This window comes from Emydura macquarii, unplaced genomic scaffold, assembly GCF_026122565.2.
Source record: "Emydura macquarii macquarii isolate MOO-44397 ecotype Brisbane River unplaced genomic scaffold, CSIRO-AGI_Emac_v2 contig_1253, whole genome shotgun sequence".
Taxonomy (NCBI): domain Eukaryota; kingdom Metazoa; phylum Chordata; order Testudines; family Chelidae; genus Emydura; species Emydura macquarii.
The window spans coordinates 69,341,188-69,485,366 of record NW_027131390.1 but is presented as its reverse complement, the minus strand read 5'-3'; the positions used below and the strand labels follow the sequence as shown (position 1 = coordinate 69,485,366).

The window sequence follows — 144,179 nt, the reverse complement described above, 5'->3', positions numbered from 1 at the left end:
TCTGTTATTGTAAATAAGAGACGCAATGTCTGAAAACACAGTTCTCCCAGTGACTGTTGAAAATCCATTATCTGTAATATGTGAGGCAGAAATTTCACATTCATTCTTTTCACAGCATTAGGAGACCGAAAACAGCCTATTCCGTTCAATGACCTAAAATGCACATTGTTTGATTCTATGTAGCCAGCACTTTTTTCATTTGGGTTAAAGTCAACTTAAAAACACATTTAAGCTCACATTTCTCTTTCTCCCTTTCTTTTCTTTATCCATTTAAGAAAGTATTAAAGATGGATTTTAGCACCATTATTTGTCACCCGAGACGTGGCAGAACACTATGAACTGATCAGAAAGAACTAAGAGGAACGCATCTGTTCTCTTATACAACAGACCAGTATTTCAAAATCAGAATGATAAAATGATAAGCCACCATGCAGGCCCTAACATCTGAGATGTGGCAGTAAGAGCCAGATTTTTAAAGGTATTGATGTAAATAAGCATGTAGTGAGATTTTTCAAAAGTGTTGAGGTGCCTAACTCCCATAGATTTCAATTGGAGTTAAATGCCTACACACTTCTGAAAATCTCTGTAAGGTGCATCTCTAGGCACCTAAATAGAGGATATAAATAGGTGAGGGATTGCTCTTTGGCTTTGGTAGCAGTCAGGCTGACAGGAGCACACCCACGCTTCTGGTGTGTCACCATGAATGCCAGCAGACTGGGAACTGGTAGTTTAACAAGGCTCCAGGTCACAGACAGTAAAAGATGAGGGTAAGGAGACGTTTCTTTGTTGGTACTGGTTTCTCTTCGCGTGCTAACTGTTCTGCACGCATACATTTACATTTAACATTGCTGGTTGAAGTTTGGGTATTGTGGTTAGATAATTGGACCTGTCTTCATTGCTGGCTGCTTTTTATTACATACTGAGACACCACATGCAGTCCAAGCCATGGACGAATTTATGGCTGGCACTGGGGAACACGCAAGAAGAGATTAGCAGGGGAAAGAAGACAGAAGCAAATTGAGTAGAGATTTATAGGAGGTGAGCATAGGCAGGGAAACAGCATACCGGACACCCCATAAAATTTTCTTTGTACATGTTAGTTAATAATGAAGGAAATTAATAGCTGTAACTGCCATTAAAACAATAATACAGATGCAAATTACATAAACAACATGTGTAGCTCTATGATATTGGGTTATCATGTGTCACAATTCAACTAAACCTTCAGAAAAAAACACACCACTCCTATCCCTACTCCTCCCTGCCATGTTGCACCTTCTCCAAAATCCATGCAGCACTGGATATGGCTAGCCTGATTTATCAGCTCACATAGCTATACAATACAGCTACATTTCTGACTCATCCCTTCTTACTTCCATGTACATCAGGAGAAATCAGACTAGAAATCCAGCACCAGTGTAACTCCACTAGCAGTAGCAATTGTGAAAGTAGTATTCGAAAATATAGTGGTAAAAACTCCTACATACTATCAACACTACAGCATCTACCTGTGCTACCACCAGTGAAAAATTACAGGTCTAAAAATTTTGCCAGTGATGACACTTTCTCAGAGTACCTCCACCATTGCAGGTGAAATCACTGCTGATAGCAAAAACAACGAGAGTTCTGTAGCACTTTAAAGACTAACACATTTAATTTCAGCGAGAGTTCTGTAGCAGTTAACCTGCTGGCAAGTTCTCGCAGGGAAAGATACAAGAAATTCAAAGAAAATCCAAAAAAAGGATAATAGAAATAAGGATTGATGGATCTGACCTATGGAGAACCTGAAAGAGCAGAGAGATCAGAAAAGAGAAATTCAGGATGGTTATGATCAGTTAAAAATATATATGTTTCAGGTAACATTATGAACAATGAAGGTAAGGAATTATTCTCAATCCTTTCCACCCCCAAGAGGAATGACAAGATTCAATGCTCTAAGAATAAACTAAAGTGAATTCAGGTAAGTTCAGGCTAGACATTAGGGAAAATCTTCATTGTTCTTAATAGTACATAGCATTTTTCATCTGTAAATCTCAAAGTACTTTACCCCGATAGGTAAACATTATCATCCCCAGTTTACAGACCGGGAAACTGAAGCAAAAATTAAAAGCAATGAGGTAGATTACAAACAAGGTGCTCAAGGCACTAGAGATATTCAAGAACAGGTTGTGTAAGAGTTACTAATGGACACAAAGGAGGGAGTAATTGCGCAAAAGGGGGCCAGGCTGGATGTCCCAAGAGGTTATTTTTCCATATCCATAACTCCTACATAGGTATTATGAATGATCTTACAGTAAAAACAAATTATATAAACTTATTTGTTTACATCATCTTTATACAGAATTAGTTTCCTTTATTCTGTAGACACACATTTAAATTATCACTGCATGGCCAGGTCTTATGTTTTCCTGGGTGATTTTGACATCTTCTAGGCTAAGTTAATGCAATATTGCAGTTTTGCATTTTAAGAAAAATGCACCTGATTGGTTCAAATAGAACTATCAAATGTCCATCTTATTACACAAGTACACATGTATGTATGTAACACCATTTCAAATTCCTATCAGATTGCTTGTGTGTAAATTGTGCCTACATTCGACAGCTATATTTTCAGTTAATTAAAAGTTGCTATGTCACTTCTGCCTTCTATTTATTATGCAAAACTGATCATGTTTCAGTATTCTTGTACAACTGTCAATTGCTAATTATTGAAGGAAAAGTTATCAGATTGTCAAGTATGGAATCAAATGACCTGTAAATACTGTGTCAAACATTTGATAGAAGTGATGAAAAATACCATTCTAAAAACAACAGTTAGCATGTTACCTTACTTCTGTCAATGATCACCTTCAGTAAACCATACAAATCGTGCTTAATTATCTCATATTTCATTAGCAACAGCTGCCAATTGTCTTTTGAAATATGAGTTGTCTTTCATAAGTAAAGTGAAACATTTCAGTCTTCAGATTTGATCCAGTAAAATACGTTGTTGGAATGCAAATTCTCATCTCCAAATTAATGCATGACAGAGGGTTTGGCTAACCTGAGCTAATCACACCTCTTGGGTCCTGTAATCCTCTAAAACTGATTATCTCTGATTGTCACACCCATTGGGAGTTCCCTTTGTCATTATCAAATCCAAATTGCAACCAAAAATGTATACTTAATTTGACATTGACATTGGTTACTGAATACTTTTTCAGCTCAGATATTATAAACGGCTGATTGACTAGAATACATTTCTTCCTATCTCAGTGTTCCTTTCATTCTAAAAATATTAAAATTTACATGGAACAAATTCCTAGATACGGGTACAAAGGTAAAGGTTGTAACTAGTAGGAAAACCTATTCCTGTCCAAAATATAGTAGGCCAAATTCTGCCCTTGGATATTTGGGTACAGCTCCTATTAAATTCAATGGGAGTTATGTGCATTCTGGACAAGAGAAGGAGGGCACGGACACGTAAGCAAAAAGTGGCAGAAGTACAACTCTACTACTGTAACCTTTGTTTCCCAAATGCAACCAGGGAGCAATTACCCTCAAGGGATGATGCAGGTATGTCCTTCCTCCTGGGTGCTAGAAAATGTATTCACACACAAATCTTTTGAAGGCAAACTGTAAGAAAAGGATTCTAAGTGGAACCGCATGAAATGGAAGAGCTGTCTAGTCATAGCTTCAAGGTAAATTTCAAATGTCTAGTCTTTTGTGAGACTATGTGGTAAATAGATGATCATAATGGTCTTTTTGGCCTAAAAATCAATGAACTTATTAATATTTATTTTATTTTGGTCACAATTTCACTTTTTTCAGCAAAATAATTTTTAAACAAAATTTGTCATTTCAATAAAATTAATTTTTAAATTCAATTCTTTTTAAAATATTTGATTTATCAGGTAGGGTTCCTCCCATTTCTCTCCCTTTCCCTCCCCTCCCTCCCCCCCCCCCCCACAACTCTTCCCCAGCCCCCCTGGAGAAGGGAGGATGGAAGGATTTTTAAAAAGTTAAAATGAGGAGACGTCTCCCCAAAATCAATACTGATTTAAAAAAAAAAAAATGAAAATAGTACCTGGAAAATATTCAGACACAAACCATTTTTGTTTTTTGTGAGAATGGAATTATCTATTTCAGCCAGCCCTAGCCCACAACGTTTTTTGTGATGGCATCAACATAAGTAGTAAAAAATTGTGCACAACATACATTGCACAGTATATTTGCAATACATATTTCGTTGTGTTCTTTGAAATTTACATTACACTAGTGCTGTAGCATTAGCACTGTAAGCAGAGAAATGTGTATGTATAACAAATTAGCCAACATGTGTGTGGTATGTAACCACTACCAGTTAACAAATTACTTTTAGCCCAAGTGGTAGAGATCAGCGCTTTGGTGCTAAAGATCCAAGGTTCAAATTCTGCTGATGACTAGAGCTGTGCAAACAAACTGATTTTTTGGTTCAGTAGCTGAACAAAATATTTAATGGAGGAGAGGGGGTTGTTTGACCCCAAATAAAATGTTTTGTTTTTGAGTTTACAGGGGTTTTTTTTGGTAAAAATAAAATTGACATAAAAACACAAATCAAAATGTTTCATTTTGAAAACACTGAGACAAAATCCATGGGGATTTTTGCATTTTTTTCCTTCAACAAAAACAATTGATGAATTTGACACAAGTCTGCAAAACGTTTCAGTAAACCCAAATGTGCCTTCTACAGTGGAAAGGATTTTGCTTGAAAAATTTCACCCAGCTCTATCCATGACCCATGGTTGGGCAGTCATTACATGCATATTGTAATGTACTTTGTACATACATATATACGAAAAACTTCAAAACAGTATGTGATATTTGCATTCTAAATTTGAGTTAAATGTGCTACAAAATGTGTTGTATACACTGTAAAATTTATATTCCAGTCATGCTGGAAAATTGTGTGGGAAAACTTGCATTGAGTATATGTTTTGAATTATTCATCATTTGTGCTGTTTAATTTGCATTGTTTGTTCCCAGTATTACCAACCTGCTGGAATTTGTTTGATACATTAGCTATCTTTAAAGATACATTGATGGTTTTTTACTCTATATTCCAAACAAATTTGAGTATAATCTATGAACTAATGAATTGTTTATTGGCCTAATGGTTACTCTGTGGTATTTTTGTTGACTTATTATTTAAACAAAATATCTTGTAAAGAATTTTATTCAAAAGGTACACTGTGTGTTTCAGAACCTGTATTGTGCAATTTACATCCCGCATACAAACGTCTGGTCCATTTTGTCTTGCTCACTCCGAAATTCACATTGAAGCTATGAAATTTATGTTACATGCTCTGATACTCATTTTCTGTGCTACATCATCTGTACATTGTGAAATATGTAACATGTGATATGTAATTTATGTTTCACTCATGTTCATTGTAGTCACAAATAACACTAGAAAAATTGAAATGTGCTGTAACAGTTGAATCGTCTGTAAAGTTTGTAATTTGTATTGCATGCATCAAGAATTTACACTGCAAAATTAGTGTTCCATACGGAATAGGCTGGGTGTCACAGGCTAAAAAGTATTGCTACTGTGATTTTTTTTAAAACCTTGTATGCTATGAAGTTTGCATTCAATGCTCTGTTAATTTCAGAGCATGCATATATATATATATATATATATATATATCTTAAAATTTGCATTTTACTCAGATGTGCTAGGGGAGCTGCATTAAATGCAGTGGACATTGTATATGCATATTGTGAAATTTGAGATACACATTGAGAAATTTGCAAAATATTTCATGATGGGAGTATGTCATGGAGTTTGCATTATACATAGGAGATCAGATTTTACTAAAGCTCAGAAGCATAAGACTGCATGAAAAAAAAAAATACGCACACCACAACTAGGATGAAATCCTGGTCCCACAGAACCCCCATCAACTTCAATAAGGCCAGGATTTTACTTCTAATCTTCCTATACATTTACTATGATTCTGCTTGAAGAGTAGGTATATGCATGTACAAGTTGCCAATTACACAGCTTACCGATCAATTACATGTGTAAATACCCAAATTGCATATGGAATTGCAGTAATTTCCCCAAAAGATTGTGTGTACATTTTTGTGAGCAGTTTCTGCTGGTTTGAAAATCTGGTCCATGGTGACAAATTTACAAATTAAGCTCAATTTGGAACTTAAACTACCTGTAAGAACTGTGAAAGTTATACTGACAAGTTGGAGATTAATCAATGTTGCCAGCTCTTATGACAATTAGTGTTTCTTCTCACAGGATTAAAAAAGAGTGAAAGCTGAAAATTTCCCATAAAGTCTATAGCCCACAAATTTGCAGAGTAAAGCTTGAAAATATGAACATTACAGGCTCAAAAACCAGAAGGCAAATTTTATTATATATAAACAAACTCATAATAGCCAATCTCATGATTTTTAGCCATCTCACAATGGTTCTGTGCTAAATATGCCTACTGGAAGAGTCGACCTGCAAAAGGTAATAATCCAAACAGGCGCTCTCCTCAAATTATTTGACAGGTCACTTTTTTGGAAGTGATTAATGGAAGCTCTCATTTGTGCATATTGTTCAAAACAAGTATGCCTGAAGTAAAGTGTCTACTTTTTCCACCCTGTTTCTAGGATAGATTTAAAAAGGTGCACAAATTAATCCTGTAGGACCATATCAGAAACTCAAATCAATGTTGAGTGAAATAAAGAGAAACAACTAGGAATGGCTTACAGTTGGCCTTAACTACCAGTTTCTCAACTTTTTATTTTTAACAATGTTATATATGTTCAAAGTGACATTTTCCTGCTGCCTTGTGTTTGAAACTCCCACCAATGAATGAAAAGAGAAACAGCTAAGATATAAAGCCATATCACCAACAAAACAACATGAGGAGAAAGAAATTTAATTTACAAACAAATTGGTGAATTAATACATTTTATTGTGGATCTTCCAGTGCATTATATCTCTGGCACCTTTCATAGCAAATCACTAAGGGTCAAATTTTCAAAACCTCCTAAGCACTTTAGGATCCTAAATCCCTTTGAGGTCCAATGAGATTTAAGATCACAAGTGCCTGAATTGCTTTTGAGAATTTTATCCTGCATGCTTAAAGTCTCGTAGAATATGAAGAATCTTCTTTCAGTATTTCATCAGTAAATTGACTGGGTACAGCAGTGATGCCTCTAAATCTAGATGATGGAGTGATTTATGAATGGTGAGACACATTCACCACTACTTGATTTTTTGCCCAAGGTGCAGGAAAAATAAATGTTCCATTAAAAGTGAATAGCTTTGAATTTTTTTGTAAGTGTTGAAAGTCCCAATTTCATATCAAACGTTTGTCACCCTGAATTAATTAATGTATCTGGAACCTCCTGTGTCAAACCCTTTTCCACCATCAGTCAATAGATTCTGTTATTACAAATGGGATCTTTACATCATCACAACATGAGTGTTCAGAAAGAAACACTTTAAATATTTCTGTCTGTTTTCCAACTGGCAAAAGTGGGGAAAACAGGCTTTACCACATTGTTTTCTGATATTTTCGACTGGAAAATAGTCAGAATGTGGGGAAAGTCACACAATTTAAAAACAAAACTTTTTGAAAGGTCTGAAAAGCATCAGATATTTTTCTGAAGTTTGTCATTTGAGACAATTCAGGATTTTTTTCTGAAAATTTTTGTTTTACAAAACCCTATTTTCTGATGAAAAAACAAACACACACCAGCGAGGGAGAAGAGTTATTTTAGGTAAGGGCCAATGTTGGCACAAGAACAAATGGATATATACCACCCATCAATAAGCTTACGCTTGAAATTAGGAGTTTTCTAACCATCACAGGAGTGAAGCTCTGGAATAGCCTTCTAGGAGGAGTAGCAGGGGTAAAAAACTGAACTTGTTTGAAAGACTTGTTTCAAAGACTTCTGACGAAGTGCGTTGCAGCCCACGAAAGCTTATGCCTGCAGAAATTAAATTTGTTAGCCTTTAAAGTGCTACAGGACTCTAGTTGTTTTTGCTGTATACAGACTAACACGGCTACCCCTCTGGAACGTTTCAAAGACTGAGTTTGATAAATTTATGGAAGGGATGGTATGATGAGATTGCCTACAGTGGCATATGGCCCATTTGTGACTCCAATGGCTGGAGACAGGACGCTAGATGGGGAGGACTCTGAGTTACTACAGAGAATTCTTTCCCAGGTCTCTGGCTGGTGGGTCTCTACCAAAAGCTCAGGGTCTAACTAATCATCCTATTTGGGGATGGGAAAAAATTTTCCCTCAGATCAGACTGGCAGAGACCCTGAGGAGGTTTCGCTTTCCTGTGGGGCATGGGTCACTTGCCTGCTTGAACAAGAGTAAATGGTGGATTCTCTGTACATTTTAAGGATTTAAGGACTTCAGTAACTCAGCCAGAAGTTATGGGTCTATTATAAGAGTGGATGAGTGAGATTCGATGGCCTGCAATATGCAGAAGGTCAAACTAGTTGATCATGATGTCCCTTCTGGCCTCAAAGTCTATGAAAGTTTTCAACCAGTTCTAGATTTTGGACTTATTTTCTAAGTGGCTATCCACTATTCTCCTTTAGTTCATATTGGGATACCATCAGCTATGTGTTACGATGGTTAAGTACCTGATTCGCCACATTTTCTACTTTAAAATGAAGGCTTTTGTCTTTCATGGTGACAGAAGTTAGTACCATTTAATAGGAAAAGCTTCTCTCCTGTCTCTCTGACCTGACATTCAAATCTGCTTAATGCTTAGTTTAAAAAATAAAAAAGACCACTCATGCAAAGTACAATATAACCACCAGTCTGTAATTTTCAGACACATGAGTGAGGTATATCACATACTTGGAATTAATCAAAGAAGGGGATGTGGGACTTGTCTTACCTCTTCTTCATCTATTTCTGCCCTTCTTAGATTTTGTTTTTTTATGTCACTTTTTAAGATCATATTAGTTAGAGACAGAAATTACATAGTAAATTACTGAGTTTACTGTCCTACCAGGTCAGGACAAAATCCCCAGTAAAGGATGTATCTGATGTCAAGTTATTCTTGGCCAAAAGGCTAAAGACAGTTGTGGTGTACTGGCAAGAGACTGTTTTTCCTGGAATGCTAGAGCTGAAAGTGAAGCACTGGCATAACGGTGAAGGTGAATTTCTCATAACAACTATGAATAGCAAAAAGCAACCTCTTGTTTTCCTGGCTATATCAGATCTCTTATGCACTGTGACCAAACCTTCTGCAGATTAGCTATATAGCAAAAGAGTGAAATGCATGAGGACCTCACCTCTGAGTGATCGTGACTACACATAACCCAGTATCTTTAGTTAGAAAAACAAAAGTATTATAATAAACACTCTTAATTTGGGCACAACACTTTCTCTCTATGGGCCTTCCTGACAAGTATTGCTTACATTGATTAGCTTGCCAAGGACTACCTTATTTGAATCCCAAATAACTGGTTTACAATTATCTGCAACCTTTCATTTGTGAGGTATGAAAAGCATGACATGATGATCAATTGTGACTTGTCACATCTCCTCTCAGCATGTGTTGTGTAAAAATCTCATGATAAAGAAGAAATTCAGACATGTCAAAACTGTAGCTGCCTGTGTGTGCCAAATGAAACTCAGCATGGGGACTGTAAAAACACTAGCTAAAGCGGAGAATGTATTAGTCATGCTTACTTATTGTTATTTATTCATTTGTATTCATGTCAGCACATAGAAGACCCAGTCAAGGATCAGGCCCACATTTTGCTAGGCACTACAAACAAACTTCAGAGGTCAACTAAAGCTTATACCTTTTGACATGAAAAGTATGGTGAAAGATTCCTAGCTATATGTTACATATTCCATGGAAAATTACTTTGACTCCATTGGCTTCTGTAGTATTTTGAAAATATGTTCACAATAATATTCTATTTCCACCCTGGTAATGTCAGTGGGAGTCCTGGTAGTACAGTATTTAGACACATTGAGAAAATAATAGCATTTTCAATAGCTAGCAATTTGTTTTCCACTGCCATGGTTTGTGTGTGTTTGTTAAAGTCTTTGTTGCTGTTGGGAACGTCTTTCTGGCTATTTCAACTCTTTTTTTTAACAATAAGTTATTTATTTAGTGCCAATCACTGTAACACAGAGGCGTTTTTTCTGCTGTAATATGAACACTACAAACTTTTTTTGTGAATAGGCATTCAAATTTTTAAAGTAAATTTTATAATTCTGCTCATGAGTCGTATGTCTGCTTCTCGCAAATACTCTTATGAAATAAATGTACTGGCAACAGTGGCTGATGAACAGTGAATATTGGAGAATATTTGCAGAGAGAGTTAAGTTATACTTACACCAGAAAATTCTGAAAGGTATACTCATCTACTCAGGGAATAGAATCACACCATGTCGCCTATATGATTCTAATAAAACTAATCAACAGAGTCTCTATTTCAAATTTTGAACATTGAACATACAGCTATTTTAACTACTTATAAAATATTTACCCATAATGCTCTCTAATTTAAGTCAGTTAGAAGTTGGTTATTTTTACATATGTATAGCCTGACAACCACTTGTGGCTACTGAGAACAGTGTTATGATTAATTTTTTTTCTACACAATTTTTGCCTCTTCTACAACTTTGTCCTTCCATCCCCCTTTTGTTTGTCTGTCTGTTTATTCACCTGTTATATTTTGTTTAAATCTTAGATTGTGAGCGAAGGGGGCAAGATGACAACCTTTGTATGGCGCTCCTGTAACTAATGTCATCAAAAGGCTAATAGACATCGATTTATCAATCTCCCAGTATGATTAGCAATGTGAAATTTGTTTAGAGTCCTTGTCGGGGACAGCATCAAAGAACCACAGGACCAGCTCTATGTGTGTACCAACTCAATATGGGAGGTCTGTCACATGCTACTAACATCAAGGTGAACAGCACTAACATTGTTGCTCTCAAGAAACTCATGCTGCAGACTATGAGCAAGCTACAGGATACAAAATTCATAGCTATGAAGTAATTGCCTCCATGAACAACACGAAGTATGCCATGTACATCAGGCACAGTCTTAAAGATGTCTCAGTCCTGGAAGAATCCAAGACCATGAGAATCTTTATTGTTGTGGTAAGAATTGTACAACTGCCCATAAGGAACGTCTTCAAACCTCCAAATCTCAAATGGCGAAAGCCCACATTACCATCTTTTATCCACCCAGCCATGTACCTCGGTGACTGTAATAGCCACCAGTCCCAATGGGATGTAGCAGAAATGATGCAGCTTGTGAACAACTCACAGACTGGGCTTCATTCACAGCTGTCTACCTTCTTTTCAAACCTAAACAATAAGGGACTTTTTGGTTGGACAGATGGAACCCTGAACTTGGACTTTGCTTTCTGTTGAAAGACTGTAGTGGTGTTCCTCTGCAAGCTTCACAAACAGTGCTTGGAAACTTTCCAACTTAGCCAACACCGTCCCACTATTCTGTATGTCAGCTTTGGAGCTCTGTTAATTGAATCAACACTGAAATAGTGCTAGAATTTCTACAAAGTGAACTGGATTGCATATACCTCCGAAGCTGAAGATGGAATACAACGTAATGAGTCGATCCCAGAGAATGATGCCAGCTTTGTTCATCTTCTTATCAAACATATTCCTCATGGCTATCGCAAGGTCTATATCAAACAGGAGTACGTTAATATGAATTAGGTACTTTTTAGTTTGTGCTAGTATAGTGTACAGAGGGAAGTTACAATGCAACACTTCAGTGCGCACTGCAACTCAGACCTCCATAGCCCATGCCGTGGGGATGCGTAGACGAGCCCTTAGACACCCAACATGCTTAGGCACTTCGTAAATCCCACAGGGAGCCTACCTGCACCTTTAAGGTGCTTCAATCTTTGTGAACCTGGCCTTTGATGACTTGATCTGGTCAATCAGGAAGTGTACGGCAGAGCAGGGAATTGAAAATAGGTCTCTCAAGCGCCGGGCTAGTACTATAGCTACTGGGACCATCCTCCCTTTCTCATACCAGGGTGCAGAATGGAAGGTGTTGGAGCTACAGAGCTAGTCCTATGCCACCTGGGGATTCCCCCATTAGGAAAATCCTCAAATAGCTGCGTCTATGGCCTCTTTGCACTGCTGGACTAGTATAAAGCAGCTGCAGCAGGGGGCCAAGATTGGCCCAAAGCATTTAGAAATGTACATATATTTTCCAGTCTGTCACTTACACTAAAAATAAAAAACAGGAATTAAATTTAGCAGAGGATGATTTTTCATGGATTAGAGTTCAACTTACTTTAATTTTTCTGCTAAATTACCAGTTAGTGTAGCTGGAAATAAATATTTTACAGATCTATAAGGAAGCCAAAGAGTTTTTGGAGTCTCAATTGTCCTCCTACTAAAATAGGGTATTAAATTATCCTGATCCACCATCAGCTGATTACATCAAGGCTGTTCTCTTCCAGAATTTAAAAAATGAGTAATAAATTAAAGATAGAGGGATATTGATTATTGTTATTTTTAACCTGCAATATTCCTCTGCATTTTGAGTTGGATTTGATAAGTATGTTTGAGACCTACTGTGCACAGTCTTTATTCAGCAAGTGACGTTAGTCCAAATTCTTAATTTAGACTTACTATATAACCTGGATTCTGCAAAGACAGACGCAAATCATGCCCTAAAACTAGGAATCTGACATCCTGATGATTCCTCATATATGTGTCGTTCTAGAATTCCCATAGTGGCCAGTCCCTTTGAGAGGGAGTAGGGCTGCTAGTAGAACTGTCCTCTGTTCCTCAAATCCAACTAGTGATTAAATTCCAAGTGAGTGGCCAAAGTGAAGGGAAGCTAGTGTAACACTTGTGCACACCACAGCCTATGTGGTGGTCAGCTTTAGGATCACCCCAGCTGTCAGACTATGCTCCCCTTTGGACAGTAGTCCCTACCCAGGCTGATGCAGGAGCTGCATGTTGCTCTGAGCACTTATAATTTCTAAAGAGGGTTCTCGTAAAATGCTTGTAAGAGGAGAAAAGGAGGCTCTTTTCTACACCACTCCCTACAAGACAGTCAAACACAGAGCAGAGAATAAGAGACAGTGCTAAGGAATCTGTCCCTTCTCTCTGAGCTTTCTATATTTCTTTTACTATCAACAGTTAGAATCAAAACATCTGGTACAAAGGTTTAAAGATTTTTTGACTCACGCACACAGAATAAAATTGTTCAGACCAACATGGGTGTTAGGCAGAAACTCTGGCATTCCAGTATGTGACAGTTGCTTTGTTTAAGCACAAAATTTTATGAACACTCCAAGACAACTGTAAATGTTATCTGTTTGCCAATATTTAAAGATCCAAAAGTCAGAAATGCCCTTGCCAACTGTTTTTGTCAAGTGTGATTTCAAAAATCTTGAAAATGCTAACTACTGGCAAATGAAACAGGTTAGTAGTATTATCCCACATGAGAGAATATTGTTCTAGCCAGGAACTCAATAGCGTCTTGTATAAAATAAGATTTAGCCAAATGTTTGCACTTTTAAAGGATTGTTGTTCACCTAGGTAAATTGCTAGAGTAGATTATCTAACTCTTAAAAAACAGACATAGTAACTGCTACATTGTACTTTCTTTACAATGAACAAAAATGAGTATGTAAACTGAATATAGTAACTTATATATACACACATACCATTTCTTAAGACAGTGTGGCATAATAAATTCAGTTATTTTCCAGTGTATAATAATATTTTGGGACTGTTAAAAAAATTCTATTTATTTATTTATTGCTATAGCACTGGCGGCCTGAAGTTCAGCCTACCAATTGCAGACATATCTTTGCATGCATTTTTAAAGGAGTCAGTTGCCAAGCTAACCAAAATGATAAGTTGCAGATCAGGTTAGATACTCGGACAGGTGGCCTGTTCACGTCAGCTTCCTGTTTTTTTCTTTATTATTAAATCTATCCTGGAAAAGCAACCAAGGGCTTAACCCACATGGAAATATACTGCAAGCACAGCCTGGTTAAGGGACAGACCCAACATGTCCCAGTGTACCAGTATACCCTATCACTGTACAGGGAGGAAAACATTACACTACTACACTCTATTGTGATGTTCTGACCAACAAGATTTATGTGGATCCAATGGCCACAATTACATTTCCAAGCAACACGTCTACTACCTCTCTCCTGTGGAGAGTGGCTACGCTTGTCACAGCAATGGCAGGCAGACATCAAGTTCTCTACACAGGTTCTACACTGCTCTATTGTCCTTGATACAGTGCAAATGAATAAGTAAGAGGATGTTCAAGTTACAGGATTCAAGAGTGAATTAGGAGTTAATTATTTTAAAGGATGTAAAGTACATGAACCATGAAGAAAGAACATGTAGGATGCAGTTGGATGGAACAGTCATTCAGTTAAAGTGGAGGCAGTTTATGAAAGTATAGATCTAAACTAGGGTCAATTTTTCTGTCATTACAAGAAAGCTGACTGAAAAAGGCTAGGAAGCAAAGTCAACTGATAATGGGGTTTGTAGAACTGGTCACATTATTCATTGTGTGCAAATACGATTTGTTGCAAAGGTAGCCTTTTTTCTGCTCAGGAATCATTTCAGGAATCAGAAACTGATTTCTATGAATGTCTTCATTGCTCATAAGTATTCACCAAATAGCTTATTTTAGAAAATCACAATTTTCTGTGTTTTTGTGAATAGATCATATAGACTATTCATTGTGTGCAATTGGTCATTTAATTCATATGGTACTGTTTCTATCTTCCTGACTGGATGATAGAAACTTTTCAAAGAAAAAACTAACAAATGGCAAATACTGAAGAGCAAATACACTTCTGGCAGGGTTTTTGGATGGATAATCATATCTTCTAAAATTTGAGAGACTTTAAAATACCCAGCAGCTGTCCAAATATTCATGAACAGTGAACAACATGATTCAAAAAAGTAACAACACACTGAACTCACTGCCTCAATTCATAAAAATACTTGTGAATAACTTTGTATTTGATCAGATCTAGTCTTGAAAATAAAAGAAAAGGAGGATTGTAAAATGAAAAGAGCAGGAAATTCCCCAAAATAGAAAATAAGATTGAGTTTGTTTTATAATCTCCATATTATCCAATACATAGACAATCATCTAGTTCAGTGCAGAAATTAGCTGTGATAGGATGATCTAAAATAATGAAAAATAAAGCTGAAGAGGCAGCAAAATATAACTTGCATAAATTGTGAGACAACTTCACCCCAAGCTAAAACCCTATGTCCCAAAAGAAAGAGTAAAAACCATGATAAAAGCTTTAAAAAATGCACAAACTACCTCAATGAAAGTAGCACATTACTAACATCTTTTAGAATAAAGGCATCTTACCTAAGAAGGTGAAACTGCTGATAAAGGGATGATAGAAGAAAGATGAAGAGAAACAGATGGACAATTATCTGAGAGAATGTGAAAGTAATTCCTTGGCCCATAGGTATCTTATCTGCATTGGAATCAACCGATAACTCAGGAGCATTTAATTTGGGGAAAATGTTAAATACAAATCTGGACAAGTGATGAAAGTTCTCATCAAAGATGTTTAATGTGTGTCAGACCAAAACTTACACTCTCTTATGGTACTAAACCTATGCATTAAACCTTCAGGTAGCAAGATTAGAATTAAAATGGAAAGCCCTGCTAATGCAAGCAATGTTTCTAAGGCTATGGCTACACCGATGGTGGCAAAGTCACCGCCATCAGATCGACTTCTCTGGATCGACTGAGCGGTCAGTGAAGACCTGCTCAGTCGATCCAGAAATCGACGTACTAAGACCACCTTCTCAAGTGGTGTAGTGCTGCATCGACGGGAATGCGGTTCCCGTCAGCGCAGTGCAGTGAAGACGGCGTGCAGAAGAGAAGCAGAGAAGTTGACGTGAGTTACACAAGTTTTTTTGCGTAGCTTGCGTAAGTCCGGTTGACTGCCGCCAAATCTAGGGTAAGTGTATATAAGCCCTTAATAACGGACCTACTTTTTCCTATAACATGTGTGACCAACCTGAGGGACACTAAGGGATATTGAATGAAAAATTCCTGATCAGAAGAGGGAAACAATACTAGCCTAACTTTAACTATAGCTCTAAATAAGGCTAAAGGTGGTTCTTAAAATTAAAGGAACATTTTGTTAAATTTAATCAGTTAAAAGAACATGTTCTTGAAAAAGTGATCTGTGCTAAAGACTTCATCTTAAAATCTTCTGCTTAGTGTGAATAAGTTTGCACAAGAGAATTAAACACACATCTGGCTTATTCAGCAGCTCTTATCTTTTGTTTATATTAAGTGGATGCAATGAGTCTATCATGAACCTGCACTCCTACTTTGCCTGCTTTCAGCAGAGAAAGAGAAACAAGTATTTGCCTGTAACAGTGAGCTTTGTGCATTTGAATAAATGAATGAATCATGATTGAATCAACCATTCTCCCCTTTCTACATTTATTCTTATACTTTTGCTTTAATAAACCTTTATCTCAGACAAATCATTGCCTTGTGTGTATCTGAGTGCTGAAAATAAGAATCCAGGAAAAATATTTTTGGTCATGAACCTCTGGGCTCATTAATTGTTAAGATATACAATTGCGAAATAAGACCAATGGCTCCAAGACACTGAAAACCTTGTGTACCATGGGTGGAAATTCTTGTGAGAGAGCAAAGGGCTAGATGGTGTTCTGGTGCTGGTTTTTTCTTCCCCCTTCATAGCAATCACAATTTTTCAGTGGTGAATAGGAAAATGTACCAGCAGCTCCTACAATAACACATCAATAGACACACCATGTATGATTACATTCTCTGATATGAACAGCAAACATAAGGGAAAAACAAACATATCTGCTCTGTTACGTCAGTGGAATGCCAGCATATATAATTAGTGGTTTGAAGACTTCTATGGGATTGGCTCCAATGCACTATGGCAGTGGTTTACAACTTGTGGTCCGCGGACCCCTAGGGGTCCACAGACTATGTCAAGATTTCCAAAGGGGTTCATATCTCCATTCAACATTTTTTAGGAGCCCAAAAATGAAAAAAGGTTGAAAACCACTGCACTAAGAAAAGAATTTGGCCCTCCATATTTTAAAAGAGACAGAACAAGGAATAGAGAACAGAGATCATCTTGTAATTGACATGCTAATAAGCAGACGTATCCAAGCAACTTAGTCAAAGTAATGAAACTATCTGGGCATGTATCATAAGAAAGTGTGCACAAAAATTAAATATATTTTGCACAAAATACGGGTAACAGTCTTGAGAAACTGTGGACAAATCTGTCCTTTTTTGGTACCTGGAAAAACTGTCACCATTATATTACTTCATTTCACAGTGTACTAAAAACACACCAAGATAAAATGACTAGTTAAAAGATGGCTCTTAAAACTGATTAATTTTTCTCAGGTTTTCAGTTCTTAAGCTTGGCATCAGAGACTACATTATATTAAATTATTGCACAACTTTTGTAATGCATATTTAGGTATCTTTGCATAATAAGGCACTATTATAGTATTACTATGACAACATGATCGTTAGGGTTCAGATGACAATTTTTTTTTCCAAGTGCTTATAACTTTTGAAAATATCACTTTAAAACACACAGTGCCTGATTTAAAGTGTTTTAGGCTTGTTGTCAACCTACTGGCAAGTACTTTTGGGATAAAAAACCCTCACGTCTGAATTATCTGAGTGAAAAGAAAATATTATGATTTTGACTTAAAAAAATACATTCAGAAGCTCAGTTGACTCAAATAACTGTACTCTGTGAAAAGGAAGCTAAATGCAGAAAACTGTACTGATGTATACCAAAGTCAGAAAATTAAACATTATGGTACCCACTGCATTTGTAACACTGCCACTGTGCAAATAGGGGAACAGTGTACATTGTCATTAAAGCAACAGCATACACAGTAATACAAAACATCATGAAAGCTGAAGAGAATCAAGTCAAGGTTACTTTGAGAAGAGACTTTCTTAACTTGTGTCTACAAAACATTATGTTAACAAAAGACCTGAGTCTGCCTCTTGGCAGAAATGCAGAGTCACCAAGAAGCTCCATGAGATTGCCCTTGTGGAGTTTCCTCCAAATTCTTCTGTCAGGGAGCACGGGTTTGCTCTCATTCAAAAGTAACCACAGTTTCAGCCCATAAACCCAAGAGGGACTTGATGAGGATCTGCTCAGCCCATGGAACCATTAACATGCCCTGTGCCTCTGGACGGGCTCTGGCCAACCTGCACATCTGCCCTTGCTCCCTGGTATATCAGAGCTAGGTTGCTGGGTCTCCCTAGGTGGTGCTTGCTCTGGTTTCCCCAGCATAAAAGGGACTCTGCTGTTACGGAGTCCTTTAAAAAGGTTTCTGGCTTTACTCCTCTATTGGAGCTATTCCAAAAGCTACGTAAGCCAATGAAAAGACCCTCTGACTCCAGTGGGCTTTGGAGCAGGCCCCATTTGCTGGGTGCACAGGGGATAAAGTGCATCCCTGTCCCTCTCTGTTCCTCCTAGTTCACTCCCTCAACTTGGAGGGGAAGTGAAAGTTCTCAGAGATTCAGGAGGAGAGAGAAATGCTGATGTGGAGGCAATCTGACACTACCATACGGAAGGAAAGATCCATGTGTGGAAAGGACGTAATCCCTCAGGACTACAGCTGGTAAGGAAAATGGAGTTTCTGTTCTGTAAGAATTTCTGATATTTTGAAATTTTTTATTCCGAATCAGAACGAAAAGCCAAAAGATCTCAAAATTTCTCACAGAACATAAAATTCGGAACCGTTGAATGTTTCTGATAACGTTGAATCATTTTGTTTTGATACAGTTGAACTTAATATAAAATATTAAACATTGTATTATACGTATATGTGTAGTATTATATTCTAAATATAAAAGTCAAAGTGAAATTAATCTAAGTGATAAAATCAAAACAAAACACTGACATTATTGAAATGAAATGAGAAAAAAATTAAAAATTTGTTTAGCCGCCTTCTTTTCCCTGGAAATTTGGTTGAAACCAATACATTCCTGTGAAATGTTGCAATTTTGATTAAACTTCATTTTCAGACAGAAAACTTTTCCATCAAAAATTTTTTTTTCATCAGTTTGACTCTGGGTACAATGTGGCTCACAGGAATTCTCTTCATGGAATATGTCTGCTTGCACAAAACAGTCATCTACAATAAATTGCATCTCTCAAGGGAAGGAAGTATCACAAAAGGTAATTCTGTGTTGTCAGCAATGTCACCTCTCTGACATGAACTGAATGAGCTACAGAAAAAGTGAATAGAACCTTCCAATGGAAATTGCAGTCACAAATATGTACTGAGAGGAGCAAAAGGAAAGAAAGATCCCTGAAAATGTTGTGAAAGATTGTTTGATTGAAACATGCAAAAATTACCCAGAGCCATGCAGAGCACCTCAAGGAGATGTCATCTCTTTAGCCTGGATTGGCAGAAAATGATGTCTTCCTTTTAGGAAAGAAGAAATTTGACCTTCCCTAGGGTAAAAGACCCACAGTTTTTCCAGTGTAATCAGAGAAAAAAATACATATGGAAAATATATTCTTCTTTGACCAAAAGGTTAGTTTTCATCTGTGTTAAATTATTGCTTTATTGTAGCAACAGCCGACTATTTAATGGGGCAAATGCTTTCCTTTTTCATAGCTGCATTTTGTACCGTCAAGTACTGATTAAGCATGATGAACAAGGGAATGCACGGAAGTATACACACATGCCAATATGGTTGTAATGGAAGACCTAACTGCTCAGGCATGGACTAGAGAATGTTAAATGAAGGGGTGGAGAAGAAATAGGGCTGAAGTTAGTTATTGGATCAGTTAGAATGGGCTTTTAACTCAACATGCACATCAGTTATCTAGGCCAGGAGTAATACTAGATTTGGCTGGGAGTGCCAAATGTATGAGAAATACGGGAAGCAGTGATCACAATCTTATTTGATATGGGGATTGAAGTTGCTATCACTGGTTTAACTTCATTTTTTGTCCCAGCAGTCAAAAGAGACAATAACAGCATGAAATATCATTAGTACAATTAAGAAAAATAAAGCAACTAGAACATCCCAAAGGCTGACACACATTTCTGTTTTGAGGCAATTTGGCATTTTAGAACCATTAAAAAGCTGACAAAATACGACGACATATAGTACTTCAGAAAATTCTGAAGGAAATACTAAAGCTTCTGGCAAAGAATTTTATTTAACAGGGCAGTGCCAGAAATCTCAATATCTGACGCAGAGCCAGCGATTCATGGACAAGGGAGTTTAGTGTAAACAATAAAATCTATACATTCACACATACATACATACACAACTTCTGCTTCTACTACTGCTTTCTGCTCCTGCCTGACTTGTACCACTTCTGCTTTTGCCCAGATGGCAGCATTTTCTCCTCTCTTCTGCTATTGCTTGTAGTGCAATTACAGAATGTGATCCAGACAATTACTACTGCTTTTGCCACGATAATTGTAGCATCTGCCTCTGCTGTTAGCTCTACCTCTTTTTAAAATCGAATATTTTGAGGGACTTTATTGATGTCAGTTTAAAAATTGTGCAAAACTTTTTCTTGGGTTGGTTTCCTCTTCCTCCTTTTCCCTCACCCAGCTACTCTGTTGCTTTATATTTCCTTTTTGTTGTTGCTGTTTTTCTTTTCTAGTCTTGTATGCACCATATCAAATTCTCCTAATCCAGTTCTCCTGCCAAATGAATGCTTCCTCTCAAGACCAGAAAGACTTGACTTGAGACTCTAGCTGTCAGATTTCAAATTTAACACCAAGTTTGTTTGGTTGGTTAACAATAATCGAGATCTGGTGCAATGTAACTGCATTTCCATGGAAATCAGTAAAGTTGCAAGTACTTACATCATCCTAGGGTTCTTATCAATTCCTGTGTGATGTGACCTGCATGTGTCTGGTTTTGCTTACAGAAGTGCTGAACTGGTGATTGGTGCATCATTACTTTTTGCCTTTTGGTTTAACTGAAAAAAGGCTAAGTCCAACTCCCACTGAAGTTAATGGAGAAGCTCCCCAAAGAGGAAACATGAGCTGGTTTATTTTCCCACATGGAACATATCACAAAGCTCTATTCTACAGAAATGGAATTCTGAAAATCAAGGATACTGAAATCTGTGGTGACTGTATTCCATGCGGGCTGCATTTGCAGCCAACTATAATAAATCACTTACCTAAAGCTGCTTAACAGAATAGTTTCCCCACCTACTTTTCTCTGCAAAGCATCCATGAAGTGCTGCAGTATTCTAGGTGCCTTGTGATTCTGTGATTTTAGTTACAAAATCAGACCTGGGTAAGTGCTGACAAAGCGTGGTTAGCAGTTACATTTGCTAACAGATGACTTATTTTAAAAGTTATTATTAAGATATAAAAATATGCTTCTTAATTGTACTCACTTTATCACTGGATGATACATCAGCTAGGGGACAGAAGTGCATAGAAATTGTGTGCTGGGTTAAAACATTTGCTGCTACCTTTTATTTGTATCTTGAGGTAAACTATCTGTTACCTCGCACATTTGCACTTGCCATAAACTCAAGTCTCTGAATTATGTATCCAGAATATTCTAGCAGGTAGGAGATATCTTTGATTTAAAAAATTAGAATGTTTTAATTAATTAAAAAATTAGATTTACCATTGCCCAGCACCTTATATAGTTATTTACACCAGTGCAAAAATGCTATCAAATCAGAATCATAGCATTTTGCATTGGTGTAAACAGTACAAAGTGCACAGCAAAGTGAATCAGGTGCAAGAATGTTTCATTCTTACAGAGATTTGTTTTTAACCTTCTCTAATCCAACTGTTTGATATAGTTCATGCATTTTTAAATACGTTCATTTCTTTATGTGAATAACTCCACTTCACTAAAGATTTGTGCCCAGATTGCATCAAGGTTTGCCTATAAAAGTCAGGATAAATGTAACAGAGTAAGGAGTTGTCATTCTTCAGAAGTATACAGTCTTTTCCTTGTGCACTGGTAATATCTGAAGTAGATAAGCATTCAGAAAAGACCCCGTTATTTTCCGCTCACATGCTTCTGGCCATGAATATCATTCTCTGCCATCCCTTTAGCCCCTTGGTCATATGGAATGAGGTGACTGCCATTCCCTTTGAGTATACTGTCAGTCCTTGTCAATACAGGCTACGCTTTAATGTAATTTATCTCCTTGTAGCTGATTTAGCTATTTTCTCCACCAATTACGCAGGGATACTATTACTCCTATGTGCCCCATTATTTTTTATTGTATGTTCTACACTCAGATTTCAGGGGGAGAATGTGTTATGAATTCTGTGGAGCCAAGTTAGCATTAATATACTGGAAAACATGGTGAAATGAGACTTTCACTTACAATTGTATAAAAACACAGTAGCTAAAATATCACAACAGGAAAACAAGAGACTATTACATTTGCATTTATCTGGGGAAAAACAAAATAAAACGTATGCAACTGTCTGCAAAAATCAGTTCAACCTATATTATTATGATTACTTATTGTTTACATGGCAGTATTATCTAGAGGCCAAAATCCGACAAGAGATGGTCCCTACCTCCAAAGAGCTTCCAATCTAAAAAGAAAATGCACATAAAATGAAAGCAAGAAATAATCAGGAAAAAGAGGAAGAGGGAAAGAGTAACAAAGGACCATATGTTTCCATGGGCTGACTAGTGACAAGCAGCAGCCATTATGATGAGTGAGGGAGTTGATCCAACTGGAGATCAGACAAGGTAGTGAGGACCAGGGGGCAGAAGCTAAGGGTCAGATGAGCTTTCATTGTGGAAGGTGCTAAGGAGTGTGTATGATTGTGAGGAGAGAGAGTTGGGAGTCAAAAATCGGCTGGATGAGAAAGTAGGTGAGTGGATGAGGAAGGGGAGAGGAGAATGAATTGGAATGGGCAGGATTGATAGTGGCTTGACTGGAAGACAATCCTGACACCACTAATTTGTTCTTCTGGGGAATATTAAGGGGCAAGATGTGTAAGAGAAGAGGGTGGTGTGAAAGAGGGCAGCTGCGGAGGAATTGTCAGTGAGTGGTGGAGTTACAGGTCTCAGAGAGTGCCAAGAGATGGTAGGAGCAAAGAGGCTGGGGATGTCAGTGATCTTCTTTGAGCCAACATTGCAGGGGGAGCAGGAGGAGAAAAAGGGAACCTGTGAGGCCCCACATGGAACCGTCAAGAGCTGAGAGATGTTCAGCGCTGGATATTACAGTGACACCTGGAAATTAAGTTTAGCAAAAGAAAGCTTAGGCTCAGGGGCTGTTTTGAGAGCTGGTTATAATGTGACAATAGCATGGGTCTGTGGCAATGAAGCAAATCAGCATCCTGAAAAATGAGTACATTGGAGTAGCCACTGAAATTAGAGCTGGCTGAAAAATCTTGACATATTTCATATGAAAAAACTGGGAACTAATTTTTACATGAACATTTCTGTGAAAAAAATTGCCCATTTTGAACCAGCTCTAGGTGAAATACAGATGTTTTTGAGAGATAGATCAGGAAACGGAAGCCCAACTAATGTACAGTTGGGTGTGTCCTTTGAACAAAGCCAAAGAGCGGATATACATAAAATTGTACTGTTACTCACATGTAGCCTGCCTACTGGAGAGCCTACACATACACAATACATGGCAAAGTCATTATCAAATGCTATGTTCAACTTTACAATGGGGCGGTGTACTTGACTGGAAAATAAAAACATATTGCTGAATAAGTGACGAATTAGTACTGGTTGAAGGGGTGGACAATTCATTGGTCACAAGTACTATGACATCTGTAAATTGATCAGTGATTTAACACAGCTGAGGAGCCAGCTATGCATCATAAATTCTGGAGACATGGGCATTTGTCTGTGCCTAAACAAGCATTTTAGTATCAATACTTGTCCTTATTAAGGGAATAAGATGATAGAATAGCTTTTTCCAGCTTAGACCAAAGGTTCATATAGTCCAGTATTCTGTGTCATATACCTCAGAGGAAATGCAAGGAACCCCATAGTGGAAAATTATGGAATAAACTGTTCATAGGGGAAGTTTCTTCCAGATCTTTATCAGTTTATTTATATTATAAAGCACGAGAGTTTATATTCCATCATAAAAAATTAATCCTCTCTAATGCAGTTGTGGATGTTCTCTTTATACATATAAATGTCAAACCTTTTTTTGACTCCTACTAAGCTGTTGCATTATGCAGCAGTGGGTTCCACAGGGTATTTATGCATTGCTAAAAAATAATTTCCTTTAATTAGGTTTAAATTTGTGACCTTTCAATATCTTGTTCTTGTATAGGAACATCAAATGTAGCTCTTCTACACCAGCCATTATTTATTTCTCTATCTTGTCTCCATTCAAAACTAAAAAGTTCCAATCCTGGACTACATCTCCCATGATGCATCACTGTCTCCTCTCTTGCTGAGCAGATGCAGTGCATCATGGGAGATGTAGTCAAGCTGGGGCCATCAAGCACCACATCATCATTTCTGCATTGAAATTTTCAGGTTTTAACTGAAAATTGCAGATTTGGAGTGTTTGGGTTTTTTTAAAATTTCCACAGACAATATTTTTATGAAAAATTAGTTTAGTCAAAACCTTAATCCTTTGGAACTATACCGGACATGACCCACTGGGAGGAGGCCCCAAGGCTGACCCAGGACACGTTGGAGAAATTATATCTCCTGTGTGGCCTGGGAACACCTGGGAATCCCTGAGGAGGAACTGGAACATGTTGTGGAAGAAAGGGAGGTCTGTTCTTCCCTACTCTCCAAGCTGCTGCCACGACCCTCACCGGGAAAAGTGGCGTAAAGGAAAAGAAGAAGGAAGAAGTTTAGTTAAAACCCAGTTATCTGCTGAAAATCAGTTTCAACTGAAAATTTTCAACCACTCCTAGTATCAGTAATTCATATGATTCCTTCCAATGAGCATTAGTTTGTATTTTCCAAAACATTTTAATTTGCTATCCTGCCTCTCATTCCACCTCCCATTGCTAGCTCCCTGTGAAGTTGTAACCTGTGTTTACCTACCTACCTACCAGTAAACAACTTATTGTCACGATCCCCACTCACCTCTGAGCACTCCCTTGCAGCTGGGTGCAATAATACCAGGGTTACCACCTCAGTTTCCACTCTTAAGCTCCTTAAAGACTCCAACATAAGACCTCTTGTGTCCAATATTATCCCTACCAGTGGCCAATTTATTATCCCACATAATGCAAATAGTCCTTACAAGTCCCAAAACACACTCCATTTATCCCACGTACAGTGCACATAGTCCCCAAAAACCCAGTCCAAAAACACACCACATAACCCCAGTTCCAGCATCTTCTGCTGTACCTGGGCTTTCCATTGAGCCCTACCTATTCTTTTATCAGAACAGTCACCCAAGACCCTCCCCCCTTTTTTTTTGTCCCTGGCTTGCAAGCCTCTGCCTGGTAAAGATAAGCAAGCTAGCCACCCTGCTGGTCTTCTAGCCCTCAGGCCTTTTCAGCCTTCCAGCCCTGGCTGACTGAAGAGAGACAGCAGGCTTGCCTCTCTGGTGGTCTCCTGCCCACAGCTTTCCAAAGGGAATTCTAGAAAATCCCACCAGAGACCGACTCCCCCAGTCATAGCTGTCTTCCTCTCATTTATTAGCCCCAGATGCTGCACCACTTTGTTAATCAAGTCAACCTAGGCTGCATCGTGGCAGGCAAAGGGGAGCTGGACCTACTTCACTTACAGGGGCCAGCCACCCTGTGACACCCATGTCACCAGCAAAGTTTCCAAGCTCTCCATTCACTCTCTTTCCCACATCACTAACAACATATTAAAGAACACTGGTCCTGTTATTTCAGATGCCCTGCTATTAACCTTTTGTCATGTTGAAAATTGACTATTTAGTTTTACATTTTGTTTCCTGTATATTAACAGAATCTGTAATGGCACATCCCCTTATGTGTGCTAGATGGCATGCAGTGGAAGGGAGAAGAGCAGCAGTTCCCAAACTGTGGTACGTGTACCACCGGTGGTACACAGGCCACCTCCCAATCGTACACGCCCACCTGCTGCTGGGGGACTGGCCAGGAGCTGCTCCAGCACCGGCCACACCCCCAAGCAGCATGGTGGTGCAGCTGTTCTCTCCCTCCTCCCTTCTGGACACAAAGCAGCTGGCCAAGAGTCACAGCAGCTGGCCAGGAGCCACTCCAGTGCCGGCCCCACACCCAAACTGCATGGCAGCTGTTCCCCCCTTCAGGCCCTGCCCCTTCCCCCTGCCCCTACAGGTAGTGGTACTACAGGTGGTGGTGTTTTATGTTGGTGGTACGCAAAGTGGTAGAGTTTGGGAACCACTGGAGTAGAGTGTTTAGAGTCCATGTAGTCTTGGGTGGGTTTAGAGTCCATGTACTCTGAAATAGCATTTACCCCAAAACTTTCCATTTCTTTGTTGTTTTCTCCACTACAAGCTTAATTTCTTATCTCTTCAGGTTTGTGCTAGTCTATGGTAAAATAATACTGAACACGTGTGTAACTCTTTACATGGTCAAAGTGCTGTTGAACATTAGCTAAGGACCGGATTGTGCCATTAAGGTACAGCCTTAAGTCAGGGGTGATGTGGAGCTGCAGTGTCATAGCAGAGCTTCAAAAGGCACCGGGCCTCTCGGAAGCTCCTGCTGATCCCAGTTGCTGTACCACCCCTTAGGAGGGTGCAGCATGCATTTCCCCTTTTGTAACTGCCTAGCTCCATTAGATCGTGCCAAGGGCTGCGGCCACCAGTACAACCTCCTCTCTACGAGAGGCAAACACTTGCAGGGTGACATAATGGCTACAATTATGGCTGGTCCATCTCAGGGCTGCAAGTGGGGCAAGCTCATTGCACCCGCCCTGGGAACTCCTGCAGTCTCACCTTAATTGTGACAGCAGCAGCAGCCAAGCAGTTCTCTGGTCCTGCAGCATGTAAAGTGTGTGCTGATGGAGACAAGGGAAGGCTGGCAGCTAGTTTTCACTCCAGTGGTAAAGCAACCAATCTTGTCTCTAAAATAAAATTTCAGTTCTGTTTCCAGAGACTGTTCTGACAAAGAGCCTTAGTAGTCTCTGATGCCCCCTTGTGCTTGATGTGATCTGGTGGGTGAGCAGCCGTCACCGCAAACAAACTGCTAGGAAAGTGTTAACTCAGCATTTTCTTATTTTAAATGTATACAAGTTATTTTATAACAAAACTTCCCCCTTTTACGTTTTACTGTTCTTATTTGATGAGATGGCAATAATTTCATTCACACACTGTTGCATTTTACACATGGCCCTTCAATGAGTGGTTAGAATTTGGTCAACCCCACCTTCAGGTATAATAGATAGCTAGGGTGTCAGAGCATACATACTCTGCCCTTCTGTAGCGCCTTTCAGGTGGGGAACACAAAGTGCTTTAACAACAACAAAGAACAATGATTTTAGCCTCACAGTACCTTTGTGATGCAGGTAAGTATTATGCTCCTCATTCAACAGGTGCAGAAACTCAGGCACAGACCAGTCACAACGTGGCAATGCTAAGCTGGCTAGATTCTTATAACTAGGCATGGAAGGATTATATTTTTAATAATGATTTAAAAGACCAATGAAAAAAATGTTTCCATCTATAGTAATTGAAATTTACAGGTAGGCAGAGTAAGAAAACGGCTGCTTGAGAACTTCTTAGAGTTTAATTTAAGGATATTTGTTTTGAATATTTTAACATGTGATCTTGACAATTTGTATTTTAATGGTGATAAAGTTTTACTTTTTGAAGCTCAATGTCTACTGTCATTAAATAATTGTGTGACCCTCCTCCAATGTCAGATCCTCCATAATTTCCCACAACTGAAAGTTTAAATGGAAAAATGCTCATAAATATTATCCATCAAAATGATAAAAAAGTAAAAATCCAAGTCTGCTAAGCCTACTTAGTGTGTTGCCCTTTACCATAATATCTAAGCATCTCTCAAGAATTCATAACCAAAATTACAATAGGCTGGTAGTCTAATTTGCCCCTCTATTTTCCTCAAGACAGAGAGGGTTGGTTTGCTTTTTGGTAACTTTTTCTCTTCTCACCCTTCTTTCTTGCCTTCCCCCTCTTTCCTCTTCTCTTCAATGCTACTTCAAGCCATATGGGAGCATAATAAATCTAAAAAGGTCATAGTTGCTCTTTGCTCTGCAGGCAGTGAGTTTTGTAGTCGTTCTTATATTCTCCAGTAAGGCATCTGAAAGTCTTAACCCTGTTGCTGAGAAATCTGACTTCTACTCTCATGAGATTTACCCACAAAGCTAAGAACTTCTTTGTTCCTGAAGAATGTGGATGGCAGATGAGAACATGGGTCAGCAAATGAGAGGTGCTCTAGTGAATGGCTTCCATGGAGAATTTTGAAAATTAACAAAAATATTCTGAAACGGACCGAGAATGCTGTGGGAAGCTAGCATAGACAGTGGAACATTGGCTAGATGTGCCCTTCAGCCTTGATTCAGCATGGCAATTAAAATATTGTTAGTTGGTAAGTCTTGTTGGAGGTAGCTCTTCTGTGTTATCTTACTTACAAAAAGTGGGAGGTTTGACACTAGGATGTAATTTGCATGGTCTGTTGGATCTAGAAATGGTTTTGGGACAACTAGTTGAACTATAGCATGCTTTAGGGTGGATGGTAGGTTCCCTTCTTCACAGCTGGTGTTGACAGTTGTTCAGCAGCAGTGCCAGGTGCTTCTGAACATCTTTTACCAGCCATGATGGCCATAAGTCCAAATCACAGTTGGCAACTAATTTCTTTCAGCACTGCCTTACCCCAGGAACATGCTGAAATCTGTGTGACTGGGAAAGAGGTGCATTCTGTCCTGTGCTTGGTGTCTAATTACTGCCATCCAGAGAGGACTTGCCATATATAGTTGGTCTTCTTCTTACATTGTACAGAGCTAGCGTCTGGAGTGCAGTGGATTCAGTCTAGGTTGACAGAACAATATAAGGTCCAGAAAAAAGTTTTGCAGAGCAGGAGTTAGCTGCTTCAACAGAGGAGGAAAAAGGCTTTAGCTTTTAATTTGGCTCCAAGGTAGAATTGAGGAAACTTTTGCACTGGAGTTTATCTGTAATGATTGTGTTTTCTGCATACAATGCTCCAATTTCCTTTCTTTCTACTTCAGCTCATGAAGACCATTAGAGATTGATGGTAATCTGCAGACCCGATAGAGGGATAAGGATGCAAGAGTGCCAATGCTGGTGGCCACTGTGTAGCCATGTGTCTCCCAATTCCTCTGCTCCTTAGTTCATGGGTTGATTAAGGTACTTGTGTGCATGAAACTTAAAGAATGGACCATGATGGCTGAACCTTCTTGTTTATAAATATGAGTTGGGTTGTCTGCTCAAAGGAGGTAGAGCAGAAGTATATTTATTATGTTCCACATGCCCACTTATAAGCCAATGAGCTTATTCAAGAGTGTGAAAAACATATGTGCTGAACTGGAGATCACCTTTATGGGATCCATGATGGACGGCAGATTTGGGTTATTTGGACATAGCCTGCATGGATGTTGAAGTCTCTTAGGAAGATGAGCTCTAGAGACCTCCAACATCATGTCAGTCAACATCCCTTCTGGGAACTGTTTCCTGCTGGGAGATTTACAGATTAGCACAATTCCTAGGCAGGTTTTTTACTTGTCAATTTGCAGAGGACATGGATGCACTCAAATTATTCTTTTTTTCTTGCCTCTTTTGCATTTGTGACTAGGATGGCAATAGCACAGCTACTATATCCTTGATTTTGAGTATCCTGGTGGTAGTGTGTGGGGCACAGAGTCTTGGGATGAGTTTAGTGAGCCTGGAACTGTGGTGTCATCTAACCAGGTTTTAAAGTGCAAGTCACAGTTGATTTCTCAACCAGTGAGGGTCAGAGGCTAAATTAGTTTTTGGATCTGGCATCAAACCTAGAAACACATGCAATGACTTCATGTAAGAGCTTTTGAGGGAATGAAATAATTGCTCTACCTCTGTGGGTACTCTTTACCACACTGTAGGAAAAGACACAGCTAGTGGAGGTCTATTCCTGAGTACTGAAGAGCAGTAGAGGGATACATGTGCTATTTTTCCACCCACTTCATTCATTCATTCATTCATTCATTTTATTTTATTTTTCTTCTGGGAATATAACCTTAGCGTATTAACTTCCAACCCTGTGCCATACGTTGGACATACTCTATATTACTCATCTATATTGTGCCTTTTGATTGTTCAGAGTGAGTTTGTCAATAATGTTTTAACAGATAAGGAACAATACAAAGAAAATGAGTAGATCTGGAGCTTTGAAAACCATTATTTCACATGCTCATCTATTTGTTTAGCTAATAGAATGTTGGGAATCATTAAGAAAGGAATAGATAAGACAGAAAATATTGTATTGCCTCTTTATAAATCCATGGTACGCCCATAGCTTCAATACTGCATGAAGATCTGGTCGCCCAATCTCAAAAAAGATATATTGGAATTGGAAAAGGTACAGAAAAGGGCAACTAAAATGATTAGGGGTATAGAAAAGCTTCCATTTGAGGAGAGATTAATAAAACTGGGACTTTTCAGCTTGGAAAAGAGATGACTAAGGGGGTTATGTACAGGTCTATAAAATCATGACTGGTACGGAGAAAGTAAATAAGAAAGTGTAATTTACTCCTTCTCATAACACAAAAATTTGGGATCACCAAATTAAATGAATAGGCATCAGGTTTAAACCCAACAAAAGGAAGTATTTCTTCACACAATGCATATTCAACCTGTGGAACTCCTTGCCAGAGGATGTTGTGAAAGCCAAGATTATAACAGGGTTCAAAAAAGAACTAGATAATTTCATGGAGGAATGGCTATTAGCCAGGGATTGCAGTTTGCCAGAGGCTGGGAATGGCTGACAGGATAGATCACTTGATGATTTACCTGTTCTATTCATTCCCTGTGAAGCACCTGGTCACTGCTGGAAAACAGGATACTGGGCTAGATGGACCATTGGTCTGAGCCAGTTTGGCTGGTCTTATGTTGGATAGCATTCTGAGAAATGCACAATGTAGGAATTTCAAAGACAGAATCAGCAGTTTCCTCAGTGCAGGAAACTAAACAGTTTTTGTTGTTGTTGTTTTTGTTTGTTTTTGCAGGATTTCATACATTCTGAGTCACATGACAGTTTTCATCAATGGGAACTGTACTTTGCCACGTCTCCCTAGGCCGATCACTATGAATTTGGCTACGCATATTTTCTTGGAAGATTTGTTAATTTTTCTTTATAAAAATAAGGTAAATATCACTCAAGCATTTTTGCTAGAGCTATGTCCTATCTAGAAATTATACCACTTCAGAGTAAGTTTGAGGGAAAGACTAGGCAAATAGTAGAAAAATTATACATTGAATAATCTATTACAAATTTTCATCGAAGTGAACATGATGTGACCATTTCAATTGACTTCTGATAGGTTTCAAAGTTATTTGATCCTTGGGCTGATGCTGAGATGAGAGATTCTGTGTGTAAAACACTGACTTCACTGGGAGCTGCTAGGTGCTTGGCACTTTTGAAAATCAGGCCACCTGGTTTGGCAGTGAAACCTGGATTTAGGAACCTAATTTTAGGCACCTATTTTTATAAATCTTGGCCTCCACATATTGTCCCAGTTCAATCCCCAGTTACACGAAAGCAACTCCACTGTCCAAGAAATTGCCCAGTTAATGATTTTCTTTTTGCACTAGGATCAATACAGACTAGTCACAGGGAAATAACTACTCAGTCCTGTTCATGCTGACATAAAAAGGCCAAGAGACCATAGGTGGAAATGGGAACAAAAATAAGCAGAACTCAGGAATGATGATCTCCATTTAACAAATTAATTAAAACAATTTAAAGTAACTTAGGGATAAGAATAACCATGTGAGAATTTTTTTATGGTTTTCAAAATCAGGGACACAGTACAAAGTGAAATAATCTTTTGATATCAGATTGTGGAAGCCGCTTTATCAGCATATATTTTCTACTATGTTCTAATTTATTCTATCCTAAAATAGCCCCCTTTATTTTTATTTAACCAACTAACAATTTATACAAAAACAACCACGGTACAACATTCACTATAGGCATTAGCAAAAATACTGCAAGAAACAAGGCAGTAAAAGGCAACCATCAGAAATTCAAATTTAACTATCAGGATAATACAAAGAAACATACAAATAAGGGTGGCTTCATTTAATCTTGTTTTTGTCTAGTGTTCTGAACCACTGCTGTTTAAAAGATATGAGAACATCTTTTCAGCTAACTCAGTATGCACACATTAAACCATTTTAAAGTTGTACTTGAGCATTTTACAGACACTCACTGTACTAATTTTTCTATTATAGTTGCAACTTTAACCTCAAGAGGACAGTAGTGTAGTCATGAACAGCATATCTGGTGATGTGGAAGCAGAGTCACACAACTCTCCCACCTGAAAAGATACTGTAAGTTGATTTACATATTTATTAAATATTATAAGCAGATGCACACACTGCAGTGCCACATCTCATTTACTGAGGGCCCCAGCAGCAGCCAGGATCACTGCATTGAAAAACTCATCACATTTTAGTTGCAGACATAAAAGCGAATAAAATAATAGAAGAGGCAGACTAGAATTCTTTGGGACTGAGATGGGGCACACTCACCCTTGAAGCACCCCCTTGCATGTATGCATAACGTCACCAGTATCCTTGGCTCCAGTGCCTCCTGCAGGCTGTCTGCCTCTCACTAGCTCTTCCATGGCTCGGCATCTCAGTCAAGTCATGTAAGTCACTCCCCTTCTGGGGTAACAATGTCCCAACTCAAAGGAACAAAAACCCTTCTTTCTTTCCAGAATCAATCCTATGCACACTTTTCTCCCCACTCATGGGCTATGCAGAGTTCCTCCTCACTCTTCCCAAAGGCCTGAATCCTCTTAAGCCAATGATTCTCATAGCTTCTCCCCTGGAGCTTCTCTTCTCCCCAGTTGCCCTCTCCCTTCAGGGTCAGTCTCAGGGTACAAGCTCCTTTCTGCAAGCCCCTCTGTTGCTCCTTTCCCCTCTGGGCCATCATCCAGCTTTCCTAGCTTCGCCCCTCTTTCAGGGCTTACCTCCCTTTTCAAAGCCCTCACCCAGTCCTGCCCTTCTCACAGGACCCACTGCCCAGGGCCGTCCCTTTTCCTGCAATGTAGCTTTCCAAATCAGCCTTCTCCTACTCTGGTTAGGGTACCAGGGCTTATTATCTCACCAATGACTTCTTCCTTACTACCTCTCTATTCCCAGAGAGTGACTGCAGACTCTCTCCCGATGGGCCCATTGTACTACAGACTTCCTCTCATTATACTAACCAGTCTGCTCTGCTCCTGCCCAAGTGGGCTTCCTGGTCAGTTAAGCTTAACTCCCTCTCCAGGTGCAGCCTCTCAGGCCCACATTGGCCCATATGGGGTCTGTGTGGGGTACACATCCTATTACAGGGACAAAGACAAGTTTAGCTGCACATCAGAGTACTTTGCACTGTCATTTGGGAGACACATGCTTGATCTCTATTTGTTTCCTCTCGTTTACTTAGCTGAGAGTGCTATGGTGACAGCGCACTCCACAGGCTGGATGCGTCACATGTCTCTCAATAGCACTATCCAGCCAGCTAAAGAGTACCACGAAAGACTCCAAAGGAAGACCTGTTGATGGAAAGAGTATGGTGGTCAAAATTAGTGTGAAATACGGAACTTCATTATATCATGATATGATCTGAAAGACAAAAGGAGATGGAAATTTCCCTTTGAAAATACAGGATAAGTAAGAAGAGCTACTCTCAGATCATAACCATTTTTTGAATGAAGTCATCCTCAGAAATCTAAAAAATGGTACTAAACCAGTTATTTAAAGACAGCTTCATTCTCTCAGCACATAGGTGATGTGACAAAGAACGTGCTTAATATTAATGATGGCCCACGTTGCCCTCTGCAGCACCATTTCACTGCTCAGAAACTTTTGAGTAATTTTCCAGCACACTACATGGTGAATTTAACCCTCAGATTCATTCCTTATATCTTTCTCAAACTTTAGCAGGGCTCCTGTGCTTCTCTGCTAAGTATCATAATTCTTGGAGGCAGAGACTTCTTCTCCACTGTAGACTGGGTGAGTAGGCCATGCTGATCTTTTCGCCAGTGCAGAAGACCTGACAAATACAAATATTTTATGGGCCTTATCCTATAATTATTGTGTACTCAATCGCTTCTTGGTTGGTGTCTCAGTTGCTATCATAATACAACTAGCAAATAATAATATAAGTGCAATCCATTTTTATCTCATAGTAACCATTGTCCTAAAAATATTTTATTCATTTCTTGAACTTTGCAACTGTTGCATTTGCAGTTCGGGCACTGCACTAAAATTCCAACTAGTATTCAGATTCCATAGTGTGGTATGGAACCATAGATAGAACAGAACTGCTATTGCTATTATTGCTATTTGGAGATTCATTTACCACCAGAAATGAGAGCATTTGGTGAAGATGGAGCAGGTAACTGACCATGTCAGTCAAGCTATTCCTAAAGATGAACTGACACAACCCTGGCATTCTGTTATCATCTGAGGGGCCCTATGTTCTTATTGACTCAGAGGTCAAGCAATGAGTTGTCCTTGCTGCTAGAAGGGGAAACTGCTTTCTTTTCTGGTTCTGCTGCTAGAAGGAGACAAGAGTCAGGCAGTTAGTTACTTTCCACTACAGCATCATCTGCCAGACTGGAGGGATGGGAGACTGAGCCATGAGTTCCTAATCCTCAAGGGACGCCCACATGTGTGTAGCCCAAAGCATGCACCAATAACAATGACATATCTGTGCTCTGTCACAATAGCCACTGAGCCATACTTCTGAAAGTCGAGCTTCTGAAAAGGATACCAACAGCAGTTGATGAGAGCATTCCCGATGCCTCTCCATTTTGCTCAGGAAAAGAGCTTTTGATGATAGGATTCAAAGAAACAACATCCAATGCACATATTCAATGTTTGTGAAAAGGAAATGCAGGCCCCCCTCACAGGCAAGTGTCCTGAATTTTTCAGATCAGTTTGAACTGTCCTTAGTTGAGCTTTACACTCATTGCACCTCACAATGCTAGGCTCTCTTCTCATAGTTGTAATGAGCTAAAGGAAAAGATCATACGTAATAGGAACATCAGTAGGGATCCAGCTGATGTCCAATTATGAAGGATAAGGTTAATCACTAAGTTCCCGGTATGTTGTTTTCGTATTACTTGTTAACAAAATTAGCATTTTCCCCTCTGTCTCTGACTGTATTATACCACTTCAATAACCTACTTTACATACCTTTTTAATGTAATCCCTTTAAAAAGGCAGCTGACAACATAGAAATAATAAACAACATACAAGAGGAGAAAACAGCTTTTTAAGAGGAAAGTGTCATCCCTTGGGACCTGATGTCAAAGGAATGAATATTAATTCAAATACACATCTGTTACATCAGCAAGTTGCTTAATAAATCTGTTGGAATATGAAGATTCAAAAGGCTAAAAATCACATCTAGTCTGTCTTTTAATTAATCTCTGTTAAATGGACTCTCTTTTTATTTTCATTTTACACCCTAAAAGCCACACAGGAACCAACCAGTATGTGGTAGCTTACACGGTGAGCAACTCTTGACCAGTCTACTTCTACTCACCCTGCATTATCATTTCATAATTATCCTTCTTTGGATTCCTGGGCTGTATTGTTAATTTTCACCTATAATAAAAATATTATTTAAAATTCTTAACCCTGACTTTCAAAGTTCTCTGAATCTCGTAAGCATCCTACTGTAGCATCATTCACAGCTTAACGAAAGCCTTGTAGTGCTGACTCTTAGATTTTGATATTGCCATGCCTCTCTTTTACTAATTATGCCCAGATTGCTCATCATACTAGATACTGTTTATGCTAGGATTTTCTACAGTATACCTAAGGGGCAAATTGCCTGTAGTGGTGAGCAGGGAATTCTCCATAGCGTACTTTAACAAACAAACCTCCACTATTTCTCCACATCATATCACTATGCTCTCCTACCAAACCTTTAGCATATTTTTCATTTATACTAACTTCAGTTATGCAGAAGACTGTCAGCTCTGCCACAACCAATTGTTTCTTCCTTTTAGACCACAGTATAAACACTGGCTCCTTGATCCCATTAAACCTAAGAAAATACAGTATTTTTAAGTCATTAGGTGTGAACTGAAAGGTGTAAATTGTTTTGGGGACAAGACACGGGTACCAGATAAGAGTTTTTAGAACTTCCTTGTATTAGGGTGTATAGATTTTTTTTCCAGTGATTTTTTCTTAATCACTGTGATTTGTCTTTACACAAAGATTTAAAATAATAAATTATTTTAAACAGTCCTTTCCCATCCCATTCTCACCCATCCACATCTGCTCTTTACAAATATTGTTTGGCTATGATCAATTTTCCCATGCAAGGTGATATAATTTTCAGTATGATCATCTCTTGGACAAGGTTGAAATATTCAGTTTTTCATCCTTCCTGAGCTAGATTCATAGTAGCCCCACTTTTGCCACATACAATGCTCCAATTGTTGATTGTGCTTAGTTGTTTACATCATACAGTAGAATGGTAACCACCAGAAATTACTATATGCATGGCAAGAAGGGGAAGGAAATGAATCTTCATCCTAAGCCATCTTCTCTGTAAAATGATCCTCCGTCTGGTATATATTGTCATCATTATTATTTGTGACACCCTCGCCCCACTAAAAAAAAGATTTCACAGCTTGTATGGCTGGTCATATATAGAATATCTCAGATCAGAATGCTGTTGCCAGTACTTTAGAAGAAATACGATTTTAGATACATGTTGCTAACGTTGCTGTTTCAGTAGTGTATTTGCAATGTTTTATATAGTTGTGAAATGCATATCTCCACCCCTTTTTGCAGTACTGTTGCACCATGATACCTTGAGGCCTAGATTATTCTAGTGGACTAGGAGAAGCTGTGTATGTTCAAACTTTAGATGTAAAAATGGGGGCATGCAGCCAAAAATTAGCTGGATGCAGCAGTTTAAACACAGGTGCCAAATAAAAGTTTTTTCAACTTTTTTGTACCAGGATGTATATATTTATCTGGTGCAAAGATAGCAGCAGCACTTCTTGCCTATTTTGATAGCATAGTTTCTGGGTTTGTGGCCAATATTTGTCAAAAACCTGATTGATCCAAATGCCAGATCAGAGTTTTTATGGGACTGTGGTGCTAGGAGACATCAAAGTCTGGATTTTTAAGGTGCAGTAAGAGTAGTTAAACATCTTCTCTATGTATTCTCTATGCATTTTTAACTTCAGGGCTGGGTTTGGGAGTTCAAAAATTGGCTGGATCCAGAAGGATCTGGATTTTTGAGGCACTGGTGTGCTTTGGCACATCAGGGTCAGGATTTTGTTGGTGCAGCAGGAGAGATTGAACATATTACCCATTGAGGAAGTGGGATTTGTTGCTAGGGACAAAACCTGGCAGGATTCAGCTTTCACCCAGACTTGTCATGCTGCATGTTAGGGCACTATATTATCCACACCCAACCAATTCCAGATAAATACATTTACTCCTGAGTGACCTGCATCCTTCCACGCCAGGGTCAGTGACCTCCACTGGAAACAGCAGGGTAAGAGAGGGGTAACCAGCAAAAGCAGAGCTACTTTCAAGTCAGTTTCTTTGCTTTGGCAAGGCCCCAGCAATATTTTGCACACTTGTGCATGGCACTGAAGTAAATTCTGTATCTCAGGCTCCCCCTTCCGTAGTGGCTGCTCGGGAGAAAGGTGTTTGTACAGGGGGACGGTGGCGGGAGGGACCGGCTGCTAGGAAGACACAACCAAGGGCCAGGCTGCCAACTTGGGGACTGCCCAGCAGGGACCAAAACTCTTTGTCCTTGGCCAGCACGGGAGAACGCACGCACCCTGCAAAGGTAGAGGAGAGGAGCTAGGGAGCGTGCGCGCGCCGCAGCCCAGAGGGGGGCGCGCTCCACCAGCCAGGGAGCGAGCGTCTTCTCCCCCACCCTCCCCATGTCGTTGGGAACTTTGCTGACTGCAACATTCTGAATCCGAACGTAGCGACACAAGGGGGCGGAGGCGATAGAACGCTCCCCGTTCCATCCGGCCTCCTTCCCCCGCGAGGAAGCTCGCGTTCTCTCCCCCACTTATCCCCTGCCCCGCCGCGGGAGCCCGCTTTGAAAAAAAGGGGACACGCCAGCGCCACCCTCCGGTCATCGGGCCGCATTGCACCCTCCCCCGTCTCTCCCCCCTGCTCCGACTCTCAATGTTCCACACTGCCCGGCCACAGAGCCTCCTCTGCTGCTTTATATCCCCCCGGCTTCCTCCAGCCCCTCCACCGATACTGTATCCCCTTCCCTCCCCCCCTCCATCCCGCCCCTCCGACCCAACACCGGGACAGGACGCCTGCGAAGGTAAAGGAGAAGCGGGTTAGGTGGCTGCAGCAGGAGCCTGGGCGAGCTTGGTGGGGGGAGGAGGAGAAGGAGGAGGCGCGGGGGTGGGGGGGAGGTTGGTAGAGGGAGCTTTGTTCTTGTTTTCAGCGCTTGCTGCCTGTCGGTGGCCGGGAGAGAGAGGAGCCGGGACTGAGTTCACGCCTCACTTGGTGCACACACATCATGCTGATGCTGGAGAGCCTCCTACCATAACAACCCCTCCATACCTCTCCTCGCTGGGAGCTCGAGCTCTCCCTACAAAGCCAAGTCGGGGGGGGGGGGGGGGGAGGAGAGGGTGTGTGTGCAAAGCTGCGTTTCAACCCTGCTGCAATTTCCTACAAGGAGCTTCATTTTCTTTTTCAGCACCCCCCCCCCTCCAATTCGGGTGCCTGCCGCGTGTATCTATAATTTTTCCCCCTAAAAATGTCGGTCTGTTTTGTAGAAACTGATCAAGAAACGGTGGCGTTGAAAGCTTTGCAGAAGGTGCAGTTTTAATTATGCTTCTTCCCCCTCCAGCAGCTTTGTGGTGGCCAAATGCAATTCTTGCTCTGGCCATGTAAATAACCGAGGCTTCTGCTTTCTGAGTTGCTTTAAATGTATAGTGTTTTTTTTTTAATCACTCCTCCTCCTCCTCATGACCCTTTAAATACAAAGAGACAGAGAGAGAGTGTGTGTAAATTTCAATCTGTAGTCAGCTGGAGTGTTATTGGCAATATATTGTCTCCGAGAGAGGGGGTAATTTGGCTGCTTGGACCCAATAAAATGCCCTGCTCCAGTGTAAATATTTACAGGGTATTAGTGACTTTAAAAAAAACAAAAACATTTTCAGCGAGGTCTGTTATTTACAATGTGCTGTAAGTTAGTAATGCTCATTGCCTGAAGGACCCTGCTAAAATCCTTGTCTCATGGCTTTGAACAAAGTAGACAATTGATATGTTGTCTAAAGTATGAAAACTATGTGAGTGGGTTTAAAAAATTGGAGATCTTTATATTAAAAAAATACAAGTGTACTTTGTAGCTGTCAAATTGCAACCTAAACTGAACTCTGCTTCTACCCCTTTTTTTCCTCCCCCAAAAGTTCACCACGATGTCCAGTGATAGGCAAAGGTCAGATGATGAAAGTCCAAGTACCAGCAGTGGTAGTTCAGATGCAGACCAGAGGGACCCACCAGCACCAGAACCTGAAGAGCAAGAAGAAAGAAAACCTTCTGCAACCCAGCAGAAGAAAAATACCAAATTATCCAGCAAAACTACTGCTAAACTATCCACTAGTGCTAAAAGGTAATAATTATAAGAAGTGATTGTAAAACATTCTATCACTGTTTGTTGAGCTATAATATTTGCACTGCACTTTTAAGACAGATGGATTCTAGCAAAGCTGTTTTAGGGAGTCCTTTAACTGAACTACAAACTTTTCTGAGATAGGAGGCTGTCAGTCAATAGCTTCAATAATGAGACTGTTAGTAAGCTAACAGCTAAAAATAAGTTTACCCCACATTTTTTTGTACCAGATGATTAAGAACTTTATAACTTGTACAATTAAAATACTGGCTTCTAAGAGCTTTTATTTGCAAATATGAATTTCATTGTTGGAAGTTGTTTGATAACTATAAACATCTTTTCCACCTGAGTTCAACAACTTAGCTTTTCTTCCATTATTTGTGTAGAGTACCATCCTTCTGGTATATTTCAATAGATTGTGAGTACTGTTGAACAATGAGTGCTATTGAATATAAAAATATTTAAAAAAAACGTCACTGGCACAAAAAAGATGGTTTTGGGGTTGTACTTATAACTTCCTTTGAATGCCAACATACAGTACGTCCTTTATACAGAGTAAACTAATATAGTGTGTTATTCTGCACTTCTTACTTGGGCAAAACTACCTACTTCAGCGGGACATTTGCCTTAGTAGGGCCTGCAGAATCAGACTCTGGAGATTAATATATAGCCTCTACCTTTAAGTACCAAAAGCTTAAAATACCTCTTGTAGTCTGTGTGATAAATATCTGTATTTACATTTAAAATTTCTGTCAGATGGACTTTCAGGAAGTGCACACTGATCATTTTCTTTAACTTCAGCCATGTGAAACAGGCAGACTTTAAATCCTTTGATCTGCTGTGGTCTTTTGAGATAAGACACAATTTACTAATCCTTTCCCTTAAATTCACTTTTCTTTAGGAATACATATTACATTATAGCCAATAACAAGTAGATCTGAAGAGCAACAGTGGAAAAATGATTTCTTTTGGTTTTAGAGTCAGTTCTGTATTGAATAGCTTTGTGCTTTGCTTATTCAGCATGGACACTATAGCTCAAACTTCCCTGAAGACCTCAAGAATTTTGTATTCCAGTTCAGTAAATACTCCTTGAAATATTAGCCATGCAGTAGAATACTACCTGTAATTTCTGCTGATTTTTGTACTTGTAAAGATATAGAGGTATAAAATAGTAATATCTAAGATAGGTACTTTCAATCAGGCCAGGTCTACACCTGAAACTTAGGTCAATGTAGCTATATTGCTCAGAGGCCGGCTGTGAAAAATTTCATACGGTATGACATATTTAGGTCGACCTAACCCCATTGTAGGCACAGCTAGGTCAGTGGGATAATTCCTCTGCTGACCTAGCTACCTCCTCTTGATGGGGTGGATTTACTACAGTAACAGAAAAAAACCCTTTTGTCGCTGTAGTAAGGGTCTACACTACAATAGTGTCACTTGCAATGCTGCACCTGTACCATTTGTTGCATTCCCATACCCTCCGTAAAGGAGAGAAGCTAAAGTATTTGATAGTTTTTATAACTTGTAGTATAATATGTTTAAGGTCATACTTTTGTCAGCCCTTTGAAAAAACTTGAGATGTATTGTACAGAAAAATCTCACCACCGAATTTTTCTGTGTGTTTTTACTTCACTTAATCATTATGAGTCTGATTCCACATATCTTGAGTAGTTCTGAGTCATCTAATTGAACTCAATGGGACTATTCCTGAAAGGTTTTTCAGGATCAGGTTCTGTTTATTTCATTTAAATTGGAAACATTAGCATATTGACAGCTGTTCAATCTTATTTTTATGGGCCCTCTTTTCTGAAAGTAAGTATCTCTTGGTTTACAGATAATTAGCAGCAAGAAATAAAATTTCTTTAGTCTTAGGAGTAATTTAACACCTTTTAAAACCAGGCTTATTTTTCTGGATAACTTGTTAAATTGGCAAAAAGTTTAGAAAATATTCTGGATATTAACTCTTCTAGAACTGCTGTCAAAGGAGACAGTGAAACTATCATGGATTATTTCTGATTACGATTATGATTTATTTTGCAATTACGTAAGGAACAGCAAAAACACTGTTTCCTTGGGGGAAGAGATATAGCAAAGGTGTGTACAGAAGCGAAGTTGATTGTCCAAGAATTATTCCAGTAGTAAAAGCGGCTTGGCAAATTTATAGATTCACTATTTAAATGCTGTATGAAGTAGCAGGTAAAATATTGTCAAAAACATGTGTTTGTTCATGATATAGCTTGTTAATTCAGCCTCAGTTACAGCTCTGTTACACTGGTTTAAAGTCATTGTCAAATGTGCTTGTATGGTCTCCCCCCCCTCCTTTCCTCATTTGCATATAAGCTTGAAAAGAAAATCTCTTTGGTAAAAAGCGTTTAGATATGCATAATAGTTACTTTTCTGAGTTCTTGTGGGATATTCCTACCCATCTCGGGTGTAAATGTTCTGTTTATTTACTGTATCAAGTAAAAAAAAGCTGCAAAGTTTCTCTGTTATGGGATTTGGGTTATGCCTCTGAGAACAAAGAGGAAGCAGCCATGTTAGCATTACTGAAGGCAAAGCCAATCTTGCATTTAACTGCATGGTGGTAGAGGGCAGTGTAATTCCCGATTTATTCTATAGACTATCTCAAATGCTTTGTGTCTGTTCTCATTTCACCCACAGAATTCAGAAGGAGCTAGCTGAAATAACCCTTGATCCTCCTCCTAACTGCAGGTATGTAACAACTTTTTAAACTGGGTACAGTGATAGGAAATTAACATAGGTAGAGATGTTTTCACAGCAAAACAGACAAGCAGTTCTTTTTGTAAGTGAACAGGTATAATACAAAAATTGTGTAAGGTAAATTGAACAAGTGTCAGGGAACATTTGATAACGTATCACAAAGTATGGATTTTCAAGTACATGTAGTAGTTGTCTCATTGAGATTGATATGAATGGTAGAGTTTGTTCAGGAGATTTTTCTGTAGAGGTTCATTGTGTATTTTAAACAGTCAGTGTTGTATAAACTTCCAGATGTACTCAAGCTTTGAAGTTACTGCTTGTGCACAATTTTAGCTGGCCATTTGAGTGCTGAGATATATGAAAGTGATGTTATGATGCTATAAAATTTAGATAAAGAACACTTTTTTTTTTTAAACGTTTTTCATCTTATTACAGTGAAGTGGTTGAGAGTAAAGCTGAAGTGTTACATTTAAAGTTTCTGTCTGGTGGCCAGAGATTGTTTTGTCTTGATACATGCTATTTTAAGGAAATTTCCCAGTTGAGTGAGAGATTGTTGGTAGGTTTAGAAAATGAAATTAGTGTATATGGAAGATTAATGAATTATGCAATCTTAAAGAAAATTAAGGCTACTGTAGCGCACAATCCATGAGAAACAAACATAATATAATTGACTAAACTAAATTTTTTATCTTTAAAACTTGCTGAAAACATCAGCTCTGGTGCATTTTTATTTTAAGAAAAAAATTCATGTTGACATTTGTAATAAATCTGCTTATGTTTAAATAAGATACCTAATTTAATGTTAATTTTCTATTATACAATTTTCAGCAGGCTGTCTGCACGTCAGGTGTTCTCAGTTTAACATATACTGTGTAATGCCAGCATTGTTCGTATGTGAGAATATTGCAAATGTTCTGGCGTTTTATTTTGCTTTTTGGTATATTGAGTAGTTGGAAGACTGTGGTAAAGGGAGTTTTTACAACTCAGGGAAGAGTTTTCCCCCTCATATTTTTATCTGGATGTCTGGGATTAATCAAAACTTTGTTGTTTTATTTGACTTTTATGGTAAGGGTATTTTATCTGCAGAGGTCCATGCCATGTATGTCCTGTTATAGTCTGATGTATGTGTGTACGGTCCACTGTCTTCCCTCATCAAAGCAGTATGACTCTCCCGTTCTGAATCCCCTATATGTTAGTGCTGTCAGACTCCAAAAGGCAGCATGGTATGGGAGAAAGGGTATTTCAAGGAAATACACCAAAGGGACTTCACCTTTTACTTTCAAAGTGTGTGTTGCTCTTTACCCAACGTTACTTTACAACTGACTTTCAGAAAGAGACATTTACCCTCTGCTGAACCATTTGATACAAGCATATTTAGCCACTGGGAAAATGTGCTTCTCTGGTATCGGCTTAAGTATATCTGCAAAGATAAAGTCTTCAGTGTAGATGTTTCCAACTTAAGCACCATTGTTAAGAAGTAGGGCAAAAAAACAAGCAAAAAAGTCTAAAATTATTTGAATTTCTCTTTGAGAGTGCAGAAATTTTTTTTTGCCAGTGGAGAAATCTATAATTCTGTTCCAACATGTTTCATACACACTATAGTTAAAGAAAAATTGCACCATTTTCCTTAGTGCAACTGTTTGAAAAGTGCTGTACACCTTCTACCTTTTGTAAGATCATAAATGTATCTGAAAAAGACCCTGGCATCCTCTGTAGAAGTGTCAGATTTTTGGGATGAGCAATTTGGGCAGAGAATTCCATTGACTCTCAGAGTACCCTGGATTGGAACTCAAAATAAAGGGTTTTTTTTTAAAAAAAGCGTTTCTAATATTAGGAAATGAATGCAGCATTTAGTTGCATGTGGAGGAATGAAATGGAAGACATTCACATACCTTCTTGTAGCACATACCATCTTGGTAGCATAAATTGACACAGCAGGCGTGTGACATACCTTTACTTCATTACTCTGCATGCCATAAGCAACAAAATACTGTATCACCTCTTACATATTTGAGGGAAATGTAATTAATTGGATATGGTAAAAGAACAATGTCAGTTCTAGGCTCATAATGTAGATCGTATGCGTGTTTAAAAAATTACAAAACTTTGCTCTTCATTAAAAATGTCCAGAAGATATTTCTTAATGTAAAGGAAAAGTGTTTTTTCAATTTGACTATAAATGTGCTCCTCTCATATTTGCATCCATAATGTTTCAGGATCCTGGCAGCACATAGGAATACAACTAGAAATTGAATGGTAACAAAAATGACTCATTGTCCAAGCAAAAATGCGTAAATGGTAAAAGTAAATTAGATTTGTAAAATTCTTAGTTCTAATAAGGTGATGATACCCCAAGAAAGAAAAAGTACTAGTGTTTGTTTAACAGGTGCAGTACAAGGGCTGAATGGCGTTTACCCATTGTGTAATGTATTTTATACAATGTATTAACAATTTTGGTAAAAATTGTTGGGGATAATACATCATAGAACAACGTTTAGTTGCTGCTCAAGAACTATGAGCATGGTACTGTACAAACTGCTGTGCATGCCATTTAAAGCGTGTAACTCCTGTTAAGTGCAATTATATTATCTGATGAATATTCAGTGTTCGGCAGACACTTGAGGGTCTCAGTAAGTAAATCTGGTCTGCATTTACCTACCCTACATTTATCTATTTATTATAGCTCTGTCACCTGCACAAGGTTACAGAGGAGGTAAGGATTTTAGGTATTAGCAAATCAGCCATTGAGCTGCATATATCTGTCTAATTTAGCACAAACTGGAATACACTTTTGTTTCATTTATAGAATTGGGTAAAAAAAAAAATTACTTAGCACAAAAAATGAAATGCACTAAAATTACAAATTAATTAGGAAAACTAGCCTTTTATAGCTAGACCCACGTTTGGCTGATTGATAGACCTCTATTCACAAGCAAGAGAAGTGTGCATTTCCCCTGGCTGGTTAAACCTTCCCACAGCCACATCTACAGCATCTGTTTTATAAAAATGTTAAAGTCCCACATGAGATCCACATTACTTGGGTGCACAGGGTTGCCCTTTGGTTTCTATGTAAGGTACTTGGTAAAGGCTGTACCCTGCTAAATTATGTCACGCACTGAACTTGAACTGACTATTAGAATTTCCACAAGTTCAATGATGATTTCCAGATATCTATAGAAAAATAAAACTAAGATTCACATTTAAACAACGAAATCAAGGAAATTAAGTGGCACTTTATCCTTCAGATCTCTCTTGTTACTAACTAAGACAGGAGTCTTTAAATGAGCGATTTATTGTCCAACCATACTGTAATACTAGGACACAGAGGTAAACTGAGGACAGAGCGCCTTAATGCTGAATTTTCTTGGTCTTGGCGGCTTAATTCAGAGCTTTCCTGTTTGATACAGTGTGCTTATTTAATGTCTTTTGTACTTTTAATACTATAAAGTAAGGCTAAAAAAGGCCCTTACCCCAATGCACCTTGGAAGTTCTATTTCAAATCAGGCCAAGTGCTCAAACACACTTCAGGGTATAGAAGTGTGCCAGTCTCACCTGTATACGTTTTCAGAATAGCATTACAAGGTTCTTTCATATACTGTATTGTAAATCCATACTGCCAAGATATTCCTAAATAGGCTTGAAACACGCCTGGAATACATTTTTAGTGCAGAGGCTGAAGCTGTTCTAGAATGGAAGTCGCCACTCCATAGTTAAGGCTGACCTTACATTTCTGAGGTGTGCAGCTCAGAAGCTGCAGCTGAAAGGGAATGGGGGAAAGTTGCCTTTGTGACACTGTTGTAGCTCCTGGTTTCTGGCTGGCTTTTGGCACAACTTAGAGCAGTTCCCAGGATGCTATAAATTTCAGCAACTTCCCACAGTTGCCAAAGAGCTGCTGTGTTGGTTCAGAATAGTAAGAGTGCACGTTTTCCTGTTTCTTCCCTTCTCCTGCTTTCCATTCTGAAATGAATCAGGGCTTGTCTAGGAAGAAAGTTTCACTAGTTTAACCTAACACCTGAATTTAAATAGATTTCATTAGACTGGTGCAAGCCCGTATGTTGCCACACTTACTTCTGTTTAACAGTGGCTTTTTTTGGTTTCGCTTCAGTTGACTGGCAACAGGTTTAATCTAAAGTGAAATACAAAAACAAGAACGTCCACCCCACGGGCTTGCCCTAGTTTAATTAAATGGGTTAAAACCAGATTTAATTTAAACAGATACAACTTTCCCATATAGACCAGGCTGTAGTTTCAGAACTCTGCACTACTGTGCTAACATATTCCTCACACCCAATGCTTACACATTACACTGATAGCTGGAGGCCTAAATGTACTAGGCCAATACTGCAAATGGAAGCGTCCAAGGACAGTGCCCAAGTCAGATGGTCAACTCCTCCTTCCCCAGTTGTTGGGCAGTTCTCACCAAGATGCTGCTGTCCTTGTAATCTGCTGAAAGCTCCATCTTTTGTAATCAGCCTCTAGCTATTAGACAACAAATTAAGTCTGAAACCTCATCTCTCAGGCTGCTGGAAAGAAGAATATTTTTCCTCTGTGTCCCTTCTCACATGCCAGTGCCTCCTCACTGCTGCAAAAGTGAGCGTGGGGTATGGGGTCTGCTCCTGTACCTTTCCCTAAATGTTTTGGCTGAGGAAGGTGGATAGCGGGTCTGCTGTCCTGTGCAACCTCCACTTTTCAATCCTCCACCTCAGTGAATAACTTCCCAAGCAGTAGCAGAATGAAATGTCTCTGTTTCACTGATGTCCACATTTTTCCTAGTGCCTACAGTTTTCACTCTGCAGCTTGGGAAAGCTGTAAGTAGCAGCAGCAGCAGCACTGGAGCTGTCTTTCTGCAGGCTTGGGAAGACAGCACAACAATGGTTAACACGCTTCACATTTGGAAGGTTTTCTTTGCAACAGTAGGTCCAGAAACTTAAATGTAAGGTCTGAGTTTGTAAAAGCTGTTGGACACTCAGAGAAAAATCCTACTCATCATAGATACAAATATATTTTTCAAGCCCTATATATTAAGATTTATTTGTTCCAGTAACAGTTTCTTGACACAGGAACTGTGGTAGAGTGCAACAAAAGCTGTCCTTATCCCTTCTTAAACTTGCAACTAGATTCATAATTTGTGAGCCGTTCATTTTAAATTATCAGTGTACAGAATTGCTTTGAGATTGACCCAAGCTTTGTTTTTAAATAAAGCTTTTCATTAGTTATCTTCATTTTATGATTACTTCATTACTCAGACCTCCCTTGAAATAAGCTCTTCCACACTGATTTTCAGTTATGTTGCTTGTGTAATTAGCTTTAAATTAGCTTATAAACTTCATATTTTAAAACATGAAGGATTTTTAGTAGGAAATTTACATATGGTCTCTGCCTTCTTCCTGTTGATCTGAGTGAGATATAATTTGTACCTGTGAATATAGGTGTGTTTACATTAAAATAACTGCAGCCTACTCAGTTTACAGTTTATCATGTGTCTATAAACAGGGGAGTTGAATGCCAAAAACTGCCTTTGGTCCATACTATACAATTAGTAACAAGAAACTTGGGTTTTGTTATACTACCTTGTATAAGGGTAGTACTTATCGCATGCATTGCAGTTCAGTGCAGCAGGACTCTGGTGTTTTCAAGTATTTCAGCCTCTGGCTAGGCGGTGACTTTCAATATTTCAGTACTACTACGTCTCAGGCACCCTTTGTCCCTCTGTTAGGGCTTAAAAACTTGCCAGTTAACTAATGGTCCATTTGGTGAGCAGATGAGTGCATCCCATCCTGCAATGTGTGATTAGAGGGGAGCTGATCTCAGGATTACTCTGTTCTTCCTTTATTAGAAGTCTCCTGTGATCATATTTTATTTATATTTATACTTTATATTATAGTGCCTTAGGGTGAGCAAGTGATGGAGTGCACAACTCAGGAAGAGTGAGATCTACCAGGAATTCTCCTGCACCTTCATAGGGGTATCCTTGTGCCATTATGCTACTCAGTTCAGGAGGATCTTACTGGTATGACAGATTATACAAATGTTGTCAAAGTACAAAAGGTATCTGTGGAAGGTAAGATGGGCCCACAGTAGGGCAACACACTGTTTGGGTTTGATCCCCTCAGTAATTATATCTTTGTAGTGTAGACGATGCCTAAGAATGTATAATGGGACGATCCACAAAAACGTCTGTGCTGGGTAGGGATCCTCTGTGGTGGGGTAAGAGAAGCAAAGAAATAGCAGCCAAAAACAATATCTTCCTCCAGTTATACAATGCCTTTCATCCAAAAGAATGACTGACTTTCTTACCATTGTAAAAAAAGACATCCTTTATGTAATTTCTATACCAGTTGATACTGAAAAAAACAAAGACATGAAGCAGAGCTTTCAATATGGCTCTGTGAATATGTATTTGTACATCATTTCCAACACTGTCTTTGTGGATACATTCTTACCAGCAACATTTTGCTCCTGCAAATGCAAGAGTTTAAGGAGAGGGATCACAAATCCCACCAAAACAGTTCCATCTGAGATACTTTCTTCATCATTAATCTCTTCAGAAGGTAAATCAATGGGTTGCAACCATTTAAAGATATGTTTATATAATGATAACCTTAACTGAGCTCTGATAACTACTTCTATCAAGGAATTTCTTGTGTTTCGTTCTTTTTTCTTATAATAAGGGCTCAGTTTCGGAGGATTAGGCTAAACCAATGAAGAGTGATATAATTTAGTACAGCAATCACAAATCCAGTATGTTTGCCCATTTGTACTAACTGCCTGATTCTTTCACCTTTACTCCTGTGGAGCCGCTGTTACCTTACTTTGAGAGTAGTCAATGGGAGTACTTAAGTAGTAAGGTGTAAAACAGAATCAGGATCTAAGGAAGTAGTACCAGTAAATATGTAATCTGTTGCTCAAGTGTGTTATTACTTAATGGATTTTTGATAAACCAGAGAGTGGAAGATGACTCTAAAATATAGCAGTAAGAACCATTCATATCATGTTCTCAATAGTACACTTTTTGGTTAAGGAATTATTCGTTTTTCTCTTGCACCTATGTATTATGAATAAAAACTTCATAGTCTTCTTCCACTTAAGATTTCTTCTGTGCAGAGGGTTGATAACTATAACTATTTTCCAAAATCCCTATCTGAGCAGTCATTCTTTTTCTTGTACTTTTATGTTTAGTTTAGCACCTTGCAAGATATAGAACAAGATCCTTGAAAGAGTTCTCTACACGATTAAATTCACTTATATGGGTAATTGCACTGAAATAGTGAAATAAGATAGACTGAAGTAATATAAAGGCCAGCAGGACTAGTTATAGGAGTAAAGTTTCATAGATTATAAATTCCAAGACTGGAAGGGAGGGATCACTGTCATCATCTAGTTTGACCTCCTGTATAACACAGGCCATAGAATATCCCCAATATAAATCTTACAGAATATCTTTTAAAAGAACATCCAATCTTCATTTCAAAGTTATCACTAATGGAGAATCCACCATGAACTTTGGTAAATTGTTCCAGCGGTTAGTCTCAGTTAAAAATGTACACCTTATTTCCAATCTGAATTTGTCTAGTTTAAACGTCCAGCCATTAGATCATGTTATGCCTTTCTCTGCTAGATTGAAGAGCCCCTTATTAAATATCTGTTCTTCATGGAGATACTTGTTAATTGTAATTAAGTCACTAACTTTCTCTTTGTTAAACTAAATAGATACATATTTGTTTGCAGGATTGCAGCCTTATTATGCAAGTGGCATCCTTAGTTTCCCTTTTATATATGCTCCAAAATTTAGCTATAATTTAGTTAAAGGCTTCATAAAGCTGGTGTTAATCTTCATAAGTATTAGCAGCTAAACTGAAGAAATGAAAAAAATCCTCTTTATGGTAAACTTCCATCTACTCTGGAGCTGTGTAGATCATTTCACACACTCCTTGCCCAAGGAGTGGTCTAACAAGACTGACTGGAAACCCTAAGAAAAGTCTCCAATAAAAAAAAAATCTGTTTAAACAATCTAATCTAATTTTGTTTAAGATTTGTAAAATATAAAGAAATGTGTTCTCAGCATTAAAAAAAAATCAGCTTTTCAAGTACTCATGTAATAGTTTACCCTTCACACACTGTAAAATGCTAGTTAATGTACACCTTGTGTATGTTTTACACCCAAGTTGTGTACTAATCAACATCAGGAGTATTTCACACTTACTGCTTAATAAACAGTATATATGTATGTTAAGGTTTGAGCACACTGAATGCATCTCCCTCAGATTGTTTTGCCTGTACATCTCAATTCAGAGTTGGAGTTTCCACTTGGAGCTTTGTGTACTTAGAGCTTTGTGTACATGGGGACATTTAGGAAAATTAATCTGAATTCACTGAAGGTGTGAATTTCAAGTGCTTTAGTTAAACTTCATTGAACCTCTGCGTAGACACTCTCATTCAGAATTAAAGTGGCCTTAATTTGGTTTATTTTAAGGCCACTTCAGTTCTGAATGAAAACATCCACATAGGAGTTTAATGCAGTTTTTAACTAATCCACTTTAAATTCACACCTTTAGTTAATTTGGATTAATTTTCTTGAGTGTTCCCATGTAGACAAGCCCCGAGTTTATTTTCTAATTCAGGCCTGCCATGAAATCATTCTTTGATTATATATTAGATCTTGTAATACATAAGATCTTTAAGGATCTTCTAAATAGAGATAGTGAAGAATATTTTCCTTGTGTTTAGGATTTAAATTAGCATATCAAAGGAACAAAGTTTTACTCTATTAATCTTCCTATAATAACATTGATTATGCTACAGATGTGTTAATAATTCAGTAACAATACAAAGTTCTGTAATTTAAAAACTACCTAAAAATTATTGAAATACGTTTCCAGTCCTTAGATCACATAGTGGAATAGCATGCAGCAAATCTTTTTTCACAGATTTCAAGGCCAGTAGAGATCACTGTGATCATCTAATCTGATCTTCTATATGATACAGGCCAAAGAACTTCCCTGGAATAATTTCTGCTTTCCCCCATTAAGAATTTAAGATACCAAATGTGTTACTTCTGGGGGAATTTTGACATTTACTAATTGACTTTGTTCCTTTTTGCTTTGTCTTTTGTTTTTGGGTCCAGTCCTACATTCCTTGCACACGCAAAATTGATTAGATTAGCATTGCCAAGTAGATAAATCCTCACTGCAGCACTAGCTTGAGCACCAGCAGCACTTGAGCTTCAAACCCATCCTTCCTGATGGCCAGCCACCTCAAGTTTACACTGCCTACAGTTAGCAGAACTTGAGCTAAAGATTTGTGTGTGTGGACAAGAGTTGAGTTAGGGACAACACTCAAGACTTATCATGAGCTAACACTGCGGTGAAGACAAGCCTTCAGGCATCAGTGAGATTTTGAATGGACACAAGATCACACTACAGGACAGGGGTCTTAATCAGGTTTCTGAATTATTCCTTAGTGGGGAAAATGTAGCTCCAATTTCAGTGAGGAGAATCCCATGGAGAATCATCCCACAGGAGGGAAGCAGTAGAATTCAGAGAGTATTCCCCACAGGGTGAGAATGTTAAAGTAGACTAAATTGTGGCTGTGCTTGCTTATATATATATATATATATATATATATATATATATATATATATGCAACTTTGTGTTTACAACAGTTTTCCCACTCATTTTCTCCTTTGCTGTATGGAGACTTATAGTACGGGTTTGATATTTTCCTCTCTGTAATCTACAATATTCAATAGGAAAATGTTTACTTTTGTTTGCATTTTAAACAGAATTTGGATTTTAAATGCTTTGAGCAAAAATGAATCTGAACAAGTGTATTATAATTAGTAACGTGAAAGGAGATAGAGGTACATTTCTGTCTGCTGACATTTTCTCATTGGAAAGCAGCTATTAGCATAGCTTCTGTTTAAGCAAAGGGTGATCCATCTAGTGTTTTTTCTCTTTATCCCTTTGCAGACTTTCATACAGGTTACAGTATATAGCAGGCTAAAATATGTATGCTAAATTACCCAATCCAGCAAACCCTCAGTACACAAAACCCACTTTGATTTCTGTGGTTGGAGCTCTGTGCACACAGGGCTTGCTTGAATGATTTCCAGCTTTATTTTCAGTCTGAAGGAAAAGTGAAGTTGAGGTCTTTGTTACCAGAATAGAATCCAATCTACAATGAAAAATGTAACCAGTACTATATTCCCATGAAACTGAATTTAGGTGATCTGAGAATACTGACGTACAATGCAACCTGCTGCATGCCAAATACAGTTTCTGAGTGGGCACACAATTTCTCACATGAAAGGAAAAATACTGTAGTCTCTAAGACTATGCAGGGAATAGCTCTTGGGCAGTGACTGTTACAGGGAAAGCTTAACATTGAAGTACAAACATAGTACATGGCTACAAACAATTCTCTTTGCCAGAAAAGTAGCTTTCTTCCAAACATGTACACAGAAGAAATATATGCTAATTATTGTAGTGGCCAGTGTTGTCACCCTCTTCTCCTCTCTCCACGTCTTTACTGTGACTTTTATAATACTTTGAGGTATAAAATAGTAACATGACTGATTTTTTAAGTGAATTTCAGCTACAGAAAGCACTAACTAATAGTCTGTCTGATTTGGTTAATATTTAAAATCAGAATCCAAAGTCACTGCTGGCATAAAAGTTTCTCAGTGGAATTGTATCCAAAAACACCAGCTGTTAGTTTGGCCCCAAGTGTGGTAATTGGATTTTGCATGTAAGAGGCAGATTGCTAAAAGGGAGAAAACCTTTCACCAAAGCAAAGCAGAAAAATATCACTGATTCATTTATACATATGAGAAATACAAAAAGCAGAGATGTCATATAAAGTATTACTGCTAACACAAAATACATCAAAATTCAGATAAAGCAAGTAGTCTCTGGAAAAAGTAACTTTTAGAATAAAAGTTCTTGAAGAAAGTTGTTCTCTTACAAATGTTTTAAATGTCTGTTTACTCTTCACTGTTTGTATTTTTTCCAGATTAGTATAGTTTTCAGTCCCAGTCATTTTTGCCATTTAACAAACAGACTACAAACATTTGTAGTAATTACCACCAAAAAAAAAAAAAAAAAAAGTAATAGGAATTAAGTTCTTACCAGCTAGCAGAGAGAAAGGTGCAGTTAGCAGTTGCCACTTGTAAATGGCCATTTTAGGCCTGCAGCTGGTTGGTTCTGCCAAATATAAAGGGCTAGCCTCTCACAAAGCATGCTGGGAAAAAGTTCCTATAAGAGGCAAATATGCTGTGGGAGGAGCCAATAATGTCAAAGAAAGACTCTCTCTTGTGTGATAAGCTTCTTGGTGTATTGTAAAATATTTTTCTTTGATAGTAACAGTGTGGTACTAGGTAGTTTATGTTAATGAAGTATTACAATATATTCTAGTTAAATTGGGCTCTTATTGAATTATTATTGTAAATTTGCAAAAGAATAAAAAGGGTTTTTTTGTTGTTTTGTTTTTAAATAGTCCCTAGTAGAGTCTAGTTGTTGTAAAGTAGATTAAACTGGAAATTTAACTCGGGGGGGTGGCTCTTTTCATGTTGTACCTTCTGTGTCTAGGAAGATGTAAAACTAGGCCTTGATCCTACAAGCTAATATGGGTGGGTGGAGGCCTACACAAAGTGTGAACCTCCTTGAGGGTGCAAGGATTACATCATGTGTATGAGTTTGCAGGGTGGGGCTGAATTTACTTTTTATCTACCCGATATAAGAGTGTTCCCAGTATTAAAAGTTCTTTAACTGTATTAAAGCATGTAAACAGCTAGAATTTATTTTTCTGATTCTTTTTAACATACAAATACCTTTATCTTGCCCTCTCTTTTTGTAGCAGTTTCAATTAAAACATTTAAACACATTTTAGTCTTCTGCTGTATTTATTTTATGTTGCAATAAAGAAGCTCCATGCAGTGGCATCATATAGGGATCAGCATTTCTGTCAGTTCTTTAATCTTTGGGGTTGTTCCTTAGATCATATATAAACTAGCTTTTATTTTAGGAGCCTAATATTTTCAAAATCCCTTACCAGTGGTTTCCTTTATCCTGTTGTGTGTCTTTTCCTGTGGATAAAAGTAGCAGTGGGGGGGAAAGGAATACTGTGTGATACACGCGAAGGTCTGCTGATAAATGTCTGAGTACAGGCTCTCATGAGAAGTACACTTGTATATTTAATTTCACTCTCTAGGGTTGGAGAGGCTCCCAGTGATGTCTGTGGTAGTCCTAGGTACCCTGCAACAAGCTGGACCTAAATTCTGCAGCCGTGTCCCTGCATGCTTTAGCACTGCAGGGAGGCTGATGGGAAGATCTGCTGAAGTTTCATTTAAATGTTTTAAAAATGTATTACTTTAATATGTAAATGGTTAATGCAGTCTGTATACTTTATATATCTTGGTATTAAATTCAATTTACTTTATGCCATACCCACATTGTGCAGGAGATATTGTACAGACAAAGCATAACTACATAGAGAAGTTGTTTGGGGAAGTTGAAGCTCGTGGACAGTTTAGATTTTTGGTGCATGGTGAGGCATGGCAAGTAGTTTGGGACTGGGGCACTGGCATGTTAGCCAGATGTTTCAGTTAAACAGTAAGTAAGTAAGTGAAATTAAGATTTAAACTGTCACTTTGTGGTTTCCAATTTAGCCTATTGAAGTACCAATTCACACCTGAGATTTTTTTCAGACTTCCTGCAGACTCAGGTAAACAACATTATATCAGTTTGTACTTGTCTTACGTTTTCTAGGTTATCTTCCCAAATATTGTGGGCGAGTAACCTACAAACACAAATTAAATCTCTGAACCTGGAACACAGTTCTGAGGCGGAGTGTGGATTTTGTGCCAGATTCTTTGGCTGCTGAATTCTTGGGAATGTGGGGATACCTTGTCATTGAACATCTATGTGCAGAACTCTCCACTGAAATACACTGAGGCTGAAGAATAAAAAATGACAACAGGATACATCCCTATGCTGGCAAATCAATTATTGTATAGGAGATTATCCATACTTCAGAAATGGTTTTAAATTAGGTTTGTTTCTGTCAATGGAGGAGTTTGAATCTCTCCCATACCATCAGACATCACTTGAACAAGACTCCTCTATCCATGTCTATTCAGGGCCATGTTTTTGTCTGTCTTCTATGTTGTTAACAGAGGAATGGACAGTATTTAATATCTACATTTTAAAGGACTACCATTTACGGGACAGAATTGTAATGCAGGGTTAGGGTAGCTCTCTGTTTTGTTTGCTTAGCTGTTACACAATTTTTAGCCAAAATAGATTCCAAACTTGCAACTGCACTAGTAGCCTTAAATAAGTACTTGCTATAGTTAATTTTTTCTTTAACTTGACTGCTACAACAGCCATTTGCAGATTTTGCACGTGGAAGACTAAGCATTTTCTAATTCAGGTGCTGAATAATAGAATCCATTCTGAGTTGTCAGAGTTGGGCTCTGCCTACACTTATTTTGATATAGGTGAAGGAAGGAAGAGTGACAGTAAAAGTGTTCCTATTTCTACACCTGAAATAAGTTGGCTACCTCCCATTTAAAAGCCAACTAATCTGGGAAACCTTCCAGCTGCAATGATCACCCGCCCACCTCTGCGATTACATACATAGCACTAGATTTAGAACTTGAGGTGCCAAAATGTTTTTTAAAAACTGATTCACAAATAGAAGTGCTGAGCCTGGTGTTCTGGACTTTGCAAGGCCCATGAATGTTACTATTTGGAGTCTACCAGACATTTATGGAAGTATTTGCGAATAACACAAGTTTTCCCAAATCTTAGCACAAACATCCAAAAATGTGTGCTCGAAGTTTGTTAATTTAGAACCGTCGGTCGTCCAGCTGTAAAGCAAAAACAGCCACACAGCATATTTAATAAAGAAGGTAATGAACGGTCCACAGACCATTGTTGATGCAAATTGCTTGCATTTGTTTTTTTTCTAAGTGTTCACCATTCACAGAAACAAATAGGAGTCATATAGGGCTAGATTTGCAACAGATGTTATTTGCAATGAGTAATTTGACAAGCTGTTTATAATATGTCTTGTATTGTACCCACTCATACCTTCAATATGTAAAATCTGTGCAACAGGGATTGCTAGCTGTGTAGATTGCTAGAAAAGTGTACACTATCAGTCATTATGGCACTATAGAAATATTGTTTGAGCCAATGAAAAACCAGACCCTGAGGGCTAGTCAAACTGTACACCAAAGCAGGGAAGCTCACCTTTGCATTCGATTCTGGGGCCTCTGTATACAGAAATGTACCACTAGTGTAAAATTACAGCACCTAGAGGACTGGTCTAAATTACCCTGGCTGTTAATGATCGTCAGGGTCTGAATCCTCAGTCAGGGAGTAGTGCTTTCTGGGGGCACCACAGCCATGCTCTGACATTGGCAGCACAGAGTAGGATTTGTTATGAATCTGTATCTGAGAAGTGATCCCTGTGACCCAGGTATACTAGTTGTATGGCCACATTCTGCCAGTGAGGTGATGCAAAGTGTCTGCACTACACTACACCCTTGAATCTGCAATTGAAAGGGCTAAGAAGTGAGAGTGTGATAACAGATGGTTCAGTTTCCCGACTTCTTGTAGAAATTCTAATGATACAGTGGACATGATGTGTTGATAATTGAGATCGATGCTTTAAAACAGGCTTTTGGAAGAATGATGAGAGTATGTTCCTGAGTATGGTTGGTAGAGGGAAGCTTTGGTAGAGGGAAGCTTTGCTAGAGGTTTGATATTTTCATTTTTACTATCGGATAGAAATTGTTACCTCTGTTTGATTATTTAATGCTTCCGGCTTGCAGAGTTAATTTATTTGTACAGTAAAATTAATGCTGCTAGGTGGATTGTAAATTTAATTATTGTCAGGGTGCTTCAAGCTTTTTGTTGCATGAGTGTTCTTTTTTAAATGTTAAATATAAAGAAATAGTAAAAGAAATCTAAAGTTTTTTTATTATTATTATTATGGGTGTCCTGTTAGATACATTTAAAACACCAGGAAACCCTGCCAGAATATGAATACAGAAGAGAGGATTTACACTGCTGAATGAGTTGTAATTTCCTCTGGTACTGTGTATTCCAGTTTGTGGGCTGGGAATTTTACCAGTACATACTTTTTATAAATGCCATTGAACACAATGCTGAGCAGGTAATAGTGCTTTGCTTTATTGCACGCTATAGTTCCTTGTATTTTTAAGACAAAATCTGTGGAGCAATTACAGCTAAGAACAAAAGCCCAAAGGTAATATTGAATTAACATGGCCACAACAAGAAATACCTCTCTGATCCCCTAGATAGATGTTAATAAATTAACCACCAGCATTTTTAAAATTCACATTCTTCAGTTACGTTATTTATCAATTATTCCTTTACTGTTACCAGCACAGTTTTATCCACATTCCTCACTTACGGTCTTGCTCAGTAAGGCGGGTGTGGTTTTTTTCCCCCTTCATGTCCCAAAACTGTTTTTCTTTGTGCTTTCTCTAAAGACTTCTTAGCTACAAAAAGCTATGATTCCACCACATTTAATTCCATGAAGGCACTCTTCATAGCTACATATTCTCTCCTCTTGGTAAGAGTACAATCCAAAATCCAGGAAGAACAAAATATTTGCACTCTAAAAGGTTATTTTTTCCTGTCTGCTATTAAATTTCTTCTTTAATAATCTCAGTTTTTGCATCTTCTTTATTAATATTGAGCCTTTCCCATTAATTCTGTGGTCCCTGACTATACTTGCTTCATTTTCCGTATCTGGTTTTAGATTTTTCCCTAGATATTGCTTAAAATGTTAGCACATCAGATATCTTTTCTTCCTTAGGGAGGCCAAGAATACACAAATTAAGTTTCCAGGCTTTATTTAGTTCAATACAATAGTTTAACTGTTTGCTCTGTCCCTTACAATGGTAGAGCTTACTGTGTTTGTTGGTATGTTTTATGGGCTGGTTTGGGCATGTAAGCCAACACAGTAAATTGCTGCTCCATGGTTTCTGTATGACTATGTTCTATATTAGTGGTTGAAAACTGTTTGAATTTAGTGCATTCAGTGTGACATTCATATCTTGCAGTATCACAAACGTCTATCCATTTTGGTTACTGTCCACCACTTCCCCTATGATGTAATCATGCTTGCGGGTTCCTGATATGAAAAGGTCTACACTGCCAGCAAAATTTGATGGCAGTTGACGGGAGTTACACAAGCTACGCAGAGTAATTTGAGTAACTCCTGTCGACTTTGTAACTTCCCTTTAGCGCGCTGTCTCCACTGTGCTGTGCCGATGGGAAATACATTCCTGTTGATGCAGTGCTACGCTTTTTGAGGAGGTGGTTTTATTACATCGACTTCCGGATCGACTGAGCATGCCTTTACTGCCGCTCAATCGAACTGGAAAAATCAATCTGACGGCAGTGATTTGCTGCCGTCAGTGTGTGTATAGCCTTAATGATTAATTTTTTAAAAATGAATTAATTTTCAAATAGAGCAGCCAATATGTTTTAAAATAAGTAAAAAAAGGCTTTTCTCCTCCCTTCCTGAGATTTAGAAGGATTACTTGGGCAGGCCTACGAGCAACACTAGCTCTGGCTTGCTCCTCTTCCACCCTCTTCTGCCTCTCCATGCATATGCCTACCTGTTACTTGTCCAGTTTGTATCACTGCTTCACGAAAGTCCTGTGGTACATACCCCACTCATCTTTATTCAGGAAAGCATTTAAGCATGTAATTAAATATTAAGCATGTGCTTAAGTGCTTTCCTGAATCAGGTCTTATTTCAGCTGACGGTAGACACCTTTACTTAGCAATGCATGAGACAAGAAGTGCAAGTGGCCATCCTCAAAGTAGTGTAATTGATTGCATACAAAGTAGTGTCAACTATGCAAATTAAACAACAAAAATATTTTTCTCTAATCTCTGTGATCGTAGCATTAGGTGTTATTGGAAACAATAATGGATACCAGGGTGGACTGATATAAATCAAGGCAGTTTAAATCACTAAGTGGAAAGCCTTGATTTTAATCAGCTTTTCTGTTTGTACTGCAGTTATTTTCTACAGAAAGGTGCAATCTCATTGGTTGATATAACCATTAAAACATGTTGATTTACATATATAGAGAGCCTTTTCACTAGATTTAGTGCATCTTTTTGCTACCTAGAAGGGTACAGTGTACTTAAATACATTTATTTAAGCATTTATGCAGCTTCATACTTTCAGATTTGTATTAATTGTACATTTTTAGTATGTTAGAAAATGGTGAATGATATATTGCTTATTTACTAGATAATTTTTATGAATGATTTGTGTCAAACTGCAATAGGATAATAATTGGAATTTAATTAAACACAACAGCATACACATTTATTTTTATTAACAACCTTAAATGTTTTGGATACATACACTGATCTTATCAAAACATTGTTTCAGATTTACAACAAAATGATTTATTAAAGGAACAGATGGATTAGCTGTAGTCCCTGAATTAAACTGATTATTTCAGGTCAGTCTGGAAAAATTTTCAAACATACCTAAGGCCTGGTCTACAATAGATTGTATTGTTGACCAAATTCAGCCTTTTTTTGTCAAAACAGTGCTGGTGTACAAACTACAATCAACCCCACTGACAAAAGTGCTCTGTTTTTTCAACACAGTAAAACCACTTTGACGAGAGGTATAGGGCATATGTTGGCTCAGTTAGGGCGACTGTAGGGCATATGTCGGCTTAGTTAGGGGGACACAGTGTCAGTGTAGACACTGCATCCCTTACATTGGCTGTGGGTCTGTCATTCTTGTCAATTTCACTGACAAGGAAGCCCACCTGAGAACTGAGCAACAGCGAGTGGGAGGAGAAACCCAGGCACTTCTCCACCTGCTCCTGTCTGGGGCACTCAATTTCACAGTTAAACTGACAAGGCCCTTGGTGGGGTGCGGGTGATGGGTAAGTGGGGGCGAGAAGCTGGGGCAGCTGTCCCTCTCCCCTCTCCTCCCCCAGGGTTGAGAAGACCTGGGCGGCTTCCCCTGGCTCCTGGTGAGGAATGTGGAGGGGACACAGCCAAGGCTGGCTCCCGAAAGAGAACTGGGAGGGTAGGGGGCAGCCCACCAGGAGCCTGGGGAACTCCTAGCAGGGAGTTGAAAGACCGGGCTCTTAGCTCCCCACACTGCCCCTCTTAGGTCCGTGGAAGTGCTCCTGGTGAAGACGCGCACCACCAACCCAAGAAGGGTAGTGTGGACATACTGCAGTGGCTGTAAGTCAAGATATGGTAGGTCGACTTATTTTTCTAGTGTAGACAAGGCCTAAGTGAAAGTGATTGGAGCTTAAGTTCCCACTCTACTAAGTTTCTTGCAAATAGCTTGCAAATGAGGCCTTGTCTACACTTACCAGCAAATTTGGCGACAGTCGATGGGAGTTACGCAAGCTATGTAGAGTAACTTGCGTAACTTATATCGCCTTCCTAAATTTTGTTCTGTGTGCCATGTCCGTTATGCTGCACCAACAGGAAATGCGTACCTGTCAGTGCAATGTTACTCTTTTTTCGGAGGTGGTTTTATTAAATCAACTTCTGGATCGATTGAGCAGATCTTCACTTCCACTCAATTGAACTGGATAAATCGATCTGATGGTGGCGAATTTGCCGCTGTCAGTGTAGACAGCCTGAGTCAGTCTCCTAAATTACTTGGGCTGACCTATTGTGCCATATTTATAAAGCTTGACCTCAAAAGTCAGATGTTTTTTCCCTGATTCTTTTTTTTAAAATGTATAGAAAAGAAGCCCTTAACTCAGTTTTTGATAAATGCTCATGGTTTCAGCATATTTATTTTTTATTTAAATGTTTTAAGACATAATAAATTTAGGCTTTAACATATTTTGTATTAAAATCCAATTTCACTTTAATCATGTTTATTTTTAAGAATAAAAACTTATAAATTAGATAACAACATCCATAAAAATCTTATTTAAATTTTAAAAAAATTAAAATAGATTTTTATCCACCTGGTGGATCCAAAAATTTTCTAAAGGAAATATGATATTTCAGATTGGTGTCCTTATAAGGGAGTTCTTTGAAAAAAAAAATAATTTTAGGACTAGCATTATTTTTAGTTTTTATTGATAGGCATTGGAAACTCTCAGAAGTCTGTTATATTTCAAGAATAAAATTTGTTTGATGCATCTCCTAGAGCAACAACCAAAAATATATATTCTGCTTTCATGCCTGATCCTTTCCACTTTTTTTGTTGTTGCCATTTAAGTTACTATCACTGTCATTAAAGATATTTCTTTATCATACTGTAAAAAGTAGATTATAGAATTCTTATAATTTTGTGCTGTGCTTAGACTTTAAGTCGTGTAAAACCAGCTATCAATCTGGAGTCTTTATTTTGGCCTCACTATAAATGTGCATGGTTTTAGCCTTCTGTGGTTGTTAGAGATGAGGTATGTAATTGATGGTTGACTGTTTGGAAGTGAAAGGGAGTTTTTTCTGGATGCAAGTCTGCATAGCTTTGGGCATAATGACGATTGAGAGGTAGGACATGAGAAGTGAGGTTGGTCTGAATATCATTTTTTTAACTGATAATTTTGTTGGCTTTTGTTGTTTGTTTTTTTAGGGCTTGTTCCTGTCTGTGCTAGGGTATTTTTTTTGAACGTTTCCCACCATTACATGCAGCAGTTTAGCCCCATTGGTGATAGCATTATGGGGAGACTTTCGGAGTCCATTTGCACCTGTAGTCCCACCGTTGCTAACACTGGTGGAACTGAAACTGAAAAAAAGGTAATGGTGGATTTTTAAAAATTTCTCTAGTGTAAATAGTCTAGTTTCTCAACTGTTAGAGAATGCACTTTGACTGTTCGTTTAAATACATTTGTAGTGCAGTATTAAGTTTAGAGTAAGATTAGGAAGTAAGCTTTTTGTAGTTTAATTTAGCTGTCGTGCCATATGTTTATAGTTGTAGTTCATCAACTACCTTAAATTCTGAGGGTTTTTTGGGGGTGGGGTTGAGGATGGATCTTTTCGAGTACTCTATTCCAGAAGGAAATGTGTCATTCTCAGCATGTTAACTTGAGCTCAGTTATAGGGAGGCTTTACATGACTGTTTGATGTTAACTTAAAATCATGTCTTTATTTAGCACATTTGTTTGTTGTTATGTCCTTGAATTATTTAATAAAACCATGCATGTAGTGAGACACTGTGATTTCTGAATGTTGCATATAAAATATAAATCTTGTGGACTTTGTTTTCCAAACAGCTATTGCTATCAAAGTGTTATAATGTACTTCATGTTTTAAACACAGCAGTCATCTTCCCTTGCAGTAGAAAAATGATTTAGGAGGTATATGTATTCTGTTAATAAATTATTATTTTTATTTTAATATTTAAAGTATATAGGGAGATTGTGGCTCTTTTTCTTAGTTTGAAATCATGTTGACGTGCATTATGATATTAGAAGTAAAAATTCAGCTATGTAAAAGCTTGGTCTTCGAGTTAACATTAAAATGCACTGAAATATAAAAAGATCCCTGCAGCACACTGTTGTGGGTTTGTCTTATTCTGAAGTTAAGACATTGATAATTGTTCTGTATGGGCTTAAATACCTAAATTTGTATTTGGTTGTGTGAGGTGATTAAAACACCACATGACATTTTGATTATAAAACTATAATGATGTTAAATTAATATAGCACACGTTAAATAGATTAAAAATTGACTAACAGATAGGTCTCAAGATGGAACTGTAAATAGAGAATTGTCTCAAGCAGGTGTGTTTCCGGGGGTGAAGGTGGGCAGTCCTCAGGGATTGGTTCTTGCCCCTGTGCTATTTAACATTTTTGTAAATGACCTGGAAGAAAACATAAAGTCAAAAATTGGGGGAGTGGTAAATAATGATGAGGACAGGTCCCTAATTCAGCGTGATCTGGATTGTTTGGTAAACTGGGCCCAAGCAAACAATATGCGTTTTAATAGAGCTAAATGAAAATGTGTACATCTAGGGACAAAGAATGTAGGCCATACTTACAGGATGGGGGATTCTATCATGTGAAGCAGTGACTCTGAAAAAGATTTGGGAGTCATGGTGGATAATCAGCTGAACGTGAGTGCTCAGTATGGTGCAGTGAACAAAAGAGTTAATGCGATCCTGGGATGTATGAATAGGGGAATCTCAAGTAGGAGTTAGAGATTATTTTAGCTCTGTATTTTGCAGCAGTGCAACCGCTGCTGGAATACTATGTCCAGTTCTGGTGCCCACAGTTCAAGAACGATGCTGATAACTTGGAGCGATTTCAGAGAAGAGCCATGAGAATGATTAAAGGATTAGAAAAAGTGCCTTATAGTGATAGACTCAAAGAGTTCAATCTATTTAGCTAACTAAGGATATGTCTACACTGCAGAGTGAAGTCGATTTCATTTCAGTCGACATTCACCCGCCAAATTTATGAAGTCAGAGGGGCATGATCATACCACACTCATTGTGTCAGGGGATTGCGTCCCCACCAGCCTGCGCTTGCATCAATAAGCAAAGCAGTGCACTGTGGGTAGCTATCCCACAATGCAACTAGCTGCAGAGGTTTTTGGGAAGGTTGTCATCCTCCCATGATGCAACGTCTTCCCTCCCCCCTCCCTTCTTGTTCTAAAGACGAATGCTTTTTCATGCCATTTTTCAAAACCCTTTAGTCTCTGCCATGCGTACGCCATTGCTGGAGAGGCATGGAGCCCACTCAGCTCTGCACTATCATTGTGAGCATCACAAACACCTCACATCTTATCCCGCAGTATTTTCAAGGCTGACACAGGAGCCACAGCATGGAATATTGCGATGTTACTCAAGCTGCCCTGCAACAAGCCATAGAACAAAACAATTCCCATTTACTGCTGGTTGTCACACAGCAGCTGCAGTCAGTGGAGTGCTGCTTCTGGTCTCGGGAAACAAGAGAAGGTTAAGGAGTGATTTGATTATGGACTATAGGTATCTACATGGGGAACAAATATTTAATAATGGACTTGATAGGCAGTGTTTGCTGGTGGCGTTTCCTAATGGCTATGGGTTTAGGCCTCTGCTCATCACAACTCTAATTCTTTCCCCTGGCCCATCGTCATGCCTTGTGGTAGCCTTTCTTTGAGGGGGGTTGACCCGACCCTCCAGTCAGGTCACCAGTCAGTCTTTTCTCTCCCCAGTATGACAAGAATCAAGGGAAGATACCTCGGAGATTTGGTGGCAGTCGACCGGAGTTATGCAAGCTATGCAAAAAACCTGCTGACCGCTCAGTCGATCCAGAGAAGTCGATCTGACGGCAGCGAATTTGCCACCATCAGTGAAGACATAGCCTTAGTCTAGCAGAGAAAGGTATCATGTGAACCAATGGCTTAAAGCTAAAGCTAAACAAATTCAGAATGGAAATAAGGCGTAAGTACTTGACAGTGAGAGTAATTAACCATTGGGACAATTTACCAAGGATTATGGTGGATTCTCAATCACTGAGCATTTTTAAATCAAGCTTCGATGTTTTTCTAAAAGCTGTGCTCTAGGAATTATTTTGGGAAGTCCTATGGCCTGTGTTACACAGAAGATAATCTGGCCTTGGAATCTGTGAATCTATGAACCACTGATATATAATCAGTCGGATCCCATCATTACTTCTGCATCTTGGTTTGTTATAGGCACACTAAAAATGTTTTCTGTTTTTTAGTGCTCAGGAACCTTTCCCTTTTAAAATTCTGTGCTTTTATTAATGTGTCATGGCTCAATTATCACGTTCTGTTTTGGCTGCCAAAATAACCATATATATTGTCTAGCAAGTGACAGCCTGGGCCGTTATCTCTTTCTGGCCGTTCGCCAGCTGTTTAATTGAAACCCTTTGTTTGCTGTATGTCAGATCTTATGGTGGTCTATTATACCCAGCTAAAACAATATTTTGAAAATGTTTCAAATGTAAACTAATGCTGTGAGTAAGAATTTGTTTTCCTTTGAGATGATCTGTTGAGTTTGAAGTGTTGGCAATTATTTTAGTTTTCTCCTGTAGAGATGGACATGCAGACTTCAGTCATCTTGACATATATTTTCAAGATAAACAACATACTAAACTGTGATTCTGACACCTTTTTCCTTCTGGGCTGGATTAACTAAAGCTAGACGATTTTCATGTAATTTCTCATTTGAAGAATGCATTTCAAACTACGCGCCAAATATGTTCTGTCCTTTAGAAGGCAGCAAACGCATATAAACTGAAAAGTCAGAAAGAAGAACAGCAAAGCCTGTGAGGGATATTCATCCCTGGCACACGCTATGGGAGAAAGCTGCACGTTTCGGGTTCAGTGGCATTTTCAATGCAGTGAGCCTTAAGAAAGCAGAACCATGGCACAACCTCTCTAGGTAGTATACTGTACGTACTTGGCAACTCATATATTTTTCTTTGGAAAAGTCCCTGGACTCATGCTACTCACACCAGCATTTGATTTGTGGCTCATAGCCCCACAAAGCCAGCCATGATATTGAGGGCAAACAGTGTGGGACCAGGATATGTCAGAGGACCAGGCATCCCAAATGGATGCTTCCTCGGTAAGCAGGAATCTGAGGCCATTTTCCCTGCTGTCCTTTATGTGACTGCTAATCTCTCCAAAAGGAGCATTTGTCTGGAAGAATCTCAGTCAATGGGCAAGATCCTCAGCTGGTGTAAATCAGCTCAGCTCTGGGAGCTGTGGTAATATACATCACCTAAGGATCTGGCCCATATAGTTTTCAGCAGAGTCTTTCCTCTTCCACTTTTTTAACGTGACAGAGCATGTCCTGGCCTATTGTTAGTTTAGTTGGCGTAATGAGTATATTAAAAGGGGAAAAATGAAATATAGCGCTAAAATTTCAGGTGCCAGGTAAGCAATAGGAGCAAATGAGATCTTAAACAAAGATCCCATTTTGTGCAGATCTCCATATTAATAGTTTTAAGTGCTAAAGGGGTGTCTTTAAAAAAATTGAAAAAATAGAAGATAGTAGCTGAACTTTGTGACTGTCCTGACCCACAACTACTTCAGATTTGGAGGCAATCTATACCTTCAAGTCAGTGGCACAGCTATGGGCACCCGCATGGCCTCACAGTATGCCAACATTTTTATGGCTGACCTAGAACACCACTTCCTCAAAACTCGTCCCCAAGCACCTCTCCTTTACCTACGCTACACTGATGACATTTTCATCATCTGGACCCACGGGAAAGAGTCCCTCAAAGAATTCCATCGGGATTTCAATAATTTCCACCCCACCATCAACCTCAGCCTGGACCAGTCCACACACGAAATCCACTTCCTGGACACTACAATACAAATAAAGGATGGTCACATTAATACCACCCAATACCGAAAACCAACTGACCACAATACATATCTTCATGCCTCCAGCTTCCACCCTGCGCACATTACACGATCCATTGTCTACAGCCAAGCCCTAAGATACAACCGGATTTGCTCCGATCACTCAGACAGAGACAAGCACCTACAAGATCTCCATAAAACATTCTTAAAACTACAATACCCACCTGGAGAGGTGAAGAAACAAATTGACAGAGCCAGACGGGTACCCAGAAGTCACCTACTACAGGACAGACCCAACAAAGAAAACAACAGAACACCACTGGCCATCACCTACAGCCCCTAGCTAAAATCTCTCCAACACATCATTAAGGATCTACAACCTATCCTAGCAGATGATCCCTCACTCGCTCAAGCCGTGGGAGACAGACCTATCCTTGCTTACAGACAGCCCCCCAACCTGAAGCAAATACTCACCAGCAACCATATCCCATATAACAAGAGTACTAACCCAGGAACCTATCCCTGCAACAAACTCCGTTGCTAACTCTGCCCACACATCAACTCTAGTGACACTATCACAGATCCTAACCACATCAGCCACACCATCAGGAGCTCATTCACCTGCACATCTACTAATGTAATATATGCCATCATGTGCCAGCAATGCCCCTCTGCCATGTACATTGGACAAACCGGACTGTCACTATGCAAAAGAATAAATGGACAGAAATCAGACATAAAAAATGGTAACATCCATAAACTAGTCAGAGAGCACTTCAGTCTGCCAGGACACTCTATAGCTGACTTAAAAGTTGCCATACTTCTACAAAAAAAACTTCAAAAACAGACTTCAGCGAGAAACTGCAGAGCCGGAACTCATCTGCAAACTTGACACAATCAAACTGGGTCTGAATAGAGACTTGGAATGGTTCTCTCATTACAAGAAGTAATTGTCACTGTTCACACATTCTTACCTTCTAATCAATGGTTGTGAATAGGCCTCATCTACCCTAACTGTGAATGGACTTTGTTAACACCTCCCCTCCCCATTGTTGTTCCTTACCCTTGGATGTATATATATACCCCCTATCTGATTTCTTTTTCTTGCAGCTGAGGAAGTGGGTTGCAGCCCATGAAAGCTTACGCCTGCAGAAATTAAATTCGTTAGTCTTTAAAGTGCTACAGGACTCTCGTTTTTTTTTACTGGATACACAGGATTTTCTCAACAGATTTTTTTTTCTGTTTCTGTAACGATGGGGAGGGGGAATCCTACCCCTTCTAAAAATCCACCATACTATACTACTTCAGATATTAAGATGGGTCCTTCAAAGAAAAGAATCACTGCAAAATAGCCTTTAAAATAGTTTTTGGGAAAATATCTTAATACTTGTTTCAGGTTGTCTATATTTTTTTCCCCTTGGAGATGGAAGAATTCTGAAACAATTCCCCTTCCCCCAATATCTTTTAAAAAATTAACAACTTTAGCAAGGAAAGGAAATGGATGCTAAAAGAGCATTTGGGAGAGGGGAGTTGTGGGTAAATGGGACATCTGGACTGTGAGCGATTATGGCAGTTCATTGTGCTGCTGTTTGGGGAAGTGCAGCAAAATAGTAGCTAGCAACATTTTATTGTAAAAGGATCTACATAAATTCCACTAGTTTTACAATGTGACCAGTCCATCGAATGTCAGAAAAGGTTACTTTCCCATGCCTATGTTTCCGCTTGACTAAACTCGACCCTCTTCCAGTAAACTTTCATGTAAACATTGTACTTAGTGTTCTCTGTTACATCCCCCAAATCAGTTAGCAGTTGGATAACTCTGAAGTTATCATCAACTGAGTTTCATAATAGACAGATGGTGCTACTGCTGAAGGGTATCTGAACAAAAACTAGTTCTGTTTACATCCATGTGGGCTTGTTTGATAGCCTGGTGTGCACTGTTGAACTGGAGAGAATTTAGGCAGGCCCCTGTTTTGTATTTAAATTTTTTGTAGAGAAATTGCCATTTCAAAAAGATAAGTAGACCACTAAGTTATGTATATGGTCATATGAAAGGAGATTGATAGCAGATTAGACTGCAAATTAAGGACCGTCTTGGGAAGCTAGAGTGTAATGGAAACACATTGACCATGCAAAGGCTGCAGGTTTCCCGAGGACCTAGAGACAAGGAAGTTCAATTAGAGCAGGACTAATGAAACCAGAGTTTCTTTATCAGACACAAACTGGCATTGGCCAAGGAGTGATGTCAGTTACTTTTCACAGCTCAACAACTAGTGGCTACTTAAAACAGCTTGAGAAGACATATCAGCATTTGAATGCAGACTGTCAGAATAGGTCAAGGATGACAAGTATGACAGCAGAAGGCAGGGTAGCCCTGAATATTGGGATAATCAAACGCTGATCAAAAACAAAGTCTAGTTGGATGTATTTGCTAGACTGTAAAGCAAAGCAGGGGACAACTGGATGTTTATACATCAATTGCTGAAATTTTACTGGAGCGAGGCAGGACTGAAGCCAAAATGCAAAGGTTCACAGAATCTGGAGAACTTTGGGTGAAGCCTAAACAAGTGAATAATATGTAATTTGGGGGGTGTTTTGCTCTTATCTGTTCAAACTCCTTTTTCTGCTGCGAGTCCTGTGACCCTTATTCTCATCTTGTCTTGCAGCCTGTCCTATCCATCCTCCCATCTCCATGCCTGTGAAAATAAAATAACTATGGCTGAAAGCTGTCCCCATCTTTTAATTATTAGTTCCAGTTATTTGCCTGGTGGTTCATTGGGTAAGAGAACCCAAACAGTGTATCAAAATATATTCAGCGCCTTTGTTGTTAAAACAGACTAGAGAAAAGGACACCTTTCCTGCTTGTCAAATTGGTTTTGATTTCTTAGATCCAACATTCTGGAATGCAGGCCTGAAACTCCAAGTTTCTCATAAGGACGAAATAGAGCCAATTGATTTAAATTTCTAGTTGTGTCTATTAGCAGTTTCCACTAGTAGCTAATTACAGCTAGCTGGTGGCACTGGTGTTTGCCTCACCTCTCAGAGCAGGCAACGAGTTTAACCTGCAATATTTTTTTTTGGCAGGGGGTAACAATAGGTCAATATAAAGCTTGCATAAATTCTCCAAATTCTCCAGGTGTTTCCACAAAAAATACTTCAAAGAGATGTAAATACTTTTGACACCTAAAATAAACTTCTTGCAGCTGTTTTCTTTGAAAAGGATTTGGTAGGTTTTGTCTTGTGTTCCCTTACGATTTGCATTCAAATGCTGATATGAATAACCATGTCTGTTCCTCTATATTGTAAGTTTCCTAAAATAGTTTGCCTTAAACCTGAAATGGCTCAGGCCCTTTTACCAGATGAAAACGTGGATTTTTACTTTCAAAATGTTTATAGACATAGATTTTATACTACATGTACCAACAGCTCCACTAACACTAGATTTCCTACAAGAATTGATTTTTTAATAATAATAAAGCCTGAGGTATGAATTTTTCTACTCTGTTCACTAGGTGGCATTGTATATTAGTGTAACAATTGTGTAATTAACTATTGTCATAACAGAATTAAAAACAATAAAACATTTTCAAAATTTTGAAACCTTAATGTGTGAGGTTTGATTTTTCTCCTACTAAACTATCGCTTACCTTTCCTGTCTCTCTACACAGAGGGACCATCTTTTTTAATTGAGCATCTCAGCTAGTACAGATTCTTAGGGAACAGTCTGGTTTGATTTTCAAATTGCTTGACTTTTTGTGTATCATGTTTCCTTCTTTGCTTTCTGTAACACCTTTATAAAATCGTCACTTCACTCAAGACTCAGCTTCTTAGTTTGCATTGGGAGGAAGCATTTCTAAACCAAAATATATAAACTCAGAGTGCCTCTTCAGATGTCAGAAGCAGTTTGCACAATGCATTATTATAGTAACTTTGAAGAAACTAAGCCTGTATTATCATTTCTTGCTTTGATCTTTTTATGCAAATAACAGTATTTCTTTTAATCTTACAGCTAAATACTAGAGAAATGGGGTTGTACAAAGAATACTAGACTTTTAAAATTACATTTATGTTCCTTAAAGGGACACTATAAACTTGGAAATCACATTTGTGTAAAATGTTTGTACCTACTGTTACAGACAAGGTATGTTTAGTGACAATATTTTTTTCCATTTGTTTACCTTGTGTGTTAGGCAGCACTCAACGTATGGTCAGTTTCATTGTTTCGTTAATGGATAATTGCATTTCCTGTCTCATGCACAGGCATGCCAACCTCAGGCTCATGCCAGCATCATGCTCACTGGCGTTTTCTTCTGCAGAGGTTGCAGCAGGGTGCTTGCCAGCCACTTCAGCAGTAAAAGATGAAACTGAAGAGACATCAGGCAGGGTGTGTGTGTGTGTGCATGCACTCGCGTGCACGCAGAGAGGAAAGTAAAGGGCCAGGGACCCAAGCATGTTGTATAGTGTTGCTGTCTGGACCACACACTCTCCTCTGCTACAAAGACATTTCTAAACATCATCAGAAATGCAGAAAATCCCTTAATTTTTTAAAAAAGAATTATTTAAAAATCTGATCTTTATTTAAAGGGCACTCAATTCAAAATTAGAACCCTTAAACAATTTGAAGTGGCCAATAAGCCTATTAAGCCTATTACTTATTCTAGAATTATGAAGGGGCTGGTGTGATTTGTTTTGTTTTCTTTCTTAACTTAAACCATGTTACTGGCTAATGTCAATTGATTAACTTTTGGCAAAATAAGCCACACAATTCGGTATAGATAGAATGCACTGCTATAAGTGTAACACTTCTATATGCAAAATAATATTACTTAAATTTGTGGAGCTTTGCAAATTTGTACTAATGATTAGGGCTGGGAACCACAGAGGTATTTAGATGCCCCTAGATCCCAGACTTTAAGTGGCTAGTTTCCAGTTTTAGTCTCTACTGCAATCCACAAAGCTCTGCCCAGCCTGTCACCAGTTTTGCTCTTTCCCTGCCTCTTCTCAACCTTGCCTCACTGCTGAGACTCTGCCAGTCTCTGTTCCCTGGGTGCTGACTGATACTTCTTCTCCAGAGGTTATATGATCAATGAAAGCAGGAACAGTTTTTCATTTTAAAACACTTTTTTAAAAATCACAACTTTGAGACCAGACTTAAGGGTTAATTTAACTTAAATATTTCTGTGTACATAGGGGAGGTATCAGAAGGTGGCAGTTAGATTTTTAGTGGGTATGTGGAGACCAAAGTCCTGTTCCGCCACATGTAATTAAACTACTCTGTAAAATGTTGGCCTGCCACAACAGCATATAAAATGTTACTATTTTCAAACCTTGATGCCAGGCATGTGCTTTGGCCTGTAAGAGGAGGTAAACGTAAGCTTGTCCCTAGTACCAGAAACATATTTTTCTGAAATTGCCATTGAACCAGTACCACTTAATTTTAGTTTATAGTGTGGAAGAGCCTAAGCATCAGGTGTATTTGATCGGTTCCGCTAGTGGAAGGAGAAGAATCACATGTACACCACATAAGAGGCCCCCTTCAGTCCTGTCATGGGCAGGGCTGCTGCATACACCATGGTACCACAAGCAAAGTCTGCTTGCTCTTGTGTGCAGCATTGCAGGCTTCAAAGAATTTGGGCATGCTTCAGAGGTCAGTGGCACCCAACTGCCATAGTGGTGTTCATGGGACTATAACACACGATGGCTGCTTTTGGGATTTGCTTCCTTCCTCCCTCTTTGACTTACTCATGGGTAGAAATTGGAATATGACTTCCAGCAATGAAGGTAAACACTAGTCTAAGGCAGATCTAAGAGTTGTGACTGAGCTGCTTCAGTGTTCACCTTCCTGTGCTGTGAAGAGGATCTAGGAAGGACAGTCAGTTTGCAGGCAAGCTGCTAATGCTGATTAAACATGCTACAGGAACTGTGAAAGGCTAGAAGACGTTACAGCGAAGTGAATAAGATAAAAATTAACCAGCTGACCTAACTTTACCCAGAAGACTGCCTACTCAGTTACAGAAATATCATTGGCGTGTAAAAGAGGAGGCTCATTTATATGCTGGAGAACACATACAACTGAGGCAAGACAGCCAGCAAGCCTGGAAGTGGCATTTTGACAACTATCTCACCCACCCTCTCCCCACTTTCTGGAAGAGAGCAAAACTAACTTGACTGGGCTGGCATAGGAACAAATGCCACCCACCTGCTTCAACGGGAGGGGGAACTTGATGGAGCCATCAGTGAAAAGGGGACAGTCCCAGAATAGCAAGAGAGGGAGACACTCACCAAGGGATAGTAGGTAACTCCTCCCCTTGGAAGTCTCTGGCTCTGATTGCCCAGCATCCCCCAGTGCCCAGGATTTAGCAGGGGCCACATGGAGTCCCTTTTGGTTCTATTCTAGCAGCCAACGCTACCCACCTGAACTAGGGATGGGAACCTGGTCAGACAGATGCCGTGGGTCTAGCCAATCACCTGTTTCAGGGGTCAGGAAGGAATTTTTTCTCCCACAGGCCAATTGGCAGAGGACTAGGGAGTTTGACATCTTCCGGGGGCTGTCCGGGGTTCTCTGCATGGTGTCCCGTTCTGGTTTTCTTCGTTCGACCCTGTGACCCCCAAGTCCCTTCCTGTTTTTTTCATTAGTTGTCCCCCGTAATTAGTTGTATCCCGGGCTCAGTGGCTCCTCCCCTTAGGCTGGGAGAGGGGCCTTTAGCAGTGGGCGGGCCCCTGTCTTACAAATAATAGCACCTTCAAGCCACAGTGGGTTGAGTAGGAACGTGCTTACTGCCTAACTGAGATACTAGAGTGGAGTGGTTTATTCATCGCAACTTGCGACCTGTTTCCAGCGCAGTTAAGAGAACAAAATGAACAGTTCCCAGAGGTGAAAGACCTGGGATTTTGGTGATGGGCTTTGGGCTCATGTGATAGGGTCAGACCTTGTGGCCTTCGGGGGCCCAGGTCCCCACCTTGTTTCGTCCTCTGTCCCTCACAGGGGAGGGTGCTAGGACTCAGAGAAAACTGAGTCTGGGATGGGAGGGTAGGCTGAGGAGAGTCTACCCCGTGTTATGGGTTATATGGTAAGGAGCCCTGTAACCCCAGCACTGGAACCAATTAAATACCTGGTATAGGAGAGTATGGGTGGTGGGCAGGTAGTGCCGCTCCTCTGTGTTAAAGTTTAGTAAAAGTTGCAGCCTGCCACTTAAATCCATGCATGTGTCTGAACTCATTTTGCTGTTGTGTCCACATCAATTGTCAAAAGCATACTTCACAAGCAAGAAATCACTCTTTCCTGGCTTTTTCCTTACAATTGTACTATTATTGATGAGCACAGCCTGAGCTAACCCCACCTCTCTCCCACCCGCCTCAGACCCTCCACAAAAAACCACGACAAAATTGAAATAGTATATTAATATAAAACACCTTTCCCATAAATAATAAAACTAATGTATGTAAAAATATAAACGTAATTGTTGTGGGTAGAGGAAAGGAGAAAGGTGTGAGCTAAGATGCTGTCTTATATACAGTTTGTGTGAGATTGTTCTGTTTATGTCACTCTACGGGGGCAGCCTGACTGTCTCTTTTTACACTCTGCCTAGATCAGCCCTTAGCAGGGTTTTGAAGCATCAAGACAGCTGGTATCTTCCCTTAGAGACTGGAAGGTATCATACCACCAGGCCTGCTTATATTACATGTACTAAACACATACAGTTCCTTTCTTCTTGGCATCAGCTGTTTATTGCAAGGATTGAAATTAGCAAAATTTGTAAAGGGGGGGAGGGTGCTAAATAAACAGTTAGCCAGTAGTAACCTACAAAACACAAATGATCAAGGCCTTTTGCTAAGATTTTCAATGTCAATTATGCAAACCAACAGAGGAAGGCTGAAACTTGATCCTTACCTTATCCAGATCCGGGCATTCACAGCTGCTTAAGCGTCAGCCTTAAAAAACACATTCTCCATTATGGGAATCTGCTGCTCTGTCAAGTTTGGTAATATTGGATATTTTTGTTTTTTTGCTTTTTTTCCAAATCTGAGGCAGGCATGAAAACTCCGCTTTGTAAATGCAAACTGGATGCAAGATGAACTATTATGGAACTATTGGGCCTGATCTACACTTAAAATTTAGATAAATTCAGCTACCTTATTCAGGGATGTAAAAAATTCACACCCCTGAGAGATGTTGCTAAGTCAACCTGAGCCCCAGTGTAGACATGGCTAGATCGGTGGATGAATTCTGAGGGAAGTGGATTAACTACAGCGACAGAAAAGCTATTTCCATCACTGTAGGAAACATCTCTAAACTATGGCGCTGTGGTATAGATATAGCCTTAGAATACCAACACAGTAAAGTGACCGGTTTCCTAAAAAGGCAGGTTAATACTTTGGCTTAAGGTAAAAAGGAAAGTGTGTGAAGAAAGTTTATAAAAAAAAAAAAAAAAAAAAAAAGGTTTCAACTGACATAACTTTAAAGTTAAATAAATATATGAATGTGAAAAGGAAGATCTCATTCAGTGCCTTATTACATTGGCAGCTGAGAGAATTGGTTTAAAATTTTATTAGGTGCTCTCATTAAGGAAATGGGGGAGTAGGATTTATACACTCCCATCTCATAAGGCTTATATGGAATGTTTCAATATTTGAATGCTTAAGCATCTCAGAGTAATGAAAAGATTGTTGCAGGGCTCTTCAACTGTTTTATAGCTTGCAATAGCTGAAAAGATGTGTTTATTTCTGGAAAGATTATTTAACTGGTACAGAAATGAGTGCATGATCTCTGCTAGTGCAATATGCCAACAGTTGTGTGACGTGTATATATAACACAGTAGCTGCATCTGTGGATGTAATCTGTTTACTGAAAAACCCAAATGATAAGATTGCAGTTATTGCTTTTGCTTAAAAGAATAGCAAATTAACCTGATGGTATTTTATATCATATTATTCAAAGAGATTTAAAACTACATTTCACTTTAAGACTAATAGTAAACTTCAAGCGCTATTAGACTCTATAATCAGTTTTTACCTTGATTACTGTTGAGCTGTTTATTTTAATTTTCATTTTTTGTCACCTGGTTTTTACACTGCCAGTTAGTTTACTAGTATAAGATAAAGCATGTATGTTTGTTGTAGAGAATGCTGTATTGGATGATTTTGAATTGTCTAATTTAAATGTTGGCAAGAGAGTTAATGAGTCAAAATCTATTAGTACACTGGTGTAAATCAAAGAAACTTAATTAATTTAGTGGTATTACTCAGGATTCATACCAATAGAGATGAGAACAGAATTTAGCTAAATGGGAATAGTTTGATTAAATCTTAATAATTCTCTGCATATTCAGAGCTATCATGGTGTTTCTAATACCTCTTAGCCCAAGAAGGAAGTGTAATAACCAGGGCAAAAAATTCCTATCCTGCCACACTCTATGCAATTTAATGGAATGAAACAGCTGTCTACTATTTTTCTTTATGCAGACTTGTCATTTTTAAATACCTTGAGCTTTACCTTTTTTCTATTTTAACCCATCAGTTACTCCCTTTTCCTTTGCCCCACGGAAACTCTATCAGAAAACCAATAACCAGAGAACCAAACCCACTAGCCAAAGATTAATTTAAAAGATGAAGGGATACCATTGCCCAGGCCTGGCAAGAATGATCAGGTGAGATGCCAACTCTCCCTGCTGGTATTCCTATCAGATGCTTTCCCTGAGCCCTACTTGGGGGCTCCATCTTTCATATCAGCATTCAGCTACTAGTCATCTAATAAATATGAAGCCCACCTCTCAACCCCTCCTTGTTCTCCAGCCCAAAGCCTCCTGTCTGCTGTAGTATTGAAAGTGGCATTTCCATTACTCTGGCCTTCCTGCAGCTTTCTGGCTGCGCAAAGTTCATGTTTCTGTTTCTCTCCCCCTTCAGCAGCCTCTGTTGAGTCACTCTCCCCAATGAATAATTCCATTGCTTGCCTCCTCCATCATCTTGCTCATAGTTTTCCCAATGAGCTTCTGAGCAAAATGGATCAAATGTGTCCATTTGGCTGCTCTTTAAGATGCTCTGAATAACAGCAGTGAAATCCTGTGAGACTGGTTGGGTGCAGATACAGGGAGACCCCACTGTTTTGTCTTATGTCAACTTTGAAAGGTTATTTTTACAGCTAGAATGGCAATACATTTACTTTGAAAAATCCACTCACCCATGAAAAGCAGGCAGCTTCCCCAGGCAAGTGCCTTCCACTTCTGCAGAATCAAACCCTACATTTTTTAAAAGTCCTGTGCTAATTGATTAATTGTTCATATTAGAATTTGTCTCATTTTAAATGACTGAGTGGTCATCAAATTTAGTTATAGTTTCATAGCATGGTATAAGATGTTTTTAAATAACTTCTGACAGCAACATTCCTGATAATGGCACAGAAAGGGATTTCTCACCATATGCAAGGCTATGGCTGCACTATGGAATATCACAGAAAAGTTCCCACTCGTTTAGCTTGCGTAGGATTGTAATCCATCAGAACTGTAGCACAGACAGGGCTCTAGTGACTTACAGTGTTTTATTACCACTGTGTTAACTAAACTTACAGAAAAGTTAAACCATCCATGGGAGTCTTGCATATATTGTGACTCTCGTGGCATTAGCAGCAATGAAATTTTTTTATGAAATTTCCAAGTGTAGCTAAGATTTTAGAACCTGTTTACATGACACCAGTGTAAAGTACAGACAGTGTAAATATTCAGGAAGAAGAGCGGTAGAAAACGTTTAAAATATCTGTATAGACATTTTGTGAAAGGTATTGTTTTCATTTTTATGCTGGCTAAATGTACATCTGTTAAGTACTTCACCTGAATAGCAGTCAAAAGCTATTGTAGATTATGTTTAGTCCACTGAGCTGGTACTAATAACTTCAAGGCCCCATCTACTCCAGGAAATTAACCCAATGCTGATGACAGTTGTCTCAATAGATATCCAAAACACGAGACCCAGACTTCAATCTCACTTCCAGTAACTGTGCTGAAAGTGGCTGTCTGCAGTCTACAATAGGAGTTAAACCATTTGCTACCCGTTTGGAACTCTTGGTTTCAGCTTAATCAGTAATGGATGAATTTCTTAGTGTAAGTGGGGCTCTAATATGTGGTTTTTGGTTTTTTGGCTGGTGTTTTTTAACGTTTGCTTTTCTAAGTCAAAACCAAGATTGGAGCCCAGCTGTTCCAGATTATTTAAATGTTTCTGAATGTGTGTTTGTTCTGGAACCATTCAAATGAACAGAACATCAGGCAATGCCAAGTGTATACTTGGCTGCATTGAACAAACCCATTTTCTAGATGTGTTTTTGATACATTGTTCAACAGTGAAGCAGTTTTATTGAAATTTAATTGATCATAGTTAGACTTCAAAGTTAATACCCCACTGAGGTAAACAGAAGTTCACTACTATCTTGGAGCTGCTGTTTCAGACTCTGACTGTCTGACTTTATGATCATGTCAAGATGCCATGAGTCTGTCGTCATGGCTCCCTTCGTATCCAAAAGTGGCGGAAAAGTCTGTATTAAAACAGAAGTATAATAAAGTCTGGAAAATGCAACACAACCCATCTGTATCTTAAATTTGATTTTGTGGTGGTGTGTGTGGGGGGGAAGAGATGAAAATGCATAAAAATCAAAGATGTACGGGGGCATCTCCAGTCAGGCCAAAGGGGTGACGTGTAGAGGGGACAAATTCTGCACCTGTCTGAGGCATGCAGTGTGGGGGGGCAATGCCCTTTGCCCCCAACCCCATGATAAAAATACTTGTTTACTGATTTAAAAAAAAAAAAAAGACACTAGATTAACTGTACAAATGTAGTGGTTCTATGGAACTCTATATTGCAGAAACTAAAAAAAATCTAACCACATATGCTTGTAAATGCCATACATCAATATTTAGGGGGCAATTATGCTGTCAGGGCATGGTGGGCAGAGGCTCTTGGAGTGGGACAAGAAGGAAGCTATCAACATTAATGACTCATCTCGCAGGAAACTGGACCCAAGTAAAAGATGGAATGAACTATATTCAGCTAAAACTATTGGATTTGCCTCTATTTCTGTGCTAAAACGTCTGGAACTGGTTTCATTGCAAACAGAAATAGCAATAACTAGATTTTTGGTCCAAATGACAGTCCTTCTATCCCAGAAACAGAATTTCTCTTTGGATGTACGTAATTTTTGTCCAGACCACTGATCAAAGGTATGCATCCAAATTGAAAAGAAAGATCTTTTCTGATGCAAACACCATGTGGAGAACATCTGCAGTCGATACGGCTTTGGTGTAGTTTGAAGACCGCGTTACCAAAAACTTCTCAGGCCACCGCTTAAGCTATAACAGTAAGTGGAAAAATGAAGACTCAGAAAGACAAGGGCAGATTTCACTGCATAGTTCAGGTCTCCTTTTTGCAACTTAATTTTTGAGACTGCTCAGTAAACATCCTGTTTCATTTGATGTCCTTCAGCATCAAAGGCCTACCAACACAGTATGACATACCTTCTGCCTGAACATAAATTACTCTCTTCACATACCATCTACCACAGACCTACCAAAATAGGGTCTATTTTCTCCAGTCCTAAAGAAAGTTTGATACGAAGCTAAAATCCAAGTTCTTCTCTGTTATGTGCATGTAACAATATCAAAGTATGAAATCAGAATTTGGCTCTTAGTTACAGTAGTTTTGTAAGGGTGCGGTCCAAGGCTTGAAGAGTTCACTACCACTTGCAGTCTGCTCTGCTCCCTGTATAGTGGTGATAGCAAATTATAAATGATAAGAGGTAAACTAAGCAAGTGATAAGAGAAAAGTCTAGAGAAGAGCAACAAATATGATTAAAACTCTAGAAAACATGACCTATGAGGGAAGATTGAAAAAATTGGGTTTGCTTAGTTTGGAGAAGAGAAGACTGAGGGGGGACATGATCATAGTTTTCAAGTACATAAAAGGTTGTTATGAGGAGAAGGGAGAAAAATTGTTCTCATTAACCTCTGAGGATAGGTCAAGAAGGAATAGGTTTAAATTGCAGCACAGGCAGGATAGGTTAGGAAAAAATTCCTAGCTGTCAGGATTGTTAAGCACTGGAATACATTGCCTAGGGAGGTTGTGGAATCTCTGTGATTAGAAATTTTTAAGAGCAGGTTAGGCAAACACCTGTCAGTGTAGATAATACTTAGTCCTGCCTTGAGTGCAGGGGACTGGACTAGAAGACCTCTCAAGGTCCCTTCGAGTCGTACTATTCTGTGATTGTCTGCTAATTTTTCTCCTCTCTCCATTTTTGGCTGCTGGAATGATGTAGGAGAGCGATGATCAAGTAATACCCTTGCCTTTTGTTTCTGAAGATAATAAACAGGGAAAATTTTGAAAAGGAAATGGTTACGAAATTTTCCCTTTTGAATTAGAGGGAAGGGGGGGACTAGTTGTTTACAGAATCAGCTGTCAGCCTCACTCTTGCATCTCTGTAAGCTAAATGTACTAGATAAAAGTTTTTCATTGCAGACAATTGATTTTGGTGTTGATAATCATTGATTTCAGATGTTTTAACAAACTGCGCTAAATTCCGCAACTAGTCACACCAGAGTAGCCATACTAAGTAGTCTTCTTCCTTGATTCCCATCCGTCAGCTCAGCAGTGACAATAGGACTGAACCAAGTCTTTCTACCACTTTATCTCTCATACCAGCTCCATGGGTTCATTCAGCTTTAAACCTTTTTTAAACTTTTTTTTAGACCACACCCAGGGGGCAGAGCAGAGTTTGGTTCTGTATCCATGCTGAAAGGAAGTAAGAAAGAATTTCTTACTCTTGTCAGCTATATAATATGTAATGACCAGGGGAATAAGAACAAGCAAATATTTTACATGTTATTTGGCTGTGAATTCAGTGTGAACTGTGATGGAAACCAGACTTTAAATGGCTTGGCACTGTTCAGTTTTACTGCAGAGGAATAGAGAGATCTATATTTAGAAAAAAGTTGGACCTTGTTGGGTCACTTAACAAATGAGTATAAAATTATTAATATTCCATGTGAATGCATAAAGTCAGGTTTAGCACTCTCATGGAATGATAAACACATTTCCAGCAATCTCTTAAAATTGTAGCATTTCCATTTAAAAAACCTATTCTCTGGTGCTAATACTGATGTAAAACTAGGCTTTAGGCAAACCCTTAAATAGGTTAGCCATTTTTAGTTATAGCACAAGTCTACATGATGCTTTTCTGCACAAATGTTACTCAAAAGTGTAATTTCACTTACAAATAAACACACTAGGTTTTCCAAACAGTTCATGTGATGGTCTATTCGTGTGAGCAATTAACACCAAAAATAACATAAGTTATTAATATTTTTAAAAAGACTACTATGCATTAACATCTCTCTTGTCTTATATGTGACAAACTAAAGATTCATAGCCCTAGGGGATAAAGGCATGTGTTCTGTAGTGAACTTAAGAGAATATTAAGGAAATTATTAAAACAAGGTTGCATTCACAACCTTAGTCGGTCAGATGCATATGTATTAGAATACCTTTCGCTACAAATTATTTCTCAAACAGATCCTACTGTTTTTCCCCCAACATGACATACAGATCGTTACATCTTTGTAATATTTTCCTTCTTGTATGCCTATACTATTTTCATGTCATAAGTGTCTCTTTGATTTAGAGGGCTTTTTCCCCACTGTTTTTTTCTCCAAGGTATATTTTTATCAGTGTTGTTAGGATTATATAATTCATTTCAATAACAGCTCAGTCTTCCTAATGCACATTTCTGGGGATCAGTCAGTTAACTAAATAACTAATTTAACTGCAAATGTAAATCATCTGTATAAACCATCAGGTTTTCACTATTACTTGGGTGCATTTAATCTGTAGGAAGTTGAGTAAAAACTATTTACTTGCATGGTCTTCATATAAATGTCATGGATTCTGAAATCAACTGTAGAAGATGGTATGAGAAGATTTTGTATCTAAAACTGGAAAAATGTTGGAGAGATCATATGTGATATATAATTAAAGACAATTATAATACATCTGCAGGAGGGATTAGAAATGAGGTTGCATATGCAGTTTTAACATTTTCTGGTTTCTGAAGACTTAATCATATAATCTTTTGTCAGCTACTCTTGAGGCATTCTCTCTAGAGGTCTTAGCTTTGTTCTAACTGGTCTTCTATTCATCTCCCATTAGCCTTGTCCAGTGTTTCCCAGCTGGTATGACACAGCACACTGGAATTTTTTGAAAAACTACTTGATTTGGCTCATGAATATTCATGAGTTAATTTGGAGACTATATGGTGGTGTGCGTCAAAATAATTAAAGGTATCAAGGTGTGCCATGGCAGAGAAAAGTTTGGGAACCATTGGCCTAGTCCATCAACTGAACCTAAAATGAGTTTATCAGCTCTTAAAGAAAGACTGCAATCCCTGGAGTTTATCTCCCTGTTTGTTTCCTATAGACAGCTTAGAATGAGGCTGTTACTCTTCCACTATCCCAGGCCTTTTTGCCTCCCCATCTCCCTTTCACTGTTCTCCTTCCTTTATAGCTGGGCTTGTTTTCTACATTGGTCCCAGCTGGGGGTGCATGCCTCCGTGATTGACAGTTCTGGCTGCTGTGCTGCAGTGTGATTAGTCTGGTCACCTGTACGCAGGAGAGACTCCCCTCTCCCTTCTTCCTGCGCTCTGTATCTTAATGTTTTCTTAACAGTCCCCCAGCTCTGGAACTGAAGTATTTCTATACCAAAAGGAAGGACTTTAAGAGGAAATACATTTTCTCAGTAAAAATACAAATACAGTAACAGAACAAATTATTTCAGGTAACTATATCAGATTTACAGGAACATAGCCTCTTGAGGTTAACAACATAAAAACAGTCCCAGGCAGTGCTTGATCCTTTATAGACTTACTTGATAGTGAAAACATGACAAATGATGTTACATTGCAAACTGCTTAGCGTTCAGTGAGAAGTACCTTACCAGAGATCAAGAAGTGCATCTTTTTGTTCTTGAGCAGGAATACATGAAGAGCAATTTCTTTAGTTTTAATTATTTAAATTGGCCTGTTTAACTTTGGTGTGACTCGAGAACCTCTTGACGCCAATTGGCAGAGGGCATAAGTGCATAAGGGTTACAGTATTTACATTCTAGCTCTCCGAAGAGTGTCATGTGTGGACTCTGTTGAAAGCCTGTATCACACTGGGCATCGATATCATTGCAAAATGCATGTACAGATGTTGTGTAAGGAGTTACGTATGTTCACTGAAAATTATGTTCTTAGCATTTGTGTTTAGGGACTGGTCCCCAACAAAGGTGAAAAACAGTTTTCTTTCAGTCAAGAAATGTTTAGCCATCTCTGTTTACATGTCAATGAAGCATTGCATGGTTCACTGTGAGCATCCATTCACGAATCTGAACTGAATGTTAATGAAGGATTATGAAGTCTTCAAAGAGAGAAAAGAAACAGGTGGGAGGTGGTGCGGGGGGAGAGGTAGGACCCTATCTTGAGGTGCGCCTCAAAGATCTGTGCTGGTATACTTAGGGGTTCAAAGTCACTTAGGAAGCAAATGGACAGGAAGTTTGCTTCTTAAAAAAGGGATCCCAGCCAGGCTTGGTTGAAAACATTGAAGAGAACTTTGGGTGAGAAATGTCTTTAGATAGGAGAACTTGTTAGTTTAGTCCCTGTAAAGTGTATTATGATTTTGTTTGAACGTAACTGTTTGTTTCCAGTATTCTCATTCACTATCACCAAATTTTTTCTTTAATAAGAAACTTATTCTTGTTTTCACTATAAATATAGCAAAGTACAGTGTGTTCAGTGAAGCGGAGTTCTAAGGTATAACTAATAAACTGCTGTGTACTTTTTCTTTGGGAACAGCAGGCCTGATAATTCTGCGACTGTTCAGTGAATAAGGGGCTGAATACTACAGAGAATGCTCTGAGGACTCAGAGATTGTGGCATGCCTATCACTAGCCTGGACTGTGAGAGCGAGGCCTGCGGAAGGCTGGATGGGCATGTTGTGCTGCCAGAGGCTGGTGTAATCAGGGCACTGACAGCGAGCAGGCTAGGACAAGACTTCCTCACACAGAGGGCCTGTGTGGTGGTGAGGTGCCTCCCAACCCTGGGCACCCCTGAGAAGTGTCACATACGGTATACTCTGTGTTTTGGAGAAAGGGCTCATTATACCCAATCTTTCCAGTATGAATATTAAAGGATAAAATTGCCAACAAGAGGCAGCTTGTTCTTTGATGGAATAAATGGTAGTGACAGATCAAATTCTCCAGTCTGTCTAATTACTGTTTTTAGTGGATGTGAAGATATTAGCTGATACCGAGGTCATCTCTAAGTTAGATTGTTTTCTCAGGCAGCTCTGGCCACTTGTTGGAAGAACAGTAGCAGCTTGGAGGCATTTCAGGGGCACATGTTCAAGGGAAAAGGAAGAGTACACCTGAAAACCCACTGAACTGGGACAGGGAATGCAAGAGAGGTAGAGCAATGTCTGAGGAGTTGCGGGAGAACTATGACCTATGGGAGGCAGAGCAAGCCTGATGTTTTTAAAGAAGACATGCACTTGCATTGTATTTTTAAAGGGGATTAGGATTGCAGCAAATGGAGTAGATGGACGGGATGGATCATTTGATTATTATCTGTTCTATTAATTCCCTCGGAAGCACCTGGCATTGGCCACTGTTGGAAGACAGGATACTGGGCTAGATGGACCTTTGGTCCGAGCCAGTATGGCTATTCTTATGTTTGGGAGAACGTGGGAGGAGAGCTCCAGAAGCTGGGCCATACTGCTAGGAAGTAGGAGAAGGGGTGTGGCAGCTGCATTCTGATCCTGCAGTGGTGCTAAGGAGCTAGCCTGAATGAGTTTATCATAAAAACTAGATAAGCAGCATGTAGTAACAGGTGGTGAGGAGCCATTATTTGTAAATCAGGTCATCTATTTAGGTGTCTTGCACATCTCTAGAAGCATCGTATCTTGTAACAAGTGACAGTGGTGTTGAAGACCTATATTCATTTGCTCTTGGTGCAGTGAGTGCAGCCTTCTTGTTTGGATGGGGACCTATTGTTTTGAGGACCTTCCTACACTCATCTATACCTTTGTCACCTTGAGATTAGACTCTGTTATACACTTTTCTCAGCGCTATGCCTGGAGGCCATTCAGAAGCTGAAATCCAGCATGTGGCTGTTAAACTAAACCTTTCTTTACTCTGGTGCTCCACAAAATGCCTCCGTGCTTCTAGATGGATTTCAGTGTGGTATGTTAGACCTTTAAAATCTTAAAGGTTTTAGGACGTGATTACCAGAGGGACTGCCTCTCTTGTTGTTTAATAATACAACAGCAGCAGTTAGTGGAGGGAACGCTGGTTCCCTTAGTATCTGGCATTTTCCATGAGGGTCCCATCTCCCCTTGGTTTGCTAGGCCTGGTTTTGTTAGTCTTCCAGACTTGCTGCAAAAGTTCTTCTTTTTCCTCCTTGGTGAGCAGGCGGGGTTATTTGTAAATACAATATAATTGATCTGAAGTGAGATTAGATTATGATTATATAGGAAGGACAGCAGTTGATCTGAAGTGACCAGGACAGTTATTGAGTATTGGGAGCTAAATAGTGGAAGGGATGCCTAGAGCTTGGGATGGGTGCTTTCAGTAGGATTACTTTTTAAAATATGCAATATGAATAGACAGGTGACAGAGCATGGTAAATCCACTGACTGTCTCCCATCATGTGTCCTTCAGCCTCCTGGTTCTGGACAACATAACTGAAGCAAACCTCTGCTGAAATCTTATACCTTTTCACAGTCAGAGTTCACACTGAGATAGGGCAAGAAGACTGTGCTGGTGGAGGATTCCCTTACGACCAGGGCAGCATGCTCCCATGCTGATATTGTTGGAAATTATACATAGCCTTCAGCATTGTATGCAAGCCTCTTGTGATCAACAAGACCTAACAGAAATTAATAGAGTGTCGTTAAGGTGGTTTGGCATGTTCCCCTCATAGATCCTAGAGGCATAGAAGCACAATTTACACAATACACAGCAGCCATTCTTTTAAATCAAGAAAAGCTTTTTTCCACTTCCAATTACCACTCCTTCTCCTTATCTTAATCCTTTATCTTATCTCTATTTTTGGTGTCATGCCTCATTTTAAAGACTAGCTCCCCCTCCATGACTATGTGTGGTTAATGGAGTCTTTTGATTGATGGGTCCCTGGATAGGAATTTCAAGAGCTGGGGCAGGACCTTCGGGGTGGGAGGTTCTCTGCTCTGCAACTCTTTCCTCTGAAGTGGATGGAGTCCAGGCTTGACCATTTTTACAGTATATTGCCAGACTCATCTTACCAAAAGCCTCCCTCCAGTAACAGTGGCTGAACAATGCCTTATCTGACACTGTAGTAGTTTAACACCTTTCCTCCCCCCCCCCCCCCTTCCCCCCCGCCCAGATGAGCAGTTGACTGGTTCTAGGAAGGACTGAGAACAGAGTCTGCTGCATCCAAACAATGCAATTCTTAATTTTGTCTTTAATCTATCTACAGACTGTGGTGATGGGCCTGTGATGAGGGCTATCAGGCCTTCTCAGTGCCCTGCAGGAGGCACTGGTGCCCTGATACTCCCTGTTCAAGGAAAATCCACTCTGACAGGGTTACCAACAAGACAGTCTTCCAGAGGCCTAAAAGAGCCAGGAGGAAATACTGACTAATCAAGGGCCAGTTAAAAAGGTTTGCCTGCTTCTCAGAATAGTGCAGGGTGAGGCTGGGAAAGAGGAGGAGCTCCACAGTGCTAGCCCAGAACCAGGTTGGGGCCTTGCCCTCAAGCACTTCAAATGGGTATTGCCTTGGAGTTGTGTTTTGTTGTTTGTTGTTTAAAGGTGCAGACTGCCAAAGGCTGAGGGTTTTTGTGTGTGTGTGTGTGTTTTACTGTTATTGAGCTTAGGTATAGCTTGATGCCAAGCTTATGACCACAACTGGAGGATGGAGTGAGGGAGCGCCTTCAGTACTAGGGAACCCTAGGGGGACACGACAGAGCGGTCCATCTGCCACAGGGCTCTTCAGAAATGACTGGTCACATTCTCATTCTTCTTTGTATGGTTGATGTAAATATAGAGCAACAACTATAATTTTATATTCACATGATTAAGCCAGATAATTGTGGCTGGGGTAACAGACTGTATTGCTGTGATGCCTCCTTTATATTTGTGAATCGGGCATTGAGTTGTTATATGTTCTATGGTCTGTTCTAGGTGACCACAGTCACACACTGGAGAGTTTTTCATTTTCCATTTGTTCAGCAAGTATCCACATCTGCCATGGTTTGTGCGGATGTGATTTAGGGTTGCCCATAAGCTTCGTGGGAGATCGAAGCCAGGGTTCTTCTGTGTCAGGTCTTTCATGAGGTGTTTATTTGTAACTTCTTGTAAATTCTGCTCGGCTTTCCAAGCTTCGTCAGGGTTGAAGTGAAAAGGGCTTACGTGACTTCAAGCAGTGGTGACAGACATTAAGGTCCCAGTGAATGGGAAGATGTTCTTTTTCCATGACCCTCTGGAATTCCCGAAGGAACGCTCAATCCACAAACAACACACTCAATTCACCACTGGCATCTGGCTGAGTCTAGTGACTCTAACAGGGTCTTCACAACCTGTGCACTGCCTGAAGGATTGTACTGCCAGTGCAGGTCCTGAATCTCTTTTGTGGGAGTCATTTCGACAAAATCGCGGGGATTTCGATGCCGACATGCGAGATGATGGGCCTGTGTTGGCTGTTGGGGAAGTTGGGAAGTATTTTGCAGGATCTTTGGAAACAATGTTGAGGTCCAGGTTGTAATCGCGTTGCCAGTTAGCAGAGTGGAAAGCTGCTTGCTGTTTGGGATTTAAGACCAGTTGCAGATCTTCTGCGGACATCCAGTTCCCATTGACTATGGAGAAAGTATTAGAAAAAGAGCGAAATGGAAAGTGTCATTGCCTCAATTTTGGTTCTTACTTAAGGAAGGACACCGGATTTAGCAGTGTCCCCCTTCTGAAAATATATTTTAAACAGTATGATGTTTTCTTCTGAGTTGGAAAAAAACTGCTGCTGCTGTGTTAGAATTACTTCTTTGGCTCATATGATGTTCCCACATGAGCGACATGTTCACATTTTTATAGTGCTGGAATGGCACTTTCTTTCACATACTGTAATTTTACTTCTATGGAAAAGGGTAAATGTTCTACACTGTTCTTTATGCTGCAATAACAGACGTGACCTTTCACTCTACCTCTGAAGGCATGAAAAATATAATGTACAAGGGAGAGGTGTCCAATCTTCTTTTATTGAACTTTGCCCTTTAAAAGACCAGATTACTAGTACCTTTGTTATTTACCTGGTGATGCAAATTACCTCTAAGCATATTGGCTACAGTTTTCAAAAGCATCAAAGACACTTAGAAGCCTAAGTCCCATCTTGAAAAATGTCTGAGTCATTTAGAAGCCTGAATGCAATTGGACGCAGGTGATTTTGAAAGTTTTACCAATAGGGCCTGATTTAAAGCCTACTGAAGTTAGTGGAGAAACACTCATCTACTTTAATGGACTTTGGATGGGGCCCATAATATACAGGTAGTCACATAAATTTCCATAGTTAACAATGTTAAAAAGCTCCTTAGTGATAGCCCAGAGTTAAAGCTGCACAGCTATGTTGATCAAGGTGGGAAAAAACTAGACCCATGGCCAACATAGCTATGCTGACATAATCCCCAGTGTAGATGCATCTATGTTGATGGAAGATAGGGCTTCTCTGCTGCTGTAGTGCAGTAACATACGTCCTACGTCAACGAAAGGGGTTTTTCTGTCCGTGTAGTTAATCCATCTCTCTGAGAGGCAGGAGCCAGTTTGACAGAATAATTCTTCTTTTGACCTATCTGTGTCTACAGCAGTGAGGTAGGAGGACTGGTCACACAGACTACACAGGCAGTATTCCTTCAGAATAGAGTGCTGAACCAGTTAATGTGCAGATAAGCATGTGCTGGACTGTACCTGTAATTGGGGTGAAACACTTCAATGAACTTAAGCTTATCAAAGTGTATCCATCTGTTCTCAATGGAAAAAGAGCTTTGTGACTAAATTGAAACTTTGTAAAACTTCATTTTCATCAGATTTTTTTTTCCCAATACATTTCTTCCAGGAAGATTTTTCAAATTTTGAGGGGAAGAACTTCATTTTCATTTTAAGAAAAGAAAAAAAAATCTTCCTCATCGCTTTGTTACATAGTAAAGAAGTGAAACCTTATTCCTCTACTTTCTTTCAAACACTTTTAAAAAAATACTTTTGTCCCTCATTTTCCAGTGGAAAAACAGGGAAATCATGAGGAAAGAGTAAAAACAAGTTCTTACAAAAATTTTCAAAAATAATATTTTGGTATTTATCAAGAAAAAAACAAAATGCAAACACTCCTCTTTTTGAAAAAAAATTATGAAATACACCCCACAATCTCTTGAACTTTTATTTTTATAATTGATGTTGACCTTTTATTTTGAAGATGCAGAACAGTGAAAATCTCTCCTCAGAGAGAATTCTAGACCTCAGCTTATCCTTCCCTTTCTTTGCATACTTTATTGATTGAGGAAATATGATGCTACTCTGTTTTGTTGCGGCTTTTTTTAACCAAAGTGAGCACTTAGAAGAATTTAGAATTTTTAAATGCTATTTTATTAGTAAATTTGTGCCTCTCTTCCAGGGGCCAGTTCATAAGTATACAATTTTCCTTTTGTAATGATATTTTCTCAGAACGTGATACACTTGTAGCAGTAGAGGGTTTGTGCTTAATATTACTTTATTCTTTCAGGTTACCTTGGCTTCTATTAGCAATGGCAGCTCAAATCAAGATTGCCATCTAAGTGCTCCTGTTTTTTGGGATAGGATAACCATTCATCCTAGTGTGGCAGGGCCAATATGCTGTATTTGTTCTGAATATTCTCTGGAGTGTAATCTGCTGATAGCAGTACTTTAAGCACTTAGGCTAATACTAACTTGGAAAAGACACCTCTCATGTCAGATCATTATGTGCTACAATAGGAAATTCAGTAAAAGTCAATGCCAGTGGTCAGAAACCAATGTATCTAACTACGGTAGAGTTTTTAAATACTTAAGGCATGTATTTCTATGCAACAGCATCCATCGCATAGAAGTTATACGAAGTAAAAACTAAGATTTTTCTTCCAAAGCTGCTCAGGATGACATATCTACACAGTGTATAAAATACAGTGGGCTAGATCATTTGCCTGGGGTAACTCCCTTTTGCAATGCTTCAACTGCAAAGCTGCCCTAATTAGGCAATTAAAGATTCCCCACATACCAGGGAGTCTTCAGCTAGCTTTTTCCACTCCTTAGCACATGGGATATTCCAGAGTAAGGAGTGGGCAGAGTCAGGGCACAATGTGATCTTGAGTCAGCAGAACAAATCTTAGGGGGCTGTTTAAAGTAGAGCAGGCCTGGAGCCAATTTGGCTCCCGTCTGCTCCCAGGAAAAGGAAATGCAGATAGGTGGCTTAGAGCAGTGGCTCGCAAACTTCCCAGACTACAGTACTATGAATCTGATTTGTCTTGCATACTCCATTGTATCACCTCACTTAAAAACTACTTGCTTACAAAATCAGACCTAAAAATATAAAAGTATCACAGCACACTATTACTGAAAAATTGCTTCCTCTCTCATTCTTACCATATAATTAGAAAATAAATCCACTGGAATATAAATATTGTACTTACATTCCAGTGTGATACTTAAGCCTGTTTTTCACCTGTGAGCCTTGTCTGATGGCAGAGCCCCAGGCAGCAGGGCTGAAGCCTGAGCTGAAGCATATAACTTTGTTTCGCCACATGTGGGCCCCGGGCAATTGCCCTGCTTATCACCTCGAATACAGGCCCTGCACATGCGATCCCCCTAAACCCTTCCTGTGACCCCCGAGTTTGAGAAACACTGAATTGGATGAGTTGAGTACTCCCAAAGACCTCTGCATACCCCAGGGGTACATATGTATACCCCTGGTTGAGAACCACTGGCATAGAGCCACCTTTGCTTCCTCAGCAACACTGAACATGAGTTCAGCAAAGCCCAGTAACTCTTCATCCCTTAATCTTCCGTGTTTTCCTTCTGCATCATCTTTTGAGGAAAACAGTGAATCATTTATGCAAGTTCAGGGCATGCATCCTCCATGTTCTGTAGAACATCTGTGCACAACCACTGCAATCAGTTTTACCAATCACACTGGGCAATTGTACCAGACAGCATTTAGTTCTAATAGACACTGGTACTGTGCCCATCTCTTTGAAATAAGATTTTTTCCCCCTAAATTCCAAGTAGAAGAGTACATGAGGGGTGGTTCTCCACCATCCAGACTCTTGACTTTTTTTAAAATGAAAGTGTTATGGAGAGAGAGCCTTGCTAAATTTTTCCAATCCATCAGAATTAGAAATTCATTGACTAAGCTCAAATAATGGAGTCACAGTGGCACATGCAGATGAAAAGAAAGGTGTAGAGTCATATTCTTTTCCTTTGTGGTTTACAGTCCCAGTAGTTCTTCAGAAGGTCAGGGCATTTAATATAAAGGTAACTTGGGTAATTCTCTCCTACAGGTGGACAAGAGCTCAGTTATCTCAGTTGGTTAGTCCTTTACATCCCCTCTCATTACTTCTACAGCAGACTTTGAAAAGGTCCATTTGTATGTTATGATTTGAGAAGAATAAAGCTATTCCATGGGGCTGCTGAAAGATTTATTACAGGGTTTTCCAGCATAGGGATCCCAATTCAAGGACACAAATAGGTTTAGGGGGTTCATTACCATCTTCCTTTTTTGATGGCTAGATATGAACAGGTCCTGAAAAATTGTCCTTTTATCACGTGGAATCATTGTATAGAAAAGCAAAACCAACGGGAGTCCTGTAGCACTTTAAAGACTAACAACTTTAATTTCTGCAGGCATAAGCTTTCGTGGGCTGTAACCTGACGAAGTCTGACCAAGTGGGTTACAGCTCACAAAAGCTTATGCCTGCAGAAATTAAAGTTGTTAGTCTTTAAAGTGCTACAGGACTCCCGTTGTCTTTTCTGTATACAGACTAACACGGCTACCCCTCTGGAACTGTATGGAAAAGGTTGAGAACCACTAGTTTATTCCTTCTAGGAAATTATCTACAGAGGATTATAGGATATAAGCAATTTCTAGAAATTTGTATATAAAACTTGTAATTCATCAGGAAGAAATATAACAACAATTTTAGATTTTAGGATGCTTCCTTTGGGTAAAAACTTTAGACTTTGCAGCAATGGAATGTCCCAGGGATCGTTTCTTGGATCACATTCAGGTAATTAGTTAGATCTTTTGAATAAACATTGTAGTCAACACTTTAATCAAGCACAACTTCATTGAAGTAGACATCTAACTCTACTCAGTTCTCTTTTTAAATCCCTTCAAGCTGTTCCATTTAAATTGCCTTCAATAGATATATATTTTAGAGGCCATATGTTTGGCAAGGCATGTATATCATTTACAAGCATTGCTGGTGTTCATTTTTACAGTTCCATTTAAAGTTATTTAAAAAAAAAAGTATTTTAGGATTTTTTCAAGGATGAATACAGTTTCACATAAATCTAGGACTCCTGTACTTTTTGTTCAAATCCCAAGAAAATGAAATTTAATTCACTAGTTTCATGTTGAAATGTTAACATTTGGGGCAAACACAGAAGCCCTGGTTTATTGAAAATTTGTTGCACACAAATTAAGATAAATAGGTTCCAAAGCATTAAGCATTGCAAACTGGATTAAATTGTGCAGATTGGAGAGATTTATAAGACATCTGGTAATTAGCTTCCAACTCCAGTGGAGCCTCATTCTACAACAGCTACTGCTGCTTCATGAATAGAAAACCAAGCATTGGAGAGCAGGAGTCTTGTGTTCAAAAATAATCAGCTGGATATTGAAAATTTTTTGGAAAACTGCCTTTCCTTAAAAAGATTAAGTAATCCTCAACCTTTTCCAACTTTCAGAAATATGGTGTGGCTTGTCTCCTGAGCAGAGTTCAATGTGGTAAGGGGGACAGACAGTCGGGGAGCTGTTCTGACTTTCCCATTCAGTGAGCCAATCAGTTCCTCTAATTTACACCATCCTGTTACAATCCCCAAGGGATTATACACCCACTAGGAATAACTGGAGTGCACTATGTTATAGTCACACCCCTTTTCCACCTCAAAATGCCTACTAGGACTGGTGTAGGAGGCAGCTCTGTCGTTAGCTGGGGAGGGATGGGGGCTTTTTGCTGTCTTTGTTACCCTTTGTGCCACTCCTCTAGCACAGAGTCAGGCAAGAGAATTTGGTCTGTTGTATCTTTCAGGTATCACTTGTTAATTTCCTAAAATAAAATTAAAGCAAGAAATAAACCTTTCCTTTTTCATTTCTATGTTGCTAATTAAAGCTGTCAGTTAGGACCATCCTTCCCTAGTACTTATATAGGAAATTTTTGTGTGTTTTAGGGTGACCACCTTTTCAAAAGCCAGAAAACCATCTACTCCCCCTGAGACCTCGCCCCTTGGCCAAGCTAGGGCCAGGCATGGTAACAGCCACCCAGGAAGCCCCAGACCCTCCACCTGCCCTGTGCAGGGGGCCAAGCCCCCTGAGGCACACTGTCCAGGGGAGGTGGAGGGTCCAGGGCTCCCCACCACACCTCAGGCTCTCTGGGCAGCTCTTACTGCTGCCTGGCTCCAACGTCTGGCCTGGCTGGGGTGGGGCCTGGGGGGAAGCGGAGCAGGGGCCGGGGCCCCATGACAAGTGGGGGCTAAGACATACCTCAGCCTACACACACGCACCGGAAAGAGGCTGGCACCAACCCTGAGCCTTAGGCAGGTGCAGAGCAGCGCTGCAGGGAATCCGGGACAAATGCTGTCCTGGAGTCAGTCAGCCCAGGAGCGGGACTTGAACTCTGCATTTTGGGACTGTCCCACCCAATGTGGACACGAGGTGGTCACCTTTGTGTGTGTGTAGTTTCTTGAACTCTAGGTGATGAGGACTGCAGTAGTACAATGGATTACAGAAGTTGTAACACTTGAAGATTCTAGAAGGATTTCCTAGAGTTAGCTAGACGGTCCCAGATTTTATTGAGGTGGCATTAGCCTTTATCTATAATAAAGATTTAGTTTTATATATTCATGTAAATATTGAGTTAAGGTCTTGGTGGTTTAACTAGTAGTGCAATTTGATCTCAACAGCTCTGATTTTGTGAAGTACAATGAGTGTAGAGTGAGAGCTGCACATTTTTCTTAAATGCTGTTTTTTAGTAATACTGCCCAATTTTTAACATTTAGAATGGCATCAAAATATATATATATACATTTTTAGTTGGACTGCTTGTCAAAATGGACAGTAGCTTCACTGGATTATAATGTGTGCCATATAATTAGCAAGGATATTAAATTATGTGACTGAAAATATTATGAAAACAGAGTTATATATCAGTATACAATATTAAGACATGTTGAATGAGTAATCATCTCTAATTTGTACATAACTTGATGAATTTTACAACAGTGATTATTAATTAAGCTTACTCTTATCTAGGAATAAATCAGGCTGAATGTCTCCTTTCGAAACCACCCAGTTTAAGCCTTTCATCAGTTAAATGTACAATCAAATTCTGTGACCCACATAAGACATACAGAAGGCTCTGAACGAAGTGGTAGTTTATGTGGTTCCATTTTATGTTGGGGCAGGGAGAGGGACATTATGAGGAGCCCCATATGCACAATTGAGGATAGCTTTGAGGGCAGTGGTCCTTGTGCTGTACTGCAGAGTGTTCAGGGGGGAGGTGTCTGCTTCTCTGACAGATCTACTGGCCGGTATGAGGGAAGGGATGGTTGCTTTTGGATCATGAGTCTGCAGAGTGTGATGTGAAGATTGTCACAGATCCTTGTCAGCTCCCTGCCAGGCACCCACTTCATAGCTGAGAGAGGAATTCAGGCATCTGTGCTCTGGATCCTCAGGGGGTGTGAAGTTTGTAGAGTCTCCACAGGCTGCAGCAGTGGTTTCTGCCTTGGCCTCTCTGCCACATTTCCTGGGCACTAGCTCCATCTGCTACTGCTCTGCAGGAATTGGGCTCCTCAGCCCACCTGCCCTAGGCTATAGGACCAGCGCTGACATGGAAATACCCCATGACTTAGATGCATCCCTGTCTCAGAACTCCACTTAAAAAGTTTGAAGCGTCTGGTTTAGTTTAACTCTCTCAGGGGCATGCATTAGTTGTAACGGCAGTCAATACACTTTGCACCAAGTCTAATACCTTTGTGCTTTTTTTATACTTAATCATGTAAGGCACAGGAGACTACAGATCATACAACACACCAAACCCATCCCTTCTCCAGTTTCATGACTGCTCCAGGGCATTCTTTGGGCTGGGTTCTGAGTCCCTGGGGCTGTCCAGAGTCCTTGGGGACATCTGGGCTCCAGAAAGCAGGCAGGGCCTTTTGCCCCAGAGAGGGTGCTATATGCTGGGTGACCTCTCTCTTCTGGAGCCCCTTAGCCAGCTTCTGTGACCTTGTTTTCTCTTTCCCTGCACTTTCTTTTCCTGTGTGTTTCTTTGTTTGAAATCCCCTCCTGGTCCCTTATGTTCCACTGGTAAGTTCTCACTTTAGGGGAGGGTGGATGATGCTAAAAATGGAATGCATTTTTTTAGTGTTACTTTTGTGAGGGATAAATATGACCATTAACCTTAAGTATTTCCCATCGTGTCTGTTTAGTATATGCCTGGTATAGCAATGGTGAGCCCACACTCCTGATACAGCAGTTTTTCACAATACAACCTCACAATATCAAGCAGAATTCATAAGTTGCACTGATATAGCCCCAATTCATGACACAGGAAAGGTGGAATGAACGGGTAGGGCAATTAGACCCTAGCTATCAATGACAGCTCTACTGCAACATTCTTTGTGAGCCACTGACTTCCTGGCTAGTGAAAATGCCTCTTAATGCTCTATTGTGGCTAACAAGCCGAAGCTCTACGTTTGCCTAACTGGACTATATACTGTGACACTGGGCCAGGAAGAATTGAGCCTAGCAGGCTGAAATAACCCAAAATCGATCTTTGAGGACATGTTTAACGGTAATTAGAGCCATTCATTGTAAATAGCTAATTCTTTGAGGTTAAATCTTGCATTGTTAAGAGTTTGATAGTAGATATATGTCTGTAATTACTTATAATCTTGCTAATGATTATTGATGTAACCAAATAGCTCCTGACTGTCACTATATTCTGTTAGTCAAAAATCAAAGGAAGATATTAACATTTAGATGGAATTTGAATGTAACAACAGTATACTCTAGTTTTTATTTCTTTTTGAAGTTTAAGTAGTAAATACCTGTGAATGGTTGTAAATGGTCGATTATCTTATACGAATATAGCTAGTTACCCAGTGTGCATAAAAAATAGATGTTACTTCAAAGCCACAATACCTGCTGTGATGTCTGCTGTCAAGAAGATGGGATCTATAAAAGACTTTAAGGTCCTGATCCTGTTTATTTCAAATCTGTCCAAGCTTCCCACGAGGGAAGATTAGATCACAAGATTGTGATTCCAGCTTGTTCTGGTCCACGCTGCTAGTTCTCATGAAAGAGATTATACAGACTCTGTATATAGACTATAGAGTCCTCACGTCTCTGGACTGCATTTCTAACAAGGAAGCTTTAAACAAGGACTGATGACCCCCCAAGCTGTTTGGGTAATTTCCAGAGACTTTATGAATTAAGAACTTTGAAATTGACCTAAGAACTTTATTTTCATCTGTGTATGTATAATGATCTTTTTAATCATTACTCTTTCCTTTTTTTAAAATAAATATTAGGTTAGTTAATAAGCATTGGCTTTAAGCATGTACTTGGGTAAAATCTGAACTAGTAATTGACCTATTTGGTAATGTATCCGATGCTTTGGGATTGGCAGAACTTTTTTTTTTTTTTTTTTTTTTTTTAAACATACGATGGATAAAGATTTTAATATTTCACTTGGCTGTCCGGTTGCTAGCCAAAGGGCTGGATAGCTTTAACGGAACTGTAGTTTTATCTTCTGCATAAGCAGTGAGATGATCAGGAGCTGGTTGTTGCTGGCTTGGTATATTTTACGGAAGAAAAATCACCAGTATTAGGGCTTTGCCTGCCCCATTCTTTGCTGTTTTGCCCTATTTAAGATATCTCAGAGTGGCTCCTGTAAAGGCCAATGTCACATGTACTATTCGGAGTAGTGCACTTGAACAGCTGCCCCAACCAAGAACAGTCTTGAAGAGCTATTTTGTTAAATTAACACTGTTGAAGAAATCAAAGAATTGGGAGGAAGGTACATTTTCTTCTGTCTGTTTTTTCATAAACTTTTTTCTGAACAAGACAGTGTCCCATGTGGAACAATTTAGCCATTTCCCAGTTGTTTTTAGCATAGTACATTTTTGTAGTGTAAAATTTGTATTTAATATTAGATACTATTTTGCGTATTATTCTATATATTATACTTTCTCAAATCACCTGAATTGTAATATTTTAGTATTAAAATTAATATTGATAGTGTTTTATACTTTTGATATATGTGAATTATACAGCCATTCAATGTGCAGCAGCTAACAGCTAACAGAATGTTAGGAACCCTTAGGAAAGGGATCCATAATAAGACGGTAAATATAATGCCACTATATAAATCAATGGTACACCCCCCCACCTTGAATATTGCGTGCAATTCTGGTTGCTCCATCTCAAAAAAGTTATATTAGAAATGAAAAAGGTACAGAGTAGGCCAACAAAAGTAATTAAGGGTATGAAACAGTTTTCATATGAGGAGAGGTTAAAAAGAGACTATTCAGCTTGGAAAAGAGGCAGCTAAAGAGAAGGTATAATAGAGGTCTATGAAATCATATATGGTGTGGAGAAAGTGAAAAAGGAAGTGTTATTTACACCTTCACATAACACAAGAACCAGGGGTCACCCAGTGAAATTAATAGGCAATAAGTTTCCAACAAACAAAAGGAAGTACTTCACACAATGTACTACCTGTGGAACTCATTGCCAGGGGATGTTGTGAAGGCCAAAACTATAACTGGGTTCCAAAAAGAATTAGATAAGTTCATGGAGGATAGGCCCATCAGTGACTGTTAGTCAAGATTGTCAGGGATGGAACTCCATGCTCTGGATGTCTCTAGGCGTCTGAATCTCAAATGCTGGCACTGGATGACAGGGGATGTATCACTCGATAATTGCCATGGTCTGTTCATTCCCTCTGAGGCATCTGTCACTAGCCACGGTCAGACAACAGGATACTGGGCTAGATGGACCATTGGTCTGACCCATTATGGCCATTCTTATGTTCTTGTAGTAAAGTCTGCTTTGTATAAAGTACCCAAAATTCCTTGTTATATACAAAATGGGATCATGTCCTCAAATATCTTCTGTGGACTAAGATCAGGTAATTACATTGAGATAATTAAGTTTAGATAGTTGGGGGAATTTTCAGTTTTTGTTAAAAAATAATTTCATATTATGAAAGCAGCTAAAAAGGCCACAACCAAAACTGAGGCCCTGATATTCTGGGCATTGTACAATAAGGGACAATCCCTGCCCAAAATATCTGACAATCTAAATAGACAAGACAGACAAAGGGTGGGAGGGGAAACTGAAGCAGAAAGAGGTGAAATTATTTGCCCGGGATCACATGACAGATCAGTGTCAGAGCTAGCAAAAGAACCCAAGTTTCCTTACTCCCTAGCTAGTGCACTGTCCATTGGAGCACATGAACAAATGGAAAATATCAGTGGCAAAGAGGTGATAACACCTAGTCCTTACATAGCATTTTACATCAGTAGATCTAAAAGCGTTTCACAATCTTTAATGTATCTATTCTCACGAAACCCTTGTTACACAAGTACTATTATTTTAAGTGTTAATTTTTTCCTTTAGTTCTCTTATATTTTTAGGGTAAGATTATGGGAAAGGGACTGGCTCCTGATTGGACCCAAATGCAAAGAGAAGCTGTTGTATGTCCTGTAAATCTGTTGGATGGCCATAATAGTGTACAGCCATATATTTGCTTAACATTTCAAACTTCTGGGTCCTGTTGTGGAGAAGCTTAAACCTTATTTATTCAATTCTCAGAATCACATAATTCAGCCCTCTGGATATTGGGACATGCAAAAGAACCTGTCAAAGGTGTAACCCTTAGATTACTTCTTAAATTCAGTTAGCTAGTGACAAAAATTCATCTAGTGATCTCCGTATTTTACCCCAAAGAAACCACATCAGAAGAGCCACCATAATGCTGAATGTGTAATGATGAAAATACCCTGTTTCCCCCTGTGCCCATTTTAAAGAACTTAAAGATTTGGTCCCCCCACTGGCAGTGATGAGGCATGTTGACTGTTGGGGAGAATCTTGCATTTCCAATGCCCATGCTACACCTTTCTGCAGCGAAACAGAAGTGTTTCTTTTCAAGTACTGTCAATCTGGCACTCTGGAAATACTACATTCACTTAAGAAAAAGTGATGGGTGCTTTGACAGCTTTGAAGCATTCCACTTCTCTGCAGCTCTTGGGAGTCAAGGAAATGTGTTGAAGCATCAAAGGGAGCATCCAGAGCATCTGTATGTGCCACCTAAGGCTCTCGCCTCAGATTCTGAGAGAGAGGGTGTTTCTCTTATTAAAGGACAGCTCTGCTCTATTTCCTCAGTCTTACAATCTGAAAGTTCAGAAGGTAAGAAGCTGTTATCAGCATCAACTACATTACAGGATACATTTGAAAATAGAATCTTTAACTTGAATTGGCATCTCTGGATGGTAATGTACTTGCTAAAAATTGAAATTTGTGCCACAGGTGGTCTGAGAGGCCTGTGTCAGAAATCCTGTTTCAAAAGTCTTCCTGTTTCCATAAGGTGGTTCTCATTAAAAAGTCAGCATTTAGCAGCTTTTGCCACATAGTGATGTCAGAGAGATCATGGTATTTCTCTGTGCTTAAACTTGGGCACTAGCTGCTATATCTAATAATTCATTGTACAAAGTTTAAGCATCAGAATCAAAAAGGTTAATAATTTTAAATGTCTAAGCAAGTAAGTTCTTTTTAGGATTAAAATAGGGTGGATACTTACAAAAAACTGGTGTAAGTGCCTGTAGTATCTCCTTTGTCACCTGCATGTCCCTTTTCATCAAGTTAGTAACCTCTGGCAATTATCTCGGATATACTAATTGTAATAAGATTTTATTTCAAGCATATTTCAGTTTTTGGTGAAAAGCAGTCAGACCCATTTGAACTTCCAGATTGCTGTGTCATTAAGAATCAGTTTGTTTTTTCTTTTAAGAGTAATGCTCTGCACTAATTTGCAAGAGACCTCGGTTCTCTCACCAGTTTCCTGGTCTGGTCTTGTTCTCCAGAATGGCAGAAGCCGCAGGTGTACAGGCAGCACATTCAGAAGCTGGGAGGGAGGGCGATGATCATCATCCACAACCAGTGCTGACCGAGTTCCATCCTGAATTCTTGATGAAGGAAGAATAATGTAGTGTAGGCACTGCAGTGAATGTGATCCCATCACCGGGTGCTCCCTCCACTGCTGAGCCTCCTCCTGCTCACTCTGGAGATTACCTCTTGAGGCAGATGACCCCTTCCACAGTTTGCACATAGTTGCTCCAACCTTATCTCTGGTCTGCAACTCCTCTCTCGGCACCAGGAACCGCATCATCATCTTTGTAACTTAGCCCTCTGGCTAGGTTGCTTATAGTTCTCCCTTCCAGGGTACAATTCTTTGAATTCTCTGTCACTCCCACAATGACTCTGGTAGTCTTATAGTTCACTGCCCCACCAGTCTATGCCACACCGTTGGAGGCTGGTAGGAGAACCCAGGTCCACACTCTTCTCCGGGGTCCGGTCCAGGGACCCTTAACCCAGCAGTTCTGGGCTTTCCACTCTCTGCCTTCACTGCTCCTTCCTTGGACTGCTTCCTCTCCTCTCTCTGGGTGTACCAGCTCCAACCTCTCTTCCCAGGGAGTGGCTGTCCTTTCCCCAACAGCAGCCTTATTCTGTTGCCAGCTACCTGACTTTATAGGCCCCCACCTGTTCCTACCCAGATGAACCTGCTTTCATTTAGGTCCCCGCTCCCTGGCTGCTCCTCCAGGTACAGCCTGTGGAGTTAACTAGCCTGCATGGGCCATCTTCACCCCTTCTAATCCTGTGAGGGGTGGACACCCCATCACAGGTCCCAGGAGTAATATTGAGGGAATCAGCTATCCAGCTATTCTATGCCCCTTTTACCCTATCTCCTTCTGCTAGTCTAATCCCCAAAGGATATTAGTGGCTGATATTCAATTCTTCCATCTACAGACCCCTAACAAATTAGATAGCTGTGCTCATTCAGTCAGTTTTTGATCAAACTGTGAAGGTGATGTAAATTCACCTATGAAAGCAGAAAGAATCTTGCCACTGTAGATTCCCTTTAATATTTATTCTGTTTTTCTTGAGAGTGACTAGAGATATAAGGCTGCAATGATTAGGATTTGGAGTAGGAAAACTATAACTTGTTCCTACTTCAAGAAATGTATCAGTTGACGATAAATTACTGAATCAGTCATTAGCAAGACTTAAATAATGTATCTGTTCATGGAATAAAATATGTGATTTGTAAAGAGGAGAAGCAGGAGTATAGAAAGGGTTAAATGTGATGAAATTCATATCTCCTTGCTTATGATATAAAATATTTGAACACTAAGTGGATTCAAAAGGGGTAGAAGATTTGTACTTCAGAATTCCCATACAATTGCCTACTTTAATCTGTTGAGGGTTTTATTGTACAAGGAAGAGCTCTACCAAGAAAATGATTTATCAAAACCTATTCTATCTAGCCTGTGTTAACCCTTGTAAAGACTGAATTAATGCTGCTTCACTGAGGCATAGGTGGGTGGTAGAGGTGGGGGAAATGGCTCTTAGAATGAAAGGGAAAAGGCTGTTTGGCCCTTGATTTGGACTGATCAATTTTATTTTTTTATTTTTTTATTTTTTTTGACAATTCTAGCCTTTTATTGCTACTCAGACAGAGATGCTTGTCAGATTGTTACAGCCTCAAGGGACTTTTCCAGTTAATTGTGATTCTACCTCTTCTATTTTGTTAACTTTATCCATGCTTAGTTTTGGATGTGGAAATGAATAGACGGTGGGAGGAAGAATTTTCACAAGAATAGAATTAAACTTAAATGCAAGTTCACCCTACATAACCAAGAAGACTAAACCAATAATTGACTAAGTCTACGTCTACACCACAGCCTACGTCTGCAGAATTTGTGTCACTAAGGAGTGTGAATAAACACGATACCCCTGAACGAGATAATTTACACCAACATACACACCTGTGTGGACAGCACAAAGTCGGCAGGAGAAGATCTCTCCCATCGGCATAGAGCATCCTCACCAGATATATGTATGTGTAGACATGCCCTAAAGTTAGGTCTACCCTGCCCTGCAGTTTGCATTGGGGCGGGGCGGGGGGTGTTAATAGCAGCACTCACCAAAATTTTGCACTGCAACTCCCCCATGTGGACATTTCAGGCACAAATTAAAAAGTTGTGCTTGTAGCATTAGTGGAGTTTTATACTGATTTCAAGTTATTTTTTAAATAGTCAAAGTTCAGATTTCGGTATAGGTCTTAATGTCCATAAATCCTGCAACCTGGATTTAATTTCTGTCACATTTAAAAAAAATAAGTGCCCTGTCAGAATTGTAAAACTGTATATAGTGTCTGGGGAGAGTATGTTTAATTACAAGTCTACTGTCGCACTGGAGACTAAAATGAATTTTGTATCTTGTTAATGGCAATGAAGCAACATTGGTTGGCTTAAACTCAATATTTTGTATTATACCAAATTACATTTTTCAGGATTGTGTTGCCCGACAGAAAAATGGCAAAAACTCTAACTTTATGAATTTCTTACATGTGTTTTGGAAAAAAGACTGAACCTGGTTAGGATTAATATTAGCAAGTGATGGTCCTAGTGTGATTAAAAACTAGCTCAAATACAAATGTGACTGAGATACAGTAGCAATAAATTAATTGAATGGTTCTTTGTGCTAGGTCTTTTGGCAGAGAAAAACTATGAGCCTTCCAAAATACGTTACTTGTTCTAGCTTCATAGTGTAGGTTTGACAGTAGTATCAAATGGTTAACAAATTACCCAGCTGTGTTTATTATAATGCTGCATTCTTTAACTTAAGAAAATGTAGGGTTTGCAGTTAATTGTCCAAAAATCTAGAGTTTTTCTGTATACAGTACTAAAATACTCAGGAACAAGTCATATGCTACTTCACAACCAAACCTGAATTAGCAGGGGATCCATAAAAGGAAGAAATAGGCTTTTCCAGCAGTAATTTCTAGACTTCAGGCTTAAGGGTATGATATACTTAAGGAGTGACAGAAGCAAGAGTTTGTGCAGTAAACTAGACTCCATGTATGTTTAACATGCTGCCTTTATGGATGTTGTAGAGCTTTAAACAATTTTTCTTGTTTAGGCAATGGACATTTGCCACTGGAATACCAGCTATAAAATAATGACAGTTACAGCTATATAATTAATATACATATATTGAAGAAGTTAAACATAAACCAGAAAGTGGTGGTAATATTTCAAATCTAGTTTCTGAAATACGCATTATCAAAAGGCACTTTGATTAGATCCGTCATTATACACATCCTGCTTCCTTAAAAATGTGTCCTATGTCAGCAAAAAAAACCTGCCAGTCTTTCAAAATTAGGCCACAGTAGAGTTAAAATTGTATCTGACGTCCTTATCAATAAAACCCATGTAGCATTTTGTACATGGAGGACGTAAGCATTCAGATACTCTGGTGAGAACTACTCTAGAAATCTCTGTAAACATAAATAATTAGTGCATTTCACATTGTGACTTCACTTCCATTCCTGCTAGGTCCCTGTTACGTGTCTCAGGATTGAAATTCACAAGAGTTTTACTCTGATGCATTTCAATTTAATCACTGATGGACTCTGAAGAACATAGCAAAGTCTGCAAAAAGGGCTTTGTCACTGGGTGCTCTACTCACCACTCAGTGGTACCCCCTTTTGGCAATTCTGGGGATTAGCTCCACCCAGGTCAGTGCCCCTTTTCTGGCCTTCCACCGTTGCTACTCTCCTGTCACTCATGGAGTCGCGGTATGGCATCTTCATGACTTGGCCTACGGCCAGGTCAAAGAACACTCTTTCCAAGTCTCTCTACACAAGCAGCATCAGGCAGTCCGCACAGCCACTATCCTTACTCTGCCACTCCTGCAGTGACCCAGGCAGTCTGCCCATTCACTGTTCCTACCAATACCACTGTGCACTGGATGGCAAGGAATCACTAGCCAGCCCTGTACTCCAGAATCCAGGGCCCTACAGTGAGCAGTTAAGGTCTGGGAGTTCATCAACCCTGCTGCTCTCTTCCCTGGATATTTCCTACCATGCTTCTTTAAACTTGTCGTTTGTCAGTATTGCTAGTCAGACCCCTCTCTTAGGCCTGCTAGGTTAAACCCTACCTCAGGGGTTCCTACCGTTTCCCCTTCCTTCTCCCTTACCTGAGGGGGAGATACAGCAGACTTCTTCTCTACTGCCTCTCACACTGTTACCAACCTACTAGCCTCCTGGCTTTATAGAATCCTCTCACATGTGAGCTTCCTTCTCATTAGCACCCTCCATACAGCCTGAATCTACCCTGTTTGCTGCTTAATTGGCTGACTGGACCCACCTGGCCTAATGCAACTCTCTGAGGGCCCTACTCCATCCCAGGGTCCCTAAAATACTAAAAAAGATTAAAAAAAAATATGCATGAAAGTGAATCCACAATGAATATAAAAATAGTATAACCACTGGCCAATAATATATATAACTCTAGGATTTTAACTCATGGCTGACCAATACTTATTTTACCGTGCCTAAAGGTCAGGTTCTGTAGCTTATTTGGAAGTAGGCTATTGACTGACTAAACATCCCAAAATGACATGTCTTTTCTGAGTGACCAACTTTTATGGCTTAGAGAAGTGATATGAGCACATCTTCCTTCACGAACACCTGATTCACAGCACAGGGCCAAAGATAACAGGACACAGGTGGCTAGAGACCCCTCCCTTTCTTGTGGCTTCTAAACTATAGTCCTTATAGGAATCAGTTATTCAGATGCAAATTACACCCCCCTGTTTCAGAAAGGTTGCTGCCCACAGAGGGATTCTACTTAGTATATATTCTCCCCAATACCTTAGCTATATATAATATACATTGTCCCCAGCACCTTAGTATCTAAATGTGGGAATTTCACCTATTGGGGAGGGCAGATACTCTTTCCGCATCAACTAGACTAGGGGGTAAATTCCACACTCTCACATACTAAGGTGATTGAACAGTATGTCTGTAGCTAGAGATAGGCACAATACCCTTTGGAGCAACAGCATTTTCATGGTTTTTTAAAAATATTCTACTAGGGATTTCTTAAGAGCCCCAACAGCAGAGGCGGAAGAGGGATTTTGCCAAATGAACACACAGGCCAGCAGCATAGCCATGATCCTTCAATGCTATCACCTGTGTGTGCTACTTAACAAAAGAGAGATGATAGGCAGGAGCCTAGTCCTGGATGTGGATATCCCCCTGTGATTATATTGCTAAGGACATTTTTTAAAAATGTAATGCCAATCTTGCGCACACACACACAAACACACTCATGCTGGGTGATCACACTGACTGAGAGCCAATATGCTACAGCCATCTGGACATTACAGCCCAAAATAAAGGTTTTCAAGTGTGCTGAGTGCCTTTCTTGCCATGAGGATTCACATGTTGGTTTTCACAAGTGTGCGCGTTGGATATGCTAAGTATCTAATTGCAGGTCATGCTTCAGACATGTACTTGTTCCTTTTCTTTGTACTTGAGCAGGAGTACGTAAGGTAGGGAACACATCTGACTCTTGCTGTAAAGCACTGACTGCACCGATGGTGCTGTATATATATTTTATAATTAGCTATTGTGGTAGAGTCACCATGGTTCATGGTCAATGAAAAGATTTAGGAGTTTCTCCTCGACAGAATTTTACCTTACGGTAGATTTTTCCCTGAAGGAAGGAAGGAAGGCTTTGCCCTGTACAGCCGTGGCTGACTGCATAGAGCTCAGCTGGCTCTCTGTCTGCTCCTTTTATGAGGTGCACCTGATGAAGCTCAGGTGTCAATCCTAACAGATGGGACTTTAAAAGGAAAGTCTAGGAAGAGGTTTAGTCAATTGTACTTTAACTACTACACCTTTGACAGGGTACCAATTAACGCAATTTGTACTTACAGGGACAGGTGGGAGCACTCTAAATTGCAGTTCTCCCCACTTCATTTTCCCAAGCTCCACAATCAGAACAATTTTATTTTCCTATTTTGATTATTAATTTTTAGTTCTCTGTGTCCCAGGTGTATTGCAGCTGTTCTAGAGCTCATATCACTCCTGCTAGTGTGCAGTACGCTTGCAGCATAAACGGTATTATCCTAGAAACGCAGGCCCTGACTCTGGACTGTTTCTGAGTTGTGCTTTGGGCAGCTCAGGAGGCTCATGCCTCATCTGTTCTTTTCACCTGCCAGTTGCCCTCCTCAATCCTGAGGCTGACTGGGGACTAGGCCACTCCCCACTGTAAATCAGAATGCTTTCAATTTAGAATGTCTTAACCTCTCTCCAGCATCTTGAGGGTCCATTCTGGCTTTTGGAGATCCCCAAATTACAGCTCTTCCAACCACTTTATAGTTGCAACCAGTGTGGCAACTTCACAGTAGAGGGGTCAGGGCTGAAAAGGAGAGTGACAAAGGAATTGCTATTGTGGCTTTGTGTCACCCAGTGATTCCCACAAGCTGGGAGAATCCTCAGCTTACATCAGCATTATGGCTATTGCTCCACTCTGGCAGCCATAGTGGGGCTGTGGATTAGTAGCTCTTGTTTTAATGTATTTTATCTTTTCAGGGCCCTGGTTGGGAAGGAATTCCAATCAGAGACAGGAAAGGTCTCTTCAGTCATCCTGTGTCCATTCTAGGTGTAAGAGCTTGTCTTGGGAGGCTGTTGCAAAAGTCTGACAGATTCCATTGTCTGGAAGTTTTCCTGGTATTCAGCCAATTTTTCCCCATAATTACCTTTTGTTATTACCTTTGCATATTACAGCCCCCATTACCTCCCATAATATAAAGGTCAGCATAGAACTGACTTCAGAAAAAGTGGCTGGCTAAATTACCTTTCCCCCCCTCTTCCTTTTTATTTACCCAACCCCACCATTATGAAATTATTAATTGTATCTCAATTTCAAGTCTAATTATTCAAGATGAGTACTATTGACAGTGGAAGAATACTTAATAACATATGGTATTTTACCCTCGCTTGCACTAGATAAGTTAAAAATTCTTGTCCTAGGCACAGACCCTGCAACTGGCTCTAGATGGGTGATTTTAATGCATTTAGTGAACTATAACAAGGAATCCTGAGCATTCGGCTCAGAGAGGCTAGAGAGGCAGAGTGCAGAATGTAAGAACATTTACGTTGTAATTCTTACTTTTTTAAAAAAGTACATGAATAAAAATAAGGATTTTTTTCCCTAATCTGCACAGATGTGCATAATAGACTGGCAAATTTGGCTAACTACTCTTGCACCAAATTAATATAAGACCAGTACATACAAACTGTATTTCATGAAAAAATATACCTGTCATTATCATGACTAGTCAAGACATAATAGTGGTGTCCTGTAAAATATACACAGCTGAAGGTTTCTACAAAAACAAAGTGTGCTTCAGTATTGATGAACAATCTTTGGCCAAACTTTGGCCAAACACATTGGGCCTTTGATGACAGAAAGCTTCCTAGGATTCTGTCTTTTGTATTGGGGATTTCTGGATGAAATTACAAAAGTATTGTTAGTTTTTAGTTTTTGTGCGTGACAGGTACAGTCAATGACTACTCCTGCTGAAGTCTCAGGATCAGTCCATCTACTGGACAAGCAAAGCTCTCACACTTTATAAGGACTGGTGCATTCTGACGAGGGATGCTTTTGTTTCACTGGGCTTGTAGTGCCACAAATCTCAGACCAAAAATCATGCTAGAAATTATATTATTAGTTGTTTAAATTGCCGCAAAGTATCCGAAGCACTTTCCAGAATCATATAAAAAGACCAAGTCCTTGTCTCAAAGAGCTTACAAGCTAATAGCCTGCTCCTGCTGCCCTTGACTTCAGGGGTGCAGGACCCACCACTAAGGCCCTGATCTCTATTCAGGCAGTCCCCTGCACCCACACAAAGCTTATTGCAGGTTCAAGGTCTACGGCTATGTCTACACTAACATTTTTCCCCTGAAGTTTTCCACCTTTGCAACCAATGTGGCAACTTCACAAGCACAGCGTTGATGGAAGCGCTGGTGTAGACAGGTCTCCAGGCTCCTGCAGTTTTGCTTATCACAGTCATCTTAACTCATTCAGAGCAGATTTAGAAGACATGGGAACAAGCTGCTGGCATTTTTTCTACACTAGAGCTCCCTAGTGGAGATGCACTGGTTTTAGCAATGGTGGGAAGTTTTAGGGAGGAGGGACTAGTATAGACAAGGCCTAATTTTAGATGCTCTGCAAGAAAAGGATGACCAGGGAAAGAAGTATGGGAGAGCAGCGGTTACAGTAATAGGTAGTACTTTGGTTGTCATATGCATTCATCTTGAGGATCTGTTACATGCTGCTGCTTGTCATTCAGATAAGATATGAATATGTCCCTTGTCCTGTCGTGGGATATGTCTACAGAGCAGCTAGGAGATATAATTCCCAGCACAGGTACACGTGCACATGCTAGCACCTAAAAATAGCAGTGTATCCATGACTAGCCATGCTTGATATGAATCCGGGGTCGGGCAAGATTGCTCAAGATGCCTGAGTCAGATCTTGCACATGTATGTATACCCATGCTGGAAATTACACCTTCCAGCATCTGTGTAAACATACCCTGTGTCACAGTCCTTCCCTTCAGTGAAGGTATTTAAGGAGCAGCTGTTTTCAGTTAACTTCATTTTAGCTATAAATCTATGTAATTGCACTAATCAATTAATTTTGTTTTACCTATAAAGTAAAAAATTCATTTTTAAAACATGGGTTTCTCTTGTTACTTTGAAAAAAATCTGATTGCTTTGTTATTTTGTCTGCTTTTTAGCCTATTTTCAAAAAAATAATGAATGAACCCCCAAAATATTGCTCCTCTTCACAGTGCATTATTAAAGCGTGTTAATTGAATTTTGGATGTGCGGGAAACTAATGTAATAGTGCAGCAGGATATGCTAATGCTACTTAGCCAAAATACTTAGGCCTGGTCTACACTTACCTGGAAATTTGGCGGCAGTCGATGGGAGTGACGCAACCTATGTTCCTGTCGGCGCAGTGCAGTGAAGACGCCGCGCAGAAGAGGAGCCTAGAAGTCAAGGGGAGTTACGCAAGTTTTTTGCGTAGCTTGAGTAATTTCTGTCAACTGCTGCCGAATCCCAGAGGTAAGTATAGACAGGATCTTTGTTGGCAGGCAGAGAGAGGGGCAGTCTTATCTTTTATCATCACCGTTGGACCCTGATTCAGTGAGGTACTTGCCTAACTTGAAGCAAGACAGTAATTCACTTGGGCCAGTAGAGATTTTCACCATGAGCAGGGGAACTCTCTACTAGCAAACAGCCAACAGAGTCATAAGAGCCAGCTCCTACCTGACCCCACCCCCGATGTAAGGGGAAGGAGAAGGGCATATTCCAGGGGTCGAGTGTGGGTTGTATGACAAGAAAAGGAGATAGTGTGTCAGAGCAAATCTCCACAAATGCCCGTCTTCCCCTGGCCTAGGTGAGGATTGCCCCATTAATTTTTGCTAGAGCTAGATAGGCCTGAATCAGCAAGCCACATCTGGACTCCTTACAGCCTCCATGCTCCGCTGGGTCTGAGCTGACGTGATGGAGAATCAGGGCCATGGGGCTACTGGAATTTTTACATTTAGATACATGATGAAGCACTTTGCTGAATCAGGCCTTTGGATTCCAGTGCTCTCCACAGTGTCCCTAATCACTGGATCCTTGGTGCCCTGCCCTTGCAGGATCAGGGCTATTGTGAGCAGTTCTATTCCCTCTGTGTTGCTGATCTTTGTGTAGTTCATACTCCATCAGCGTTGTAAGGGAGTGAATGTTGCTTTGTTCCGTAGGTAGAGAAAAGAATAAAATGTAGCTTGGTTCACTTAGCCAGCTGCTGTTATGTATTTAGTGCTTGAATGTGCTGTAGAAAAAATCTGACTTGAAATAGCCTGGTGGTGTGCTGTCTTGTCTGCATGTTACATTCTTGAGTCTCATCCCCACATATCAATAAAGTTGTGATTGCTGGAGTTTTCGGTCATTAGCGACGCTAAAGTATATCTCATACCATTGGAGAGCGGGGCACTGTTCCAACTGTTGTAACAAATTTCCGAAATCTCAGTTAAAACAAAAGTAATAAAATGACCAACCTTTTGATTCAACAATTTTCGTCTTTTGAGTATATTTACTGTTACAGTTTTATCATATTTCTGACATTGTGCCAGTGTTTTCTCAGCTGAGAGAGGAGTGCTGAATCACTAGGGCACTTTCTTCCCTCTCATAAAGGTGAGAATATTCCAACCTTCAAAATAGCATTCTCCTCCCCACATGTAACCTTATCCTTTTACATAGGACCAATAGTAGCATAGAAGATAATAATAAACAGAGATATATTGCACTTATATGCTGAGCTATTAACTGATGGGTGCCTTGTTCTGACAGGGTGAGTAATTACCAGATAGTTTGGCTCTAAACTAGACGCCATAACAATACTTAATTGTGACTGATTCATTTGGCTGAAATATGTCGCTATTGTAATTCAGCTATTTCATTAATCTGATTGAATTCCATCCAGACATTAGAGTTGTGTGAAAGAAAGGTAACTGACAGATGAGGCAAGAACACTAATCTCTGTATTAGACTATAAAATAACCATTAGGACAACTAATGCTGAAATTGAATCATTTCATAGAAATTTAGTCTCCAAGCATAATATTAATTAGCTAAAAGCCTGATAAATATCAAGAATTAATTAAAACATTTCAGTGGCCTATGTGGGTTTTAAATATTATCATTATTGCCCCAGTATTTTTAGTTCTTCTGCTAATTTTTTTTTAGAAAGCATGAATGGAATAATCTACTGTAGCGACATGAGGTACAAACAATTTACTGCAACATTAAGAACTATTGCTTGACATCCTCCTCCAGAGTTTTTGCTTTTTCTTCTAAAACACATCTGCAGTTTTTGTTAACTCCTTTGTACATGGAATACAAATCAAAAGGATATGGTCAAGGTTTACAGGCGCACATTTTATCAGTAGTATTTCTTTTCTTTTTTAACAAAGTTAAGACAATTATAACCTGGAAGTTGTCCACTTTTATTTTTGGTAAAGGGAAAATAAATAAATCTCTGATGGAATTGTAGCTATTTATTTTAAAATGCTAGCTGGAATTCCAGATTATTTTTGCCATATAAATAAAAGGCCTGAAACAGACTAATTATTTGGTGCATAAAACAGTCACTGATTAACGAACATCATGAATAAGGTATGGATTATAACTGAAAGAGAATTCATAATTAAAATCAGCATTTGGCTGTCTCTTGATTGTCATCTTAAGGCTAAGAAACGCTTGCATGTTTATGACACAGGATGTGTAGGTGCATAATGATGATGATGATAAAAAAGTTCCTCTTCTGAGTATTAAAGCAGGAAAAAACTGGTTTATAGTAAGACGTGAGTTCTTATGCCACGCTTTCTCAAGCTATTTTACTTTGCACAGCCATCAGTTTCGATCTGATCAAGAGAGACATCTGCAAATGTAAAATCAAAACATTGCCTTAAATTACTTTTTTGTAGAGGCTTATTTATATTTTTTAAATTGATGCCTGCTTTACGGAGAAATACTTTTGTTTTGGTTATTTGAAAAGGGATGTAGACAGACACTCACATTTTTATAGCATTAATTCTGACATCCCAGCAGTTGGAAAAGTACTAGTTCATTATTTCAGAGCAAGTTTTAAAATATTGACATCAATTCAGCTGCTAGAAAATTTGTATAACATGCTCTTTCCCTACTGAGGAAAATGTCTCTAATATTACCATTTTTAATATATACAGCACATAGTAACACAAATGTGTAGGTTGCTATTAATTTGGGGATTCATTGTTACAACGGATTCAATTCTATATTTTTTCCACAAGAAAACCTTAAACTTTCCAGCATAGGAAGAACAAAATTTTACTCTATATCATCCTAAACAAGTGACAGTAAACATGAAACAGCTCTTAACACTACTACACTTGTTGATCATACTTTACTTTAAGGTACATTTATACATGGTTACTAGATTTTACAGACTTGAGTAGTATGTGTTATAGATGGTATAAACACATCCATAAATCTGCTCACCTGGAGTCTAACAATCTATAAATCAATTAACCACTTATCAAAACATCTATGAATCATATATTTTATAAATCCTTCATAAATTATTTATAAATGTGCCCTTAATATAAAACATGACCTTTTTTTTTCTAATGCCCCAGAGCTGGTGAGTGTGTGAGAGCTATAATTTATTTTGTATATGTATGTCCCATGCAACTAGAAGGACAAAACATAGGAGTTAACTAAATACTCCAGAACACAGAGACTATGTCTACACTTGCCACCAATCTGCTCAATCGACCTGGGTAAATCGATCTGACAGTGGTGAATTTGCCGCCATCAGTCTAGACATAGCCTTAGATGGGATTTGTGTTTAATACACTGATAGTCCAATGAATCCATTGCATTGCCAGTACATTCAAAAGCACTAAGGTCCTGATTCAGCTAGGTACCTACGCACAATGCCTGGTTTTCAGCAGTAATCCCATTGAAGTCCATGAGAAGCTTGGCACCTTCTGCAGTCATGTAAATGATTGGTGTTAAACATAATAACTGAATTAAAAAAGGTAATCACTACAAATGTTAACCACAAAGGTACAGTGGAGTCTCTCTCTTTCTTTTTAAATAGTGCTGGTCCTAAAGGAGATAACATTTATGAATGGAGATCAACTATACTTGGACCCCCAGGTTCTGTATATGAAGGAGGTGTTTTTTTCCTGGATATCACATTTTCATCTGATTATCCATTCAAGCCACCAAAGGTAAGAGTAAGATTTTTTTTATTTATAGTGACCAAGATTTTTAAAAAATGACTGTTTTTGGAGAAAGGCCTTGATTTTCAATGGTGAGTGCTCAGCACTTTCTGAAAATTAGGCCCCTTTAAGATGTCCTGAAATATGTGCCAAAACCACCTTTGAACATCTTGGCAAGCAATTTCAAGAAATATGTCCGCTTCAAAGTCCATACTGTTTTTTTCCCCAACTTTCCTAGTGGTGAATTGAATGACAATTCTGAAGTAATTGGTCAGGAGTAATAGGTGAAAAACTAATTCCAATAAAAGAGAGCTTCTCTTAACACATAAATTTCTTAGCAATCATCCACAAAAGGAAAGGATATGAGAACTGAATACATTTAAATAGTCAACTAAAGATGAAACATTGTATCCTCCAGTTGACAAAGAATCCTGTGATAGTATCCATTATTATAAAATGTCAATACAGTAGAACTGCAGCATTAAAAACACCTCGAGAATGGAGGTTGTTTCTAACTTTGAAATGTTTGTAACTCTTAACAAAACGTTAGGGTTGTTCTTTCAAAAGTTTACAATTGAACATTAACTTAATACAGCTTTGAAACTTTACTATGCAAAAGAAAAATGTTGCTTTCCTTTATTTATTTATTTTTTAAGTTTAATTTAACACAGTACTGTACTGTATTTACTTTTTTTTTTTTTTTTTGGTCTCTGCTGCTGCCTGATTGTAGTAATTCCAGTTTCAAATGAAGTGTGTGTTTGACCCGTCAGTACGTAACTCTGGTGTTCAATACTCCGAGGTTCTACTGTATATCTGAAACTGATTACTTCTGCACTCTTGGTCAATAATATTTTCAAGACGCAGAATCTATGTATTCTTTAAAATGAATCTAAGATTAAGCTGAAAATGTCATGTGCTTGCTCACAGAATGCAATGAACATTTATGCCAATAGAAATTATTTGTTCAGAAATCATAGTTAACTAGCAGGTGTTAAGGATTAGGAATTCAAAAGCCTTTTTAAAGTCAAATTTTGGGTTTAATAAGCTTGTCAATGTGATCACAAAGGACATTGCAAATATTTAGAGAAAATAACTGTTCTTCCACCCTATTTTTTCTGCAACATGTGTATGTTATAGCTCCTACTGTTGTTACTATCATTAAAACATAACAATGGCCATATGGGGTCAGATCAGTGGTCCGTCTAGCCCAGTATCCTGTCTTCTGACAATGGCCAATGCCAGATTCTTCAAAGGGAATGAACAGAACAGGGCAATCATCCAGTCCCAGCATCTGGCAGTCAGAGTTTTAGGGACACCCAGAGCATGGAGTTGCATCCCTGACCATTTTGGCTAATAACCACTGATGAACCTATCCTCCATGAATGTATCTGATTTTTTTTTTTAAATCAAATTATACTTTTTGCCTTCACAACATCATCTCCAGGCAACAAATTCCACACTTAACTGTGAATTGTGTGAAGAAGTATTTCCTTATATTTGTTTTAAACCATCTGTCTATTCATTTCATTGGGTGACCCCTGGTTCTTGTGTTATGTGAAGGGGTAAATAACACTTCCTTCTTCACTTTCTCCATACCATTTATGATTTTATATACATCTATCTTATCCCCTTGTAGTCACCTGTTTTCTGAGATGAATAGTCCCAGTCTTTTTAATCTCTTTTCATATGGACGCTGTTCCGTACCCTTAATAATTTGTGTCGCTCTGCCCCATTTCTAGTATTTCTTTTTTGAGATGCAGTGGCCAGAACTACATGCAGTACTTACTTAATGTGTGGGCATACCATGGATTTATGTAGTGGCATTGTGATATTTACTGTCTTATATACTGTCCCTAATGGTTCCTAACATTCTATTAGCTTTTTCGATTGCTACTGCACATTGAAATATCTTATTTATATATTTATTTTGGTTCCTTGGGGCACTGCAGCATAAAGAACAATGCATTCTCAGACTTCCCAAAAAGCACAAAACACAGACCATAATGTTCTTTGATATACGTCTGTTTTCATGGAATGATTAAAAGTTTTGCAAAATATTTCTAATTCCACATCAAGATTAGACTATTACATGAGTTGCGTGAGTTTAATCAAATATTCGGATGTGTCCCAGACTGTCGTAAAATGAAAATGGATATTTTAGTTATCTCTGCCATAAACTATGCCTTCTGCAACTGATCCATTGAAATATTTCACTCTTTTTGTTTATGCACAGAAACCATTTTCATACTATATGAATATTAATCTGAAATCAATTAAAGGAGAAGGATGATGGCACTTAGTGCATTAGAAATGTTTTATAAGTACTGTAATTCCTGCCTAACAGGGATGTGATGAGGATTTAGTTTGTAAAATGTTTTGAAAATGACAATTGCAATAAATTCCCTAAAAAGCAATATTTGAAAGAATATTAAGGTTGCACAGTTAGGTACTGAAAAGTAAGGGAAAGATTGCATGTATAAGCCAAAACCTGTCCATTTGTTCATATGCATTGCAATAATTATAATATAGTCTTGTTCACAATCAAGCTGTTACTCAAATACAATATAATATTTACATTGACTACACACTGCATTTGTAGTACATGCATGACTCTGTGTATGCCAGACAAAGAGTCTGTATAAAAGTGATTTACCTACCAGATATGCAGTGAATGAGGCCAAGGCTTCTGTAGAGTTACAATGAATGAAGCAAAATGTGCACTTTTTAAATAAGTGCATTTTACAAAATATGCCGTGAATGAGAGAGGTCTCTGCAAAGTTCTGCTTCATTCAGAGTGCACCCATCGAAACTTCTGCTCACTAAAGGGTAGGGACAGTCTATTCATAGATAGCGTTTAATGATTTTTGTCTGTTGTGCTGTAACTTTAGGTTACTTTCCGTACCAGAATCTATCACTGCAACATCAACAGTCAGGGAGTCATCTGTCTGGATATTCTGAAAGACAACTGGAGCCCTGCTTTGACTATTTCAAAGGTTTTGCTGTCTATTTGTTCTCTCTTGACAGACTGCAACCCTGGTAAGCAAATTCTAATTTGCCAAACGTGAACTCTTGCTCATTTTGCTGCAAAATGATTCGATAGATGATTCTGTAGAGATTAACTAAAAAATAATGGTCATTCTTAAAATAGATGTTTGCGATTAGAGATTAAAACCCCGTTTTATTTAATTCCATCTAAAGTTGTATCATGGCAAGATTGCTCCCTGCAATATATTTTTTAACTTTTGCATGGCCAGTGCCACTTTCACACGTCAGTCCTTAGCTCTCATAAGGCTCTTTTCACTCATCGAATCTCTGAGGAAGGCATATAACATTATCCCATTTTACCAAAGAGGAAAACGGGAGTACAGAGAGTTGATGTGGTTTACTCAAGCACATGCGGCAGGTTAGTGGCCAATCCAGAATCCAGATCTCCTGACTCCCTTATCCCCTCGACCATTATAAGAAAAACAGCTTCCTGCTCAGCCTCCTCAAAAACAACAAAGACTTTCCTTAAATATCTTTTGTTCAGAAAAAAAGAATATAATTTTTCAGTTTAAGAGATGAATGTTTCAAAAAACTCCAAGACAGTATAACTGGGAGGAATAATGGGTAATCCTGTTTTCTGTTGCACCAGGTGTAAATCTGGAATAAATCATTTTAAATTAATGGAGAGTAGTATTAGGTCAAGGGTTTTATCATGAAAGCACCTTGAATTTGTTAATATACGCTACACTATGAATCCAGCACTTTGCATTCATAAAAATTCTGTAAGTTAGCGTGAAGAGAGAGTATTATATGAAATATCTTAGTTTTCAAGTTTGTTTATTTGAAGCTACACTCTGATGTTTCCAGATAAAGGAAAGGGCAAAGCAAAGAAGGTGAAATGTTGATGGTGTATCCCTTTAAACAACATATCAGTTCTTCTGCTTTTTCTTCTCTTTTATTTCAAGTTGTTAAAGGGGTTGAGTGAGAAGTAAGTTAACCAGGGCAGGGAGCCTGAGCAATTGTTATGTGAGACTGGAGAAGGGGTGCTTTCTCCAGTGCTGCTCTGCCGTGGCTTGGACACCTGGCCGGCTGCAGCCCTTTCCCCCCAACCCCCATAACATTGTTGTTCCCCCACAAGTACCTTCCCCGCTCCAGGGAGCGCATGCCATGCCACAAAGTTTGAAAACTAGTGGACTGTAGTGGCCATGCTTAGTAACCTTATTTTCAGAAAGACATGGACTCATCTGGAGAAAGTTCATCTTTCAGCTACAAGTATGATAAATGAAATGGAGAGGCTATGTAGAAAGAGAGAGAGTCCAGAGAAGACTTAAGAGGAGACACATTTAAATATTTAAACTTGCTCATAGGTGCACAGTTTAGAAAAATTTTGCCGTTTTCAAAGAGTTTCCCTCTCTGTGTTTGGGAGAGTTCCACTAGACCTGGTAACGTTTCTCAGCAGCAGAACGATTTGCATGCCCACTGTATTTATAAAATTAATCCCAATGATTTGGTCAAAGGAGACCTGGGGAGCATAGGGTTAACTAAGGGTCTGTCTACACTGCAAAAAAAAAACAAACCCAGAAGACTGCGGCAGCAACTCTCAGAGCCTGGGTCCTTCGGCTCAGGTTCATGCTAAGTCCCAGACTAAAAATACCAATGCAGATGTTCCCTGTTGGGCTGGAGTTTGGGTTCACACACCCTCCTCCTTCACTAGGTTTCAGCCCAAGCTCCAGGCCAAGCAGGAACATCTACCCTGCTCGTTTTAGCCCCATCCTATGATAACTGAGTCAGCTGACCCAAGCTGTGTTATTTGCTGCATAGGTCTTTCTTTTGCAGTGTAAATGTACCTCAAGGTGGACGAGTCGGGTGGTTCTTTATAGAGAATGGGCTTCCGGTTGAGTTGGTAGAGTCTGTTGTGTACGTATGAAAATTTAGATGATTATGTGATATTTAGTAACCTTGGAAGTAACCACAACTGTTCTTTTAAGGGGGTCATGAGGAAATCTTTCACAGATCATGCTTGTGTCAACTCAGACTGGCTATGTGTTAATCTGCATTGGAGTAATTTGGCTTCCTGTGGCATGTTCAGAGGTTTTTTAAGTTTAACATTTTGAAAGTGTGAAAATATATATACTGCATATCAAGTGCTTCCAGACACAAATGGTTTTGTGCTGCTTCTGGTTTTGCACAACTCCTAGCCTGTAGCTGATTTTCATATTGTGTCAACTGTAACGAAAAGCTGTAATGTTTTAACACGGATGTTTGTCTGTCTTTTAAATAAACTAAGTGTTGGAGTCTGCAGATAATCAAAACAGATTAAAATCCTTCTTATTCATACTGCTTTGTGTGTTTGTTCTTGCAAATGTCTTGTATATCAAGCCCTCTGCAACAAAGCATAGCATTTTTTAGCCTAACAAAGTGTGTGTTGGGAAGTGAGTTTTAAAATGTTGCATTTTTTAATAGAATGATTTCTAATGTCGTTTCTCTTCCCTTTCTTCGTCTCCTATTACCCCAAACTCTTACAGCTGATCCTCTGGTTGGAAGCATAGCCACTCAGTACCTGACCAACAGAGCAGAACATGACAGGATAGCCAGACAGTGGACCAAGAGATATGCAACATAAATGACATAAACTACTTGTGCACTGTGAAGGTGTGGGAGGCAACTTTACAGTGTGCAACAAATCTTTATAGCCTTTACAATACGGACTTCTGTGTATATGTTATACTGATTCTACTCTCTGCTTTTATCCTTTTGAAGACTGGGATACTGCTCCCTAAAAAAGGTAAATGCTATCAAGAGTAGTACTTTGTAGCGGTAGATTAGTTATGTTTAAAAAGCCTACTTGCAAGTCTTGCTTCTTTGGGATATCAAAATGTATTTTGTGATGTACTAAGGATACTGTTCCTGAAGTCAACCAAATATTATAGTGCATTTTAGCCTAATTCATTATCTGTATGAAGTTATTAAAGGTAGCTGTAGATTATTAGGAATTATGTCATTTGTATTAAACCCAGATCTATTTCCAATATGTGGTACATGCTGTTGTGAAAACTGTTTTAACTTTTACCTTTGTCAGTTTGTAATGAAAGGATTTCCTTTTTCCCTTTGTAGCTCAGAGAGCACCCAGTGTATCATCTCAAACACAATAAACATGTTCCCCAAGAAGTAGTTTCTTTGTTTTCCTAATTTAAATTAATATTTGAATGAATTTAAATATAATAGCATTGCAAAGCTATTGTATCACAGGTCCCTCTGGATCATCTGGTAAATTAATATACTCAAGTAAAGGTTTGCTATTAAATGTTTAATGTACTCCTGTGGATTGTTTAAAAGTAAACATTTTCCATAGGATTTTTTTTAAACAAAAACTATTTTCCCTTAATTTTTTTTTTTTTAACTAATGAGTTTTTTAAGTTTAAATGAGAGCAGTTAGTGAGAGGGTGCTATTGACATTATTGTGGATAAATGGTCTGGGCCCAATTTTGCTCCCATAAAAGTCAACATGACTTTTCCATTAATTTTTTCAGCTGGAACAGGGCCAGGCTCTCGATATCTTAATGCTTTGTTTCTTAATTTAAGTAGCTAGTACGTGATTCACCAATCCAGAGAACTGTTGTCCATTGAAAAGAGTCTTCCAAAGTATTATTGGATGCTTTGTCAGCTCTCTGGGAAAGAAAGGCATGGAAGGGATTTAACCAGGGATTATATATGATATGATAAAAGAGTGAAAACACTTGTGGGAAAGTGCACTTTTGTAAGTGGAATTGAAAATTAAAAGATTTTTATACTTCCCACCAGGAAATTTGTAACATTGGTGTGTAACAAAAATGCAAGTGTATACAGTTTGAAAAGTATAGTCACTCATTTTCTCTTTAAGGTGTTAATCACTGTAGTGATGACACTTGAGAAATAGCAGAGTACAACTAAAGTGTTCATTGATCCCTTTAAAAATAATTTACAAATAATTGGATCCTGTTTCAAAAGTTATACTCTCCCATGTGACCTTGTGTTTTTTTGGAGACATTGTAGCACTTCCATTATTAAGATGTTCTGTACATTAAATATATAGAAAGCAGAATTTCAAAGTTTAATATCTAAGCAGCAGATGAATTTAAAGACTATCTAAAGTCAATTATCACTATAAATCCCTGTTCTTGGGTTATGTGGCCTTTAGCTCTACCCTAAATATTTCTACACTTTCCTCAAGGTAGCTCAAAGGACTGTATATCCCAAATATATTTGGGAGTGGTGAGGTGGATTTGGAGCTTGGGGCTGTGAAGGGCAAAAGCGAATAAGAGGTAGAGGGACTGGCTGACACGGTGGAGACCTTCAACTGGTAATAAACTAGTGCAAGTGAAGAAAGTGCTGGGAACCACTGCTGAAAGCAACCTTAATTTCTCACTACAAAATTGTACGTAGTGAGAAATAATACATATTGGAAAAGAAACATGCTTCTAAGAACCAAGGAACTATGCTACCTACAAAGGACAAGTAAAGTCTGGAGAGAGACTTCAAAGACCTTATTGATTGCAGTATGTAGCAAAACACACACACACATTGCATGCACAGCACTCCAATGAATTTCCAATAAGGGGCAAAATATATATTTCACGTATTAAATATGTGACCTACAGAATTTTCACGTATTTATAGTCACAAAAAAGATGGTATAAAATAAAGATGTAATTCGTATTTTAATGTACTTGGTTTTATATCACACATCAGACTTTAGATACTTAGATGTACAGGCGGGATGCTTTCTTAACATCACCCCATTCTATCCTTCCTAGACATTTGGTCCTTTACTCTGAATTTCCATTCTTTTGTTGGTTTGTCATGATTCTGTTCTTTTTATTGTCGTTTTTGTGTGTAAATTTTATATTTACTGAAGTAAAGGTTGTTTTTGTGTAAACATTTAAACTTAAAAAATAAGCTAATTTTGTTTCTCAACTTCTCTCTGCTAAACCAAGCAGTAGAAAGAAATTTGTATTGTTAAATAAATCAATTAGTTGTTAAATGAGCATGTGTGTCTGTTTCCCTGCGGTTGGGGAGAAATTTCCTCCAGTCCTGACTGCATTCAAGATATATACTCCTATACTAAATCCAAAGAGAAGTTGAACTATCCATTTTCTTAGCTCTTCTACGGTGAATACCTTCCACTGGCAAATCCAGTGTAAAGATGCATGCTTTTCTTTTATTAAAAATCCAATTCTGTGATTTCCTATCCCCAACTACTAGAGCAGATTGGAAAATGTCAACACAAATGACACGATGACAAAAACCAAATGTAACATTCACAATTCCTCCCTCCTCCTTTTCTGGACCTTCTTTTCCCCTCCAGAGTCTACATGATTTGTGAGTCAAACACAGTGAGCTCAAATAGCACGCTGGTTCCAACTCTTTTGCACCATTTGGAAAGATGCCCTACTGAGTCAGCCAAGGATTCCCCCACAGGGACTCCTCACACTGGGAGCTAGTACAGGCAGCTCTGTTTAGCATGAGTTTTTTGGAGGGCAAGGAGGGAAAGAAAGGAGCAGGCCGGAACAAATGGAGGTGTGCACTCTGCCAACTCCATGTCCACTGCAGCCACTGCCTGTGGCAACATCACTTACAGCAGTTTGGAGCTGCTCTAAATTATGCCAAGGGCCATTTTCAGAAATACTGTAGTGTTCAGTTTCACATGCAAAATGATAGATTGATTATTTAAAAGAGCAGAAGGTAGTTAATATTCTAAAATATCCTGATTTGTATATTTACAGAAGCTCCTGAATTATTCCAATTATGCCAAGGAGCTGGCAACTGAATTTACAGTTTACATTAATCCAGTGACCCCCGATGCCCTTCGGGCGCCACTTGTGTGGGGAAGAAGCAGCTACTTCTGCCTATAGCTGAGATTATTGTCTTCAGTCCCACACCTGGGTTGTGGGTTGGCGGATGGATTTCACATCTCCAACCCATCTGCTTTTCCTCAACAGAGTCTGACTACTGGGATGTATATGGGAGAAGTGGATTCCATGCAGACACAATAAAATAGCTCTGAAGGCAGTAATTATAGTGTGATAACGCTGCATAGAATCCAGACTACAAAAATACTACAGTACTTTTGTAACCTATGTCATAGGAAATCAGATCATTCTAAAATGTTGTGTCTCTGGAGTTGGTGCTGTACTTGCCTATTGCAGATATACAATGCCACCATCAACCTTTGAGCTTAGGAAATCCTCCCATATGAGTTCAGCAACATAACCACAGCAACCATTTTCTCATCAGCCCCATTTTTAGCATGTGATCCTTGAGTACAGTGGAAATAAGTCGGTAGGAGCCCAGGATAACACGGGTCAGGATCAGAACCTGAAACACATGTATTGAGGGGAGGCATTGATGTTCCAGTTTGTTCTAGTGGGCAGGCCATTTAGCCTTGCTGAAGTTATGATGAAAGTTAAGATGATTCTAAGGTGGAAAAGCAGGTGACACGCTGATGGGATATTAAAATTTGCTGGAGGTCTCAAAATACCCCAACCAGCTGGGGAAGTTAGTGATAGTTGCTAGAATGTTTGGAGTACTGCCCTCCTGTGTTTGAGGTGCAGCAATTTGAGTAAGCAAGGCACTGGACCACTCTTGGTCCTAACACATCCTGTCATTCTGCCTGTTGTCATAATTCCTAATTCCAGATACAAAGTGGTGTGTCAGTTGTCAGTCAGGAATGGGCTCCATTCCTCCAAAAAGTATCCTCTCAGTAAAGCTGGAAGGGAGATTTTGTGTTTCTCTGGTACTGGCTGTTTGTAAAGAACATCAGGCCCCTACAAACAGAGTAATAGCAAGGGACACTGGACAGGTCTCCTTGCACAGAAAGGGGCCCGGGTGGCAAGTTGTCAACCTGCTTCTGTGTGGCACAGGTGAAAACAGCTGCCAGTTCATGTCATCGGTGTGGGCTTTGTCTCCCTCTACAGAATAAATGTCAGGTCATCATTTCAAGAGGAGCGCCAGATGGCAAAAATTCCAGATACTGCTGAATGAGCTGTCATCTCCATGGCTGAGATTTTTGGGCTATCAGTACTGTGAGAAACCTGGACAAATCCCTGAAGCAAACTGCTGAGTTAGAAATCAGCAATCTAACACGGAGCTGAGGAACTAGTCAGCAGTAGTAGGAAAGGAGATAGAGGGACAATAAATGGAAGCTGAATGAAATTGCTAAAACACAACCGCTGTGTATGAGCGGGGATAACTTTTAGCCAGCCAGGTCAGCTCCTCATGATTGCAGAAGCCTGTCTTTGTGCTTATATACTCCAATGCTTTAGATGACCTATGCATTTATGAAAATTCAGATCAGATTGCAACCTGCTATTTTATGTTTCTTTTTTCAGTTTTTTGCTGGTGCTAATATGCTGATTGTCCATTATCAGAACTAGCTGTTACAAATATGCAACAGCATTTTTCATTCTCAGTCAATTGTAGCATTGCTGATTTCCAGTTAAACTGTTTTATAACTATGGATTTAATTGCAGTAAGAAACAGTCATATAATCTACCATTTAAGCTGCACAAATAGTTTTAATAGATATTTTAGTGACTTGAATTATTTTCCTTATGCTAGAGAGTACAAATTAAATTACATAGTGGTTTTCCTTGATGATTATGCTATTTGTTACCTTTTGCAGGGATGTTTGTTATTGAGTTTGGCATATAACATAAGCAATATAAGTACCTTCACAGAACATAACCACAATTTTGTACTGCCTGCAGTATAATATTTGATCCAAGCATTTCTAAACTAGCTCAGGAAAATAAAACCAGAAAATGGATTGTTGTTTTAAAGGAAGAAGTATTAAATTAATCCTGGAGGGATCAAAACTAGGCAGGTTTTTTATAGTTCTTGAGCTATATTATTAACCTAGATATTGAGACTACTTAGTTTACAATCCTGAACACCAAAGGTGTCAGAGGCAGCCTAGTACACTGACTAGATAGCTAGCAACATCCAAAAATGTTGTTTACTTTGCCATGGATTTTCACCTACATAGGTCAAAAGAAATATGAAGCTGGCTATTATAAAAGATGTTGAACTTCGTATTAAAAAGTAAAGCAGAACAAATAAAATCAAACACTGGTTCTGTCAGTCCCCTGAACTTTCATGGAAGTTGTGCAACTAAATGAAATATTTTGTAAATTTCTCCTTAATGGGTTTTATATCGAAGTTTCAAACCTCACTTCATTGGGAATGGTGCATAAAATAAGGCTATTCATTCAGAATATTTGGCTCTCCAATTTCAACATTTTGGCTTTGAAGCACGATTTTGTGAATGGCACTAGACTTAGTTCATTTTTTGTCAAGCCCTGAGAATCTCTCTTTTATCTCATCCTAGTTCAATTACATTGTTTCATCCTAGGTGATGAGGACTGAAAGAGACTTCTCATCAGTGCCCTTCCAGGACAGTTTTTAATCAGCTGAAAGGGTAATTGACTCAGGACACTCCTGCAGCAATTGCAAATTGGCCTATTTCCTTGGGGTGAGCAGAGCATCCTGAACATCTTTGAAGGTTCTGGGTTGTTGTTAGCGTCTGGGAAAGAAACTTGAGTCTGGCACATTTAGGAGAAGGCTCTCCCTTTGTTGCTTTTAGTAAAGCTCTTTAGAAACAGCCTCAGGCTACTGCCAGTCACCCCTCTGCTCCACTGGGTTGTGAAAGGGAAAGAGAGGAGCAGAAGAGATTTAACCAATTCCTCCCCCATTTCACCTGGTTCCTTAGGAGAGGACTGTGAGGGACTGTGTCAATGCCCCATCAGCCCTTTGTCCACTGCTTTACCAGGTAGATTCCCAGCTTTCAAAGCAGCTCCTGGTGTCTACCAGGAACTGATCTGGGGATGGTAATTTACTTTTTTACAATCTGGCTGAGAGTTACAGCACCATTACATGTTGCAGGATATCAGGCACATCATGATCAATGCGGGAGGAGAGGGGGAGTTCAGTTAATGAGGGCACAGAGAGTTTCATGTACTGGTATCACAGACGGTGGTGTTTCAGTCATAGGTAGAGTACCAGTCTGTGCTCTCCCAGTTTGAGGGAGTATTTGAATGGTCAAGTCTTCCTCTGCCTATCAAAAATGCTGAGGGCGCAGGGCTCAGAAGGAAGTCCCTGTGCCTCCCCTGCTACTTGAGAGGAGAAAGAGAAGAGCCAGAAACTACAACAAGGGGTAGAGGTGGGGGAAGGCGGTGGGGATTCCCATTCACTCCTGGTTTCTGTGAGCCAGGAAGAGATATAGAGATTTACGGCTACTTAGTCACTTATCAGGGGTGGGGAAAGGGTTAGGAGATTTTGCCTCTGCTCAGAATAGGCTTTCCGTGGAGGTTCCCTCTTGTTGGGATTAATCACGTTATAAGAGCTTTTCCTTTAGAATAATTGGCAGTTGTATCATGTTAGATGAAATAAATCTCCACTAGATGTCAGCGTAACACAGTTTAGAGCCATAGGCTTGACAGCACCTGAAGTTATGTAACACACTGGCTCAGCTGGAAACGAGCTTTATAAAAGCCAAGATACTTGAGCTTATATGGCTTTCCTTCCCGATGCCTTTTTGTAAATAGGATATGAAATATGACTCTGGAAGGAAAACACTGCCCTTAGAAAGCTGGGGATTCAGGTAATTTGTAATGAGATAGAGCAAGGTTCACCTTTAGGTCACTAGTTCACTGATACCTAGTCAGCACTGCCTGGAAATTGTTTCCATATGTTGGCTGTGTGACAGCCAGTCTCAGGGAAGTTCCTAGTGGGCAGGGATACAACCACAACTGCTGTCAGGGCCAGCAGATAGGTCAAAGAAGGCGTGGGCATTGGGCACAGAAACGGAACCCCTCCTGGAGGACCTCTCCCCAAAGCAGGGCTGAGGCCTACTGGTGGGGTGGTATGATGAAGCGTGTTTTTGCTTTATCTGTCATGGTAAGCAGAAAGCTTTATTCTTCACTGCTGCCAGTCTGTCGTCCTCCATAAGCACTACGTTCACTTTAAACATCATTTTTTTTTTTTAATTTGTTCAAAATAGGAAGACCCTACTACAGCCTTTTTAAACAGAGGTGTTCAGCGCAAAACTCATTTCTCGCCCAAGCGCCTGAAACAGGTTAATAGAAAACATTATTCTTCTGAACTAAGAGGCCCTAACAACGTACCCATCTGCTTCAGGTATAGCTAGATCCTGGAAAATAGAGAAGGTATATTTGGAATATTGAAAACTGGCAACAGTACCAATAAAAATGCCGTGATACCAAATCCAGAATCATCTAGTTTGAAAGACAATTTCCTTGAAACAAAACAGCCTAGGCAGAGAATGGAAGAGAAGGGAAACCTGAACATAGGAGAGAAGGATTTGGATCTCCTTATTAAAGTCAAAGCTTTGCCAGATGGATAGTGCAGGCCTGGCTTGACATAAGTAACTTGTCTCATTTATTAGTGGGCATAATTGGAAGGTGAATGGAAGGTTAAGTTGTAAATAGGAGCTTGACAAACAGATGCTGGAGTTATGATGCCTGTGCTAGCTAAGATGAGCAGCAATACCCTGATGCTAGGCCCTAGGGACAAGATAAGCCTGGACAGGGAAAATCAGGTTCCACATGAAGAGCAAATGGACAGAACATACTGTACAGGGATTGGTTCCTGTAAAGAAACCACGCCAAGCCAAAAATGTGTGGTGTAATGTATTGCAAATGCAATGTAATATGTAAATGTATATAAAGGAAGAGGTGGTCTATATAACTTGGGATGTGTGGTGTGCATGAGTCTGCATCAACTCAGCATAGCTTTGCTGTATGCCAAACAAAGGAACCAGTGATGAAATCCAGAGTCCAGCTGAGTGTTTTGGATCCCAGAGAACTGGATGAAGTGTTTTCCCAGAACTGGACAAGGTGTTCTGGATAAGCTGAGTGCAAAAGGTCTCGGATGGAATCCCAACAGATAGCTATTGTGGAATCACAAAAATTCAGACATGCTGCCTTAGACTGGAACTGTGATAGAAATGCTAAATTCAGGCAGGAGGTCTTAGAACTATAATAGAAATGCAAAATCGTTGGTCTATGTTATAGGATGTTAACTACCTTTGTAGCCGCACCCAGCCATACCCTGGCAGATAGATAACAAATGACTGTATGTGACTTGGGACTCACTGGCACTGGGAGAATCACCGGGACATGCTGGCACCGTAAGACGCCCCCTTGTGTGTTATAAATACACTATGTGCGGTAAATGACCTGTTAAGTATCAGAAACTCCACTATACGATCTATATGTAAAAAGGAATCTTAAAAACCTATATAAGCCATATGTATTTTGTACCAAGGGGAAGTTCCAGATATCAGCGCAGGGACGTACTGTCTGGGCTTCCCTATAGCTATAGCTTCCTGTGTGTATGTCCCGATTAAAGTTCTGCTCGATCCAATCCTAAAAGAGAAGCTGCGTGATCTTTTCCACGACACTATCATCCAGATGAAGTGAAACAGTGTTTAGTTGATTATTCTTTACTAGATTAAATATTAGCCTGCCTGGATTGAAAGCCCCTCTTTTTTTATTTCTTTTTTTTACCATACACATTCATGCATATCTGCCATCTGGAAATTAGTCTCGGACACAGTTGTTAAGGTGTCTTAAATAACGGTTTGTCTTTCATTGGAGTTGTTTTATGCCTTACTCTCCACATTCTTTTCCAGTGCTAAAACCTTGGAAGAGTTTATTCCAATCAGTGAAAGTCATGGTGAACTATTACTCTGAAACCGAACAGGGATTTTCCTAGCACTTGACATATTTTGCTACTTGAAGAGTGACCTCAGCTAAACCTTATAAATCAGGTAAAGCTGACATAGGTGACTTGTAGGTTTCTAAGGCTTTCAGTTTTGATGATATACTTGCTCATTTAGCTATTGTGGATTTATATGATTCTCTTATCCTCCAGTAGCAGTTACAGAATGTAATAAATGGACTTCTGCTGCATTGGCACTGTGTTTAAAATGATGCAAGGTTAAATATTTTAAACACACCGAATTGCTTGTGATTTGCAAAGCCTTTCACTGAGTGATTAAAGTGATCATTGATTTTTCAGGACTCAACCTACATTGTAATTCACACACTTTGTAAAGGAAGTCTTCCACCATCAGATTTAGACAATCTTCAAAGTGAGACCTGTGTAATCACCACTGCACACTTCTGTGCTTTGTTTGCCCTATTAATTTATATTAGGAATCTGGAGTAAAGCTATTAAACTGCAGATGTCTTAAGGTATTGCCTCTGGTAGGATCTTTACTGAAGCCAATTACAGAGTCAAATGTCAAAGGGTGATAAAGTCATGCAAATTGCTCATATTTACACTCTAGAACCAACATAGTTCTACAAAAATGCTGTAATCCATACATAATTACTGCCAAGTCCCACAAACTGCTCTGCAGGGATCCAGGACTTTCTAGTTTAGGCATATATATCCTCCTGCTTGAGACAGAGTGTACCAAGGGATTTGTAAGAGAAATCCAGTGGGCAGTGAGCCATGTAATCGACAACTTGATCACGGTTCCTTATTTCTGTTTGGAGATGAATTATTTTAAATCAGAGCATGCCTCAGGGCATTCGAGGTCTAGAACTATCGAGTGACAGAACCATATAGCAGACACTTGTGGCTCAGTCTTGATTGCAGATTGGTTGTGTCCTGACACTTTGTGGGACTATGCACTCCACCACTTTGGAAAAAAGCATGGGACTAAATGCAGGCTTACAAGGATCATCTCATGGTAACGCTGTTGTGTGGCTATAATTATGTTGCTAGTTTCTCTGGGCTTTAATCTTTTTCCTTGATCTTAACTCCTTTTGATGTGACTGTTCAGTGTATTGATCCTTGTAAAGTAATACTCTCCTTCAAACATAGCAGTATGACGCTTAAATATGATTGTACTTATCTTGCCAGAGTTGCCAGAAAAAGTAATACCATTGCCTTCATCAAATGCATATCCATCCATCCTCCCTCTCTCCCCCTGCCTCTGCATGCTTGGTTTGGAATAACAGGCTGAGAAGGAAAAAACAGCAACAATTCCTTGTTCTTCAAATGATGCACATTATGGTGACAATCTGGGATAAACCAAAATTGTACACATCAAAGTATTTGCTCACCTTTGAAGCTGCCATGTATAGGTTTGTTAGCACTATCTGTTCATTTGGACTTGCACAACTCCATTACATTAACAAACAAAACAAAACAAACCACGTGCCTACTCCCAGCTCTGGGAACCTTTGCTGCATGCTAATGCAAAAAAACAAAAACGAACAAACAAACAAACAAACAAACAAAAAACCCCTAGAAAACTTCCTCAAAGCCAGGACAGGAAACCAAAACCACTACTGTCCCCAAGAGCTGGTTCTTGGAACATAAAGTCCTTCCTCCCTTGGGAAAGTGTTGACCTTCTCAGAGTTTCATGAGGCTGGGGTATTTTGGACCTTGAATAACAGGGAATTCAGAAGTTCAGGGCCCATTGTACAAAATGCCCTATCAGCAGTTCACTTATTGTCCTTAGCACTAACTTTGGCTGTAAGGACCTTATTTGTCTCTCAGGATTTCATGATTAATTATTATTATTATTATTATTACTGGGGAGGCAGGTAGGATAAATGTTACAAGCCAGGTTAAGGCCTTGCCTTTTTTTGTTTTGTTTTTGTGTCTTAAATCGAGCAGAAGTTTCCACACTTCTCCCACACTAGGATGATCCTATTGAGACAAAAGCTATTGGAACTGCTGCTGCTGTTTCAAAACGGTGCTCAAGTTCCTACCACCGCTGCCAAGCTCTCTGCAACCATCAGATGAGAATATCCTTGATGCTTCATATACTGCACACTTAACTCTCTTTAGCACAAGTACTAAATGCTGGCATGGATCAGACTCAGAAGACAGCTACAAATAGTTACTATCTTGTAGCATCTTTGCTTTTCTCCCCACTTCCTTTTTCTAGGGGTTTGAAAGAGGAAGATATTTCCCCAACTGTTTTTGTTTTTGTTTTTGTTTTTTAAAGAAACTGACTAATGTGAAACTTGGGGCTCAATCTTCTCTTGACATGAGCATAGTGCCAACGCTCAGGGCATCTGAGTGGTGTGGGAAGCAAAGGTGGCTCTAATTTATGCTGGCTTGAATCACACATTAGGGGTCGTAACGCTGGTGAAGACCCTTACTTTAGGGGGCATTATGCTGGCAAGCATCAGCTGGGGCCCAGTGCACTCCCACTGTCCCCCTTCTCCCTCCTTTACTTCCCCTCATGCTGCCAGTCTTGCCCTTACACACACACACACTCTCTCTCTCTCTCTCCCTAAGGAGTGGATGACACAGAGCCAGTTACATCAACACCACTGCAGATTACCCTCTTTCAGGGGAATCTTCCCCTGCCCTGAGCAGTGCAAAGCAGGGGGACGCAGGGCCAAAGGCCTCATAATCTGAAAGTTGAGTTGACTGCATAGTTCATGGCCAAATTCTGCTGCTTTGCTGCCTGACTGTAATTTAGGAGGTTACACTGAGGTTAACCTCGAAAGGAGACCAGGATCGGGCCCTCAGAATCATGCAAATGTATATAACATATAAGTATTATATTTACTGCCATTTACTGCCTTTACTCCGCCCATGCCCGGTCACATCAGTACGAGTTGTTTATGAGCAGTGGTGACAGCACATAACCTGTAGTCTTAGCTTTCAGCCTCATTGGCAAAATTTGTCTCATGGTTACATTGGTGTGAAGCTGAAACCAGTGGAATTATGCCCGATTTATTACAATGTAACACTAGATTTTTGGATCTGTGAGGCTGTTTCCCTTCTTACGTACAAAACATTGAATCACTAGTAACCCCATTGCAATCAGAGGCGTTAAATTAATGTGGGATCAGAATCATGGCCTAAATTTCATGTCACGCACTTTCTTAGACTAAATGTTTAGGTTGTTGGTTTTGTTTCCTACCTTAGTTCCTACAAAAGGGAGGCCAGATCTACAAGAGGGAACAGGAGTCCATTCATTTCAGATTTATGCCAATGTATCGGAGAGCAAAATGTGGCCTTTAGTCTGCAAAGTGACAGTAATGGGAGCTGTGGGTGCTCAGAACCTTTGGAAGAAACCACACATTTATGTGGATTTACATGCCTAACTTTGGGCACCTAAGTCTAGAAATTGTGGCCTAAATATTTTCCTGTTGATTCCTTTGGGCATTCCGTATGGCGACCAATGGTCTTATATGAACCCCAGTCCATGTTTTATTCGGGTGTTTATTCTCACCTTCTGCTTATAATTTAGTGTCAAATATTTGAGACATCTCAGGTGCTGTTGTCAACACAGCTTTAATGCCATGCAGCTGTGTATCTCCTGCACTGCAGTTGTGCTCAGCAGTGTCAGAAAAACGTCACAGTGCCTGAAAGAGATTAACACCATGAGAATTTAAGAGCTAGCTCAAGAGCGTTGCTGGTGGGAAGGGGGATAACGTAAGGTAGGAGTGGAATCTAGTCAAGACACTGATCTTCCTCTACAGCTGCAGTTTTAGGGCTTACTAGATTCAGAACTAAATTTTGCAGAACAATGGAAATAACTTCTTTCACCTCCCTCTACTAGGAACTTCTGCTCCTTTCTCTTGTTTGAGAACCTAGCCACACCGATCCTTTCACTCATCCCCTCCAGGGTGGACAATTGTAACTCAGTGTACTGTAGGCCACGGAAGATGTTTGTGACGCGTGGGATAGAGATAAGGTCTGGTCAGGACTAGTTTGATAAGCGGAGCTACTTGGCCTGGTAAACAGGCTGGTTATCATTTTTCAACAGAACTGCAAAGGTATCCCCTGGGCCCTCAGCAAATATCTCCCCCTCTTTTGGGGCCTTCCCTGGGGTATGAACCCATACCTTTCGCCCCGTACTCCCACAGCCGCCGAGTCCTCTTCTAGTAGGGGGCCCTGGACCTTCATTCACCACTACATCAGGGGTCAGGGATTGCTCAGATATCAGCTGGGCTATTCGGTCTCCCTGGCGAACGGTAACTGTTGCAGGACCGAGGTTGTGTAAGAGTACCTTTATCTTACCCCCCCTGTAACTGGGGTCAATTACCCCTCCCAACACCACAATGCCCTGTAGTGCCAAACTTGAACGGGGTGCTATGCGCCCATAGCACCCATGGGGGAGTTCCATATCCAACCCTGTGGGGATTAGGTGTCTTGAGCCCGGGGTTAACGAAATCTCCGGCAATGGGCTCCTTAAATCCAATCCTACACTGCTCTCTGTTACTCAAATGGACAAAGTTGCCATGGGGGACACACGCCACACCCGCAGTGTGTGTACTTTGGGCACTGCGGGTAGATTCACATATCTTTAGTAAGGTGTAGTGCCCTGCACTGGCCGATGATTCAAGATAAACATAGCTTGGTCAAAAACTTTTGTCCACCCCTTCAAGGAGTGGACTGGAGTCAACTTCTTTATTTGCTCTTTCAGTGGGCCATTGTATCGTTCGATCAGGCCCGCTGCTTGGGGGTGATACGGTATGTGCTGCACCCACTGGATTCTCAAATCTTCAGCCCACTGTTGTATTGTCTGTCCAATAAAGTGGGAGCCTTATTCACTTTCTACCTCCTCTGGGGTTCCATTTATCGTAATCAACTGGCTCACTCCTATGGTCTATGGTGGTTTGCTGGGCAGCCCTTGCCGCTGGATATACGTGCAGAACTCCAGAAAAGGTGTCTACCATGGTCCAGGCATACTGTTTATGATTTTCCATGGGTAGTGGTCCGATGAAATCCACTTGCCACACTTGACCCGGACGGGTCCCTCGCTTTAGGGAGCCAGTGGGGTGCTTCATCCAAGGTTGTATTCACACAGTTGTGCACACTGGTCAGTTTTCCAGCACTATCTGAATCACATCCCGGTTTGTTGGGATGCCTCGCTGATGGGACCACTACGTGGTGGCCTCCATTCCTCTGTGGCCTCCTTGTTCGTGTGCCCAGTGGGCCAGCGCCTCTGTGACTGGCTCAAGCATCCTTACTGCTGCCAGCTGATCAGCTTCTTGATTAGCCTGGTTGGCTAATCTGCCCCCCTTTTGGTGGGCATCGACATGTCCAATAAAAATCTGTTTCTTGTGTGCCGCTTGCCACAGTCCTTCCCAAAGCTCCTCCCCCACCCACCAGACGGGCCATCCCTGAATTGTCCATTGGCGTGCCCACCACAGTGGGCTCCATTGGGTCAGACCCTTACAGACAGCCCAGCTGTCTGTATAGATGTGCATGGGGCCCTCTTCTTCATCCAGTACGGCTAGTTCAACTGCTTTTAACTCCGCATACTGGCTGGACCCTCCGGCCCTTCTGCATAGATGATGGTGTTCTCTCCGGGTCGGTATGCCCCTTCTCATAAGCGGCAGAGCTTTAGCCTGTTCTGCCTCTGAGAGAAGTTTGAGCGGGAGGGGACCTCTCCGAAGGAGGCTTTCTCTAGCACAAGGCAGGGACTGCAATTTGCTCAGTATCAGCTTCAAACTGGACGCTTCCCGTCAGGTGCTGCTGAGTGTCAGACGGCGCTTCTCCCCTAAGGTGGGCCCTCTCTTGCAGATAAATTTTCCATTTAAACAGCGTTTGGCTCCGTGCTACCCCTGTACGTGCTCCCAGGCCTCGGTTGTTCACCCATCCCGCAATGGGTAGCTGTGTACGCATGGCCACAGGGGCTGCCTTGGTCAGTCTCTCAGTTTCTAGGAGGGCCTGATACGCAGCGGCTATCTGTTGCTCTAACGGGGTGTAACGATCCGCTGGGTTCCCCCTCCCCCCACTTCTTGGACCAAAATCCTATAGGTACTTGGCACCCGGCTTGGCGCTGCCAGAGGCTCTAGGAGGCTTCCCTGTCCTGAGCCAGCACATCTAATTCAAACGTCCGACCCTCCACAAGGGGTCCTAATGCTTCATACTGGAGGAGTGCCTCCTTGGCTGCTTCAAAGGCAGTCTGCTGAGCAGGTCCCCACTCAAATACAGCTTTCTTTTTCGTGACACAATAAATGGAACATAACAGCAGACCTAAATGTGGGATGAACGGGCACCAGAAGCCCAGCAGGCCTGTGAAGGCTTGTGCCTCCTGTAATGACGTGGGAACCTTCAGGGCCGCCACAGTTTTCAAAACTTTCTCGGGGATCACTCGTTGGGGCCCCCGCTGGATCATGCCAAGGAACGTTACCTCTGGGGCTGGGCCCTGTACCTTCTCAGGGTTAATCTCCCACCCCTTTTTCTCAGGTAGTAACATCGTCTGGTCCAGGGTCTGCTGGACCCCCCTCTGGGTCATCCCCTGTCAACAGGATGTTATCTATGTAATAGAAACGTCTCACTCCCTCCATTGGGAGGGGGGGTGCCGTTTCCAAGTCCCGAGAACACCAGCCCATGGCTTGGCTCTCCGGGGCCAGGGGAATGGAAAAAAACACATCAGCCAAGTTTATCATGGCGTGCCACTGCCCCGCCTCCTGGGCCATCTGTTCCACAATAGTGACAATATCAGGGACCGCGGCACTTAGCAGCGGCGCATGCTTATTCAGATTCCGATAGTCCACGGTCATTCTCCAGGACCCATCAGGCTTGCGCATGGGCCACACCAGGCTATTGTAAGGGCTGGCGGCAGGGCGTAAAATCCCTACCTGCAACAGCTCTGCAATAGTCTCCTCTATTTTCTTATGTCCCTCTGGCAACCAATACTGGGGGGTGTGCACTGGAGAAGGGGGGGCAGGTACTACCAATGGGTCCATTTGGCGTGCCCCCTCAAGGCAGCCTTCACTGCCCTGATGCCCACGGGCCGCCCAAAGCTGAACCTCTCCCAATCTGTATCTACTTCCCTTCCCAACAAAAGATCTGTCCCTACAATATACTCTGGAATTGTGGACACCAAGACAACGGCCAAAAAGGGGGGCCCGCCATCTATGGCAAGCCGCAAACGAACTGGCTTTACCCTGATCTGGGCACCCCCGTATCCGTCCACTGCAATCTGTGTCCCTGGGAACGGGCTGGGGTTCCCGTGGACCAAAGTCATCTTGGCCCCCGTGTCCATGAAGGCCATCACCCGCTGGGAGTTTCTCCCCTTTTTCCAGTAAATAGTCAGCGGTACATAAGGACGTTGGTCCCCTGTGGTGTACGCTATGCTCGTACCGCATAACTCGTGGGGGACCCGCCACCCCTTCATGCCAGCGGGTTCGGGGTCATCCACTGGGTCACGATGCCTGTGCAGGCTTGCTAAGGAGCGGGGCCAGGTACAATGACTGTGCAGGCTCGGAGGGGGAGGGACCAACGGTGTGGTCTCCCCCCTCCTTCTTCTCTGCCCCCTCCACCGGCTTGGATTTCAAATCTTTCTAGCGCTTTAACAGCACTACATTGAGCTGCCCATTGATTTCTTCCCTTGGGACACCAGCCCTTACTAACTCTGTAAACATCTGATTTCAGTGGATCTTGATCTTTAGGGGCTGCTCCCCCGACTGCAGGGCCTGTGGGGGCAGTTTCTGTACATCCACTGGCCGGGATCAGGTCGGGCCCAGGTCACCCAACTGGTCCATCTGCCCCAACAGCACTATCATGTCCCACACACTCCGCCCCTGCGCCACTCCCAAGATTGCCAGGAGGGGCCCTTTCAAGTCAGGACCGGATCCCAGAGGTAAAGGGCTCCAGATCTGGACCCTGAAACGCCCCACCATACGCTGCTGCTAGCGTGCTCCCCTCCCACAACTGTGCAATGGCCTCTGGTATTGTCTTCCAAGGCTTGCTGGTATCCTCTACATCCACCGGGTCGGGCCAAGCATGCCGCATGGCGTACACCACCCAGTCCACTAAAGAGTGGTTCCCATTAATACTCCCAGTGCCCCTCAGGATCTGTCATACCACAGGATGACTCATTAGGGTGCCTAGTTTAAGAATCTCAGAAGCTTCCAGCAGCACCGTGTCCGCCCCCTCATCCCATATGCGCACCAGCCACTGGAGAAGGGATTCTCCAGCCCTCTGTTTGTACTGCCGTACCAATTCCACCACCTCGGCATTCATGTTTACAGCTAGCATGGTGTGGTGGTCATCCGGGCCAATTTATATAGGGCCAGGGGTAGACTGCAGGGACGAAGTTACCTCCCTGATGGATCTTGACACCGGGCGGAGCTACATGCTCACTGCTTATGCGACCGAAGTACAGAATTTAAAAGTTACCTTACCACACCAATGGCTTCAGGAATATTATATATTTCTGCTCCGAGCCCACGAATTACAACTAGATGGGTGACGAGTGCAGCATTTTTTTGCCCGAGCCGAGGCTTCGTCCAGGGTAGCAACAGTTAGAATGACAATTGACAGCCAAGGGGTGGTTCGCTCAGCATATCATGTCCAACAGTTAACAGTACATCATTGGTATGATATGTTTTTAAAATGGTCCCCTGGGGCCAGCAAGTTCTTAAATTTAATGTTACATCCAATTGTACTTATGCTAGTGGTAATTGTCGTGATTAGTATTTGGAATGTTTATGTTTGTTGTAGATTGAAGAAAGTATACAGGAGTGTTTTGTATTTGCAGCCATCACCTATGGTCAGACCAGACACGCCTCGCCAAGGGGTGGATGTTTGTGACATGAGGGACAGAGATAAGGGCTTGATGGGTCTGGTCAGGACCGGTTTGATAAGCGGCGCTACTCAGCCTGGTAAACAGGTTGTGCAAGGCCGTGTGAATTTGTCTGTGGTGCCAAAAGAGGAGGAAAGTTAGGAAACAAGGTCACGTGCTGTAAATTTGCTAATGCTAGCTGTGCCTTAGAGCTGATATGTTATGCTGTAGATAAAAGCTTGAAATGTAAACTGCGCAATGAGACTCGGCCATGAATCCACTTGGATTGCAAGACAAAGTCCCCTGGCAGCCTGCTCCGCAGCGTGCCCTAGAGTCTCCCGTTGCTGTTTGGAGCGTAAGCCGTGATTAAAGATAAGTGTACCTACCTGGTGTGGGCGTGTTTTTATTCCTCACCTGGTAACCAGAACCTGCAGGCAGCTGTGAGCAGCGGTGCCTGGCATAACATGTACCTTCAGAAAAAGCTGGGGGAGACCATGGAAACCGCACCTTGTGCTAGAAGCAGCAGCCTGCCTCTTTAACAGGAAAGAAAGTGACAAACATCACATCTCTACCCGTCACTAGCTCCCACTTCATTCCTGGTGCTAAGTTATGGCTCCGGTATTAATCTTCCAAGCCCTACATGGTTTTGGACCAAATTACTTCAGAGATCAGCTGTTCATTCATGACCCACTGTGACAGCTCTGTTCCTCTGGGCAATACTACTGACAATGCCCAGCATGAAGCACAAGAAAGGGCACTTGGCTGTGCAATGACCTACCAGAAAGGATAAGACTAAAGCTGACAACCGATCATTTGCAGAGCACATTGCAAGGCTCCCTGCAATGACAGAAGACAGGGAATCATAAGAGTAACAAAACAGCCAAAACCAACAGTTAGCCAAAGCTATTGAGTCTGAAACAGGCACAGAGTAGATCCCACTAATAAATGCACAATGGGGATCTTCACAGCAAATCTAATTTGTATAGGGGGCACTAATTGCTATTAGGTGCCTTGGAAATACATGGGGTGGATCAATAGCTTTTGAAAAGTGAAGAAACCCATTTTAAAGGACGTGATGGCATATGGATGTATTCAATATAAATAAATGGTGGCGTGGTACGCTATAAAGTTGCCTGAGATTTGACGACTTTATTCATTCCAAAAGGGTCCAAGTGAACCCTTTACAACCACAGCATCAGGATTTTTTTTAACCAACTATTTTTGAAATGTTAGAGTTTTTAAACATCACTTTCATGCTCTTTAAAGCCAGGCAGCCTCAGTACTACGAATCTAACTGAACAGGGCTTGGAGAGACAGACAAATAATACATTTTAGAACCTTAAAAATTAGCTAAGGTAGTTTTTTTGTTCCTAATGCTATGATTTTACTGTCTTGTAAAATTCTGCAGCCCTTACTCAAGCAAAATTTCATCAGCTTCTGAGGGATTTCTGAGCAAGTCATTACCACCACAGGATTTAACTCTTCGTTAATTTTCAGAGATAAGAAATGAGATCTGGTACACATCAGAGTTAATAAAACATTTATAGGCAATTTCTTTGCTCTCTGAACATTTTCTAAATGCCTCCCATGACAAGAAATGACCATGGTGTTTTGGGTGAATGCTGTTTTTTCTGGACTTACAGCAAAAAAAAAAAAAAAAAAGGGTGTGTGTGTGTGTGTGTGTGTGTGTGTGAAAAAGAAAACAAAGGATTCCACCATCTAAGACCATAAACAATTTACCAGGGTATTCTCTGCCAGGGAGTGCTATTGTGCTTTATGGCCCTAGTTTGTCTGTTACATGAGTGTAGATCTGTTGAAATCAGTGATGCTATGCTAGGGGTAACAGTGGAGAATTGGGCCCCTCCATTTCTATAATGCACTGCATTCAAAACATGTAACATAAAATGAGTGTCAAAATAGAAAAGACAGATGTGCCCAGCCCCATAATTTAACCCCCCTGCCCCCGAGTTTATGGTAAGGATTTCCCCCACACTCATCCTTGCGCATCCACACTGCTAAGCAAACACCACTGTCTTGAAGTAAGGATGGATATTTGTCCCCTAAGATCTGAACTAATATCACCAATTCATTTTGCTTCAGTTACCTAATAACCAGAAGGTAAAGACTTTGACTCACTACTACATTTATAACAGTGCAAAGTATTATTATCATCAGCACAGTTCCAGGAACTAGGAACCTTGCTGAGTCGGCAGTTTGATCACAGATGTAAAGGAACGAATGGACATGGAAAGTGAAGTAGGGCTAGTTCTAGAAGAGTGTTTGGCAGGATAATGTGGGACATCTTGCATTGGGGCACTCATGCTGCAGGTTTTCTACAGACAAAAGGAGGAATTGACTAGCCTGCCCGCTGGTGCTTTTCATGAACACGAAGTTTGCTCATTAAAAGAGACTGATATATATATCACTTTAAAATATGTAATTGAACTTAGTGCTGCTGACAGATGTCTGATTGACAGCCCTGAAGGTTGAATTCCTCTTGCTCACTTCAGAAGAAGCACAGCACAAGCCAGAGTTTAAGCTTCTTTTCCCATACAATGTCACCAGTGTGCTTCAACCCTGACCCAGAGGATCTCCTTTCACATAGGCTACAGCTACCTTCACATCGTAAGGAGATGTTAGCAAACTCTGAAGACTTTGGAATGACATAACAAGTCCAATACCAGCCTCCTGAAGCAGTAAATGCCCCACATTTATTTTGCTAGTCAAGGCACAGTTTGTATTAACACAAAGTACATAGCATGAAGTACTACACATTGTGTGTGCTAGTAGTCAAAAAGTATATACTAGTTTTCCTGGACTTCTGCAATAAGTTAGAAGATGGTACTTAAAAAAAAAAAATACATGGTACTCAATGCAATGGGCCTACTCACATGTAAAGTGAAGCATCCCTCTTCAGTAAAGCACTTATACACTTGCTAAAGTTTAAGCCCATTCTTAAGTACTTTCCTGCATATGGGGCTTGCAGGTTCTTTGAGGCAGTGACCTTAGCCTGGATTGTCAAAGATATTTAGTCACCTAATTCCCACTGAAATCTAGAGATCTGTGCTCTCATCTTCATACGTCACGTTGCTCTGCATCTAGCATACAGTTGGCTCTATATAAATAGCGAATAATATTCGCCTTATAACAAATTATATTAGGCTTCTTACCTATTTGCATTGCTTCCTAATATTATGCAATTTAAATTATAAGATATGTTTAGAACTGCAGACACTGGTAGATTCTCCTGACTGGCTGTCAAGAATGTCAAATGATCTTCACTCCTTTTATGTCTACTATCTCCTTTCAATGCATCAGGTCAGTCAGTTTTCTCTTTGTTAAATATCATTGCTGCTTTTTATTAGAGTAACACATGCCAGATTATGCATTTCTAGAGCTAAATTTATATTATAGTGCTTGAAATCTCTCAGCTTTTAGACTACATAACTCATAAATGCACTCAAGGTACATATTTAAATAATCACTTCCCTCCCCCCTCAAAAAAAAAAAGAAAAAGTAATACACATCTTGTTATGGTTTATTGCTTCTGTATTTGTAATGTTTTGTTTATTCCTATCAGACAGAATGATTCTAATAGCACTTATTGCTGGGTATACAAAGCACGTATGTTTTTCCTCCAGCTCTTTAGTGGATTTATGTGGAATCACAACTACGATTTCTTTACTTTAGGGTATGAATTGTGTTTTCATTCACAGCATTATAGACTTTTTTTACCTGGTCTATAGTCTGCTGCAAGTCATTCTATTGGTCTGTGTTAACTTTGTCTCTCTATAGTTCAAATGTGCATTTGGATTTGTACCTGAAGCACATGCACAGATGATATTTGCAGCCATTCCTGGCCTTTGGGTACATAGCATTTTCAATACTGATTTTCCAAGTCTTTTTTAGAAACTGGAAAGCAGATTCAATGAAAGGAGGTCAGTATATGTGGAGTCTTGGCTACCTTCTGTTTGCTGTTTTATACACATTTTTCCATTTGCTCCAGGGATATACAGCTCTGTGCCTTTTAGCCTTCAACATACAATCACTAAAATATTGAGAAATATACACCAGTAGTCTGAGAGAGAATTTCATCACACAATACATTATTATAATTTTATTATGTATTTTATAAGAAATACTCTCATAGCCTCTGTGTTCCAGTTTGAAAGATGCAATGCTGTACGTGCTGCAACAATGGAAACGAGAACATGCAAATGTGGGCAAACAGGGGCTTCTATTTGACTCCATGGAGTGTAAGTCAGAATGTCACTTCAGGACTGAGTACTATGGGTGGACAAACTGACAGAGATAAAATAAGTATAACCCTGAACCTTTCCCTAAAATAGCTTTTCTATTCATAAAACTGTGCTAATTTTAAAATCTGTGTCTCTGGATTTTCCTTTGTTGGAGTATCGCACTGAAAAGCTGGGAGTATCTCTTCTACAATGATATAAAGCTATACATTTCTGCAGGACTGAGAGATGGAACATCTTAAATCTATCACCATTCCAGTGTCACTGAATATTCCTTGCCCTGGGCTTTGATCAGGTGAACTTGTTAGGAGAAAATTCCACAATTAGAAGGAAAACAGATCTTTGGATGGTCATTAAACTGTTTAAAGCTCACTAGTTTGGTATGTTAGAAATAGTCCTGGGGAGCTAGTTTTGTGGGCAGAGTGCAGGAGAGAAGGTCAAAGTTGCATGAAACAAATTTTATTTATTGTGTGATTCCATAATTTATCACGTGGGTATGCAACTTATGGCATGAACCACAGATGGTTTATGTCCATGTGTGTGTGTATATATATATATGCACACATTATAATATACTGTGAGCCATTTAATGGAGAAAAATTAATTTAATTTGCCTTCTAACTCACTGACTAAATAGGTATAGTTCTTGATTTTTTTTTTGTAAGCTCTTCTAATTTTGATTATTAACAAAATTATGATCAAGCATTATTGTTGGGTAAGTTTTAATTTTAAGCATATGTTCAAGAGAAGAAAAAAGTATTCAAACTGTAGACTTTTTAAATGAATAGTTTTATACTAGCCAGTGATTATCTCTTATTCTTTATCATAACAGTGTTTGACTGGTGTTGTTCATGCTTCAGAGGGCATGGCAACTGCTATACACGTGTACGATTTTGAAAGCACATACCATATCATATATTAGTGAGCATGCTTCATGAAGTATATAATTTAGTTCAGCTGTTGGGAAGTAACAGTTTACATATCTCTCATGTATATTTTATTTCATTATAATAAAAACAATAGAGGATTTTTGTGAAAATTTGCTGCCCCTTAAGCCATAATTTGGATTATACATTTAGTGTGAACTTCTACCAAGGAAACCATTCGGTGAGTTTAGCCATTTCCTATAGATCTCTGCTGGCAAGATAGGCATTTTGCAATCACCATGAGAGAGAAGCAGCCTGTAGCTAGAGGGACAATTGGGCGCTTCCAGAGATGGGCTTGACATACAAAACACCAGACGTGAAACTCTGAAATTTCCCAGACTTCGGGAAAGTTTGGATGTATCTCTAAATGTTGTAGCTCAGGCCGATGTCCAATCTGTTTTAGCACAGCAGCAACCATATTCCTAATACACTGGGTCAGCAGATTAAATACAGCCAGAGTGAGAGTTTTAGCTGTAACTGAATTTCCTTGCTTTTTGATCTATAAATCAGACCGTTAATGTTAGATTAATGCAGATGTTTGTGGTTTAATTCATGTAAAAGCTACTCATTTCCTGACATAAGGACCTGGGCTCTTTAAAAGCCTCCTATTAGGGTAAGCACTGTCAGTTGGTTTTATTGCACACTAGGAATTTTAATAATTATTTTAAATTAATAGGATATCTGGCATCATTATAACTTTGCAGAAAATGTAGGTAGCTTTTATTACACAATAGGATTTTAGTGGTGGATTTAGTCATTTGGTTGAGGCTGAGAAACAAACTCTTTCACCCTCCCTCCGGTCAACCCAGTTTACACCACTGTGCACAGGGCTGGCCTAGGGAATCTCAAGAAGGGAGGAAACTTTAGGATTTTCTCAACCACCCTGAAAAATATTTTCCAAGTGATTCTTTTCAATATAAGCAGCCTCAGCTACTGGGCATCTTCTGATGAATTTTAGCATATAAAGCTTTACAGACATTAACAATCCTCTCAATCCACATTGTGAAAGATAAATATTATCTACATTTTGCAGATAGGAAAATTAAAGCAAAAAGATAAGTGACTTGACCCAGAGGATGGGAGAATTAGAATTCAAGAGTCTCTTGTTCTCACTTACTGCCTCTCATGCTATTAATTTCCTCTGGGCACAGTGAGAGGCAACTCAGCTGTGGAGTTAGATGCTTACATTTATACAAATAAAGGCTGAAAATGTTAACCTTTCTGTGACTCAGTTTCCACATTTATAAATGGCACTTGTCATAGGCTTTACCTCTAGAGTACCCCATTGGGGAGGGGAGGAGGGCATATGGATGCTTCCTTCATCCCCAACAGGGTTGCTGTAGAGTCATCTAAGGAGGGTCTATGTGCCTCTGGCTATAAGTATCAGCAAGGCAGTTCCTCTCCTGCTTTCTGGGGGCAAGCAGCAATCCAAACCAGAAAGGACTATTCAGTTTTGCCTACAGCCCACAAACAGTTCAGGTTCATTCCACTCACCTTGCAAGACATCCAGGTGAGTCATCTCTGACATAAGGTGGGGTTTCTAGCCCTTTCTCACTCTAAAAGGCCCAGGCTGAACTTCCCAGGCTCTAAGTTGGAGAAGGACACATTAAGAAGGTCCCTCTATTCAACCAGAAGGTTTCAAGCAACAGAGACTCTCCAGCAATTCTCATAGCCAGCTGCCTTTACTCAAGAGCTCAATGACTATCTAAACTCTGCTTGGGTCCTCCCTTTTAAGGAGCTGGCCCTTTCCAGGTGCAGCAGGCCTCACAGGTGCATGAGGTTGGAGCTACTTGTGCCCAAATGACTAAATTTGACTAAATCTTGCTCTCATAGGCACTCAACCAGAGCAGGCCCAGGCCCTTAGCTGTTTATCTTTTAAACTACCAGTTTGAGGCAATATGATATTTGATACAAAAATCATCTACTGGCTTGTCACTTTGACTATGTCATCCCCTCTTTTCATCCTTTCACTAGCTCCCCTTTTCCACTACCTCAAGCACAAAATACTTTTCTTCACTTTTAAGGCCCTACATGTCCTACACTAGTCCTAACCCTATCTCTGACATTGTATTGAGCTCTCAACCCTTGCCTCTTCTCTTCCATTCTTCATCTGTCGGGCAAATTTTCCAACAAGCAGCTCTGTGCTTTCTCCCAAGCCAGCCCTTATGCATAGAGCTCCCTGTAAAAAATCCACACGGCTCCATTATCCTTCAAATCTCTCCTGAAACTTCACCAATACTGAGGTGCCTCAAAATACACAATGGTAGCTAGGGAGCTGATATGCCGTGGCTGTTACTTAATACAATAATTACAACTGTCTCTGCATTAACCTTGAGCTCCCTATATCTGTTTTCCATACCCATCTATTATCTCTCCTCTTATACTTACCATTTAAGTTCTTTGAGGCAGACACTATCTTTTAGTTATGTGTGTGTGCAGAGTCTA

At 39.8% G+C, this 144,179-nt stretch overlaps 1 protein-coding gene and 1 long non-coding RNA gene across 3 annotated transcripts; one reads left to right on the top strand and one right to left on the bottom strand.

Moving 5' to 3' along the window:
• Positions 1-38,325: 38,325 nt before the first annotated feature.
• Positions 38,326-121,028, top strand: UBE2E3 (ubiquitin conjugating enzyme E2 E3). Of its 2 annotated transcripts, none has more exons than XM_067549090.1 (6): positions 38,326-38,457; positions 39,554-39,756; positions 42,421-42,471; positions 112,884-113,016; positions 115,896-116,043; positions 118,518-121,027. In XM_067549090.1, exons 2-6 carry the CDS (start codon positions 39,563-39,565, stop codon positions 118,613-118,615), a joined length of 624 nt encoding a protein of 207 aa, XP_067405191.1. In that variant the 5' UTR covers positions 38,326-38,457; positions 39,554-39,562; the 3' UTR covers positions 118,616-121,027. The 2 variants fall into 2 exon arrangements, with proteins under 2 accessions (XP_067405191.1, XP_067405190.1); XM_067549089.1 differs by lacking the exon at positions 38,326-38,457 and adding an exon at positions 38,757-38,958 and having other exon boundaries at positions 118,518-121,028.
• LOC137153591 (uncharacterized) lies at positions 111,020-143,411 on the bottom strand. Its single transcript, XR_010919846.1, has 2 exons — positions 143,229-143,411; positions 111,020-111,680 (listed from the first exon to the last, which is right to left on the bottom strand). It is a non-coding gene; the product is annotated as an uncharacterized lncRNA (long non-coding RNA).
• Between the last annotated feature and the right edge of the window lie 768 nt (positions 143,412-144,179).

Bases quoted from the DNA above. Each gene is read 5' to 3' on its own strand.
- UBE2E3 (XM_067549089.1), top strand. From the start codon at position 38,899: ATGTCGGTCTGTTTTGTAGAAACTGATCAAGAAACGGTGGCGTTGAAA. The intron at 113,017-115,895 runs GTAAGAGTAAGA...CTGTAACTTTAG, and splicing joins ATCCATTCAAGCCACCAAAG to GTTACTTTCCGTACCAGAAT. The intron at 116,044-118,517 runs GTAAGCAAATTC...AAACTCTTACAG, and splicing joins CTTGACAGACTGCAACCCTG to CTGATCCTCTGGTTGGAAGC.